This window comes from Theobroma cacao, chromosome 2, assembly GCF_000208745.1.
Source record: "Theobroma cacao cultivar B97-61/B2 chromosome 2, Criollo_cocoa_genome_V2, whole genome shotgun sequence".
NCBI lineage: Eukaryota > Viridiplantae > Streptophyta > Magnoliopsida > Malvales > Malvaceae > Theobroma > Theobroma cacao.
The window spans coordinates 5,534,257-5,672,247 of NC_030851.1; the positions used below are offsets into that span (position 1 = coordinate 5,534,257).

Genomic DNA, 137,991 nt, shown 5'->3' on the forward strand with positions numbered 1-137,991 from the left:
ATACCCTCGATGTCTTTTTCTTTAAATGAGATTATGTTATAAATAAAAAATATAATTTAATGAGACATTTTTTAATATATGTGACATAACTATTATATTCAATGAAAAATTAATAAATAGATTAGATAAATTAATTTGATGAAATTTGAATATGTGAGTTAAAATTTAAAATGTTTTCCTCAATGCTATAGAGGAAAAGTCTCTCCTTCGCAATATAATAAATTTCTAATAAAAAGCTTAGGATTTGAATCAATAATCTTTTCTTGATCTCCAAATCAATGTGTTAGGCACACCTAGTTCATTTGGCAGAGAAAAATTGGTATCTATAATCTATATATCCGATCTTTCTTCATAAAAAGCTTAAAGATCAACTTGAATAAGTATTCTTTGTCTTCCTAAATTAATATGTTCGACAGATCTTATTTGACAAAATAAAATTAATATCCGTATTTTATATAAGTCTCACGCATAAGGAGTATGGAGATGTTATAATTGTATATAATTAAATCAATTGAGATTTTTTTTTTTTTTTGAGAGTGCCTAACTACTTTATTTATTGACAAATTAAGGACAAGAGAACTGATGCTCATTCATATGATAATGGATATATATATATATATATATATATATATATCAATTTTCTTACGTTAATAATGGGCTGCTAGGTATAGCGATGGCTTCTAATTTCTTGTCTGGTTCTTGTAATCACTCCACAACTGATCAACAGTCTTGTCAAGCAGCTGAAAAAAGAAGTCAGTACTGTAACCATCTTTCATCATCCTGTTAAGCTCCGCTACAAACCCAGTCCTCAGACCTTCACAATTGTCCAAAAACCTAGCCGTAACAGAGTACCCGTCGTACCACTTATCCCCTTTCCCTGGCTGTACCCACCCAGCTGGAACATAATTAGCCTTCAGCTTTACGAAATCTGCAATCCCTTCAATCAATCCCCGAAGAGTTTTGTCTTGTTGCCCATTCCCATCCCATTGCCAGACGTGAGTCATCTCGTGGTAAAGCACCCCATTGAATTCCGGCTTTAGTTGATCACCGCTAAAAGCTTCGATATGCTTATCGCTTACTTGAATCATATTGCAGCTTGTAACTGCAGGAGTTTGCGGTGGCAGGGTGTCAACGACGTTAAGGCTTACGCTTAAAATGTTGTTCTTTTTGTCAGCCCGCGGGTCATTTTGCTGAGGTTCCAGATGAATTTCGAGGCCAATTCCATATATTGCCTCGTGTATTCGACTCCGAGCTGGTTGTCGAATACGATGCCTCCGGGAGTTGTTGCAGCCTGGTTGGTAACAGCGTAATCGACAGCATCCATACCATGCAGGGTTGCTAGTGTCAACAGAGAAACAAGGAAGAAAATTTGGTGAGCCATGGGTTTCTGTGTTGGTGTTGAGGTAGTGAATTGTTGGTTTAAGGTTTGTACAGAAATTTCTGTGATTAGCACTCTACCATATTATTCTTGCAGTGCTATAACTGGAAGCTTACTCCATTTTGAAGATTGACGAGTAGAGTTGGAAAGGTAAGTTGCTCATGCGACCTGAATTTCATCCGCTGAAGCGCGAACGGTTTAAAGAACTGAAACAAGACGCAACGTGACATTTCGGGAGATTAGCCGTAAAGATTTCTTTGAGTTTAACTGGCCTTTCAAGTAACATGGGCTTTCAGCACTTTCTTCAGCACCTGCCCTTCAAATTTAACTGGTCCTACCACAAATTGAAGCCCACCAGAGATGATTATAATATGTGGCCAACCATGTTAAGACTTTAAACTGAAATACAGGCTGGGGAAGGCCGAGGACCTTGGAAATTGACAAGCCGAATTTCTCAATAACATTGGAATCGGAAATTTTACAGAAAAAAGGGGTAAAAATATTATCAGCATTATTGCTTTTCTTATGTAAATTAAAATCCCTTGAGAAAATGTTATTCATAGATTAATTATTAATAAAAGTATTCAATTTTAGATGTCCTTTAATTATATATTTTTTTAACTATATTTTTGACATTTGAACACAACAGAATGTTGGAAATAAGTAATTTTCATGAGAAATTTACGATATAAATCTGTATATTTGATGTAAATAATTAAAAGAAATATGTACCCCATGCAATGAATATATATATGAATGACCCATATTGGTTCATTTATAAGCAAAAAGCCGAAGATGGTGACGCTGAATATGGAGTAAGCATTGACGTTTAGGTTTGGCAAACACTATGTTTTGACTATGAAAACACATTCCATTCACCAGAGCCATATTTATATAAGTTATGGCCAAATCACATTGGTAGTATGTTGGCTGGTTCACTTGTGTTCCAGCTGTTCATTTTTCATGGACCTAAGACCTAAAATAAAACAGTCCCTTTTCCCCCCTTTTTCTTTTCAAAACCCAAAAGGAGAATGTGAGAAGCGTTGACCATCAATGGTGCTGGAAAGTCCATGCTACTCAGCTCTTCTTGAACATTTTTGCTTTCAAATTATGACCTTTTCTAAACAGAATTTTCTTTATTGATTCTTTTGCTTCTTGGGTGGATATGACTTCGTGCATTGATTGTCCCTAATATTCTCATCTTTTTATAGAGTTGGTGCTTAGACGCAAGATTAGAGTGGGAACGTCTAGGAATGAGAACAAGAATATGTGGACATTTTGGTAGGTCTTTCCTTTTACTTTCCCTTTTCCTTTTTGTTCCAAAAATTTAGCCCTCTTTATGCCGCGTTGGAACGAGGCAATACATTGTAGGCCATGCTGATACTAAAGCAAGAGATTTATTTGGAGATATATATCACATATGTCAAAGTAAACTATCTATCTACACAGATAGTATTGAAAATTGAGCAATCTGAGTATTCTTATTGTGTTTATATAACTGAAATAAGTAATTGGACTAAAAGAAAAGGAAATCATTCATATGTTCAAGGGATATACATACATACATATATATATGTTCATAGTTTAGTGATGAAATTTTCAATAACTTATACTATATAAATTAAATTTAATTCATCATGTCACGTGTAAATTAGATAAATCAAAATTAATTATGAAAAAATTAAAATAGATAAAACTGAATGATCAATAAAAATTAAAAGAAGATGCTACTATTTGATATTTGAATGTATAACCTCTATTAATTTTAATATCATAATTATCAAAACAAGTAAAAGGATAATTATTTCAAAGACTTAGTTTTAAAAAAAAATTATCTCAAGGACTTAACATAAGAATCATAATTACAATGCAATGCAACATAAACCAGCATCATCTCTATCAAATTTTTTGACTGAATTGATACGTGAGTTAATACAATATTAAACTCTTTCTCTAGGAATGGCAGATTATAATTGTTTGGCAGGTTATTGACTTTGTATTAGCATCAAGTTTGCCTAATTATTTATCATAAGCAAATAATACATTGATATAATTAATACTATACTATGTATTCAGATCAAACTTTTTGGCTGTAAGCTGAAATGCTATTATACATCTAGACCTAAATCTATGACTTTGCTGTTTGCTGTTGAGAAAGCTATTGGGATCAAGCTCAAAAATTCTACACGAAGATCTAAGCTTTAGTAAAGAAGATTATTTACGGTACGTCAGTCCAAGGCACATTACTCAAGAGTCCATAATAGCACCTGCACTGGAAGCAAAATCTCTGCAGTCAATAGTTTTGTATTGGCAAAAGTCTTTCGTGGATATCTTGGTCTTCTTTTTCAACGGGGAAGGTTAAAAAAAAATGAAAAGAGAAATATATATGGTATGGACAATCGCTAAAGTAAATGAAAAGGAATAGGAGTTCAACTATTACATTGATTTGTATGAGAAATCATTTACATTACTTAAACACCAAATGTACATATATATGTTGCGTACCACGTTGAAAGGTAAAAAGACAAACATGAAGAAAGTGGAAAACCCTTGATTCCTTCAAACACATCAACTCAATGACTTCCCCTTTTCTTTAGTAGAACAAAAGAAAAAAGGAATAAAAAAAAAACTGCAAAGCATTGCAGGTGCTTGGGCCTTGGTGCATGCAAGAACTTGGCCACTTGCGTTGCCTCGTGTAACCTTTCCTTCCTTTATATAAAACCCTAAATACTTGACTGAACCTTATGAGTTATGAGCTTGTGATGAAAAATGTTAAGAACGGTGATGGCTTCCATCAATGGCCGGCTCCACGGCGGCTGGGACCAGAATAAGCTCTGCTTAGACTAAAACCCTTTATAGACGAAGAAGAAGAATCCTGATCTTTTAGGATTCTTGAGCCCTCAACATGCAAGAAGTCTGAGACCAACAGAAAGAAGATGAAGACTGAAAGGAGATTGATAGCTAATACAAGATAGCGAGAACTCATTTTCTTTTGATCGTTTGCTTGTCAGTTGGCTTTAGGTCTCGATGATGTTCAAATTTGAGATATGGGTTTGCAAATGTAAAGTGTTGAGTTGTATATAAAGGTAGTAGGAAGGAGCTGGGAGCCACCGCATAGCATAGTTCTTTGACATTTTGTAATTGTAACTGTGAAGCGAGGGCGAGTGCATTTGTCAGAGGTTTGAATCTGCGTTTTTGAAAACGTATAACCCACGGTTCTGACTTGCCAGATTTATTTGGAGATAAAATACGACTAAGTCAAATATCTTCGACAAAGGGAATAAAATTAATGGATGGCGAGTCTATGTTGGCTTAAAATCTAGTAATATTTTAATGTTTATCGGCCTCTTTATAGAAGAATAAGAATTTGGTCCTTTAATTAAATTTAGCTCTTTTCAACTTCAACGACATGGAGTTTGCTTGTCTCCTTTTCCTCACTCAAAGCCACTCCCCTTGTACCCATCGTCCCTTTCACATTAGTCGAAATTCTCTTACAAATGTATACGAGCTCGTCCATCTGTCAGGTGAGCGAACCTTTTTTCATGGGGATTTTAGTTTGAAGTACATGGGTACACCCTTGAACCTTTTTTCACAAATGTCTACACCCTTTTTTTTTTTTCTCCCTTTCCAAGCAATTCAAAGCCTCTTTAATGCTATGTTCGTATCTACGAACTTCATAACAAACTGGAGTTTTCGTTTGTATGTCTTCAAGGAGGGCACATAGAGGTTCAAATGCCCTTTCAGGGATGAATATCAAGATCACAAACTAATACGGTCAACCTGCCCAATGTAGCACATCAGTCAAGAACGAGAGTAAAGATTGAAGAGGCAAAATCACTAACCTTTTAGATTGATATTTTTATTTATTTGTAAACAATAAAAAGAAAAAATTATAAAATAAAAAAAACACAGTCATAACAAAATTAAAAAAATAATACTAATTTAAGCTAGGTGATTTTTCAAGGTACACACAGTTGGATCATTGCAAAGCTAGGGCTAAAATGTAGAACCCCAGACCTGCAGGATTTCCACCACTTACGTGGAAAGGTAGGTGAACCTCCCTGGTTCAGCAGGTAACATGGGTTGAATTGAATTGGTCAATCCTGCTCTGCTGGGATACTCCTGCCAATGTCTCGTTGAAATTGTTCGCATAAGTTCGGCCATCTATCGACCTGAGGTTTCATACGCTCATTTCTTATCCTCCACCAAATCAGATTGCGGTTCACGTTTTAAAGACGTACAATATATAAATTAATGTTCTTTTACAACAATGGATAGAACAAATTCCACTTAAAAAGGAATTCCAAATCTTTCAACAAATTAATGCCTGTTTAAAGGGCACTGCAAACAGCAATTTCATTCTTTTCTGGTTTGTTGAAAAAGATACAGCCCTTCGGCCTATGAGCAGCTTTACAATAACATGATTATCAAGTCAGTAACCCACAAAACAAAGCCTTGTTTTCTAATTGTTTCCCAAGTCAATTAACGCCAACTTGGTCTGCTACTCGATCAAAGGTACAACATCGGTCGAAATCAAAAGTCAGAAACTGATTAAAAAATATTACTTGGACGTGACAATAGAAAACAATCATTCAAGTGGCTTCTATGTTTAAACCACAAAAAAAGAAAAAAAAATGCAGCGTGCAAATTAATTTAATTTCAAAATACGTAAAATGCTTTTCTAATCCTGTTAAGTTAACCAAGTCCTAGAAACAAAGCTTGCACCTGCCAGAAAAAGGTGGCCGGGGTACATTTTCTAATCCTGTTAACAACGCAATTTTGAACTCCGGCGCCCACCAATATTACACATATTTGACCAGATTACTCGAGGTAACTAAAATTTGATCTTCCACATCAAGTGAACATCCATCCATGTTCTATTAACCATTTATCTTGTACAGATATCCGTGATGCAGATTAAAGCAATCATGATGAATCCTCTCCAGAGATTTACCATAATCAACAAGCAAATGAAGCTTAAAAACAGGGCACGAACTCACAAAGCTAAACACAATGGGCATTCCTGGAAAGCTTGCTTTCAAAGGCTTCAGTGGATGGCATTTGAGCACCAATAAAACTGCAAGCACTATCAACAAAATTAAAAGAACCTTAATCACTTTCTGATCTATGTGCTAACCAACCATCCATAATCTGTTGTTACTTCAATAATCACTAAAAGCTCAATATGGGAAAAATATTTGTATAAAAATTTTTTGGAAAGTTCAAATCAAACAAGTTACCTTGTGTGGCACTTTTTGTATCCAATGAAGGTGACTTGAGGATTCTGGAGTCAATTAGATCACCGAGTTCAAATGATGATGCCCAGTTTCAACTGCCCAACTCACACAAAAGAATAATGTGAAAAAATGAAAAACATTACGACTTAATTGCAACAGAAACAATAAGACCAGAGAGTTTAAAATTATTATGACTAGACCATCTGTATCAAAGGTATGAACAAAAGCAGATGGCTTTATAACACAAACAAAACACGTGGAGAAAAACAGTAAGAAACAAGACACGACTGAAGGTCAATGACACATCACCTTGTCAATTATCTTTAAGAAAAAATTACCTGCAGATATGCAAGAATGGCTGAATGAATGGAAAAGCCACCGGAGTGATATTCAATTAGCTCACACCTATTGAACAAGAAATTTATATCAAGAAGGCCAGCTAAATTCTAGAGTGGAAATGTGATATAGATACAAAATGAAAGAATTGCTAAGACAGTAAAGTATTTTTAAGTTCCTGATATCAAATGTAAGCTCACCTATAAATGACGTAATCCAAAGCCACTATAGCAATGTAGTGATTAATTTCTTTCTTGATTTGCTCAATGTGCAACAGCTAAATGGAGGATCAATTTGGACATCTACAGAGTTGCGTTATGGTGGCACTACTTGTTTTAAGGTATATGCAAGTTTCCACCATAGTTTTCATCAACAGATGCCTAGAAGAAAAGATTGAGCATAGATAAACAAATAAAACATCAAATAGGGAAGTACCTTGAAAACCGGTCATAATCCATTAAAATATGACACTTTGGTTAAAGGAGAGATGACTTAATGTAAAGAAGTTAAAATTGAAAACTCCAGTGCTAAAAATGTGTTTAATTTTCCAAAGCATAAATCCTGCAAATGGAGAAATTTGAAGTTAAAAGAAAAGCTCTTTTTAAGCATATATAATGGTAGAGCCAACAAAATTAAGAAGCCGGAGATTTATCATAAATGGGAGAACAGCAGTGCATTTTAACTTGACAAGTTCATAAGTTCAATTACTCCAGTCACCAAAGGGAATAATACACATTAAATGACATTTAAATGTACATGCCCCATTCAGTCATTGTGGGCCAAAAATTTGTATTGACATCAGAATAAAACCATTCTCAGTTGGACAGGTATATGTAACACTGTGCAACAGACATAAGCATCTCCATCAGGTGGCTCTTTCTCCTCTTATCTTAGTTTTGTATAATTTGTCCTTTAATATGATCGAAAAAGGTACTTTTAGAAGTTTGGGAATAATTACCCTCTAACTTTTGATCTTAGACAACTTTTTTCAGATATCCCAAAAAGGAAATAGAATACTTATTATGGGACAGAGGGAGTAATAATTCTACTATTTGGATCATCAAAAGTTCATGACTTAACAAATACAATCTGCAGACCACATGTTGTGTCACTATTAATGAAGTAAAATCATACCAAGAATAGCATCAAAACTCTTATGATGACAATTGCCCATACCCCATGAGTCTCAATATACTAATTGAAAGTATTCCATCCAATTGGCCATACCCTAAACTATTTTGAAAGAATTATAGAATCATAAATGAAATTCTTCACAGCAATCAGAAATTACAATTAGAGTGGCCTGAAAATGCCAAACAATGGATAGATAAATAAAGAGATTAACAGTGATTGTCACTAAAAGCAAATAAATGATTTCAAGTTTAGAAACAGGAGCAAAGTTAGGAATATGAAGCACTGACCTGAAGGTGGGGGAAGACCAAATTGTACACTTCCAAGAAAAATTCTGACTTGGTACTTAGCCTGAAACAACATTTAAGCTTCCATCAACATATTTAATATAGCTTGAAGCAACATAGATGGCAAAAGATTAAGAAATTCTTAAAAGAAAAAGAAAAAGATAACAAGGTTCAGAAAATTACTTGAAAAAAAAAAAAAAAGAGAACAATAACAATGAATCCAATCATTTACAGCACTTCAATATTAAACAGCATTCTTTATGTCAGCCTTAACATGTATCAGTTGTTGAGGTATTCTGAAGACAATTGATCATAGTAAATCACTCATCCATTAATCAATGTTTTGAAACCAGATCAGTTAGTTAAAAGAACCAACTATCAGGCCAACCATTGCTGAACTCGAACATCATTTTGATGCCTTAAACATAGTATTAATATGAAATTTTAAAAAAACTATATTATAATGTACATGCAAAAGGGGAAACTTCCACAAAAATGTTGTGTTTTGGTAATGGTAGGATCAAACAAGTAAAAACAGAGCAAAGTGAAGGTTATTTTTTATAACGGTAGAGCCATCTTCTGATATGCATTGACTTAATATATCTACATAGCAAAACTTGACAAGTAAGCATTGAACAGTAGCTAGGCACAAGAATACATACTAATCATCACATAAGTCATTCACTATATGCATAGCTATCATAATTTTACAGAAGGATAGCTGTCCTAATACAAGATAGTCACATATAGTCCTAAGGTTAATAGCATGAACTGATGTGGTTTTCAATGCAAGTCCTATATCAACAAATTATGCAAGTAGGAACATTTATCCTCTTCCAGAATGGACAACCTCAACAAAATACAAGTACATACCTTCTTAGAAGACGAAAACAAACATAGATCTCCTCAATATCTACTACTATCTTCAGTTTAATATACTCCATGAGAAGCTCATTGAAGCTGTGAACAGCTTCATTCCAAGCGTCACATTTTGCATCTAAAGGATGTAAAGATTCAGCAATAGTGCATTGCAGAATTGAAGATAAATTCTCAGCTGACTTTGATTTGTAGTACATGTCAGCAAAAAATCTCAACATCAACAAATTGCTGACTTTAAACTTATCAACCCACAGTGGAGGATTTCCAATCCAGAGATTGTTGGTCAGCCCAGAATCAGTTGATTCAGGTTGATTGATGCATAATGGATGATGCAAATTATCCCTATTAGGGCCCAGGGTAGAGATTTCTTGCCTCCTGTGTGCAGGAAGCGACTCAAATAAGTCAGCTCTCAATTCCTCAGGCAACTGCTGTAACACTGATGTGTCTACTTGGCTTAGAGATGAAGGCATTAAATCATTATTATCAAGTGCTTGAATGGAAATAGCATTACTGTTGGATCCAGTCCCAGAGTCAGGCACTGTCTGCAGTTCCTCCAATATATGCTGTTTGCCCTTTGGGACAACAAATAAAATGATATCAATAATAAAACAAAAAACATTTTCTGCGCAAATTATAGGTGAACATAAGGTCATCATACCCACAGGAAAGACAATAGAAGAAAGCTCAAATGTCAAAGCTGAATTAGATAAGGTGTAAATAAATAATCTATATTGCCTTATTTATCTTACACTAGCACTTATACATGTATGCACATGTTAAATTACTTAGAAATCCCAACTACCCACAGTCGATGTCGCTCTTCTTTTCCCGATTTTATATTTTAACCTCAATAAATTTTACCTAAGAACTAGAACTGACTAGCTAATGTGATTGTTTTACTAAGTTGTAGCTATTTTAAATACAATATAAAGCACCACAAAGAAAATATACGGTTTGAATAAGAGTTACCATCATTTCCACAGCTGTTCTGCTCAATGAGATAGGATCAGAATTGTGAGATCTTTCTGCTTCCTCTATTGCAACTTAGTGAACAAAGTCATCACATTTGTAAGGCACTCATAGAAAGATATGAAATCATATACTTAAAGACCAGGTAAGAATGTCTCACCTTTGGATAGTTCAGGAGGATGGAAGCATAAAGAACCGGTGCTGTTCTCACCTTGTCCTTTACTTTTAGCAATCAAATCAACTAGCTTCCCACCATACATTTCATTTAATTCTGACTGGAGCTCTGATGGAAGACTCTCCACTACTCCCATATCGAGGTGGCATAACTGTGGGATGCTTAAGATCTGGTTTGAACAACCATCACCATTGGATGTATTATTTGTCCTAAGAACAGAATTCCCCACTGGATCAGTGCATAACACACCTGAATTTCCACCCATGCTCTTTCCTTCAGTATCTGCAAGATGGCACCAGTAACATAACAGGCTAAGCTTACTTTCATTCATCTTTAAGCAAACAGACAGAGGAAACTAGAATTTTTTTTTCACCCACTACATGGGTTTGGGCATTCTAAATAAAGAATGTTTTACTAATTCTATATTAAATGACATACTAGTAGTTGGTGTGCAACAGTGAAAATTCTTAGCCTGACAATATAAAGCATATCTGAGTTTTATGAAGACCATGATTAGTGTAAGTAAGAGGAGCAATATTTTAAAATTAACCAACCAACATGCTAATACAATCTAACCACCAAAACATGGAGGGGGGAAAATGTATTACCTGTACCAACCCTGTCTTTGGCTATACTACTGACATCACATCGTTCTTCTGAGCTTGCTGAGGCAGACATAAGCCATGATTTCAACGAATTCCTCTCAAGCACTTAAAATCAATTTCCAGAAAAGTTCACAGTTAGGAAGAGATACAGAACAACTGCAGCAATCAATAATAAAAGGTGGATTGTGTACATCTAGGCCACCAATAGGCACATAATACAAATTTGAAAGTAGGAGTCAAAAAGAGTGCTACTCAAGAATATTCAAGATAACATGAGCACACACCTTGCTTAGAAGTATCTACGCTTTCAAGCCTCGAAACTTGCAAACCAACACCCCGGATATCCTTGACATCTATGTGAAAGCAATTTATAGATTATACAGAATTAGTTTAAAGCTCATACTAAATTCATCAATTTCTAACAGTTCCAACCGAAAATTCCACCCTAATGCTATTTCCAAAGGGTGTGTTAGGTCAAACTTGTCTACTAGACTGCCAAAAGATGTTTTTCACCAGCACATGCATAACTTTTCCTTTCTTATGAAAGTTGGTTAAGCAAAGTGTGAGTAAACACAGGAATTTTCAATAAACACTACAATTATTTTTCCTGGAACAAAAAAGAGATTTAAAACTGCTGTCTGATAAGAGATTCCAAATGTCATTCAAGGCTAAAAAGAAATGACAAATGCAGAATTTGTCATCTCAACTATCAATGCATTATCCCTGAAGACCATGTTACCACCAACTTCCCCATCATGATGATGCTGCCATCTAACCACCACTCATGCCAACAAAAGAGCTGCATGGGCTATTTTCTTTCAATAACAATGGCCAGTTCTTAGAGAATACTTCTCCAAGAAACAAGAAAAAATGGTCAAAATTGAAAACAAACAATTTTGTTTATTTATCAAGGTATGCCACTTAACAAAGTCAATCAACCTCATTATTTTCTACTGCATTCATGCTTGGAACCATAGAGAGCTTCTAAATTACATTTAAGCTAGAGTATCCGGAGGCAAAACCAATGGCATGGATCAACTTTCCATAGTGTTCTAAATTTCTCAAAGCAGACATACCTACGTGGAAAAATCCAAAGAGCTGCTTTGTAATTCTCTGAAGCACTTCGACATCATCAGTGGCAAGTGGAACCTATTGTAACATAAGGTATCAAGATCCTTAAATGTAATACAATAATAGCCAGTGCATATGCACATCTCCATTCTAAATGTAATACAAATAATGGCAAGTGTATAAGCACATGTCCTCATCCATGCATATTAATACCAATGCACAGACAGGGTAGAGCATGATCCAAACATATATTCACATACCTAAATGAGAAATATGTTCATTACTCAGAACATGCATACTAAGCATTTACATAATAAGGCAAGGAAATTCCATATTACCGTTGTGCTATGGCTCAGGTTTTCACAGTCTCCACAGCCCATATACTTTGCAGGCTCCCCAGCATCTTTCCTTCTCTTTTTTATCTAGATATACACCAGAACATTTCCAATTTAGTGCAGGCCTTGGTACATTTTGCTATCAGCTAATCTTATAAAGTAATTTAGCAAAAGAATATCACTCAGTTCAATTCAGTAAAGTGATACTGTATATCAATATTAAAAGAAGAAAATACCTTAAGTGTGAAAGTTCGCCCTTGCACCCCACACCCCTGCAAGCGCAATGAAACCTCTTTGCAAAGGTCCAAGAGAAAGTGCTGGGTCTGTGATATCGATTAACAATGTTTAACTCAGTCAAAAAAAAGAAAAAACAATGAAAAGACTATCCTTGAGCCTTTATAATGCATCAGACTACTGACATCTTGCAAATCCCTGAATCTTACACCCCAGTTCACTTCAGCCCCCACAGACTTGCTCTCCTGCAAATCACATCAACGGTAAGCAAGGCTAAGAGGAATAAATTTATAACACAGAGGCAAGAGGATTCATCAAAAAAAATTAAAAAAAAAATGATCCAATATTATCAGACTAGAAAAACGAACTTCTATTCCATCAACTTATAGATAAGATGTGAGCTTCTGCATGATCAAACTCCACTTTTGAAATGGTAATTCAAGCATTCACATGCTTTATAAATTGTGCTAAAACAACTTCATTAGTGCCGATAGAATTATCAATAAAAGATAACTATATATTTTCCTTAAGCTGGCTGGAATTTTAAAATTCTAGACAGGTATTTCTCATTACATCCTACTCGGAGGAGCTTCATTGTAAACATCTGTTACAAACTCATGATGAACTTAAATCATTCATGCTTTATGCTTCAACCAGTGAAATAACAGCAACGTGCTTAAAACAAGAAAAGAATTGTGTATGTTGTAAAGCTTGAATTTATGGACATAATCCACAATGCAAATGATGATCACTGTAAAACACAGGGCTATCACAAGCGTGAAAACATGCAATTATTAGATGAGAAAAGTATGCATTTGGACAAACCTGAATTGTTCCAACAAGTCGATTATCCACTCCTCTACTGTAATTCCAGAGCATCTCACCAGTTTTAAACCCAAAATCCTTTTGAAGGGAGCCCTATAGATGCAAAGAGATTGCACACAGAAAATTAGATAAATATTTCTCTTTAAAGGAGAAAAAAGAAGTCATTTCTCATTTCTTAGATGATTACCTATTCAAGCTCATTCATTTACACTTACAATTGCAAAACAACAGATTTTGAAACTTAATCTTCACATTAGAAACAGAAACTTGACCATTTCAACACATGGAAGCAAATCATATCTCAAATAAAGTGTAAGTCTACCTTAGAAATCATACGCAACTGTCCACAAGTTCTAACATTTCTATTTTTCAACTTTTCCTCTAGCACATGCCCTATTCCTGGAAGTGCTTTTAATGGAAGTTGGTCTAAATACTCATCAACCTGCAAATGACTAAAACACTGAGGTCAGGAAGGTAGCATTTACTTAAGATGCATCGATTCATAGATATTTTCAAACTGATGTTCACGTATTACAATAAAATCAAAATCATATAAAGCTAGGGAGTAAGGGTAATGTGATCGGTTCAATGCTATTCTATTAGTACAGGTTTTAACCACGTAGAAAACATATCTATGCTAATATAGAAAGTTTTGGTCTCTTCCATCCAGCCCCTATTTAGTTTTGTGGATAAATCATTGCCATTTCCTACACTGCTCAATAAACTTCAAATTGATACCTTAATCTGTATCAAATACTAAGGGCTTATTTGGTAATTAAATACTGATTTCAATATATGACACTTAACAACCTGCATGTTTAACAAAACAGTTAAACAAACTAGTCTTCATAGCAAGGTGCTTCTATTGCAAAGAGCTACTGTCCTTTTCCACCTCTTCTTTCTTTTCCTTAGTTATTAGACCATTTTCTACCTAAAGATGGTGTCCTTCTGTAAGATTATTACTACTAAATATACTCAGTAGACAACAAGTTCCTTTTCGTCCATTACTAAATTTCTGAGTAATCAAGATAACAGGATGATTATCAGAAGATGCATTCTTCACACAATGAGCCTAGTATGCACACAAAACATAGAAAATTTGATGAACATGAGCATTCCTCATCCACAAACAATCAGGGATCTTTTGACTATTTAAAATTAACTGCAGGATAGTTACCATCTCTAATATTATCTTTCATATGTCATGAAAAAATTCTTCAAGTAAAGTCAATATAGTACATGAGAACACTACATTTGACATGCTCAATCAAAATCAAGGACACAAATACATGGGTATAAACTGACAACTAGAAAATAAAATATAAACTTTAGTGAAAAGATGCAATGAACAACTGTAATTTACATTCAATGAAATACAACAGTGATAATGATGCAGAACGAAAAACCTTGGATCACAACCAAACAATAAGATTGTTATAATGCCATAACATAGAAGTAGGAAAACTCTACAAATGAAAAATGAAAAATTAAAAAAACACACCCTCTCAGGAGAAATGTAGCATTGACCATTTGGTTTAGCAGTTCTGGTGGCTAGACGGGCCATAAGCATATTCACAGCTATCCCAGCACTTGCAGTGCATCCAGTAGCTTCAAATATCTCTTTCCGTATTGCTGAAGCTAAAAGCTTAGGATCTTCCCCTTCTAAGTCTGTGACATCTAAAAATGCTTCATCACAGCTGACAGCCTACTTTTAACAATAATTACAATGTTAACAATATCAAAGGCTTTTTTATTTCAAAAAAAAAAGGACTTATCCAAGTACATTCATGAGCAGACCTGAACTCTGTTGCAGTACTTATGCAAGATGTTATAAAACTGATCAGCAACCTGCATACTGCCAACAGATTACATACGAAAAACCCGTATAACAGGAACAGTAATCCAACAACAAAAAACCCAAAGTCTTTTCCTCAATGTTGGGTCAGATGCATGGATCATATTAAACTGTAGTGCTTTATCTAGGATCGTATCATTAGTATGATCAGCAAATTCAAGGTCCTTTCTGATAGTTTCCATTCTTACCTCCATGGACTCTCCTTCCCCCTTTTGGCATGCACATCCTCCACTCAATAGGAAAAGCAATGCATAAACAAAAAAGGTAGAAAAGAGGAGAGGAAGGAGGCAAGCCAACTGTTCCTTATCTAAGCAAAGTTCAATAGCTAAACTGCATATTCAGCTTGCGGTTTACCTCCTCATATGCTTCAAAGTTGTATGGGAGAATAACAAGGTGGGTGCAAAGTGCCTTGGCATCTCTAACAAACATTCCTGCCCTAATTCCTGAAACACAAGAAAAAGGAATCACTCCAATGCAAAATAAAAGCTCTCCAACTGAAATATTACAGCAGCAGGGGAGAGATAATTCAGATAAAAACCAACCATAATCTCGAGCAGGATAATTGGCAGAAGAGATTTCAGCAGTTCCTTTTGGATTGTCCGAATGGCATACAGCTACAGGCTTGTCATGTAATTCAGGATGGCTCCTGATGACCACTGAGACGAAAAAACAGTCCTGAAGCAGCATATTAGTATCAATCCAAAACCACAAGTACATAGGGGAAGAAAACATAGTCCATGTAGACATCTATGAGAGTTACATCCCATCATAAAAGATTAAATTCCACATACGCCAATATCAATCATGTATACAACTATGATATTAAAACTTAAAACAGATGAGGACAGACAACAAAAATTTATGGTTAAAAGCTCAATTCACCATATCAATATGTATAATGGCAGTCTTCTGAGTATCAGCCGAAACATCCGAATGAGAATTCATGCACTTGAACCCATTTGGCAAGCTGGGAAAACGCTTACGATATCTATTTCTCCAGGTTCCTATGAAATGCAGCCTTGAATTCTGTAATAATTAAAGACAGGTTAAGATAAAATCGACTGATCAACATATATAGACAAACACGCAAAGCACAAATCCTTACGTATGTAGGTATGCATGCATGGACAAATGACCATCATTTCAAAAGGAAGACAGAAGAGACCATTCAGACCATGAGAAAAAGCAGTCCAGTCAATAAGTTATCACTAGAATATTAACAGTTCAGTGGACAAAATGGCCATAAACAAATGCTTGACCAACTAAAATAAAATGCACTACTCGGGTCAAGAGAAGGTTTCCAGGAAAGTATAAACTTCAAATCAACATACACTAATCTATATAATAAGCTGGTGCTAAGTTTCTAATCACGTGCTAATTCAATTAGCTACATGGAAATAAAATTTATAAATTAAAATGACCTAAAGTAGCAGCAGAAGATTACAGAGAACTTATACAATGGCACAGAAAAGTGAGAATATGCAATCCTTTATCTATTCAGTACCTTGAAGTAGTTCTCCACAAAATTGGGATCTCCAAGAGTTGAATGACACTGCTTCAAAGGTCCAAGGGCTGTTGAATGGGGCGATCCTTTTACACTGTGATTGTCAAAGCAGTGGCTACTAACAGAAGCAGAGGGTTGTTCAGGACAGTACTGAGGTCTATTGTTTTCCCTGCTTTCATCATCTTGTTCCAGATTACTTCGTTCTACCACTTTTACTTCCTGAGATGCTTCACTATAGCTACTACTTGGCTCCTCAATTACTTTTGAATTAGTATTTCCATGCATAAGTTCATCATGTTCTTCAGTAATTTTCTTCCTCCATTCAGAGGGCTCACCTGCTTCAGAGAATTTTGCGTCCTTTGATGCATCCTTTAAACATAAATCCTCAGTTCCATGTTTTACTTCACAAATTGCATCTGCAAAAACGCCCTCAGATGCAGGGCTGATTTTTGAAGTGAAGAAGGTTGACAATGTTGGTTGATTGCTAGCAAGCTGGTCAAGCTGGTAGGGAACCCCTTGAGATTAAAACAACAGGAATAGTAATTCCATTAGATAGTAAAAGTTATATAGTTCACTATATACATTGGGAAAAATAAGAAAGACAAAGCAGCAATAATGTTTTCAAAGCCAGACCACTAATAAGGAGTTGCTTGCATTAATAAAAACCAATTCTAATCCTTTTAACAATCTACCCAAACCATTTCACAATGCTTCTCTCATATACTATATAACCATAAATTATAAATCCACTTAAGTGCATTAACTTACAACTCAAAAGTCTGTTAACAGCAACAGAATCTAGAACCCACGTAGGTTTCACTACTGGCAGTCCACCGCTGAAGGACCTGCATTCGAAGCACCAACAAAAATAATTAAATCAATTTATAATTGAAATCCAGCTTAATTGTTCAAAGTAGGGTGAGGAAGAATAAGGAAAAAAAACAACAAAAATAAGCAATGTGAACCTGATATTCTTGATTTTACTATCAGGGAGATTGCTGCAGATAATATGCGTGACTCGATGCCTAGAAAAATAATTCTCGAATCGTCCACCATAATTCAACATGTATCGCCGCAGTTCCTGTAGATCTCATCAGTAGTATGAACAAAAATGTCGCTAATTAAAAGTCATAAAAACGTACTAATTGTGACAAACAAACAAAGGCAACTGGGAAACATGGACAAGAAATAAACCTGACTAGACGGAACCGTGAAACCATCAACGAAGATAGAAACCCCGCGAAATATAGGCTTCGTAGAAGTATCGCTAAGAGAAGAATTTGAAGCCTCGGCATCAAACTGATTTTGAAGCTTTCTATTCTTTTCTACCATATAACTACAACAAAAGAAATCAATAATTGATACCCGGAAATATAATCCAATTTTTGAAAAAAAAAGGAAAGTAAGAAGAGAGGTAAAAGATGGAAAAACCTTCCAAAATCAGAGAAAGGAGAAGAGCGGAAAGAGGAGCGAGAGGTAGAGAGAGAATTGGCGCCCCAAGCCATGCCTAGGGTTTTCTGGTTACTTTTTCTCTTCTTGCTATTACTGCTGTTATCCTTATTGTTTGAAGAATTTGAATTGAAGCTTCTTTTCGAATTCTGGGGGCCTGAATTCGCAGAGCGAGAAGAATCCAGACTCATTTTTTTGGAGAAGGATAAAGGAAGTGTGTCCAGGAAGATCGCTGTAGTTGCATTTGAAATGAAGCGGCAATAGCGAATCCTCCCTTTTTTTATATCGGCAAGAAAAAAGATCTTGGATCTTGAAAAAACTTGAAATCTCGATATGGATCGGTTCAGACTGGCCGTTAACGTGGGCTTCAAGCGCGCTATTGGGCTTTATTTGAATTTTATGGGTCCGTTATAGTTTTCCAGTCATGTCACCGTCAACAGGTTTTCTTTTACGAAAATTTGGCTAATAAAAATGTGGAACAATTAAAAGCATTTTTTGAGAAATATAAAATATTTTTAATATATCGTTCTCTCAAGACAATACAATAATCTCTTTTAAAATTTATTAAATTTTATGAAAAAAATTATAAATAGTATTTTTTTTTTTGCTTATATTATTGTATAACTTAAACCAACTAATAAGCACTTGATAATATTTTTTTTTCCGTTACTAATAACACATTGTCAATCTCCATAAATAACGTCATCAATAATACCTGCCACCTCCCACCGACTTGATACTCACCTCAACTTGTCTCTTTAAATGAAGCAATCTGATTTTCATCAAAGATGATGAATATAAGGTCCAAGGTAGCTATACACTATATTAAGGAGGATTTTTTATTTAATTTATTATTTTCACCAAATTAAAAAAACAATGCATTAATTATAAATTTCTTTTTTTTTTAGATATCAACTTAATATTTCGCTGTTATCAATAATAAGATCTACAATAATCTCTTTTAAAATTTATTAAATTTTATGAAAAAAATTATAAATAGTATTTTTTTGCTTATATTATTGTATAACTTAAACCAACTAATAAGCACATTGTCTATCTCCATAAATAACGTCACCAATAATAGCTGCCACCTCCCACCGACTTGATGGTCACCTTAACTTGTCTCTTTAAATGAAGTAGACTGATTTTCATCAAAGATGATGAATATAAGGTCCAAGATAGCTATACTACTATATTAAGAAGGATTTTTTATTTAATTTATTATTTTCACCAAATTAAAAAAAACAATGCATTAAATATAAATTTCTTTTTTTTTTTAGATATGAACTTAGTATTTCGCTGTTATCAATAATAAGATCTACGGGCAAGTATGGGAGTAGGGTCTTGAATGAGGATTCGAACCCTTGCTATGGCATCGTGCCTAAATGGCCACTTATTGGGTGATTACATTAGTAAACCGCAATGTGTGCAATTAACACCTCTCAGTCAAGCAGAGAATACACTACAAAAACGGTTATTGGCCTAAAAAAATGAAAAAGAAAACTATAAAAACGGTTGATAATTGCTAATGGAATTCCATTCAAGCGATAAAAAGAGGGTAAAAGTTTGATAAACTCTCATTTTATTTAGAATTTTAAAAAAAATGGAGAAAACTACAAAGAAGGACCAGCCCTCTTCTCAAAATTGCATTGGTATTTGATTAAGCGTTGAAGATTTACAAGTGTAACCCATACCAAAGCCAACCTAAGCCGAAAAAAGTAGGCACCCACGTGCTGCTTCCAAAAAGCAAACAAAGGAAGGAAATACACCTTGCTTTGCCCCTTCCGCTTTCTCCTTTTCATTGTTCCCTCTGTTCGTTCAGTCAATTCTATGAAACTAAAATAGGAGAAAAAGAAAGCACTTTTAATACATATAATAATATTAATATATAATATATCCATGAATGTCTTCAACTCTCAGGAGTTACCTTTCCCAGGTTCCTGTTTTTTCTAACACTTTTTACCCCTTTGATCCTCTTTCAAGATGAGCTGTCAAAATCTCTTCAGACACCAATATGAGAGGGCAACTACAAAGCAACTATGTATAAAAGTATACTTGGAAACTAGAAACGATTCACTGCTTTGTTACATTGTTCACCATTGCTGGCGACCAGAAATCAGCACCGTTGCTATTTGCCACGTGCACCGTGCAAGCAACTGGGACCAGGCACAGCCCCCTGCTCTTCAGGTCCTTTCGTGATTCTTCACCTCCGTTTTTCCCACCGTCCTAACATCACAGTTAAAAAGACCCTTAAGCCCTTATGCTTCACCACTGGTCAAAAAATTATTCACACTTGATCAGAAAAACTGGCTGTTTTGTACTTACAGGTAGGTGTTGCAGATAAGGAGTGCACAGGACTTGGACCTGGTCGTGCAGGAACCTGATATAACCCATCGCTTCATGGAGTACCGATGCCGTATCTGTCTGCAACATTTTCAAATTCCCAAAATTGTCACGTACCACTCATTTTTTGAGTCAAATCAAATTGCATTGCGGTTAACTACTCAGCACTCCCTCCAAAGTCTTTGAATCAAATTAATCACAAGTTAAACCCTGAAGGTAAATTTCGCACCTTGCCAAAGGGCGAAACCAGCTGCTGCAATGCAGTGATTCTGTCCCCTACCTTCTCTTTCCTCGCCTGCCATTTAATGAGAAAAACAATCATCCAGTAAATTTTTATACGATGGAAATGTCAAAAACAGACCAATATGTGAAACATGCATTTATGTGTGATGAACATGTAGGGTAGTAATTTTCGATTTATAGTTATATCCAACCTTCGCATGGCCGGTCGAAGTGGCGGGGTTCTCGACCTTGGACTTTTTATTGGTTCTTTGGCTTACCGGCTGAGCTGTAACAATGGCACCCGTGCACTCCACCGATTCTCGACCTCTATCCCTCTTTCTCTTCCAAAGAGTAACAAAAAGTGGTCTTAAAACAGGCAGCTTTCGTTCCGCGAGCTAAACAAAACCCAAAAGCCAAAGAACACAGGCTTTGCACTTAACAATTTATTATATATACTCACAGTAGATTTGGAGGGGGTCTTGACAGATTTGTTGTTGTTACCAGAAGAAGCTGAGGAAGAATCACTGCATGTGACGCCGGACCTCTGGGGAGTAGTGGCAGTTTTTGTAGTACTAGCAGCAGATTCACCAAACACTATTTCAGCATCAGTTTGTTGGCCCCCAAAGCAAAGCATTTTGGGAGTCTTCTCATGAGCAGGAAAAGAAGAGTAAGTGTAGTTAAAACTCTGACCCAGATCAAGACTCACAACATCATCATCACCACCAAACAACAACTGAGGAAAACTAGTAGTTGTTGCAGTCCCCTGGTCCCTCTCAAAACCCTGATCAGTCTCAGCCATCATAAAAACAGTTGTTTAAAAAAATATAAATAAAAACCCAAAAAGACAAACCCCTCAAGAATGAGACTTAACTTTCAATCTCTTTTTCTATCTCTTTATGCGTGTGTTTGTAGTTGGCGATAGCAGCAGCCGTTACAATAGAGAGAGGATTAGTAGACTGCTAGTGTAATTGGAAGTGGGTGGTCTAAGCTGGGGGGCTGTTTCCAAGGTTGGCTTTGGTTTTCGACTAGTGGCAGTCAAACCCACCCAGCCCGAGAAAACCGTGGTTTATTTGTCCAAAGCATTGGTTTGCAAATGTTGCTTTGGCTAAGCTGATATATGACCCGTTTTCTGCTTCTTTCTTTATTTTTTGGCCTTGAAAAATCAGAAAAGCCTGATCAGTGTTCAGTCACCACCACCGACTCACTGAGTTGACTTGACAATAAGAAATTACAAAATGCAAAACCTTGGACCCACGCCACTGTGCCACACGCTCATGGCTCAGTGCTATCCTCAGGACATACATTTGTAATTGAAAGAGGTTAAAAGACACGACAATGGTGAGCAAGCGACTAAGCTATGAGAATTGAGCTTTTGGTTGAGGATTGAGCGCGTGAGGATATACATTTGCTAATAAGTTTGCATTTTTGTTTCAGTTTCACAAAACTAACGTAGAGTACAGCAAGTACTTTCTGTGAATGGTACACATGGGCCCCTATCCATATTACCTATAAAGATCGAAACAATATCAAAATTGCGGGTCCCAAACCCACATGATCATACCTTCTTCTCACCAGATGACGATATCTAGGTTCCCTATCAGACGCTCAGCCCTCCATTTGAAATCTTTCTGACCCGATCGCCTCTCAGCCCTTAACTGGTTGGACTTGAACCGGTCATCATTGTCTGTCCACCAAGCCATCACTCTATCACCATTTTCTCATTTTTCAACTTAAGTTAATTATTTAAATCCCATTGTTACGGCCTCGAGTACCAATTAAATTTGATTTGACGTTACAATTAAATAACAAGTCGGCTCAATTATAACGTTTTGTTTAGAACTAAACTTGATTTCACATTATAATCAATAAAATTAATTATTATTACCATATACCATCATTTGAGTAGTGAAATAAATAATAATAAAATAAAATAAAATAATTTTTACAAAATTTGGTATAATAAATAAAATAGAGTAAAAATAATTATTATAATTTATTGTAATATTTTGTTGATAAAAATAAGATTAAAATAAAAAATTAAAATATTTTTTATTATTTATATGATTTTTTTTTTTTATTTATTTTAAATTTAATTTTATAATTTATTTAAAATATTAATAATTTACAATTTAATGAATATTTTATTTATTTATGATACATATGATATAATCATAATTATTTGAAAACATTGTAAAAAAATCATGTTAATAGTTGATAAACTATTAATTAACAAGGAGTTATAGTTTTTAGTTCTTTGTTAGTTAAAATTGTTCTAAGTTATGTGTGATAAAATGTTTAAAACGTATACTTGTTATGCCTCTATAGAAAAGGAATAGAATGTTTTAACTTCACCATTGAGTAGTGACTTTTAAGCAAATAAGTGGGTGTAGTTAAAGCGCACAATATAGCTTGTCATTTGTCAATAATTAAAAAGACCTCTATTATAATTTATTAAAATAGCGTTTAATAAAAAGAAAGCAAAAATACATTCCTTACAATATACTCAATTAAATTATATTACAGTGTTTGTTCTACAATAAGCCATTGTTATGTAAGATTTTTTTTTTTTTAAAAGCCAATAACTATATATTATATTTCAAAAGAGTGTGAAAGGATAAAGTATCCCCTACAAATCGAGGCAAAAAGTACCCACACTGTTTTGTAAGATTACAATGTAATCACATTACAATCAATGAATGTAATGTGATTGCAATTTAAAACCAATGCAATAAGATTGCATCGCACTTAATTTGCAATATTATTAAAAATATTTTTACCCTTTAACTTTATTACTTTATTAAAGTCATTTTGTAATGTTATAATTTATTTTTTTATATAGATTTCGAGAGATATTTCTTTATTACTCTTAGTAACCATTTTCTATTATATGTTGAAAGGTGACTGTCAATAAAATTTATATTGTCTTTTAAAGGAAAAAAAATTAAAATAAAATATATAACATAGAAAATTATATTTCAAAATAAAAATAAAATATATAAGATTATATTAAGAAATGAAACTAAAATATATGACATTAAAAATATATTTAAGAGATAATATTATACAAAAATTAACAATAAAAAATATAAGCATATTAAACTTACATTTTAATAAATAGGGATAATTTTGAAAATTGATATTACATTTTCAACAAAGTATTTGTAAAACAAACGCTACAATACTATTTTTGTTGCATTTTAATTATTACTTTACTTATATAACAAGCACTGCAATGTTATATTTCATGCAATTACATTGCTTGCAACCACATTGCATTGTAAAGTTCCAAACATTATCTATTTGTCCTTAGACTTAAAAGGTTAATATAATTTATTTAGTNAGGTGAAAGCGGCGTCGGTTGGGACGGCGATGACGACGGAAGCAGCTGTGACGGCAATTTTATGACCGAATATGGTCGGACAAGATTCAAACGGAGATTCAGCTAGATCTAGCACTCAACGGCCAAATCTGGCCGCGAGAAGTACCGAATCTGATGCTTCCCGACCAGATCCCACATTTGGATCTGACACTCCACGGCCAGATCCACCTGCGGGGAAGCCCCGATCTGGCACCGTAGTGGCCAGATCTGGCCACATGGTGTGCCAGATCTGGCCATATGCTGTGCCAGATTGGCGTTTTGTTACACCGGTGGCATTTCCGGGGACCGTCCCATGAAAAAGAAAAAGGAAAAAAATAGAATAAAAAAAATAAATTATTTATAAAATTTAAAATACTAATATTTTATATATAATTTAAACATTATTAATATTAATATGATTAAAATATTAAATTATAAAATAAAATATTATTAATTAAAATATTAGTAATTAAATTATATTAAAATATTGATATTTAAATTATTAATTATTAATATTTTAATTAATTATAAATTATTAATATTTAAAAAATAAATAAATAATAATTATATATAATAAAGGGTATTTTTATCTTTTTATTTTCTATTCTTTTCCTATTTTAAAGTTATTATTACCAACCAAATACTGTAATAAGTCATAATAATTATTCCTACTCTATTCTATTCATCATACTAAACTACGTAATATTTATTCTACTATATTCTCATCTCATTCTATTCTCACGTAATAACTATTCTATTTAATTTCTATTATATTTCATTCATATTTATTTCGCGAACCAAACATGCCATGAGAGAAAGTTGAGTGTAGTTAAAGAAGACTTTTTACCAATTTGGAAAAATAGCTAAAACAAAGGAATTGTTATTCTTTGCTAGATTACCAACTAAACAATGAGAGAAAATAGTAGCTGAGCATACCAAATGTGCTGCTAGGTTCAATTCTAAACTTTTTCTATTTCCAGATAAAAAATCTGAAGTTTTTAAGGCATTATTCCCGTCCCCTAAATCCAAGCTGCAATTAGTAAACCAAGTGTCATTACTTAATAACACACCTTTAGATTTTAGATGAAGGCCCCACTGGCGCTATCATCGCGTTGCGATTTGGTAGCTTTTGGTAATATCATTATGCTGTGATTTGGTTGCTTTTGGCCTAATCATGTCTTAAAATGAAATTCGGTAAGGCACTAGTACTGTGATTAAGCAAGCCAAATGTGCCATTCCCCTATTGTTATTTATTTTTCCTATTTGATCTCTCTAGCTACAATCTTAATCTCATCACTATCACTGTTTTCGACATCACTACTCGATCTTAAATCTCACCGCTACGTTGAACAGGCGGTTGAACGGACTCGAAATCTAAGCTCTAAATAAAATAGTGGAAGCAGAAATATAGTTGACCGCATGTCGGCGATGCCGCGATATGAATGGGAAAAGGAGACACGTGGTAAATCAGGTTAACCACACATGAGTTCGGTGAGGAGACACGGCAGTCAAGATCGTCCCGACATTTGCTTCGTCGCATGCTGCGTTTTTCCACGCCTCGTTGGTCGCTTGGCTTCGTTCCTGTGCATGTCCCTCCCTTCGCTTCGTTCGATGTTCCAACAAAAGGGTCCATTTTGTTTCTTATTAACAAAACTGCCCCGCCCCCTTGACCTTGCACTTACAAAAAGCTAGCTTTACCAGTCGTAATCAGCTAAATTTGAAGGCGAGAGGCATGGACAATTATTTTACTGAAAACCTTGGTAAAACTCACTTCAGTCTCCAGAAAAATCTAAGGAATTAATTGATACTGAAAAAAACAAACTTCGAGAATAGCAAGATTGGCCGTTCACGAAATAGAAAGAGTCAAACATGATCAAAAAAGGTTCAGAATTAGAAAGTGGTGGCTAGAGAGGAAAGAGAGAGGAGTAAAACAGTCAAATCCTATCCACTTGGGTCATGGTTATGGAGCTTCAAAAATAACTAAAGAAGAAACATTCTGAGATCGTATATATCACGCACCAACACTACCTTACAACAAGGCAACATCTGAGTGGAAGTGTCAAACACCAGATCGAACTATACTAAAAACGAGAAAGATATGCAAGTCTGAAGATTTATCTTACAAAACGTTGGGCAGCAAAAGCCATCCTTGATGACATCATGGAATGAAAATACTACTAGCTGTAGGGCCTGCTAAACCACATCAAAGACTATGTTCAGAATGAATCAAGCACACAAGAAAACAACATAAAGAGATTTATCACAACCACATACCAGTTAAGCTTCACTAATAACAGTACTTTTGTTCTTGAAGTTTAGTTCAAGTTACTTCATCAATATGAAGGTCATTGCACGAGGCAAACTACCTAAATATAGACATGCCAGCCTGTTAAACATTGTCAGAAACATGCAAGTAGTTCCTATGATGCAAGAATCAGTTACAATCACTGGTTCAATCATACCCATGCAGTGGTGAATTAAGATTGTGCCATGTTCTGACTTTAGATTCGGTGGAAGCTCTGCTGAAAAGAACATTTTTAAATTGAGTTTGATGTAGCCTTCGGGTCACAATCCAAATATAAAAACTTTCTTTTGCTGTCATACTCTAAAATGACAGCATTTGTTTTGTAGGAAGTGCTCAAGTTGTGCAAACTTCCACCACAGAGGATATAAGAAGTAGCCCCTTGTTTCAAAGACATGAAACATCATGAGGATTTAATAGTGAACTACTACTGCACCCAAACTCTGCTTATCAAAACATGAAGCCAACTCAGCCAACAACTGCATGCACTTCATCAATTATGCCAAAATTTTCTCAACAATATCCAGAGCATATGCAACTAACCAAGTGTTAAGTAAAATGATTGGGCTATACTGCCTATACATGTTCACCAAAACTGTGAGCTAAGAAAGATTGAGTAAGAACCATGCATGACAAAAGTTAGCGAATTTTAATTAATACTTATACATTGATGCTTGCAGCTACAAATACTTACTTAATACTAGAAAAGAAAAACGTATATTAAAAACCAAATCTTATTTAGCAGTGATAAATAATTGGTCTCCAAATATTCAACAACAAAGCCGAAATCTAAGGTAACACTTAGGACCAGAAGATACAGATATTATAACCAAAAAATTGCAGTAGCTTGAGACAATGATACCAAAGAAACACTGCCTAGATTACACAAAGGAAACTGGCAGTTGCATTTAAAAATGGTGAAAAAACAAGCGCACCCGAAGCCCATTTTGAGCATAACAACAAACACCTAGTAAACATTACGCGTTCATCTACCGACACAAGTCTCCTTCAGCTTCTGAGCTGCTGTTTCATCCACCGAGTACTGCAACCATGAGAAGACCCAATAAATTTCAATTTTTTATATGAAAAATTATATGCACAAATGTTATTAGACGCGAATTCAGAGTTTCGACGAACCTTGTTGAGTACCCAAAGAGAGTGGTTATAGGCGCGGTGGAAGAGCTCGTCGAGGGCTTTGGAATCTGAGGCGTCGACGTCCCTATAATTAACGAAGTTCTCGCGGGCGTATTTAGCGTAGTAAGGCCTCGAGTCCTTCGGCAAGCGCCTCACCAACCTTAGCACCTGAGCGTAAACTCTCAACGCTTTCTCCATTCTTCCCTTTCAGAAAAGCACTGTACTTGATGTTCCATCTCAGAGGTGTTCTTCCTTCCTTGGACTGCTAATCGGCCCATTAGGCCGCATCTAAAACAAAACTTTGCTATAACAAGAAAATGATTCCAGTTGAGTCAGGCCGGCCCAGAAAACCCTTACCAACGGGCCATATTGGCCGGGCCACTAGGCCCATTAAATGACTACACATGTTTTTTTTTAATTAAAAACTCTATTTTTTACTGAAATGAAATTTTTATGTTGCACGATTACTGATATTGACATGAGCAACCCACCAGTCTAGATTATCTTGCATGGGACAATTGCTACTAGAAATTAGTATATTAGAAAAACTATGATCCATAAAAATTAAGTAGGAATTATAATCAGTTCTAAATGGCGATTGGCTAAAAGCCAATTTCACAAGAGCTCAACAGATACTGCTATACTAGCTAGATACTCCATCGCTATCCCAATTCTTGAACTCGATTGGTTGTCGGCATTCAATCTAATTAATTAAAGCTGCAAAATTAAATAATTTGCAGGCGTCCGATCTAAGTAAACTACACAATTTATGATTCCCAAGATATTGTCGAGACATTGATAGGATAAGAACGGAGATTAATGATACGGGGCTTTAGTTTTTCTCTTCCTGTTAATTTTTTTGTGATCCAAATTCAGACATGCAAATTTGTCCAATTTCGCATGTGGAAGGACACGCATGGGCCGCTACATCCAGAGAACGTCAAACTACCACGTCCCGCCTTTGCTATAGTCCATGCAAACGACCATCGTTCCCAGGTCTTGAAACTAGATAACGAAAGAATTGAAAGGAAAGTGAAAGAAAAATCAACAGTAGTAAACAAGGGCGGAGCGTCCCTTTGTAACGGTGTCCCCTCAAAATTTTAGAAATTTTTTATAAAATATATATTTTTTAATAATTTCTTAAAATAATTTTTATTAAATAATTAATATAATTAAAAAATAAATAAAATAATCTTACAAGCTCCATTCAATTTCACTCAAATTCTTAAATTTTTTTATTTTTTAAATTTCTCCACCAATTTTTCTCTCTTTTCTTTTCTATTCTTGTGTTGTGAAATTATAAAAAGGTAAAATTTTTATTTAATTTTTTCTATTTATATTATTATTATTTATACTTATTTATTTTTTTCAATTATATTCTATTTGTTCATATATTTTAAGTTTTTATAGATTTTTTTTTAAAATTTCTATGAATCATCAACTATATTTTTTTTTTGTTATATAGTTTATATCTCCTACTTGCTATGTTTTTTTTTTCTGTTATGCAGATTTTATTTTTAATGATTTTAATTTTTAAAAAATAAAAAATTATTGTATATGTAATTCTCAAATATAAGTTATAGTGTTACATTATTAATTGTTGTTTAAAATTTCACTAATATATTTTTTTTTTATTAATCCTAATTATATAAGAAAAAATTATCTTGAATATATGTTTTTAATGTATTTTACGTTTTATATTTAGTTGAAAGAAAATTATTTTAAGTATAAGAAGAAATTATTGATTCTGTATATTATATTTAACTATTTATATTTTACGCATTATAGTTTAATATTTAGTATTATAAACTTAAATATAATAAAATAAAAATATTAGATGTTGACTACATTAATTTTTTAGTCGTTTATATTGATAAAAACAAGACTTCAAAATATAATGGATGATAAGTTTTTTACAAATAATTTAGTTGTTTATATTAAAAAAAATATTGTCATCGTTGAACAAAACTTTTTTAGAGTGCTATTATAAGTTTTTTTCTTTTGTTTTTTTTTATTTACATGTTATATAGAACTATTGTTAATTATAAATTTTTTTATTATTAATGGTTAAGTTCAATATATTAGTTTTAAAATTTTTTAATATTTATTCTTTTTAGCCTTTGGTCCCATCAATAAAAATTATCTAACTCCATCCCTGGTAGTAAATATGAAAATCATAAAACATTTGATTTATTGATTAATGAATTATTTTACTTATAAAAATAAGATTCAAAATTTTTTCCTCAATTATAAAAAAATAAAAAAAAACTTTCAACTGGACCATTTAGCACCACCAGTTCCAGGCAGTTTTTAATTTCTTTCTTTCGTGGCTTATGTTACTTGCAAGTTGGCGAATCTACCATCACTAGTTCTTTCCTTAAATGAACAACAGCATGAATCTTATCTCTCAACTCTTTCTCATCTCCCAAGCACTCCAAACCACACAACCCCTGAAACCCACCGAGCAAAAATGATGGACATTTGGTCTTGGATATGTGAGCTTCCTAACTCAGAAGAGTGGGCCGAGTCTGACTCACCATTAATCTTTACTCTCGCGAGTGCTAAAGTACGGAACCAAGGCGATTCGACTCGTTCAATCCAACTCAGAGCTGAGCGTACCTCAGGGTCCAATTTAGAGGTCTTGGTGACCTTCAACATATGCTTCGAAGGTTTTCAAGCTTCCAATGCTCAAAAGCCTCTCTGGGTTTCTGACACGTGCCCTCTATTATCAGAGCAACCGTTCCTCCCTCTAGTACTCCAGCTCCTCCAAGAAATCATCAACCGTTCACCTTCAGTGCCTGACAGCACCTGCCCAAGGTCCCAGCTCCAGAGACTCAAACCCGAACCCATCTCTTGGATCATGGAGTCTCACTCACCCGACTCATTTTCAAGGTTCTTTAACTTGGTCTTTCTCACGCGCTTGTTTTGGTTGTGTGCTTGTGATGCTCCTAGTGAAGTTGGATCCTTCTATTTTCAATCTTTACTAGGTCCAAATATCGAAGCCTTAACGTGTAAAGAAGCGCCCGTGCTGCGGACCTTTCTGGTTTCTGTTGGTGTAGACACCGAGCTATGTTTCATGCGAACCTTGGGGTACATTTTGGCAAAATGGATCATTTTAAGGGAGGTTAGCGTTGGATTACAAACATTAACTCCTTTGCCAAGGCAGCACTTGGGAATTTCGTATGCAACTGAGGCTCATGGCTTTTGGACCTTGAAGGGATATGCGCCTGTTAACGCAATGAAGCTGACGCATTCAAGTAATCAGAAAAGTATATTTCCTGCCATTGGAGCCAAGGAGTCTTTGTTAAGATACGCCCTGGCACACCAGCAGCTTGAGGCAGTCATTCAATTGGAATACTCCGTTGGATTCTATGATGGGTATATTCAGGTAAATGCCTGTGTTGATAACTTACGCTTCCACGTGGCTAAATTAGGATTCCGTAAAAAAGAGGATGACATGGATTATTTTGAGGAAAGACATTTTCCATCGAGGATCCGGGTTTGGGTTGGGCCGGAAGTTGGGTCAACATATGTGTACGGGTTAAGCTTGGGTCGCTCCACAAACAATGGAGAAAGAGAAATAGAAACGCAAAGAATCGTTAAAGGGAGTATCCGAAACCAAAAAAATCCACAGGTTAAAGCCAGATCAAGAGTGTCCTTGAGGAACAAGATGAAGAATTGGAGGTGGGATCAAGACGCTGAAGGGAACGCTGCGGTGTTCGATGCAGTTTTATGTGACAACGTGACAGGTCACGAAATTGCCACATGCAAGTCGTTGAATTATGGTAACGGTGGCAACGGCGACAATAGTTTACAGAATAGGTATTATGGAGTCAATAGGCCATTTACGAAAACTGGTGGGTTGGTTTTTGCTGGGGATGATTATGGAGAGCGAGTAGCGTGGAGATTAAGCAGAGAAATGGAAGGCAGTGTTCTGAAATGGAGAATTGGAGGGGAAGTTTGGTTAAGTTATTGGCCTAATAATGTGGGTACTTCTTATATCGAGACAAGGTGCGTGGAATGGTGTGACGAAGTTGATTTGCCATTGATTACTGCAAAATAGAATGGGAGATTTTCAGCTTGTAGACATATAACCTATTGCGTATAATGTAATAGCACTTATTATAGTAGAAGCTTTCCTAGTCCCAAATTAGCTTCCACAATCGTTCTAGGTCAGTCCTTTCGTAGGAGAAATGTACTGAACAAGAGAAGTAGAAATAAAATTTGGCAGCCCATCAAAAGCTTTTACTGTTCTTCTTCTGTTTTTTTTTTTTTTATAAATTTTTGGGCCATTTTTCTCCCTTTGCTTTCTCATCTATAAATAGTAGTGATTGGTTTTAACGTTTGATAACCATCTTGAAATCAATCAAGAGAATCCCGATGCTTATTCAACAAAAAAAAAAAGGGATTTAGAAAGCAAAAGAGGAGTTTGAAAAATGTCTTGAATGCTCTGCATTCAACGAACCTTCGTCCTTCCCATGGAATTTGGGTGCCAAGTAATTAGCTAGCTACTATCAATCTGAGGGCCGATGCTATCCATCATAAAGCATTGTTAAGTAAGTCATCACTTTATATAAAAAGTTGCAAAACACAATAAACTTCTAATCCCATAGATTGGGCAAAGGGACAAAAATAGTAAGAGAAAGTTCAAAACCTCCTGAAACCGTTTACCCAAAGTCATCTATAAGATTTATTTTCTAGTTACAGCAACTAAATTTGTGCAACCGAAATTGGTCATTTGAGAAACTATAATTTAATAGAGTGAAACAGTTCTTTTTATTATTAAAAAATTAAAATACAATAAAATTATGATTTTTCATATTAAGTCAAAGATTTTTGATAAAATTACAAGATATTATTTCTTAAGCATTATTATTTTTTGCAAAATGCAACATGTGATTACGACTCAAAGTGAAACAAAAAAATTAAAATTATATAAATATTTAGTGCTGTACACGAAAAAGAATTCGAATCAAATAAAATTTAGAATTAAATCTCGTCGAGTTAAAACTCAACATCGGTGAAAGTAGGAAAATAGTCTAAAGAGTAGATAAAAAGTACAGAAAAATATTGTAATTTATTCAGTTACATTGGCTTGAAGCTTTGGAGGTACGTTCACTGTTTTCTTTTCTTTCTTTTTCTTCCGAGGGACCGTCATCAGGCTTTGAGATTGATCGTCGCAGACTTACAGTCAGTACTTTACTCATTGTATAACTTTGTATTTTCCCAGTTTTGCTCTTATATTCATACTCACTCTCTTTTATTCGGAAGAATATACGATCCTTTCTCTCTTAAAAGAATTAGGATCAGGTCTTCTTTGCTATATTATGATTTTCTTTTCTTTTCCTTTTTTTTTTTTGTAATTTTACTCTTGAATTATATATATGATTACTGTATCTTCATCTAGTACAATTTTACAGGATTTCTCTCATTTCTTTGAATGGTCTTTTGTTGGCATCTTTGAGAGTGAACCTAGGGTTTACTATTGTTGGGTTTCTCTTTGTTTTTCTGTTGGTGTGGCTTCAATAATTGATCTTTCAGAGACATTAGATGGATGCCAAGTGCTATCATTCTTGATATGTGTTAGTACTATTTTCCATAAGAATGTTTCTTTTGGTTCCGTACATCACCAATGTAATGTTCCATTTGAACAGGACTCACGTTTCAAATGACGAGTATCCTTGAAATTACGGAACCAAAGTGTCTATGCGGACTTCCCGCTAGACTGAGAAAATCTCGAACCTCCCCAGACCTCATTAGGCTGTTCTACGACTGTCCCAGGGATGGTGAATATGTAAGTATTTCTTTGTTTCTTTTTGTACTTTTAGAATTTGCCATTTCCGTGCCTTGAGACAATGGTCGTAATTGTCCGTCCTGGATATTGCTAGCAATGTGCATTCTTCTGTTGGTTTGATGAGCTACTTCCAACAAATGATAGACACGAAGAACTGGAAGAAGAAATAATCAATCTCGAACGGCTACTTGACTTTGAAAGGAGTATCTGGGAGCAAGAAAAATTAGAGTTAACATCCGAATTGTCTATCCTTCAAGCAGAGCTAGACGGTATCAAGGAAAAAATCAAAATAGCAAACGAGTCGGATCTTATGCCTCCTCTCGATAGATTATCCACAGCAGATGAGGCCAATCAGTCAACAATAGATCTGCATATGATACCCCAACAAGAAAGACATGGCGCAGAACCAATTGGTCCCATACCACTCAGTCCTCAATGAGAATTTAACCGACCAAAAGTCTTCAAGCTTTTCAAAATTCCTCAACAGCCAATAGATACAATCAATTAATTTCATCCAAATCTTCAATAACATTACCCCTCAAAGACCTGCAACACCAAAGGCTTTGGTCCAAAATCCGCTCCTCAATCCCACCTAGTAGCACGTGTCTGTGAATGACAGACACCAAAACAAGTCCAAGATCAACTCCCCAAAATCAAACCCTTGAAAGAAAATTGAGGAACCTTCTTCAACGCAAAGGCTCCGTCCAGAGTCCCCTCCAAACCAGAAATTTCAAAGACAATGCAAAGGTACACTCTAGAGTGTAAAAAATCCAAAAACCTTGCTCCTCCTTGGCCTCCTCCAAAGTTGCAGAGTGTTTTCAAGTAAGTAACTTGGGTTTCATCTACTCTCTAATTAAATGCTATGCCACGACTGGTGATGGAGCTACTAGAAAAGGCTAACGCCAAATTATTCACATAATCCTCATTACCCTGCGAATATCATAGACACCTGAGTAGGAGAATGATTTGATTTGTCAGAACAAACTATTCTCCGGAGACTAGCTCAGAAAAGTTCTTAGAACACCTATGTTCTTTGATTTGATTTGTCATGATTTCACGTTCCAGATTTCATGTCCAGTTTACTAAGAACCTTAAGGTTGATGTTCCAATGAGTATAAGTTACCTCGCTCAAGGTGCTTGGTTTTTGCCTTGTAAGGGAAAGCCCCATTTTTCCTTTTGCTTCAAGAAAACAAATATGAATGTTTTGCCTAGCCGCCCACGGCTGCAAGATATGGACTCGAACTTATTATCTAGCCCCAATTTTGACGAGAAACCCATCTGGAGCATTCTTTATTTAATAGAAAGAAATGTTTTTCTTAGATTGCTTAATTAATTGGGCCATGTTGCGATTGGCATATCTTGGAACTGGTGAAGTCCCCAAGTCTCTGGTTGTTCACAAGAATTGTCCTTGTTTTTATAAAATATCATTTACTGGGACAGAAGGGAGAGTGACGTGTGAAGATTCAATATATTAAGCGTTCCAACGTTCCAAAGATGTGGTGAATTTAAAATTGGAAAAAAAAATTGACTAGAAATATGGAACAACTTCAATTAATGCTGGCACTTTGGGCATATAGGCTAAGGAAACGGAGAATCAAAATCCCAGATCCTTTGCCTCCTCTTTTGGAATCATATCCTATGCAAATGTCATTCACCCGGCCCATCATCGACCTTTTCCAGTAAGTGTTTCATTGATTGAGGTGAAGGGTACCCAGCAAAAAGAGAAGACTGTCATTCATTTTAACTTATGGTTATGATGATGTTCTTTGAATTTAAGTACGAAAAATGTAAAAATTTAAGTTTATCTAGATAGCAGAAACTTGTTTTGATGCTCTTGGTAATTTCCTTTTAAGAAAGTTGACTATACAAAGTCTCGGATTAATCAAAAGTTTCTTATTTACTCCAAAATACACTGCTTGTCAATAAGTTGCACTGGTTTCCCGATGATCTGATCAGGAAACTTTCTCACCGCCACCATGGTTGTTCGATGAAAAAAACTTGTCGCAGTAGTAGTAAAAATTGAAAATGAGGCAAATCTTTCTAGTGTTTCTCGTGATAACTGTGTCAGGCTGTCACGTAAACAACATGGCGCCGCGTGCGCCATGCCAATAATCTTTTCTTTTTATTCAAAGGTATGTGTGGGTCCCACGTTTCGGCTGCCGCGTTTATATGCCGTGTATGTAATGTATCACTCAATATCTCAACCCCACACTCCCACCTGCCTCGCTGCTCACTGTTCTTAGTTCTTAAATCCTCAGAGTTCTCACCCTCTTTCTAGCCTTTTTCATCTTCTGTTTCTTTGTCTTTGCTTGGTGAGTTAGTCATAAATTTTTGGTTGGTTTTTTGCTTCTGGGTGGTGTCCGTTGGGGGTGGTGATGGACGATGGGGAGTGGGTTCTGGTGCGGAAACCCGCAGAGAAGGACATTTGGAACCCCACCTCCATGGCCCTTGCCGACACTTCCAAGCCGTTGAAAGTTACGTTCAGTGGACCTGCCAAGCACTGGACTGACGCAATTCCCATCGGAAATGGTCGCCTTGGCGCCATGGTGTGGGGCGGCATTGCATCGGAAACTCTCCAGCTCAATGGTAATTAAATTCCAAAAGCAACCCATTACATAACTTGTTTAGAGAAAAGAGGAAGATTTTCTTCTTCCTTTTTTTCGCATTATACATGTTCTTGTAGCTTTTTATTGTAAATGTAACACTTTTATATTATGAGTAAAAGAAATGATGAAATGGTTTTTGACTTTTTATACCTTTTTATCTTTGTTTTTGTCTACTATAAAGATCAATTGAAGATTTGATATGCAATGATCGGTTGCTATTCTGTAATGTGTATAAAAGCAAACTTTAATTAGGCAATGTTGTTATTGCTTTGTAGAGGACACTTTGTGGACTGGGATTCCAGGGAATTACACGAATCCTGATGCTCCAGCCGCCTTAGCGGAGGTTAGAAAACTTGTTGACAGTGGTGAGTATGCTGAGGCTACAAAAGCAGCGGTCAAGTTGTCAGACCATCCCTCTGATGTACGGTTACTTGTTTTATCTCTAGCATAACTATATTTTTTTTATCGTGTATGCTAGTGTGTTTGCGTTTTTAGATGTTATTTCTCATGTGAAACCATATTGCTAGGCGGCATTGGATGTTTAGTTACTTGGGTAGGTAACAAAAATTTGTTATTTGGACATTTTGTATCTATTATATGACCAGAATATGGGGTTTAAACATAATACTACCTCAATTTTCTGAAGCAGAAGAGACATGTTGGGAGATGGACTACAAAAATACTTTTGCATAATTTATGCATGTGTTAGCTGCCCTTAAATTTTGATGCTTCTGGCTTGAAAAACAGTGAAATAGTGAAGGCTCTCATTTAATTGTGCTGTCTCCTGATTTTTCTTCAGTTTGTCCATGAGGTTCGCCTACTTACTGTATTGTTCTTGTCAATTGCCTCGGAGCTTCTTTTTATAGGAAACTTTTGAGCTTTGACTTCAACTTCAATGAATTCTTACTTCATGTAACACATCAAGTTCTGGTTCGAGCTCTGTTCTAATGATCTTTTTAATGATGAAGGTTTACCAACTTCTGGGTGATATCAAACTAGAGTTTGATGATTCACATATTAAGTATACAGAAGGTACATATCGCAGAGAGCTTGACTTGGAATCTGCAACAGCAGCGGTGAAATATTCTGTTGGTGATGTTGAATTTACTAGGGAACATTTTGTTTCAAATCCTGATCAGGTTATAGTAACAAAGATTTCTGGAAGCAAACCTAAGTCTCTGTCATTTACAGTTTCTCTAGACAGCAAGTTACATCATGATTCTCAAGCAAATGGGAAAAATCAGATTATAATGCAAGGAAGTTGTCCTGGTAAAAGAATCGCACCAAAAGCTAGTGCGAATGAGAATCCGAAGGGAATTCAGTTTGCTGCATGTCTTGAATTACAAATTAGTGAAGGAGGTGTTGTAAGCATTTTAGATGACAAGAAGTTGAAGGTTGAAGATTCAGATTGGGCCGTTCTGCTTCTGGTTGCTTCTTCTTCGTTTGATGGTCCATTCACTATGCCTTCAGAATCTAGGAAAGATCCCACTTCAGAGTCTATCAATGCGTTGAAGTCTATAAAAAACTTGTCATATTCTGATCTTTATGCCCACCACTTGGATGATTATCAGAATCTTTTTCACCGTGTATCTCTGCAGCTTTCAAAAAGTTCAAAGAGCAATTTAAAAGATGGCTCTCTGGCTATGAAGAAGGTTAAATCTTCTACAACTAATTTATATTTCAGTAAAAGTGAAGATGATGCAGTTTCAACTGCAGAGAGGGTGAAATCTTTTCAAACAGATGAAGATCCTTCCTTTGTGGAGCTTTTGTTTCAATATGGTCGGTATTTGCTTATTTCTTCTTCACGGCCAGGAACTCAGGTGTCAAATTTGCAGGGTATTTGGAGCAAGGATATTGAGCCAGCATGGGAGTATGTTTTCAACTCTCTCATACACACCCCTTCTTGGTTCCTTTCCTTATACTTTCATTAAATTTGGTGTTTTCTGCTTGCTGCAATTTCTTCCTACCTGTTGAGACGTCCCAGATCAGTAATTTCTCCATTCCTTGTATATATTTATATATGAATGGAACAAATATGCAGCTATATCTTATACCAATTCAATATCTGAGCAAAAGTTATTACCAACAAATGAAATTTAATTTGTCACTGCTATATCAGGATTTGATGATTTCTCTCTCTCTTCTTTTTAATTCTTCAGTGGCGCTCCTCATCTGAATATTAATCTTCAAATGAACTATTGGCCATCCCTTTCTTGCAACCTGAAAGAGTGCCAGGAACCTTTGTTCGATTATATTTCCAGTCTGTCAATCAATGGGAGTAAAACTGCAAAAGTAAGTTTCTTTTGTTACTTTTCCTCTCCTAAAAATGTATTTAGTCCTCTGGCCAAGTTAAAAAAAAAAAAAATCTATTTAGTTTATCAAATATTTAGTTTCAGGGAAATTTTTTAAATATGAGAGTCTCTTTAATTTGTGTTGGAGGCAACCTCTAAAAAAATTTGTCTTGTTATTTCTTACCCTTAGTTTTACATCAAATTTTCATGTCTGCTTACCTCAGCATCTGAAGAATGGCCTAAAACAATCATAATGACCACCAACCTTGCTGTCTCCATCTGTTTGTTGTCCATGAAGGATTTTTTTTTTTACCTGCAGATGTCTTTCTACATCTTCTAAGTGTAAATTTCTTATTTAGTCAATGAATGTTGCAGGTGAATTATGAAGCAGGTGGTTGGGTTGCACATCAAGTGTCTGACATATGGGCAAAAACATCGCCAGATCGAGGTGAGGCTGTATGGGCTTTATGGCCAATGGGGGGAGCTTGGCTCTGCACCCATCTTTGGGAGCATTTCGCCTATACAATGGATAAAGTAAGATGCCGTAGTTCTAGTCGTCTTGCCTTCTAATTGTTTGTTTTACATTTATTATGAGTTTTTTGTTATCAACTTCACTGCAGATTCTTCTTTAAAGATGTCATATGAGAATGATTCATGTACTTATGCTAATAATACATAGATGCAAATCTTAGAGATTATGTTGCACTAATGATCTGGGGAAGGCTGTATTCAGATAAGCATGAGGCTTCCTTCAGAAAATATTGTTGTTTTTTGTCCTTTTTTCAGTCAGATTAATTGTTTTCTTGCATACTAAACTATAATTTACTGTTGCACTTGAGCATTTGGCTCAATGGTTGGTGCCTATCCCCTGCTCAACGAGCAGAGTTTGAACTTTTAATCCCCCCTTCCCCAAAAAAAAAGAAAACTATAATTTACTGTTTTGTTGTAGAACACAGAATGAGAAAAAACAATGGGAAAGATGAATCCATGCAACAGCTCACCCATCACCATTAATAATTCGTATATCAAGTTGATGAATGTTTTTCAAAACTGGAATTTTTAGTATCTGAAATGTTGTTCATGGAAAGGAGCCAGACCTTTTAAAGCAAAGCCTTTCAGCCCTGCCTCAGCCTTTAGGAAGTGACCATAAATAGTTTATAATTTGGGAAATGGTTGAAGTCGAGGAGATTGGTTGATGAAGTGAGATTTTCACTTTGTATTTGAATCACGAGACATGAAAAGTTGCCATCCATTTTTAGTTATATATTTGGGACTAGTTTTATTTTTTCACATGTCACATATTATATAATTTTTACATTTTTTTTTGAAAGGTATATATAATTTTTACATTATCAAGGGTGGTTGACTCAATATTTTATGATCTGAGTTTATGGTTTGAACAACTATTCATGAAGTTGATTTATAGAAATGTTAATCTAATGGCTTCATATTTTTTTCTGTTCAAAGGATTTCTAATATTTTCTGCATAATTAGGATTTTCTAAAAAATAAGGCATATCCTTTGTTAGAAGGCTGTACTTTCTTTCTGTTGGACTGGTTGATTGAGGGCCCTGGAGTATATCTGGAAACCAATCCATCAACTTCTCCTGAGCATATGTTTGTTGCTCCTAATGGTGAGCAAGCAAGTGTAAGCTACTCATCAACCATGGACATTGCAATCATAAGAGAAGTGTTCTCTGAAATTGTTTCTGCTGCTGAGGTGAAGTTTTTACTTTATGCTAATAAAAACAGGCCAAGTTTTCTATGTAATATTCTTCATTTCTTTAAATGCTAATCAGTTTTCTGAAGACAGATTTTGGGAAGAAAGGATGATGCTCTCATTGGAAAAGTCCGTGAAGCTCAGCCAAAGTTGTTACCCACAAAAATTGCTAGAGATGGTTCCATTATGGAATGGGTGTGTGCACACCTGGATCCCAATCTTTCTTAAAGTTTTTATAATCGTGTTCAACAAGCTAGATGAAAATATTCTCTTGCCTTTTGGAGCAGGCACAAGATTTTCAGGACCCAGATGTGCATCATCGACATCTATCACACCTTTTTGGCCTGTTTCCCGGGCACACAATTACCGTTGAAAAGACTCCAGACCTCTGTAAAGCTGCTGATAATACCCTCTATAAAAGAGGTATGTGTGATACAATGACTTCATGGTGAATATGCATATCATTTCATACAAAGAAAATAAGTAATAGAAATTAGTTAATTAGGCATTTCAGCAGTATGATTATAGAATATTCTAAAATTTTGAAATGCAAAGACATGTAATGCAACACTTGGATTGGTAGGTTCTATATGAAAAAATGTGTGTTGCCAGAAGCTTCCTATGTTACTTTGTTTTTAAGCATGTTGTCTTCAGAACTTCTATAACCATGGCCTTATGGATTCCAGAACTACGGTATATGCAAACTGTTGCATTAGTACTGTTGGAGAAGTTAGAGCCAGTGACCAAATGAAGATTTATATCATTTTGAACTTTACTATTATGATATTGCTTAAGCAGGATGCTTACATTTTTCATAACCTGAAACAGGGGAGGATGGTCCCGGATGGTCAACTACATGGAAAATTGCTTTGTGGGCACGTCTTCACAACAGTGAGCATGCTTATCGCATGGTCAAGCATTTAATTAGTTTGGTGGATCCAACTCATGAAGGTGACTTTGAGGGAGGACTCTACAGTAACTTGTTCACTGCACATCCTCCTTTTCAAATTGATGCCAATTTTGGGTGAGCGGTATTCTTTGTTATATTACTGAGATTTTGTGGCAATTTTCAGTTCAACATGCCAACAATTAGTTCCACTTCCCAACTCAAAATTTGCATTGAATAATCATGTGGCCTCTTGGCAAGTGGTTGCTGAAGTAAAATTAACTGGCACAGGAAGGAATAAGTGAATGAGATTAGATGGAACTTTAGGCTAGGACGCCTGGTATTTGGCTATTTGAAGCTGTTGAGAGTTAATTACAAACTTGGTATACTTTTGCTGAATATAGAATCCTATTGAGTCATAAATTCACTCAAAAGATTAATTAAACTCTATATTACTCTGTCATGGAAATGCCAGTTTTTCAGCAGCAATTGCAGAAATGCTCGTTCAGAGCACCATGAAGGATCTATACTTGCTCCCTGCTCTTCCCCGGGATAAATGGGCAAATGGTTGCGTGAAAGGATTGAAAGCACGCGGTGGGGTGACAGTCAACATTTGCTGGCAAGAAGGAGATCTAGAGGAAGTGGGGCTTTGGTCCAAGGAGCAAAATTCTGTCGAAAGATTACATTATAGAGGAACAATAATAACGGCAGAGATATCAAGTGGGAAAGTTTACACCTTCAATAGACATCTGAAATGCGTGAGGACATACTCTTTGTCGGAAGCGGCTTTTTCTTGAACAGGGTGTCTCCCTGTCGAGCATTTATTTTGTATCTCCTCATAAATTTTGCACAGGAACTTGGATTCCTTGGCTTTCCTGTTTCATTCTTTCTACATTTATTCTTGTGCCTCACTACAGATAGTAATCTTTTCGGGCATGCATTACATTTCTTCTATAGGATTGTTCAGTTATCGGTTATTTGCCGGTCATGTTGTTTATACACATCTATGTATTGATTTAAGCTCACGCTAAAAGTATAAGCACAAAATTTCAGAAAATACGTGCTCCTGAGACAAACCAAAAATGGAAAATTGCTTTGATGAATCGGCAAATTCCAATTAGGTGGATAATAATATCATGGATGATAAGGCATGGTCAATGTGTCATCGACCGCCAACTGTATCAAGCACACAATCTGTACTAACTTCCAACGTCCAAATGTGGCCCATGCAGATGCAGAGTCCTCAAATCACCAGCCCACCAGCAAAAGCCTTTGATTATTAGGTATGTTGTCACTGCTTGTCATGGAACACCCAGTTCCCAGTTTATACTGGTAAAAGACTAAACAACGTCCAACAAAAGCAAAAAGCGAGAGTAGAAAGAAAGCAATCAAGGTTGATTTGATCGTATTCTTACAGTTTGTAGTTCCTAGATTTCCTGCAATGGGAGATGAAGAGTGGGTTCTGGTGCGGCGACCCACTGTGTCGGACCTCTTGAACCCAAGCTTGATGGTCCCTTCCCACTCCCAGAGTTCAACTTCAAGGCCACTTAAAGTCACTTTCAACGAACCCGCCAAGTACTGGACCGACGCCCTGCCCATCGGCAATGGTCGTCTCGGTGCCATGGTTTGGGGTGGCGTCGCTTCTGAACTTCTCCAGCTCAACGGTAAACTAAAAATAAATTTTCCTCTTCCTTTTTGAGAATTTCTATCGAATTCTGTTTAAAAACTTGTTTACCTTCTGCATTTCTTTTACCATCAAGTTTGGTACATTACTTTTTGGGAAGCCATTTCCTCTTCCTAGCACCAACCATAAAAAAGAAGAAGAGAAAAGACCATTAGAAACTTAGAACTTGTATACATACACGTGGATAGAATACTTGTCTGTGTCTACAAATTATGCCTAAAAATTTAGTAGAAAAGAAAATGACCATATTTTATGAATTATTTTGTAGAGGACACCCTTTGGACTGGGGTTCCTGGAACCTATACAAACCCTAATGCTCCAGATGCACTATCAGAGGTTAGAAATCTTGTTGACAGTGGTCAATATGCTAAAGCTACTGCAGCAGCAGCCAAGTTGGTTGGAAATCCTGCAGATGTATGTTGCTCCATATCCGTTAATGCTTTTTAACTTGTGAAAAAACGTATAACTTATAGAATCCTGAACTTTTTCCTATGGTTTAAGTCATGAAATTAGATGCCAGTTTCAGTGATTCTACTGGACTAATTGAAATTATTCTAAGAATCTATCCTGGTGGTTGTCTTTTGATGATGAAGGTTTACCAACTACTTGGTGATATCAAGCTGGAATTTGATGATTCTCATCTTAATTATGCTAAAGAAACTTATCAGAGAGAGCTGGACTTGGATACTGCAACTGCACGAATAAAATATATTGTAGGCGACATAGAATTTTCCAGGGAGCATTTTGCCTCTAATCCCAACCAAGTAATGGTAACAAAGATTTCTGGAAGCAAACCTGGGTCTCTATCTTTTACTGTATCTCTGGACAGTAAGTTAGATCACCATTGTTGGATGAATGACCAAAGTCAGATTATAATGGAAGGACATTGCCCTGAAAAACGAATCCCACCACAAGTGTCTGCAAATGACAATCCAAAGGGTATTCAGTTTTCTGCTGTTCTTGATTTACAGATTAGTGAGGAGAATGGCATGATACATAATCTAAATGACAACAAGTTGAGGGTTGAAGGTTCAGATTGGGCCATTTTGCTTCTTGTGGCATCATCGTCATTTGATGGGCCATTCACTAAGCCTTCAGATTCTAAGAAGGATCCTACTTCAGATTCTCTCAGTGTCTTGAAGTCAATGAGAAATCTGTCATATGCTGCTCTTTACGCTCATCATATAGATGACTATCAGAATCTTTTTCACCGTGTCTCACTGCAGCTTTCAAAAAGCTCTATATGTAATTTATGTTTCAAGGAAAGTCAAGATGATAGAGTTTCAACAGCAGAGAGAATTAAGTCTTTTCAAATGGATGAAGATCCATCTTTAGTGGAGCTTCTGTTCCAGTTTGGTCGATATTTGCTTATTTCTTCTTCACGGCCTGGAACTCAGGTGGCAAACTTGCAAGGAATATGGAACAAAGATCTTGAGCCAAAATGGGAGTATGTCTACATTCTGTTTCTATTTCTTTCTTTTCTCTTTTTTTTTCTCATTTACTCTCTCTATCTCACTCTTTCTCTTCAATTTGAGCACATGCATGTGTGTCATGCGGAATCCTATATCTATTGCTTTTGTTTCTATCAAGGTATCATCTGGACTGTCACTGACTCTGTAATCTCTGTCTCTAGTGCTGCTCCTCATTTGAACATCAATCTTGAAATGAATTACTGGCCTTCTTTGCCTTGCAACCTTAGTGAATGTCAGGAGCCTTTATTTGATTTTCTCAGTTCCCTATCAGTCAATGGACGCAAAACTGCAAAAGTAAGAAGGTTTTCCCTTTACACTAAATCCTGCTAAACTGATTTAGTCTCATATATATAACTTGTTTATATCTGCTAAATTACCTAGACAGATTCAAGGATTGAGATTTTCCTTGTGTTGTTAATTACTTGATGTAATAGGTCTTGCATTAAGCGTTCAAGTTGTATGCTATAAAGAACTAGGATTGTTTTAGATACACACTTATGTATAAATGGAAATAAATAGATATCTTACTTCTTATTAGGGTTTTGCCTAACTGAGCAACTAGAATACAGCCCTTTCTCCTTTTCCCACCAAGGACCCATAGCCTTACAACTGTGGACCTTGGCAATATTATTATCTTATGACTTATATTTTCCTCCTTTCTTCCATCCTGCATTTCTTCATATGGAAATTTCTTTCTAACTCACGTAATCTAACAGGTCAACTACAAAGCAAATGGTTGGGTTGTACATCATAAATCTGACATATGGGCAAAATCATCAGCAGATGCTGGTGATGTTGACTGGGCATTATGGCCCATGGGTGGAGCCTGGCTTTGTGTCCATCTCTGGGAGCACTATGCATATACCATGGACAATGTGAGATCTTGATATTTTTGTAACTTTTTGCCCATTACCTCCTAAAACTTCATAAAAATTAGTTCCTTGTTAGGAATGCCATTTTTTTCTCTTATCTCAGAATGTTCAAGGTGTTGTACATTAAGCACACACTATTAAATGCCTTCATGACCAAGAGTACAACTTTACTCATTTCTTTTATTAACTGAGAAGAATTTACTTATTTAGTTCTTGTGGAATAATAATGCTGATACTGTGATATTCTTATCACAAATTACATTAAAGAAATGAGTATTAATGCTCTTCTATGTGTTTAGGATTTTCTTAAAGACAAGGCATATCCTTTGTTGGAAGGATGTGGGTTATTTCTGTTAGATTGGTTGATTGAAGGACAAGAAGGTTATCTTGAAACTAACCCATCAACCTCTCCTGAACATGACTTTATCGCTCCAGATGGTAACCGTGCTAGTGTGAGCTATTCATCAACCATGGACATGGCAATCATAAAAGAAGTCTTTTATGTGATCCTTTCAGCTGCTGAGGTAAATCCCTTATTCTAAAAGTTAAGAAAGACTCCTATTGTCCATTTCTCTAAATACTTTATATTTAAGAATGGTACAGGTTTTAGATAAAAATGAGGATGATCTAGTAAAAAGAGTGCGTAAGGCTCAATCGAGGCTTTATCCAACCAAAATTGCTAAAGATGGTTGCATTATGGAATGGGTATGTCAGTAGCTTGATTGAAGACCTTCTTTTTGAGTCATAATTCATAAGTTCCTATGTCCACAACATCTGTTGATATTTTTCCTGGTTAAGGATTTTCCTGTTTAACAAACAGGCACAAGATTTTCAGGACCCAGATGTGCATCACCGACATCTTTCACACTTGTTTGGCCTGTTTCCTGGACATACAATAACGATAGAAAGCACACCAGACCTTTGCAAAGCCGCAGAGCATACACTTCATAAGCGAGGTTGGTCTTTGTTTCCTATCTAGGTTGTTTATTGGAGTGTTATCCACACTCTGCAGTTAGTGTCCTGTGCTTTTTTGGTTTCAACTTGTTGGTTTCCTACAGTGATAAAGTTTATACTTGAGAATAATCCTCTAGAGTGAATAAGGGCTTCTTTGACTAAGACAATATGAAATATATAAATAAAAAATCTACATCCATATTAATTGTCAAAATATGAGATTATTATTATTTATTGCATGTCAAAATTATTTATACAATGAGATAAAGGAATTTGTTTATGTTGCCAGAATCAACTGATTGGGTTAAGGCTTAGCTGAGTTTGTTGACGATCAGTCTAAAAACAATTTGTGGATCATACGTACAATAGCACATAGCTCAAGAATTCATTTACTCTAACAACTGTTTCCGTACCCCATTGGATTAAATTATACTCCAGAAGAAAAAATAGACAGTCAAGCTGACTATTACTGAGAGACAAGTAACAGTCAGGTAGTGTTGTCTCTTATAAGTTCATCAATTTACCAGGAGAGGAGGGACCAGGATGGTCAACCACATGGAAAGCTGCTTTGTGGGCACGCCTTCGTAACAGTGAGCATTCTTATCAGATGGTCAAACATTTAATATACTTTGTGGATCCAGAACATGAGAAAGCTTTTGAAGGTGGTCTGTACAGTAATTTGTTTGCAGCACACCCTCCTTTTCAGATTGATGCTAACTTTGGGTAAGCTACGCTGTCTGTTTTTACAAACCTTAGACGTAAAAGAATATTGTTAAGTTGAAAAGTTCCGTGCCTTTCATCTATTTGTTATATCTAGTGATGAACGTCTATGCCATCCTGTGCATTTCCTTGTGTGCATATTTCTTCTTTGAGGCATAGATTCTAGTTCAATTATTCCACTTAAAGAGCATAAATTTTTCTTAATTATTTGACTTTCTGAACCTAGTTGCTTTAGATTAAGCAAGCACTGCCTTCAAGTATTAGAAACACATAAAAATTGACCAAGGTATTATTTCTGCAAATTCTGGTGTCAGTTTTACAGCAGCAGTTGCAGAAATGCTTGTTCAAAGTACCATGGAAGACCTTTACCTGCTTCCTGCTCTTTGCCGGGATAAATGGGCAAATGGATGCGTGAAAGGATTGATGGCACGTGGAGGAGTGACAGTCAACATATGCTGGAAAGAAGGAAATCTTCACGAAGTCGGTCTTTGGTTGAAAAACCAGAATTGTCTGAAAAGATTAAGATTACATTACAGAGAAACTATGGTATCTGTAAATCTATCCTCTGATTTCCTTTACACATACAATGAACAGTTAGAATGTGTGAATACCTACTCCCTCCAATAATAACAAAGATCCGAAATGGATCCTTATGGTGTGTATTCAACTTTGGTCCCTCCTTTCCGCATCATTTGTTGTCCTATATGGATTTGCTTCCTTCATTTTTTGTTCTATCGTTACAGTGGATCATACCGTTCTAATTATTTGTTGGAATAGCAAATGGACAGGCGAGGATTTCTGGGTTTGAACGAGCCCATAAAATTGGTTCCAATCTGGTGCCGTTGTCAGGGCCATATGAGGAGAACAAAGCCCAATTAATGAGAGAAATCTGAAGTATTGAACTGCATAAAACGGTCCAAAGGCCCATAAAGAGTCATCAAATGATTAGCCCACTAGCAAACTGAGAAAGCCCAAACACACCCCTTCACCTTAAACCCTAACCAAAAACCTTACTCATTCGGCTTGCTCTCTCCCTCTCGATCACGATTCACTGGAAAAATGGCTTGGCGCAGTGCAGGATCCCTCTCTCGCTCCGTCATGTCCGCCGCCAGGGCTCCTTTGCTCCGCACCCCTCCGCCGCTGCCCCGCCTCCGTCCCCCGACTTCCTCTGCACCCCGCCTCCAGTCCCGCCGCCCCTCCTTGGCCCCTTCCAGGTCCTTACTCTAAACACCTCTTTTGGCTCCTTATAACATAAAACAGAATAAAAGAAATGGAAAATTGCTAAATTTTCAGGAAACATTGAATTTTATTATTATGAATGTATTAGAAATGACTGTTAGTGGAGATTTATTGGCTGCGAAAATAATTCGAGATCCAAGTCCTGCCGTGTTTTTTTATTAGCATTTTATCATTTCAGTCTTTTTTTTTTTTGCAATTATTGGAAATTATTAATCCTTTATCATCTCGTTTATTGACGGGAAATAGTAAAATAAAATTTGGTCAAAAATTTGAGTCTTATTATTTTCTGTTTATTAGATGCTTCTAGTTTTTTCTGGTTTCAAGTAAGGGAAGGTAATGTTTTTCTTTTCCCAAATTTTCTTAAGATCAAAATGGGTTCTTACAATTTTTAAGGTCATATGGTTCAGTGAGACTCATACTAGAGGACCATTGTTTATGAAACAAATTCTAGTTTAACCACATTTTTCTAGTGACAAAATGATGCTGGCGTGTCTAACATCAATTCGGTGCTCTTTTGCCATTTCAGGAATTTTGGAGAATTGGGATGTGTTCAATCATTCTTGCCTCTGCATAGCATGGTGGCCACAGCCCGTCTTACTTCACACCTAACTGTTAATGTGCGGGCTTGTTGCGAGCTGTCTCATGGTACCGTCCGCCGTACTTGTCAGGATCGCTAGTAGTCTCTTTGTGAGTTTTACTATTTCTAGGATACATGAGAAAAAAAATTTTCAAAACAGAATTTTTTGAATTGTTGTTATTCACATTTTTTGAATAACTTCAAATTCGCAAAGCAGATAATTGGCATTTTATGTTTATCTCATAATTTTTGTATTAAATTTACCTAAAACAGAACATTAATCAAGTGAATTTGTTAGTTCTTTGAAATTTGGTTAATGAGAAGGAATTGGGATTGGGATTGATAGGGAGGAATGGAAAAGATGGGTGATGCACGTGGACTTTCAATCAGCTAAAGGAGAGAGAATGATTCCACATCGTAGGTCTCTTTTTTTTATTGTTATTCTTTACCTTTTATTATGAAAGTATAAGCAAAGGTAATTAGGCAGAACTTTTGTACAGAATAAGTAGATAAACTAAAGCCTTGGAGTATAAGCTCAGACAGGTTAGGTTTAACTGTGTGTGCACTTGACATGCTTTAAACTTTTTGTTTTTTGTCTAAATAAATATTTTCAGCCATCTAGCTCTTTAATATGTTAGTCATTGAGTGTTGCCGCTGCCATAGGCAATTTGACAAAAGAAAGGGTCAAAATCCTTATGTTTCCCTGTTAAATTAGTATAAAATGCTGTTAACTAAATATGATCCCGGCCACATAGGAGCACTGATCTGGATAATTCCTATCCTTGGACACTTGTTCAAAAAGTTGCTATTCTCAGACTCTAATTCCTGTTTTCTTTCTTATCAGTACTATATATTTACTATTGCACCACATTTTTTTTTTATGTTACTATAATAAAGAGAAACAGAATCTAACTCCCTTTACCCACTTAATCTTAGCTGTTCAAATAATTTATCATTTTGTAGAACACTCATGCTGGTGATTTAGTACTAAGGACCCTATTGGAAAGGTTGAAAGGTTCCTCAACTTAATGTCATGTTTATGTTGCATAATGTTACATACAGTCATTGCTATTTTGTACCACTTACCGACTTTGTGGTGAACCATAAATGTTAGATATCCGAAGTGCATTGAAATGCTTATGCCCATTGATTGCACTATGCTTCAAAATAAATTCTTCTCTAGTTAGAACAGTTTTGCTCACAATTTTTGCTTTTTGCTAAGTTGTCACAAATTTTGGGAAGTTTTGTTGTCCCTTTCTACAGTGTATGTTGGCCTCTTGACTTGAATTACTTTGCTTGCTGGTATTTTTCCCCCACTTGGGTTTCTAAGATTTGTGCTTCCTCATTTTTGGTGAAGAATATTGGCATTGACTAGCACGCTTTGCATTTAGGGAACATCAATTTGAATAATGATGAACATTCATCTGACAACCAATAAATTTAGTACGAGTTGAGGTGAACTGTAGTTAATGGCTTATCCACTGTGAATGAGAGCCTTTGGCAGATAACCTTTTGCACTTCTATTGCAGGTACTTGAAAGGGCCATGGATTAGCGCAGCTGAGTGCAACACCCAATTGAGGGAGTCAGAGATTAGTTTTGTCCTGTGGGAGTCAAGAGGTAGGTTTTCTGAGTAGAAAATCCTAATAAAAACATGTCGTCTTTTATGCTGTTGCCAGGAAGAAACCTGTAATTTTCTTATATGGTGACCCTGTAGGCACTTTAATTGCTCATTTTGACCAATTCCTTTGGATTGTGAGTAGTTTTGTGATGAATGGTGTTGATAGCTTTGACATAATTTTATTTGGTAAGTTTATACGGTGACGACTTCACATTTATCATGCACATAACAAATTCACTCTGCTTGCATGAATTAGTGCACATGATATGGAGTGTATTGTGCCTGTTAAGTTTTGAACATGGTCAGCACCAATGAGCCACATATGGTGCCTCTAATGACCACAAGCAGTTCCTGCTGTCAGTCCATATGTAGCATGGCCCACTTGACCGACATGTTTGCGGAGCAATTGAAACTCCAACTCTGAGATTTTGGTGGATTGCCTAAAACAGTTGGTCTTCTAGTGGGAGATGGCCCATGTGCATCCAGAAGACTGCCAGATGTGGTTATATAGTTGTGCGCATGCAAACCCTACAGTAAACTGCATCTCTTGGTTTTGCCTTTTTGCCACAAACTTGAGCTTCCTGTATTACTGATTTGTGTTTTTTTTCTGCCAAGATTTAAGCTTATGAATCCTAGTTTCCTAGATCATCCACATAAGAGTGCTGGTTCGCTTTTATAATCATTCAGGAATAACTCTTTTTCTTTCCCAGAAAAGAAACAGGAACAGTATTTTGATTATTTGAAACTGAAATCGTCCATCAGGATTTCATGGTGGAATGTTACTCGATCAAAAAAGGGTTTTTGAGTTCGTCTGAGTAGAGGAGAAAGTACTTTGCCCCCACATGCAAGTTGTTCGATCTCCACGTTCTGGGGCGACTATTTGTGGAGAACTGATCCTGTGGAAGGGAAGTGAATGTAAGTACTATCCTTTTTCTCAAAAGTGGTTCATCAGGGACTTTTCTCCCGACCCAATAATCAATAGTTGTTAGGGCAAAGCAAAGCAAGACATACTCTTACTTACTGGTAAGTTAAAAGATTACATAGTGGAAAATAAAGCAAAAACCAAATAAAAAGTGAAAATCGTGCTACTGGTACTGACCCATCCTTTTCTTTTCTCTTTCACCACTTGGAATGGAAAAGGGCTGGCTTCAAATTCCCACATCACAATCAGAAAGGCAGCCAGCCAGAAGTTTGGGCGGGCTATGGAGATTCTTAGGTGTAAAACAAAGTGCTTTTAGAAACCAGGTTCATAAAAGCTAAGTGAATTCCCAAAAAGTGATGAACATATCCCGCTTGACCACCTCGGCTTTGATTCATCATCGTTATCGCTCTAATCATCCCTTATCTCTCCCCCGACTCTTTGCCTTTGGCGTCAGCACCCTTGGATCTTATCCCCTTTTTCAGATCTTTCAATTATTTTGGAGAATCCATTAGATATCAATGCATACGTTGACAAAATAACATTGATTCTCCTATCAACAAGTAGTGATGATTTACCTTTGCATATAAAAGCCTTTTCTTATCAATAGAAAGGCATGTCGACAATGATTAAACGATCCCGAGGAGAATTGATAGTAGAAATGGTTCTTTTGCTAAGACAATGACTAGTAACTCCACTTCACATGAAATAATTAATTAATTCTGATGGCCTGGAGGTCAGAGCAACTTCACTGCTTCGAGATTTGTGGTTCTTCCGCAGTTTCTCTGATTAATGCACGAGGTGCAGATGTCCATTTTTCTTCTTTTTTATTAAGTGACTATCAACCAAAACTGGTTCAAGCCATGCTTTTTCCTTTTTATTTTTTATTTTTCAAAACCCATACTCTGGGAAGAACTCGTAAGCAGAACGACTACTGGGAAGTTGAAATCTAGGGTCTTTTGCTAAACGCCAAGGGCAAGTTGCAAAATGAACATGCACCTTTACTTGACTTCTTTGTCTTTGATTATCGTCCCTGAACCCCTAATCAAAGAAGATATTATGTCGAAACTAAAAAGGTGCATGTGTTTCTCTAAAGAAGAGTCGGGATCAGGAAAATCCATTTTGCTACCAAATACAAGCATCAAGTCATTCAATAGGGCAACTAGGTACATATGGTGGAAAGAAAATAGAAGTTTTCTAGTGTTTCCACCACCGCCAAAGGAAGAAAGAAATCTTATTGGGCGAGTAGAAAATATCTCTTGGTAAGTATATGCATGCAGATATATAGAAACGAAAATATATCTGTAGATGGGTGTGAGATCAGGTACGTGTAACAATAACAGAGAAAGGAGTCTATCAAGTTTTTATAACAAGAAAGGACTTGAGTACAAGTGGCTCTCAATGCACTTCTCTTGCTGTTCATATACACTGCCCACTACCTGTTTTAAAGGAAAGCCAGGAAGCCCCAACAAGAAGACACCTCCATAGATATTCTTGTCCAAGAAAAACAACATAATGAAATAGTAAAGATACCATCCTATCTTTAATTCTTGCTTTACCACCATTATTGTCCATTCTCTGGGTCCCCCATTCCTCCCCACAAATACAATAAAACCAAAAGGTGATTAAAATTCATCAAAACAAAAACCTACCATCACTCAATATCTTTCATCCAACATTAAACAAAGCTTATCAATCACTCACTTGTCCAACACAAGAACAGGAACTACATCTTTTCTAGTGGGTGCCATCTTTTTCTCATGTCATACTTGACATGCATGAAAGACATAACACCAATTATAGGAAGCAAAAAGTTATTATTACTTACAATTTTCAATCTGCGGTTTTCTTTCTTTTTTTTTGTACCAAAGATGAAACAATTGATAAATAATTGGCAAGTGAAAATTTGGTAAGTGTATACATGGTTGGTCCTTGGGGACATTGTCTTGCCAGCTCTCATATAACGAAGCAGTAAAATATTGGCTAAACTTAATGACTAAGGAAAAATATTCTGGACTGTCTGCAATAGTAATGGGAACTGCCAGCTTACCTTCGTTTTGTTCTGTACGTTTGTGGTTAAATGCTTTCCTAGTTCATACTCCGGTAATCAGCTTAGGACACAGTCACCAAACCTAGAAGTCATAGGGAAAATTAGTTTGTTTAGTGAGTGATACGACAACAGAAGGCTTGTGGGAAGCAGTGCAAATACTTGATTTGGAAGATCAAGAATTTGACCATGAATGCAACTCTCTTGTTGGTTTGTCAACCCGGAATTTCTTAAATACTCCAAAAGGAATCGTGTAAAGGCGTTCTCATTTGAGGATAGCAAAGGAGCAGAAAGATGAAAGTGGGGAATCCTAAGCTTGATAAGGGCAACAGTAAAGATGACATAAGCATTGTCCCCCTGGAAAGACCCAAAGCATCGCAGGGTGGGGTCAATGACTTGAAATGAGATGAAATAAATAAAAACAAAACAACATCAAGCCTCATACTCTCCATTTATTTCTCTTCTCTAAGGTTGATCTAACTCTTCAAACCATACCATATTTCTTTTAAGCCTTTGCATTCCTTTCAGCTTTCCTTTGACGCCCTACCTAATTGTGAATTACAGATCAGAAATGATTTTCGAAAGAGAAGAAGCGGCTGAAGCTGGAAGTATATCTACAAAACAACAAAGCGAGCTAAGAATTAATGAGGATAGCAATGAAGCAATTGAAGAGGAGAATCCAGGAGACTGGTTGAACCTCAGAGTAGGTGGGAATTCACTATCATCAACAGCTGGAGACTCTGACCCCCAATCAAGACCAGTTTCTGCCAAGGTTTTCTCATGTAACTTTTGCATGAGGAAGTTTTACAGTTCCCAAGCCTTGGGTGGCCACCAGAACGCCCACAAGAGGGAGAGAGGTGCAGCCAGGAGATACCAATCCCAGAGGATGATGTCGATGATGGGTTTGCCAATTAGATCGCTTGGAGTCCGACCCCATTCCCTAGTGCAAAAAACAAGCAGAGATGGAGCTGCAAGTGTAGCAAGATTTAATGATACTTATACAGGTTTTGGAATGGCAGCGATGCACTGTACGGTAGATGATGCAATGGATTTTATGTGGCCAGGAAGCTTCCGCTTGGATTCTCAACTGCCCAAACCACCATCAGACCCAGCCAAGCTCGACTTGAATCTTCGACTCTAATCCATCTACTCTCCTTTGTCTAAGTTTGGAAGTCCGTTTTAGTACTACCTCTTATCTTGGAAACAGTTCCTTGACTTGTTCAGCCATCAGGTACAGATACTAACTCAGTTAGAGAGTCAGAGTGCGGCTCTGCCTAACAACTAGAAGAAACGACAAGGATATCCTTTCACTGTCCATCGGTATTTAGTTAGTAGTATGTTTATTCCTTTTTCTGCTTCCAGCTTCTTCAGAGTCCAAGATCAGCCTAAGAGATTGTGGGTTCTTCTTTTTTTCTCTTGTATCAGTTGCATCTCTTGACAAGAACCATAGAATTAAAATATCCCTTTAATTTCATTTCCTCCTAATTTCTCCATGCCTAAATAAATTCTGATATTTCATACTAACTCACTGAAATATAATCAAGTTTTTTGACGTTGGCTATTTATGAATCCCAGATAATTATATATCACATACGATAAAGCATAGTACTGTTGTTCCACGCATCAAACAAAAAAACTAAGATTATACGCTAAATGAAAGTTATGGTTTGCACACCAGGGCATGCAGGGAGGTCTACACATCTAATTAATTTATCTGCAACAGCATGCAGAGAGAGGGAAACAGTACCAAGAAAGGATAACATAAACCAGTCTCTTCCTATCAAACATACATTTTTCCTTCCTATACTAACCCCATTGGTCAAAATTGTCATTTACCTTGAACAAAAATCTTATCCAGAATCTACAAACCCAAAAACCAAACAAACAACACCAATGAAATTTAACATTGACCCTATTTGATTGCAAGTCAGCAAAAGAAAAAAAAAAAAAAAAGGAGGGGTCAGGACGTGATAAACCTAGTCGGCAGAAGTTAAGCTAAAGAACCCTGTCGTGATCAGCAACTGGTCATTTCACCAATTACTTCTTTGTAGTCGTGACCAGAGTCTTAATGGCCACTTTTTCTTCTTGTTTTGGACGTCTGAGGTGCACTTTGAGATGTTGCCATAATGCCAACTCTTATCTGTTGGGGTCTTCCCAGTTCCCAAGTCTACAGCAAATTGGTAGGTCAAAATTTTAATGAGTTGCGGAAGACTGGTGGTAGCAGAGGCAGTGGCTGATTATCTCAGCGTATAAGCATGGTTTCCGCAATTGCCAATTAGTCTTTTTCAAGTGTCTTCAGCTTGGGTCTAATTAAAGCACTCTAACCCCAGTTCCTCTCAGCAAAATGAATATTGGAAAGAAAAAGGGACTCCAAAGAATAACTCCAATACCAACAAGATGAACATTAATGGTCGTCACTGTCGAATGTGGGCTAGTTTAAATTTACTCCACCCAACTTCTCCTAACCCTTTCTCTAGAATCAGTAATTTTTTCTTTTCTGCTATTGTGCACAAGCCCTGTTACCTATCGGCTGTCTTGTTCACCTTTTTCTGGTTACGACAGATCAAGCCACTAATCCATCAAGTATTAGAAAGTTTTTCAAAGACATTTCCAAGAGCTTTAAGTTCCAACATTGCATGCCGCTCTATGTTTAGCAACACATTGTAATTGCTTTCAGATTTCAACTATCAGCAATGAGCTTCTGCACTAATATTCCAATAAGGTCTCCATTTCCAAAAGCTCCTTTGCTTAATTTGTTTTCCAGTCTTCGCACTTGTTGTGGTTAATGTTGTAAGGGATGAAACTATGGCACCTTAAACCCAGATTAAATGGATAATTCTAACTCTTGTTTACACACAAACTTACATAATAAAATTTGCTTGCTAATGGTACATATGAAATGCATTGAAAAAGACTTTTTCGCTTATGGAATGCACCTGAATGGATCAAAGTTTACCATGACCAGAGCATAAAAATAATTTGAATCTGTTTCACGAAGGTAATTTACAGTCTACAAGTTACCAGGGACTCTAAGCTTTTGGGTTTGATGCATGATGACAGGAAGTCTTTGGCTGATGATGCTCGGATCACTATACGAAGCAGAATCGGTAGGATATCCATTCTGCACCATATTAGAATACGTCAACGTTATAACAGTAAGCAAGAAAAGCAGATTTTGTTCATAAGATATCTAAACAAAGTTCAATGTGCTAATTTTAGCACATTCCTTGATAGATAACATGGCAAACTGACAATCATGTATCTAAGAACTTAACATTGTCATGAGCTCTGGTTATTAGGGCTATATTGCAAAACATTGAAACCGTGAATTCAAACAGTTTCGCCAGGGTTTAAATTTCAACAGAATACCATATTAGTATTATGCAGAGAAACAAAGTTCAACTTGAGTTAAAGCTTCTGGGTATATTTTTCCACCTGCAATCACACCAAAAGGAGAAGGGAAAAATAGCTTCTTGAAATAGTATATTTTTAGAGTTCTCTAAACTCCCATGACATAGAGAAATTTATTAAATATGGCACTGGGGGCACAAATAAATTGACAAATTCTATTTTCCGGAAAGGCCTAACAAAACTCTAATTAGAATACTTAACACACTGAACTAAGATCTTATAGGGAACCCCCTTTGAGAATCTTTGCAATTTTTTTTATACTTGAGAATCTCTACTATTTTCAAAATTAGTCATTTCTGTATACTCTAACAGGTCAATTAGAACCCTTATCTTTTTGGAGAAATGAAGACAAACTATTTAAGTTGCAGCAACCAGGAGTTAAGCTTGTCACTTGAGGAAAGATAACAAGTTTCCCAGGCAACATTCACAAGTACATGTGTATGTAAGAGGTATGCACACATGCAAACAGAGAGAAAGTGAGCAAGTGATCATATACTTACAGCAGATAAAGCTTGAAATGTGCCTTCTCTCCAACATCTTTCTCGAAGAATGACAGGATTTGCACTCTCATCAAAAACACAATGCATACGGGTGTCCCTTAATCTCATTAGCACTCCATCAACCCGAAGCTGTGCAAAAAACTGAGTAAGTGGCTGAACAGGGTAATAAGTTCCAGGAAACAGAAAGTATAGGTGCACCAGCTTATATCTTCTTAAGAGTTTTTCAGGCAACCACATGAACCAAAGCTCAGATTTTCAAAACTTGTTCCAGGATAAAGGGAAATAAAGGTGAAGGGGGCAAAAAAAGAAAAGATAGGTAAAAAAATTGTCAATCGCATAGATTCGCCTAATGACGAGCATTATGGTAGTCTCCCACTTACCCAAAATCGTAAGAGAAGGAACCAAGAACTTGGCATGACTCTCTAGAAAAAGAAAATATATAATTAGTTGTCTTCCATTTAAATCACTGAACAGATTACATCCACTTTAAAACACAACTAGTCAGAGAGATTCAACACTTTACCACTTTCACAGTTAGAAGTGACACTCCATTATCAGCCAATTCATCTTCATACAAAACTACCTGCACAAAAAAAATTAATACTTCTGTAACTGCAAACACAAGAATGTCAAGAAGAGCATATGAAATACAATATGTCTTTTTCATTTGTGGCACCTAGTTATAATTGACGAAGCTCACCTCATCGTAGAATAGAATAGGTTCTTTTAATGCGAGGGCAGCCACATCAAGCTGCTCTTCGCAATCCTCCCAATGGAGGCCTGAACTCCCCCCTGAGATTTCCCCACTTTCACGCTGATTACAATTTATAATACCAACAGAAACAGCATCATCATCATCATCATCATTTATGTTAAAAATCAAATTATCTAACAAAAACAAAATTATGCCTTTGTAAAAATCCCTAATTCTCAATTCTCAAAAAAGAAAATTGTAAATTTTTGCATATTTCCATACAAAAAAGGGGACAAAACCCTAGTTCAAGAATGCTTAAAAGTAAGTGACATTTAAATAAATAAATAAAAGACAGACCTTGTCTGCATCAAGCTCAACCGTTTCACTTCCACAATAAGGAGTTGTAAACGTATAGTCATAGTCCAATATCACCTGCTGGAAGGGTTTACTGCAACATCCAAGCAATCAATTTTGCTTAACTTTTCGATATATTTTAAAAAAATAAAAATAATGAAACATAAACTCGAATGCAAATTACATAAAAAGGTTAAAAGAAGATTGGCATTTTTACCTTCTGAATTTCCATTTAGCAGCAGCGGGAACTTCAACAGGAGGCAAACCTTCCTGTTTCCAACCGGCCAGAGCATCAAATGCATTAAAATGAATTTTGGTGCCGCTGCCTACGTGCTTAAGAACCAAACAACTTTCACCGAAAATCATCTCCGGTAAGTGACAAGTTTGGAGGTTTTGTTCCCATTGTTGGAGAGCCAAGGAAGTGAGAATAGAGCGATTACGAGACTCGATCTCCCAAACGCTGATACGCAATCCGCGCCTTCCATCTGTCAAAAGCTCGGCTCCCGCCGATCTTAGGTCTTTCTCGTCTACTTCCACTTCCATCGTCGCCGATTTCACCAACTTCACGCCTTTTACCCTCTGTAAAACAACAAAGTTCTCTTCTTCGGTTTACTTTCTGCGCAGATATTCTTCCGGGTCGGATCCAATGTGGGCAACATGGCCTAATATAAATTTGAAAAGCCCAACTGCTCCAGATATTTTGAAACCCAAAGCCCAATTGATCCAGGCCTTTGAAGCCCGCTAATTTTTCTTAAAAAACTTTTACTTAAGTTAATTGAGAACAACTTTATTGTTATTCTATGTATCTATTATAAAAAATTTACAACATTACCAGGAACAAAATAATACATTTGATGTTAGAACCTCAGTTTATCAACTTGTTTTTGTTATTTAGCAAGATTTAAATATAAAAATTCCCAATTTTTCTTAAAAAAATGCAAGTAGAGTTTTTAGCAACAAAATGGATATTAAAAACCCAATGCACTAGAAAATTTGATATTTAAGAAAAACCAAAAAAAAAATTTAAGCCCTATCTGCAATTAAAGATTAGATTAAGATCTGCACTTCAAAATTAGAGTAAGCATTTATCTTTTGTAGTCATTGTATTCTTATTTTATTTTAATATCGTATTATAAATACATAAAAAATAACATGAGAGGATGCGATGTGCATTGATTCCTTAAGTTTGTTCTCTTGTACAATTTCTCATAATGGCAATCACTTGAGAAAAATAAAAGTATACCTTGTTTCAGCAGTAAATGATATACAAAATAGTGGGACTTAAACAAGAAACACCAGTCCCAGTGTATGTAGCATTATCATTTAGTATCATCCTAAGGCAATTTCATTAGCATGATTTACAAAATTAATAGAGATCCAGAACTCTCAACTTTGCCTACACAAAGAGTTGTAAGCACTGAGCAAGTAATTGAACCGCCACTCTCAACCAGCAGTTGAAAGACATACCCTCGTCCAAACTGAAGCATAAACTGTTAGATGAAACTTCTCAACAGTACAGTTCAACCTACAAAGTCAACTTCTTTAGAAGGAACTTCCCTATCATCATTCCTCAACAGCCTCAAAATACTGTCCAGGAACTTCCAAAGGCGAAGACAAAGAGGCCACGCACTTAAACTGTTTCAAAGAGGATCAAATTTCTTATCAGATTATATTGCACAAGTAGTGGTGCCATCCCTGTCTTAAACTCTGTTATTCAATGCTCCAAATCCTTGATGTAAAATAAAAAAACCTCTGGCTAGTTAGGAAGCTGAGCTCTACAACTATCTGAAAATACAGCATTAAAGTTAAAGCCAGATGGTCACCTTATGCTGCAAATACTTTTCTGTCACAGCTCTTAAATAACTTCTTGTTCGATTCAGATGTAAGCCATGGATGGCAATAACACATTCCTTCATGTCAGATGGTCTATAACCCGAGTAACATTCCAGTGCGTCGCTCTGCAGATCAGGATAAAAGAATCTCTTAGTGATTATTGTTTCTGCTTTTACAAATGGTCAGTGCAATCTCTACTGAAATTTTGCAATATGCAGCTATTTGCCTACAACCAGTCTGATCAATAAGATGAAAATCTGGGGAAGACATGGACCTCTCCCTCGAAAAGGATCCTTTAGAAACAGAGACTACCATCTCTTTTGTGTCTGGGTCTGGAGAGTGGTATTTTTATTGCCTTCTCCCACAACCATCCAAATTCATTTGTTGCCATTTGTCAGTTACTAGGTGCATGTCAACATTTATGGTAAACATCAACTTCTCCTCCTGCTGAACTTTTAATCTAATTGAAACCATAGTCACTGTAAAATACAATACCACAGGCTTTTTGGCATTTTTTGTGATAACATCTCAGCCGATCAAGTTATTTGCAGCACCAATAAATTGCCAAAAATCTTAAATAAGTCACCAACTCTCATATATGCAATGTGAGGACATTCTAGAATGAAAAATATATAGATTTCTTACCCAAGGATGTGTTTTCGGTTGGATCATGAATCTTGAAAGAAAAATAGCTGATGAGGCTACTAATGATGGTAAGAATCGTACACACCCATAATCCAGCAAACTTAGCTCGGAAAGATAGCAACTCAAAAACTCCAATTGCAAATCTTGACACTAAGGAGCTCACAAATTCAGAAGAATCAGCAAAATCTATTAGTAAGGATAAACTGTAAGCATACTGATACAAAAAGCTATGCTTACTTTGCATTTTTCCTGAGGAGCTCTCATTAAAATTCTGCACGCCCAACAAGAACATACATTAGTCTCACTAATTATCAGTAAGCAATCACATTTGCGGGAGGAAAGAGCATTGTTGATTAAAGGGAAAATACAAAAACCTAAAACATTTGGACAGCATTCTTGCCTGAGAAAATTTCTGATAGTGGGAGTACCAATTTCAAAATTCAACAATTCAAGTACATCTTTCTCCATCTCCACCACCTACAGATTTGGTAAATTTTAAGTCTGAAACACAAGAAGAAAAGCAGAGGAAGGACTAAGAGTAGAGACGGAAGAAATGATGAGATGTATATATACCTCTTCCTTGGTGTAAGAATTGTCTGTTATATAGCAAAAATCGTCAACATGCGGAGGAGTGATCTCTTCATACTTTCTGTGGCATCAATGTATAATCATGTCAATAACAAAATGTAATGAATAAATCAACCCAAGTCAAAAAAGAAAACAAGGAATCAGGGTTAACGTGTTTACGAGGCAATAAGCATGCAAGAAACACCTAGAAGTTGTAGCTTGTTGCTACTGATAGCATGAGAAGAGAGGTATCTGTCAATGTATGACACTGTAAGATAAAGGGTGTCGGAAACGAGTTTGTATTCCTCAGTCACTTCCACCAACCACTCGATCAGAATTTCCCTCATATTCACTGTAACATCGTTCTGAACCTTCTCCATGTAATTGGGCAATGGCCTTCTTTTCTCCTCAATCTGAATCAAAATCATCATTACAAAGACCAGCGATTGATCTTTATTATATTTTGCACCACAGATTTTTATAATCATATTTAAAAAAAAAAAAACAAGAAAACCATTTTCGAAATCAAAATTAATAAAATTAGTTAATGTTTACACAACGCATCAAATATTTTCCTTTTGTAACACATTTCTAAAGCGATTGAAAAACAGCATATTAAAATAAAGCAAAGAGAATACTTATAAAAAAAGAATATAGGAAAGCATCAGTATTTGACTTTACCTCCAAAGAGTGGAGATGTTCATATGTAGAAGATGAGAAAGTGCACTTCTTCAAATCTCGAAAGTTCTCATCAAACTCTTCGATAGGTTCTTGCCTTTTTTTCTCTTTCAATTCAGGCATTGGCTTCTTCTCGCTACTCGGGTCTCTCTCACTCTTGGATCTGCATTTTGGGTTCTGAGTCGACCCGAGATCAGTCGAGTTGGTGAGTTCACCAAGAACGACCCGTTTCTTGGTCGAGGAAGGTTGCGGAGGAAAAGAGTGATTCATGGGGGCTCGCTTTTTAGATGAGGAGCACGTTAAAGGCACACGATTCTCTTGATCAACTTCCATTAGGGTGATGATTTGAAGAATTCTTGCAGAACTCTGTAGATTTCTTGCCTCTTTTTCTAGGTGGGTTTTATTTATTTATAAGAAAAGGTGAGGGGTAGAGGGAAATGGTAAGGGTGCCGCCGTTTTCTGTATTTTGAAAATGATTTTTACCGCCTTTTACTGACCGTTTCTTGATCTGATCTGCTACTGCATTTTATGCAGCAACCACAGATACGGCGCCGTTTCACTCTTGCACCTACTTTTTACAGTATAGCACATGGCGGTTAATGATTAAGGAAATTAAATATTCTAATACAAACATTTTTTTAGCTTTTTCAAATCCTACTGGAGAAGGGTGTAATAAAAATAGACCTTATTAGTAAATTACAAAAGTACATCAATAAATGCCTTTCTAATCCTTGGATTACCGTCTCAGCATAAGCTAATAGCTTCATGGCCATGCCAACCTGGTTAATTGCGGAGGATGTCTTCTTCTTTTTTTCTTTTTCTTCTAGCTGTAGGTGCCTGGTTAAAATTTTTTCCTAGGACCATGAAAACAAAAGAAAAAAAAAATTTTGATTTTCTCAAACTAACGAAATTCTTGTCTGGAGCCTGCCTGCCTCCTATTTGCATTAACTAAAAGCTTAGCCGGGAGCTTTTGCTTCTCCTCAATATCTTTTTTTGAATCAAAATCAGTTGCCCGATCCTCCATTTCACCATTATGATTCATCTTTCTAGTTCCCGATCTTTTTCAATTTATTTTTCCACTGTTATCACCGTCCCTCACATTCCCGCTGCCAGTAACCTCTTTGTTTGGAAGAGACGAGGTGATGTCTTTCTCTGAAGCATTGTTGGCTATGGTCTCGTGACTAGATGGTGAATTGTTGAAGCTCCAGCGAGCATTGTCAAACCATTTGCTAACCTGCACAACAAAGGAAGTTGTGTTAAGAAACGAAAACTGAAGGATAAAAGCACTATATTATGTTGATTAAGACGTGCAAGAAAAAAGCGTGGTATTTGAGAAAAGTAACATTTAGTTGCTGCAAGGAGAGAAGCTAAGACCTGCTGGAAAGTCATATCTAGCTCTTTCGCCAAACTCTGTTTAGTGGCTCTGTCAGGATACTGATTTTCCTTGAAAGATTTATACAGTCTCTGTACAGCAAAATACCCACCAAATTAATCTCTACTTTTTCAAAAGAAAATACATTAGTAATCATATTCAACTCTAGTGCTTTCACAAACAAAAGCCTGATTATAGAGAAGTTTTGCTCTTGTTTCCAAGTTGTCAAAGTTGTATAAGACACCATATTTACCTGCTTCACAGCTTCTCCTAGTCTTTTGTATGTTGATGAACCCGCTTTTTTACCACTTGAACCAGATACAGAAGTGTTCCCCTGTATTTCAGCAGGTGACGAATCTGTATCTTTAAACCTTGACATCTGGCGAGTTTTTCTCCTAGGTTTATGCTCAGTCTCTTCTGGATTCTGCTTTAAACCATCAGAAACTGACACAGTCCTGCTTACAGAAACGTTTCCATTTTCTGGTGCTGATGCCACTTCTGCAGTACATTTGTTCCTTTTTCTTGGTGCAGTGATATCACTCCAATCTTCATCATCACTGGAACTAGAAGGAACATTGCCATACGTCTCCTGTATATACCCAAAAGAATGATAAACAAATCACAGAGGAAAGGACCAAAACTTTTTAAATGACTGAACTGCCGAAAGGACACCAAATAGAAAAGCCATTTTGCAGTGACTCCATCATGCAGAAAATGATCTATAATAGCAACATATCTAGGCAAGTTTTCTAAATGAAAGGGGAAAAAAAAAAGGAGAACCGGTATATATAACAGAAGAGAGAACCATCTGTACGATAATATTTTGAAATGACACTCACATCATATAATCTTTTGTAGTCCAACCTTTCGATGCTTCGTTTCTTAGAAATAGCAGAACCATCTTGTTCAGAAGCTGGTTCCATTATTGATAACAGCTCATCATTCATAGACTCCTTTTCACCAAGTTTAGGCTTTCGCCTCTTGGAATCTCTGGGAGCACTGTTAGCCATGGGGCCTTCATCTTTTTGAGATGTAATATCTTCTTCGAGCATAGCATCAAGATCCTCAGAATCAGATGAAAAATCTGAACTTGAACTTTCTGGCTTAACCACTTCGTCATGATTTGGACCATCAGGATCATAATCATCATCCTCCGAATCATCAGATGGAAGCCCCAAGTACTGGTCCACCTTCGCTGGGACTTCCAATTCCTCAGATGTAGAAGTGAACTCAGATTCCTCAGAACTTGATTCATCTCCATGGTCCTTCTCATCAGTTTCTGAACCATCAGGATTATAATCATTATCATCAGAATCATCTGAAGGTAGTCCAAAGTTAGGATCCTGATTTTGTCCAGCTGCAGCTACTGCTGCCTCAGGAAAGACTTTCTGTTCATAGAAAGGACTATGATAAGGAATTAAAAAATCCAAGTACTAACCAAAGAAAAGAAAGAAGATTTGTTATTGACCTCCCAACTATCAGTGATAGAAAAACTTGTTCCTTGAGATTCATTAACCAATTCAATACAATCAACTTTGCAATCACATCCGGGGCATAACCAACCCTCATCATCGGGGGGAACTGTACCAATAGGGGAAGAGATGACCAAAAAGGCATTAATGACAATGAAACAATTCAAAACCCACAATACCAATCAATTACTATCAGGCAGGCAATCAAGATATTACTGTCTTCTTTTAGCAAAGGTGGTTGCAAGCAATATTGATGGAATCCACGGTCACAAGCACCATCACAGAGTATGATATCATTGTTGGCAGACAGGTCCTTGGACCCACATTTTGCACAGAATATCTGCAATTAAAAGATTTCATGTCTAAGCATTTCTAATTCCAAGACACAAATTATCATCATCAATAAGAATAGCAACTACGAATATATGAACATGACTTATAACTATGATTCTCCTACATCCTCACTGTCAATTTGTCCTTCAGAATCAAATAAAGATTCTGGAAGCTTTCCTTCAGCACATAACGAATCGATATGTTGAAATAGATCTCTAATTTTCAATTTGCGTCGAAGAATTTCAGATGTAGCCCGTTGAAGTTCCTTCTCTGGCTTTAACTTTTCTAGGCTGCATGTTAGACAAACAGTCCAAAGCAACATCCAGACGTTAGCTATCCATGGGGAAATGGACAATCAGACTACTCTGGTGACAGATACACAGATGTAAAGGATCAATTCAGTTCCAAAAGGTAACAACTTCGCATTTGATCCAACATTTCAACTTTGTTCTTCTTGAAAGTGTTTCCAAAAAATCTATTCTCTGAGGTTTTACACTGAATTTATCCTTCATTCTCAACAGTCAATGCATAAAGTAAGATTAACATAGTCATAAATCTATAATATGTTATTGTGGGATCAATGTACAAGTGAATTCATTAGAAACACTATGATGGTGGAAACAGTAGATTTTACTATTAAGAATACACTTAATTTTCAAATACTTTCTTCCTATTTGATGAATGCCATCTCCGGGAAATCGCAGAGTGCATAAGGATGTTTGTAAGTCAATATCTATTTAATAAATAATAAAATAGAAAAAACGGTGGAGAAGAATTATATACTGAATCCATGAGACTGATGGTGAAAACAATAAGAGATGAAAATGACAACATGAGGAAGATGCTAGAGAGTAATGATGAAGCTTGCGCAAAACCAAAAAAGTATACAAGCCCAGACCCTTGACACTGATTCTGTTCATGATGAAGAAGATTCAATACTAGGCTTTTATATTCTTGTCATTCCAACAACTTTGGAATTGGTATTAGACATTACATTCTCAAAGCAATACATGTTGATGGTGGTAAGCAAGTAATGGACCATCAGACAGTGAAAAGTACAAGGTATGTTAAGATGATTAAACTCATATTTGCTTTGTCCTCCCTTCAACAATTATATCTAATTGGGAACATATCAGATTTAAGATCAAGACAAACATTTTGTGACAACATCATGACAATTAGATCATAAACAACATCAAGGCAAAGAGATGCAAGATAGAACAGTACAATAAACACACCTTAGTCCCTTCCAGCCTTCTGTAGAATATGCAGCAATCAGGCTCCGCTCATAGTTTATTCGATTCAATAAATACCTAAGATGTGTCCTGATTCTTGAAAATTCATCGGCAACTTCTCTATTTGCCTTCCTCCTCCTCCTCTTCCTCCTTTTTTGCTGCTCACTAGAGCCAACATCAGCCAAATTATTGCTCGACTCAGTAGCTTTAGGTTTCTCTTGCAATTTTGAGCGCAAAACTCTATCACTGCTTCTCAAAGATCTTAGCATATACTTTTTCTTTATTGTTTTTGAAGTTTTTCCATTCCTGCGTCGGCCAGAATTCTCGAGTAAATTCTTAGGCTTTGTCTCATGCTGTTCCACACCAGAATTTTGGGCCATGTCTTCACAAGGGAGCCCTGATTGTTGAGTGCTTGGATTTCCCTGAGCAAATTCTTGAGGCAATCCTAAAGGTTCAACAAGAGGACTTTTACTAGACTGAATAACATTGGTCACACCTTCAGGAGGAGAGTGTAAGTGTCCACCACAATGACTCTTGCCCATATCTTCAGGTTTCAGTTGCAAGGCTTGATTAGAAACATTAGAAGATACTGCAATAATACTTTCTTCTATACCATTAGGTAAACTTTCAGAATCAAGCTGTTGTCGTTGCTCTGGTGATTCACCAAGTTCCTTACATACATTTCCAGAACCAAAGTTAACTGTTGGCTCTGAACTAACTAGTTGAGGACATGAAAGTTTATCAGTCTTGGTGTGTTTGCTTGAATCTTCTGGCAATAGTCCTAAACTTTCAGTAATAGCATTCTCGGACAAACCTTCAGAAAATGTCCGCAAATTTTTAGCAGGAAGGTCACAAACCAAAGAACAGGCTTCTTCAAGTTCATTTTGAACAATTTCAGAACCAGGTTGATGCTTCTCTTCTGATGTTTCAGTGCGCACATATTCACAATCATACTCATGTGTCTTTCCTGATACAGTTTCTTGAGCATAAAAACTTTTATCAGTATGATTATGCCCCATCACACCTTTAGGAAGCAGTCCCGAACGTTCAGGGGAAGAATTCTTAGCCACATACTCAGGAGATCGTTCATGAACGCCAGAGCTAGATACACCAGTGGCATTTTCTGCAGATTCATTTTGTGTTGCTGCATAGCCACATTGATTTTTATTTTCTGAAAGTTCAGTAAGTAAATATTCGCTGCCAAATTCATGGGCCTGCTCTGATGTACTTTCTTCAGGGCAAAAATGGTTTCCTTTTTTACTCTTAGCTTGTGATGGAGAAACGCCCATATGTTCAACCTTGATCATATCAGTTAGAAGGCTAACAATGACACATACCAGCACCCATATTACCACAATAAGTTGGGAATATTCAATTTAACAAATAAACAAATTAATAAGTTTGACAGGACACATGGTAAAATTATTTAGTTGACAGAATCCAAAGATCCAAACATACGATTTAAAACCCAAAGTAATATACATTTCACCTTAAATTGATATCAAAAAGACCAAGTCTTAACAATCACAACAAGTAAGAATCTTTTGCGTTGCATTCCACGCACCAGCAGCAGATGGTCTACAATCTAATTTAGCTAACGAAATGCTGAGAGAGAAAGAAAGAGAGATTACAGGAATCAACAATAATTAACCAACCAAAAAGAGTAAAATATCAATTATGGACAGCTTAATGCTACGGCAGACACAAATCACTCACAAGGAAATGTAAAAAAAGAAATAACAATGAAAATAATAAAAACTCATAAGACATTAAGCTTTATTAGAAACCAAATTATTGCGAGTCTTCTACTTGGTTGGTGATAAGGTATTGATTAAAGTTCATTGGACAGCAACAAAACTTATCTTAAACTAAAGCTGGCATGGGCAGACAATTATTAGTTACATACAACCAAAACCAGTTTAACGTTAAACATTACCCATTATTTCTCCAAGCTAGACCCTAACAAAACGTGCCCAATGCAACTCTGTTTATTTATATCTTTGAACATGGAAAACACACCATAAAAAATAACTGGACTATTCATAAGGGGGGAAAAAAAAGAAAAACCTACCATGTCTACCAATGTAATCCATAGTAATTATAGTGAGAAACTTCAAGAGATTTTCATTTATTCTCAACAACAATGATAATTCAACTCCCTAATACACCAAATTTGAGCTTGTTTCCTGAGAAAATTATGATTTTTCAAATAACTTTGGGGAAATCAAGGGAGGGGGAAGAGGAGGGGAAGGGAAGGGAAGTAATTTCATTAAATTGCAACTGCAGTACACATCCAACCAATCATGTATCACAAAACTTTTTTTCCTTTTTGAGGAAAAAAAAAAGATGCTTTAAGCATGCTGACCAAAAGCAAAAAGCGCTAATGGACCTCATCAAAGCTCCTTTTATATCAAACTATGATTTTAGTTACATAATTTTAACATAGCTATCAAATATTTTGATTTGTGTAAGATCACCAATGCCGCTAAATGTTCTTACTTCTTAATTAGGTTGATCATAATAAAGGTACAAGAAGCAACCAAAAATAGGAAGCAGAAGTAATGGCACCTCGAAAGTTTACTGGGAAACAATGTAAAGAAATCAACATAATATATACAACACCAGATGTCAAAAAGATAACCCAAGAACAAATTGGTCGGAGCAGACTCCAAAGAAAGTGACATTTAAAAAACCAGTATCTCCTAAATTTGGAGGTGCATCACTATTTTTCAATTGAAAACAGCCAAACACTGAAGTACAATTATTTCCTCAACTACGAGTCATTGCATACCCTGACTTAACTTTCCATTCATTACTCAGCATCATTCATGCAAACGAGAATATTGCATTTTCAAATGTACATCTCTTTAATTCACTATCAAAATCCTATACAAGATATTACTTTAACTAAACAGAAACCAATCTTTCCAACATTTTAAAAAAATCTTCAATATCTAGGTGTCATTTTCTAAATCAAACCCTAGATGGTAACATCATTCAGTTCCATCTAACAAAAATTGCTCATTTCCAGCTTTTAATGGTTAAGCTTACACCGTATCCGAAGCGTAATGAAACTTAATGCAATTAAAACCTAGACTGAGCACTCTAGTAACCTAAGCTAAGATTATTAGCTCCGTAAAGAAAACCTGAGAAATAAAAGATTTGAAAACTTTCGCATCCTTCTATATTTTTAACCTCGGTTTTCTCAGCAACCAAACAAAGATGGACAAAGAGAAGAAAAATAAACGAAGCAAGAAGAAAAGAAAACGAAAAGCTTAACCGAGACGGCATTTTGGATATTTTGTTTAACAAGTGAGAGCAACAGAAGCATTAGATTCGAAATGATTAGCGCTCAAACTTTCTCGGTGATTTTCTTTTCTTTTCTTTTCCTTCAACGAAAAAAAAAAAACAACCAAACAGAAAAAGTTGTTTTTTAAGGAACTGACCTTGAATCTCGTGCGTTTTGCAAATATTCAGAGAGAGAAAGGAGATTCTTGAGCAGCGATGATAGAAGAAGAAGGAACGAAGATGAAAAAAAAAAAAAAAAGAAAGAAGAAAAGAAAAAAGCGGTGGGGAGAGAGAGAGTGGAGTGTCTGCGTAATAATAAAAAGGGCCTGTAATTCTGGGCCACCGTCGCCGAACGAGCGAGAGAGAGAGAGAGGGCTTGTTTAGTTTCTTTGCTATTTTGCGCTTGCAGCGTAGAATGTTCTTCTCCACTTTCTATGGGCTGGGCCGCTTCTTTGGCCTTCTTTTTTTTTTTCGTCAAACTTAACTGTTAATCCTCTAAGCACTAAGCACTCATAATACAATTTATATTTGACCTATTAAGGGGTATAATATTTGTATGTTATCACTTAATTATAAAGCATTATTTTATAAATATATACAAATAAACGTTTAAAATTTATTCAAAATATATATTTAAATTTATGAATATTTACTTTTAAAAATGTTTAATTTTATTTATTATTGAGATAATAACATTTAGTTCATTCATAATGTATAGAAATTATATTTTAATAACATATCAAATATAAATTCATAAAAATAAAATCAATAATTTATAAAAATTAGAAAAAAAAAACTGCCAAAATATTTTTTATTAAAATTTTTATGTCAGAATTTTCATAGTTAAGGTTCAATCTCCAACAAAAACAAAATATTTTGCAACTTCAATCAAGTAACCTTAACATCTACTTACAACACGTCGTTAGGTTGTAGCGATAATATTGCATGGGTTCTCCTTTTGTCTTATTTGGGCCCGGCTATTTTAGTAGCGAACTGAAACTGTGAAAATATGTGTTATGATCAAGATTTATAATTCAAGAAAAATATTTAGCTTATGCGACAAAAAATTAAATTAGCATAATGTCATTTACAATACTTTGAAAAATATTATTTTTTAAAAATGAGTAAATCCGGTAGAAATAAATAATTATTCATGAAATGATATAAACTCTCAAGACAAAAAAGAATGCAGCAAAATAAATAAAATGAAACAAAATAATGTAAATAGCATACTTTTAATCATTTGACTAATGATGGTTGACTAACAATAGAATTAAGAGTAATTACACCCAAAAATATTCAAATTAGTACTAATAGTCATCTATATATATATATATATATATATATATATATATATATGTATATATTAGTTGAGAGCTCATTATGCTACATATATAAATATGTTTATTGGCTGTAATTTTCATTTTTGTATTCAGATTTTTAAAGTGGGATTGCCATTTATTTATTCATTTGGAATAATAATTAAAAATATTTACCAAATTCAAAAACAAAATTAAGATATTCATTTAATAGTCAAATGCAAGCAATCTAATTTGTTTGAACAAAAAAAGGATATATTTAGAATTTCACTTTATAATTTTAATTTTGAAATTTGAATCTTAATTATTTATCTAAGGTATAATGAATTGAATTCAAATTTATTTATATAAGGCAATAAGGATGGATATTTGAAAGTAAAGAAATGTAATTAATTTAGTCAAATATTTATTTTTTGAAAAAATAAAGATGTATTATATCAAATAAAATGTATGAATTAAAAAATAGATGATGTTAAATTAAATTATTCGTATGTCATACAAATTAACCATTCACTTGAAACTATTTCTTTTTTGAAAGAGATTCTGTTTTTATATTGCATGTAATTTGATTTTATACAAGTTTTTTTTTTAAATAAAAAAATTGAATTATATACAAATTATAAATTTCGTCCCTCAAAGTTAAATATACATTTTTATATTTTGTTTTGTTTGGGGTGAAACTAGAAAGAGAGTAAATGAGACTAGAGTAGGATTGCACACTAAATTAAAATTAATATACTTACCAAGTAATATCTAAGCATTTGACTCGCGACAGAAAAACACAAATTAAGTAGAAATTCATCTACCTTCCTCCAATAAAAAAAAACAAAAATTTAGAAGGAAAAAAAAAAGGGGTTTTGCTTTTGCCTTATATTTGTTGGGCTATCTCTATTAAGAGATTATTTATGCAAAAAGGGTTCGTGTTTCGTGATATATCTCTTGGTTCTTGAACCTGAAAGCTGAAGCATATAATAATCAACGTGTAGTATTGATTCAGCCAAAGAAAAGAAACTTGTAGTGTACATAGAGATAAAGCGATGCACCCAAATCCGCCTCTGCTTCTGGTTTTAATGCACAGATTTCTCGCAAATCATGTGATGATTAAACAGTTTGACAGATGGGTTGGGTCGATCAAGGAGAAAGATTTGGCAACTCCAGCGACAATTTTGCATTGACCACTTTTTGCTGCCGTTTGATTAATTACCGAGAAACAATGAATTCGAAAGACTGTTAAAACATTAAGGATAAGGACATCATCATCGTGCTTTTCAGTGTTGGCTTGTGGGCTCCTATGAAACTCAATTCAACGCTATTCACCGATGCCGACTGGCTAGTTTCATGCATCGCACTCAAACCTTGAGGTGGCAACTTTTTACTTTTTCAGCAAACCAAATCAATAAAAGCACCACTTACATTTAGAAAAGTTAATTCGTACTTTAAGTAGTCGTGTTATGTCAATGTATTTGATGAAAATAATGAGTTTACGGAATAAATAGTTTGGTTATTAGAGTAATGCGCAGGATTTGAATATTGGAATCACCCACTTATTTTGACTGACTTTTTCTTTTACACTGGAAAACATTTCCAAACTTTCCACCATTTTCATCCCTTAATTTAACCCAAATCGGTCCACGTGTCCTAATTTAACCCACTTTTCAAGCAAATTTGATCTCAGCAGTCAAAGAACGTGCGAAAGATGGAGTTTCTCGGAAGCAAGTGAAAGCAAAAGTCCAAGTTTGGGTGTTCAGTGGTACATTTACTTTCAGTCAAGTCCCACCAGCTGTTGTCTTTTAACGAAGCCCTGGTAAATCGAGCCAAGGCAAAAACAGCGAACAAACAACAAAGTCACAACTGTAGTCAATAGACCAACATTCAAATACTGACAGTAATGATGGTGCGGGATGGAAAATTCCGTTGAAGACAAGTATGTATCATATAGTTATTTAATTATTAATTTTTATAGTTTTTATGATGTGAAAAATGTAGAAAGAAAAATGCTATGGTCACTAGCACTCGGGGAAAAACATTTCATTCTTTTTTTTATGAAAAAAGAAGCATATTCATCGTTTGTGAAAATAAAATTCTTATCATTTTCATTAAATGAGTGATCAAATTACATTTACACTTACAAGTAATATTTTAATAAATCAACAGTTGATTATAACAAGTTATGTTGTATTCAAGTTGAGAATATATACATATATATTGCTATTTAAAAAAAATAATATATATTTTTAATATGTATTTAATTATATCAAACAAATAATTCATTATTTTTAATAAACTATAAAATTGAAATACCTGATCTAAATGAATAGAATATGAATCCAACAATTTAATTAATCAAATACAAATTGTATGAAAAGATAAATATTTGAATGACTATAATTCAAAACATGCATTATAATCTGTATTGTGAGTTGAATAGTGAAAATTTGGAATAAGAGAAAGGCCATTTTCTTTTTTTTTTTTGTAATTAATTTAAGTGCAATGAATTTTTCATATGTAACAAAAGATTGTGGTGTGAAAGCAATACTAGTATCGTTGTGTTGCTGATCCAGTACTCAAGTAACAATAATGATGCTGTGGAATACTTATAAGAATGCATTACAACCGTTTTGATTGTGACATTATATTTGTAATATTACATAAAATGCAAAAAGAGAAATGGTATGAATATTAGGGAGTATTCATAGGAAGACCTCGATGGTACTCTATAGAGTTTGCACACGACAAGTTTTACTTTGACTTAATGTTATGAGATATAGTTGAAATTTCAAAAGTATTTCGTGTCATTTAATCATTGTTATTATATTAGTAATATACGCTATATGCTGTACTATTTAAAATTAAAAAATGAAATAAACAATTTTAATTAATTAAATTTTACAATAAATATTTAAAAATTACTTTATTTAATTATTTTAGAGAATATTTATTAATAACCCATTTATATAATTGTTGAGACGGGAAATTAAAAAAATGCACCAGGTTATTTAATTTTATTAATTAACAATCATAAAACGATGCATAAGTCGTGTGTCACGTACGATTTATTGAAATCAGATTGACCATGAAGCAATATAATATAAACTGGTGGTGCCAACGCCAAGCAAAGTGCGCAAATTAATATTTGGGTAAACGTCCCTTCTCCCCGCTTTTACACCACGTGAAAACGGGCGAAGAGGAAGCATCCTTCACGCCGGGGTGGCGCTATTGCTCCTTGGAAAAACATTTCCACGTGCGAACTTCTATGCCAAATCATTGGTAATAGACTTTTGACTTGAAAAAACCATGAGGCCACCAATTTGCCGGTTCTCACTTTCCTCTGTTCTTTCTTACTTCCACGTTAACTCCACTCCCCCCCTTGCGCAACATTTTCTTCTTCTTTTTTCTCTTTACGCTACGGAGAATATATAAATGATTTAATTCAAACTCTTCCAAGTAGTTGCCTTTCCTTTCCTTTGAATACGAGGAATCTCATTTGCACTGTTACACGATCTAATTATTAAAACTCATAATGGAAGTAAATATTTGAATTTAGTTAGATTGAACGTGTGAAGTATATATACATTTATTCATCTTCTTTCGAAATTCAAATTTAATATTTTAACGACAAGATTTTAAAATTTAATCATTGAAATATTTCTTTAAAATACAAAAAAAATTAATGAATTAATTAAGTAGGCAGAACTTTGACTGTTTTGTAAATTGCCCATGACGGTTGAGCTTTCAGGATTTTCCGTTTTTCATTATGTGTTTGGTTGTCGGAGGTCCAAGGAAGAAACTAAATAATCTAACATGAGAAAAGATTTGATAAAATCATGTGCATATTTTTTGTATTAGACTTAAAGGTCGGTTGGAATTTTGGTTTGGTGGCTGCGATTATAATGCGGCCCTTTTGACTGGAAATTAAGGCGACCGACTCCCCGGTTGTTTTAACGTGTCCCATAACGCAATCCAACCGCAAAAATTATAGAAAAAGGAAGGACAATTGTGGGAGGTACCTTTTAGTTTAAAACATTCTTCTCCATGTATTTTTGTCCCTTTTGTTAAATCGAAAGAGACAGTCAGTCATTACCTCAGTTGTTCATGAATCAACATATTATAACCAACAAACAACATAATAAGTTTTAGAAGAACACCCTTTTAAAAGCAGTTTGTATTCTACATTAATTTGTACAACAAAAAAAAATCTATATAAGAGTAATTATTCAATAAAATTTAATTAATAAAATATATGATCAAGTAAACTCTGATTTCATGTTAAGACAGATATATTAACTAAATTTTTTAACATAACATATTGCAATGCATTATTATGTAACATATTTAATTGTCAAATTGTTACATATTTATATTCCACCTCCCTGGAATCTAAAATAAATGCGTAGAATTGGGTGGAACACAAACTTGTCCACCATAGGGGATAGCTTGTAGCTTTGTCCACAAGATTTATTGCCGAGACGATGAGGTTCACATGCAAATGCAAGCTTTCGTAGCTAGTCAAGTCAGTGTTGCTCACCTCCGAAGGTGCGTTACTAATTATTGACCAGCACACGGGTGAGTTGTACTTATTGTACGGTCCTTTTTTTTCGCAACTTGTATAGAACAACATTAACTTCTCGTTGGACATAAGCGGCAGAGCTCCCAATTTTCTTTTTTATTCTTTTGTCTCTTCCTTATTGCTTGCTTCGGGAAATGGAAAAATTCATTAGGAATGATTATTTTCGGTTATTAAAAATCAGATATGTTTACCTTAATTTATATATGATAATTGGTAAATTAAATCATTGAAATAATTCTTTTTCTTTTTTACATTTTAATTACTTACACGAATTAAAATTTATAACTTTCGGGTAAAAAAATATTTATAATTTATAATGTTATGCATGTTTTTCACATATTCGAATGATTACTTTAATAATTGAAACATAGCATTGGTTTGATTTATACCAAAATATCTATTGCACTAGTTCACTCTTGATCTACACACAATCAAATTAAGATGTATACTTAACATAACCTGATATGACGAAGATATGTTGGTTAATGGGTGGTCCCGAGCCATAAAAAGTTCAACAAATGAAAGGAAAAAAGCCCTCATACATGTCCCCTTACTCCTTTCTTTTGGACAGCTGCGAACAAGTCATTTTCACCAAAGCTAATTTTTCCATAAAAACCTAACCACGAAAACAAAGCAAAAGACTCCCAATGCTTTGCTATTCTCCCTGCCTAATCAAAAGTCATCTCCATCTCCAACTTGACTGTTGAAGGGTTGAATTTCATTTATAATTAGATTAATTTTTTTTCTTCCCTTTAAAGTGCCCCCAAATTTTGACACACACCAAACAGACTCTTCAAAACCAGCAAGAAAACCCTGGCGTTTGCCATCGGTACACGCTATCACTTTGGTTTTGTGTTGCAGTTATGTGCTACAAAGTCTACAATAATTAGTTATATTTAGGTGACAAAGTTTGAGATTATCTCGGCAACTTTCCATTTTTTCTCTACATATTTTAATAGTATTTGTATACTTATTACGGGACAATGTTCCACAATTTCGTGTCGTCGTGTTATTCGTTGGCTTTTATCAATTCGTCACGAATAAGTCATCCCCATTGAAAACAATTACAACTACAAATTTAAAAAAATAATGCATTGCAAGGGGAAATAAAAAGAAAATTAATCATGTATGGTGACCTTAATACAAGCATCCATTTCTTTAGTTATTTTTCAACAGAAGAATAAGGATAATGTAATGTCGGTTAAGCCATGTTATTATATTTAAGATTCTGACGGTTACGAATAGTCTTCCTGACCAAAAGCAGACGTGCTTACTATTTTTAATAGCCGATACTTCAAATATTTTATGGTGTTTATGACACATTCATAAAAGAACGGAACCTTTCTAGTAGTACCCTTTTGTTATTACAACTTAGTCTTAGTACTTTCATTGAAACTTTCGATGTATTTATTGGAAAAAAAAAATTATACTAATTTCTCATATGCAAGAAAATTGTAATATCAAGACAACATTCCACATCACCTGGATGGTTTGTTTCCGTTTCCATGCAACGTAGAAGCAGGAACTGTCAGGATGTTCCATACAGCGATGTCGGTTTTAGGCTTTTCGCCTATTTCCTGTCCTCTTAAGCTAGAAAATGCTAAAAATTACTTCTAGTATTTTCTTTCACATAATGATGCAATGTCGAAGAATGAAAAGAACTAGTTAAATTTAGGTTAACTGTACCGGAAACGTTTCCAAATGCTACACTTCTTCGTCCTTGCACTACACATTAATGTAACTTTATGAACCGTCTTTAATGCATGTCCCCAACTTTTATACGTATGTTCTTGTACACCTAAGCGAGGAGGAGGAGATGTGGAAGATGAAGAGAATTAAATGAAAAAAAGCTTAGGAAACTATAGAGGAAATGAACCACACGTGATTGCCACTCCATTTGTTTTGGTATGACACGGGAACTTCAAATAAAGTTGTTTCCCTTTTGTCCGCTTTAAGTATATATATATACTATTATTATGTATGGACGTTCAATTAATATAATAATAAGCCCAAATTGCTGCTCGCATTAGTATTTAATGAAAGGCGTCCTTTTCCTTTAAGCAACAGAGACAAAATAATGCACTTTTAAAAAAGGGTAAAAGGAGAGAAATAATAAATTTGAACAAAACAACTTACTCTTATGATTTATTAATGCAGAAGAAAAGGAGAAAGAGAGTGGTGATGTAAGCTTGTCAAAAACCTTTTTGTGCGATAGTCTTTTCAGAAAATAATTTTTGGCCGGTTATTTTTCCAGAACTGAATTTGGCTTTAATGGCAGTGGGCAGTGGGCAGTAGTCATAGACAAAAGGGCTTTTCCAGTATTTGGGCTATCGGCAACAAAAAAAAAAAATGGTGCAATAAGCATAGGCACCTGTCTCACGTGCCGGCAGCCCATCGTTATCAAGGGCCAACAATTTCACTCGAAAGCAGCCGCGTGGTTGTATGACGCGTAGCCTTCATTTTCACCCCTGTGCTCCGCTGACATGGCGGTCACCTAACCCCACATGCCTGCCTCATTTCGTGCCATGTCTACGTGTTGTGGCCCCCACCTTGTCTCCTCCCAGCACTACATTTCAGTAGACAAAGAAATAAAATCTTCCTGGACCTTTTTGCTCTCATTTTTATTCCCCTCCCTAACTCTTTTATTTTTTTTTCTTTTTAATTTTCAATAAAGAAAATGTGTATATACCCTTTTCCTATTGTTTTTATTTTCTCCAATTTCCACAACTTCTCCGTATAAGTCCGTCAGCCTCCTTCCTAGCTCCCGCCCCTTGTAGGTCCCATATTGACATCGCAGTTAACGTGGCACTTCGCTTCCAAGTCCTGGCCTTCCCTATATAAAGCCCCTTCGACCTTCCCAACCTCATCACAGATTCGCAGTTCACAGCCCTTCCTCTCCCTCCCTATAACAGACTCCCTCTTTCACTCTCTTAAATTACTCTTCTTTTTTCTCTCTAAAATCCAACGCTTTAATTTTTTTCCCTCTTAACAAATTTAATAAAATCTCCCTCTTGAAATGGCTGTCGATTCCGCTCTCTCATCTCCACTGGGTCCACCAGCATGCGAGAAAGATGCAAAAGCTTTGCAATTCGTCGAGGAAATGACTAGAAGTGCCGATCCTGTTCAAGAAAGAGTTTTGGCAGAAATCTTAAGCCGAAACTCCCAAACTGAGTACCTCAGAAGGTTCAAGCTCAATGGTGCAACCGACCGAGACACTTTCAAGTCCAAACTTCCAGTGATTACTTACGAGGATCTTCAGCCTGAAATCCAGCGTATTGCTAATGGTGACCGCTCTCCTATTTTATCTGCCCACCCCATCTCAGAATTTCTCACCAGGTTCGTATATATAAACTGCGATCACTTGTAGTCTTTAAAGAAAAAAGAAAAATGGGATATACTAAATAATTTGATGCTGATGTTTGAATTTCCTGGAAAATTGTGCAGCTCCGGAACTTCAGCTGGTGAGAGGAAACTCATGCCAACAATTAAAGAAGAGCTAGATCGCCGTCAGTTGCTCTACAGTTTGCTCATGCCAGTAATGAATCTGTAAGTATTTTAAAAATGATAGGCTATAGACATTAGTAATTAGTTTGTGTTTTCTTTCTTCCTTTTAATTAATGGAACGCGCTTTCTATGTAACAGTTATGTGCCGGGTTTGGACAAAGGCAAGGGACTTTACTTCTTGTTTGTGAAATCAGAAACAAGGACCCCGGGTGGTCTCTTGGCTCGTCCTGTGCTTACCAGCTACTACAAGAGTGAACATTTCAAGACACGACCATATGACCCTTACAACGTTTACACCAGCCCCAACGAAGCCATCCTCTGCGCCGACTCCTTCCAGAGCATGTATACCCAGATGCTCTGCGGGCTCCAGGAACGCCAACAAGTTCTCCGCGTTGGCGCAGTGTTTGCCTCCGGCCTACTCCGCGCAATCAGGTTCCTTCAACTGAATTGGCAACAACTCACCCAGGATATCGAAACAGGTTCCTTGAGTCCAAAAATCACCGACCCTTCACTAAGGGAATGCATGGCTAAGATCCTGAAACCCAACCCTGAGCTTGCTGAGTTTGTTCGCCAAGAATGTTCAAAGGACAGCTGGGAGGGAATCATTACAAGAATTTGGCCCAACACAAAATACCTTGACGTTATAGTAACTGGAGCTATGGCACAGTATATTCCGACCCTGGATTATTACAGCGGTGGAGTACCTTTAGCATGCACCATGTACGCTTCATCCGAATGCTATTTTGGCTTAAACCTTAACCCCATGTGCAAACCATCAGAAGTTTCCTATACCATCATGCCAAACATGGCCTACTTCGAGTTCTTACCCCACGAGCCTAATTCAGCTGGGTTCACTCGTGACTCGCCTCCTAAACTCGTCGACCTTGTTGATGTGGAAGTCGGGAAAGAATACGAGCTTGTAATCACAACCTATGCAGGTTTATGCAGATACCGAGTCGGTGACATTCTCCGAGTTACTGGATTTCACAACTCAGCCCCGCAATTCCATTTCGTAAGGAGGAAGAACGTGTTGCTCAGCATTGACGCGGACAAAACCGACGAGGCTGAGTTACAAAAAGCTGTTGAAAACGCTTCTCAATTGTTGCGTGAGTTCAACACCAGTGTCGTCGAATACACGAGTTATGCAGACACGAAAACGATTCCTGGTCACTACGTGATATACTGGGAGTTGCTAGTGAAAGACTTGGCTAACTCGCCTAGTGATGAGGTCCTGAAACAATGTTGTTTAGCAATGGAGGAGTCGCTCAACTCAGTGTACCGACAAGGCCGAGTTGCGGATAACTCAATAGGCCCACTGGAAATCCGAGTGGTAAAAAGTGGCACATTTGAGGAGTTAATGGATTACGCCATATCAAGAGGGGCTTCCATCAATCAGTATAAGGTTCCAAGGTGTGTTAACTTCACTCCAATCATGGAGTTGCTCGATTCTAGGGTGGTATCGGCGCATTTTAGCCCAGCTTTGCCACATTGGACCCCGGAAAGGAGAAGGTGATTTACTGATATATTTAGGCACCGACCAGATTAAGTCAATGAGAATGGTTTATATTTGTAGATGCTCTTCGTTTTTATTTTTTAATTTACTTGAGGGTTTCCTTTCTTTTTTTTCTTTTCCTTTTCGGAGTAGCTTTTGGTAAAGGGTAAAAGTGTAAGTTGATTAGGATGTTTCAGGGTCGGGTTTTGTATTTTGATTCAAAGGATGTGAGCTGAAGCTGATGTCTGTCCACTGAATTGCATCTTTCATGTAATGGAGCAGATAAGGCTTCCTTTGAAACATGGTGAACTTGCCCTGCTTTAATATCCTTTGTCCTTGTCTTTTGTTTTCAACGTTTGTTTTCTTTGCGAAAGGTACAGGACCATGTTATTAATTAACAAAACTGAGAAGAAGGGGAAACCAAAGTAGTCTAGGCAAGCAAATTGAATGGAGTAAATGAATTTTGTACCCCAAAATGTAGGGAGGAGAAGCTTTTCAGCAGGATAAATAATTAACTAGCAACAGACTTAGATATATGTAGTTTTGGTTGGAATTCAAAAATTTTCCAGACAATTGTTTATCTTCCAAGTACAAAATGATTTCAATGATCACTTAGAGGAGGAAAACGACAGCAGTTTGTCATTTGTTTTCCACAGCAGGAGAGAGAGACAGAGATAAGGAAATGACGTGAACCACGTTAGTCAAATGGGCAAGGGAGAATTTGAGATAAAGAGCATTACAGCATTACCCCTTGTAAGACGGCATTTTGGAAGTCAAGATGAAAAAAGTTTGCGATGTTCATCACTTCCATCTTCTTAAAAAGTTTGGTTTGGGAATGACTGAAAGTGGCTCCAGTAATTACTGATGCAGACACTTCCGACATAAACACTTTTTTGATAATTCACTTTGTATGGCTTTTCCCAGTGAATTATCTGGGTTGTCTCCAACCACCCCCGTTATGGAATGATGTTGATGTAAATTCACTGAATCGGAAAAACAAAGCAAGTAAATTCCAACGGTGGCAAGTAAGAGAAGAAAAACAAATCATTGGAGTTGAATAAATTTCTTTCCGACAAGTAAATTATGCAGTTGCTTCCCAAAAGAAGCAAGTAACTAATGCATATCCATTCGATCAGCTTAAGTTTTTAGGCATTAGAAAACAAAAAAAAACAATCCTTGGTTCTCAGGTAATCAATCCATTAAGAGTATTGGTCCCCATTAACATGCTTCACCAGTTAAATATCACATCTACAAAGAAAAGATCTTACCCAATTTAAGTAATCGATATGCCTGGCAACAAATTTCAGGGCCTACTGCTCCAAATCTGATTGATAGTTAATGAGATTCAATAACTAGTGGCTGATGACCTGTTTCCCGTGTAAGGGGTTGCTTTAGAGACGCATTAAGTAAGCTTGCCGGGTGTGGCTTCAGGCCAGAGCAGACCAGAAACATAAAGAAAACAGCCCATTGTCTGTCCCAACTCCGAAGTATGCTAACACTGGGGACCAAAGCCTTCCCTTTTGGCAGCCTATCCTGAAAGGATCCAACCAAGGTTGAACAAAACTAGCATTCCTTTTTACTCCGCTTGAAACATCCTTGGTCTATGTAAAAACAGCCTATCCTTAAACTATGCAACCAGTGCAAAATCTTGTTGTAATCGGATTAACAATTTTGCTATTGCAGAGGTCATTCCCAATTCTCTGGTTTTGATTACCTGATCCTTTTAACGCTCTGGAGTGGGATCCATATTGCCAAATACTTTCCTCTTGGTTTATTGCGCAACAGGGGACGCTTGCCATCCAAATGGGGGCACATGTTACACTTCTAGCCACTCATGAGAAATCATTGCAGAAGAAAGTTCAAAGTTCTAAATCCTAGTTAATCACCCTCCGGCTCCACAAGAAAGCTTCAATGGTCATGCAGATACTCACCGAATGGTTTGTTCTAGAAGTGACTGGTTGTTATGGGTAATGGCGGAAGAGCTCAATATAAACGTGTATTTGATGGGGTGGGGCATGCCACTTTCTTAGCTATCATGTCTTTGCTTGAACTTTATGAAGATCAAGTGTAAATGCAATTATGTCTGTCTCTATTCTTTTTTTTTTTTGTTAGATTAGAGTAGATGGAAACTAACCTTGAAGATTCCAGTAAAAGGGGACTAGCCCTTAATTTGTGATGGTTGAGTTGCAGAAGTTGGGACTTAATAAGAAAGGGATAAAAAAGAAGAAGGTAAAACTAAATTATATCTATCTAGACAATTTTCTACTATGATTTAATATCATCTATATTGGTGAATATGCATTTAGTGCATGCAGTACATTTGGCAATGCTGGCATGGCTCTTCCTTTAAGAATGATGGAGATAAAGTTTGGCATACGGATATTTGCATGTGAAAAATGTTATACTTGTCTGGCTTATTCTTCATTTCATAGATACAAAGCCTAGAATTCTGCTATAGTGGAAACATGATTCAGCGGAACACTTTTTTCTTGGACAAAAATTACAGCAGAAAGTAAATATATTTGAAACTTTGCTATTGTTAAAAATAATTAAATAATATCTTATCAAATTGTAATTTTATGTCTATACCCTTGACTTTTGGTGAGGAAAAGAATTACATACACTACTACTTTTAATTTGTGTTAAAAAAAAAAGAAAATGGTTTTATTTGTAATAAAAAAAAAAGGAAACGAGAGAAATAAGCCACGCCAGCTGGGTAACGTAACTGACTCCGTTGACGGTTTGACGGTGTTACGTTACCTCTAACGTCCCCGTCCGAAACCCTTCGACTTTTCCTTTTTGTTTCCTTCCACCAAACAATTGTGGCTGCGGTTACTGCTCGAAGGAAACGAAAAACTTAATTGGCGGAGAGAGAAGAGAGGAAGAGGGCCGAGAGTAGTGGTGGCAAAATTTCAGCTATATGGCCACCCCTCTTTCCTCTTTCCTTTCCTCTCATCTCCCTCCTCGTTCCCTCTCTTACCAATCGCATTCAATTTCAAAGCCCTTTCTCTCCTTCCCTGCTCTTCGCTGTCTCCCCTCTTCGAACCCTAGAAAATTCCCCAAAACCCCTCTCCTTGCTTTCTCTTCCGGTAATTTCGATGGCTCTCCTTTCCATGATGCCTTCGGTTCTAATCCTACTCCCTCTAAGGTCAGCTTTGTCCAATCATTTTTAATTTTGGAAAGTTTCTTATCTTTTCAAATTTTCTTTGTTTGCATTCGAAGTAGTGAGAAATTGGCAAATTGCTGAATTTAGTTTGGAATTGCTGATTTTAGTTTAAGTATTTCTTCTTGGCTTAGCTGATAACGCTACGCTGAACTTGTTAGAATAGGAAATTGGGGTTTTGAATTTCATCTCGTGGACGAGAAATTTTTACGTTTAGATTGATTGAATTGTTTTAGGATTATTTAAGATTTATCATTTTATTGGTTTGTTGAGAAAATAGGGGAAATTGTGCAAAATTGTGGTATCGAATTTTTATGTTTTTTTCATATAGGAATGAGGAAAACAGTGTTATCTACAGAACTGAAACTGATGTAATATCACACTTCTGCTGTTTTCATAAATTACTATTATCTAACTTCTGCCTTTTCTTTTCTTTACTCTGTATAGTAGATGCTGAGGTTATGGTTAGCAATGAACTCTATAGTTATAGCTGATGTAACATATGTTTTGCTAATTACATTCTCATTACTCTTGAAAATGTGGTCTGAAATGAATAAAAGTACTATTATGGACTACAGTCTGGAAGGCAATTTCTTTCCTAAAGTCTACAATCATTTTCATGTGTATTGGATTTGGTTCCAATTTTTCTACACATAATGAGATCATCGAACCTGGCTAATGAATACTTTGGGGAACATGTACATCCCTTTAACTTTAACGTATCCACTTAAAATATGTGTGGTGGTTTATCCATGTGAACCACATTTAAGAAAGGGATGGGTTAAGAAGTCAATGGGACTTGGAGGATACGTTGGGATGATGACTCTCTTGTTTTCTTTTCATATGAGAAGGTTCCCGTTTGTTTTCCTTGCCCTTGTGCTTCAGGAAATTTATAAAATTACCAATATATTTCAGCTTTTGTTCATTTGTAATAAGTCCTGATAATTACAAGAATTAACAGGGATAGGCAATGATTCTAGTTTACAAATTAATGCATACATGTACTATTTTCAAAGTGATTTTCTGGTAATGATTTAGAGATTGACTTTTAGTATTTTCTTTCAGAAATCAGTCCTCACCAATCTGATACAGGAGATAGAACCATTCGATGTGAGCCTTATCCAAAAAGATGTCCCTCCCACAACTGTGGATGCCATGAAAAGGACTATTTCAGGCATGTTGGGTTTACTTCCATCTGATAGATTTCAAGTCTTTATCGAGGCATTGTGGGAACCTCTCTCCAAGTTGTTGGTTTCTTCTATGATGACCGGGTATGTTCATATTCTACATGATATGCACCATTGTAATAAATGTTTCTATACTCTGGTTGGTTGCCAAGCAGGTGAAACCTTAGCTAGGGCCAACAAGCATTGAAACTATCACAACAAGCATTAATGCCCCTAGCCTAGGGGCTTTAATGCTGCTTGTGATAGTTTCAATGCTTGTTGGACATATCTTTGCTATTTATCCCTCTTGTTTGAAAAAAGGGTTGATGTCATACTAACATTTGTTGGGGAGAAGAGCCAAATTTTGAACGGATGCTAAAAATAGCTTAATATATGTCTGTTGACGCCACTTGAACTCAAAAGCCAAAGCTAATGGGTTCATATCCTCCATTTATATATTTCACATTTACATCCTATTTCTTTTTTATGTGGGACAATCACTTTCACATGTGAATCCTAACAACATTTGTTTTTAATATTAATGCTAAGATCATAAGTTTAAATGTTTGTTATGCCATGGGACATGCAGGGTAGCATTTACCTCCAATAGATGGAGGTCAGAATATGAGGGGTATTATGAATAATAGTTCTTGTTGAATTGCAGTTATACATTGAGGAATGCTGAATATAGGCTTTGCCTTGAGCGAAACCTTGGTTGTGAAGGAGATTTGGAAAATCAAACTTCAGAAAACTCGACCTTTGATTTACAAGGGATGTTGTTAGACAGTACAAAAATAAATGAATCTTCAGGGAAAAATGATTTGTCATCTGAATTTGAAAAAACCACTGAAGACCAATTCGAAGATATTGAATTTCAAGGCCTGGGTGGAATGTCCCTTGAAACTCAAAAATACATTCTTCATTTGCAGTCTCGTCTAACTTCAATGAAAAAGGTATGTATAGCATTTTGTGGAGCCTTTTCTGGTCCTTCTATTTATTTCTTTGAATCCATAAATTGTTTATTTTGAAACAATGACTGGAGAAAACAGTACCTTTAGGTTTTATGTGTGAGTTTGATAATAATAAACACATTATAGTTTGCATCATGATGAAGCATTCCAAAGATGCTAGAAAGGCCTAAAAGATGCTGTTGTCTCATGCCCAAATGTGGACCTTTCTCTCTCTGTCTCTCTCTCTCTCATCCTTTTTAGTTTTTTTTTTTTGGCTGACTTGATATCCATGTTACAATACATAGGTAACATTCTCCTTTGAAAGCCTATTAAGCCAACTTGCAATGCCATACATTCTGAGTTGTTGATATCAAAAGCATTATGAGAGAATTTAGATACTTTCGAGGCACAGGAACTATCTTGAAATAGTTATAGTTATCTTGTTACACATGCATCTGATCAACTTGAATACATCAATCGATGGAAAACATTTGAGGGAACCGAAAACTAAACTCTTAAGGAAATTAAAAATTTGTCTTTCCTCCAACATCACTATCATAGTTGTATATTTTGAGTGTTAATCTTCATAAAAGAATTGGCCTGCTATGAAAATTTTTGGCTTTGCAAAATCTACTTTCCATGAGAGGAATGTTCCATGGTTGCTAAGGATCATGTATTAAGGGTTGCATCATTCTATATCAAAAGAATGAACCTTCTCAAATTGGTGAACATCTCATTTTCCTTTTTATTTATCTGTACTTGAGGTATATTTTTGCTTTTCAATTTTGGCAATTCCTTATATGCAATTTGGTTAGAGACATGCTCATATTTCCCTTTTTTTCTCTATTGAAGGAACTTCATGAAGTCAAGAGGAAAAATGCTGCTTTGCAGATGCAACAGTTTGTTGGGGAAGAAAAGAATGATTTACTTGACTACTTAAGATCACTTCAACCAGAAAAGGTTTCCCTTGATCTCAAAAATTTTCTAAAGCAAATTGACTATTAATATGCCATTAACACGATGCTATGAATGCAACATCTTCTTATGATCACACAATTTAAGTTCTTTGCTTTTCTCCATTAATTTGAAGGGAAGATTGAAATGATAAAAGAAGATCATTTTTTGCCTTTTCACTTGTTTAGGGATGAGGTACAGCTTTTGGTTTAAAGTAATACCTCTGCTTACTGCAAATTGCTAGCACATAGCAATTTTACTTAAATGGATATTTCTGGGCTTTTCTCGTATAAATACTCTTCCATGGATCATTTATTTTTTTTCTTTAGCAGTGAACTTCAGTCAAATCCTACACTGTCTCATGGCTAATAAAATTGCAACATGAATTTCAGGTAGCTGAGCTTTCTGAACCAACATCCCCTGAATTGAAAGAAACAATCCACTCTGTAGTCCATGGTCTCCTTGCCACCCTTTCTCCAAGGATGCATTCCAAGGTTCCTCCTTTTTCAGAGGACACATCACCTGGAACGGTAAATATTGGGAGTGAAGATTGTGCTGAACTTGTTGAGAATACTTCATTGCAGTTCCAGCCCTTTATTTCATTAACGCGGGACTACCTTGCTCGTCTTCTCTTCTGGTTAGATTAACTCCCCTCTCCCTCTCTCTCATTTATTTCATTAATGCGGGACTACCCAAGAGTTTTGTGTATAATTTTTTTTATGCTTTAATATTTAAAATAAAATCTGGTTTCTGGTGTCCAAGAATCCATTTTTTAACAGGAAATCTGGGTTGTTCTGCGTTTATTGCTCATTATATATAGTTGGATCCTGTTTAAATTTGAATTTAATATTGTATTTGATCTATAGGCTTTGGAAGAATGAAATTGATCACATGTGGATATGGAGATCTGAGAGATGTTCTGCATGTTTTAACTCCGAATAAGCTTTAGTCACTTTCCAAACATACAATGGGATTTACATGTCTGCATCCTATGATATGATTATTTAAATATGGCTAATATAGCAAGTTCTGATATAGTCATTTTTTCCCTGAAGGTGTCTGCTGTTGGGGCATTATCTTAGAGGCCTCGAATATCGGATGGAGCTGATGGAACTTCTATCCTTGACAAGCAGTCCCGGAAATAATGGCTGTGGTGATGAGCAGGTTGTTTAGTGTTGCTCCTTTGCGAGGGCTTCCATCTGTATATAGAAGTGTAAATTGGCAGGCAACTAACTTCGTTTTCAGGAAGAGGCAGGAAGTGAACAAGATTAGGCCCTATACTCTCTTACAGATGGAGAGTTCTTTGATGTATAAAAGGATACTTTGTTTTTGTTCATGTTGAGTGCATTTCGGTGGTGGTGTTATTTTTTTTTTTTTTTAAATTCTATCTTGTTCGTGTTATTATGCAAAAGTTCTTGGTATCTCACTTTATCTTGCTGCAAGTAGAGAGATTGCTTGAACCATCTTGAAGGAGATGGCTGCCACTGCCATAGTCTAGGGGTTTAAATATAGTAGTTTAAATCTACAGCTAATGGTGGTATAGAAATAGTTGTAATTTTGTGAAGGAATATAAGGTCAGAAAATGCAGTATTCGCGTCTATCCCGCCATGCGACTCTGGGTAATAGTTTGAAGTACGACTGAACAATATTATGAGTTGAGAATGACTTTCAAACCTGACAACATGTTAGTACTCAGAAGCAGGAAGATTTTCGCGCGCAATCTTGGGCTGCCGACGGTACAATTATCGGCGTACCCTTTGCTCGTCTACCGAATTTTCTCGTATATGAATGTTTTCAAGATGGAATTTCCGTCGTCAATCTCTAGTGTCTTCAGCTATGCTCCGATCATGCCAACAATTTTCGGCCGCCTTCAGATACTTCACTCTTAGCCCTTCATCCATCTTTGCTGTTGAGTTTCTTCATTCGCTGTCTTCCACTTCATCATCCTCTAACTTCCACAATCTATCCCTTTTATTGCAAGGTCGTATTTTACATTCTCATCTCCGCCAAATCCATGCCCGTATCTTTAGGCTCAATGCCCATCAAGACAACCTGGTAGCAACTCGTCTCATTGGACACTACCCATCTTCATTCGCTCTTCGTGTATTTAACCAACTTCACAATCCCAATATCTTCCCTTTCAATGCCATTATCAGAGTCTTAGCTGAAAATGGTCTCTTCTTCCTTGCATGTTCATTCTTCAACAACTTAATACAACGCTCTCTTTCTCCTAATGATCTCACCTTTTCTTTCCTTCTAAAGGCATGTTTTCTATCCAATGATGCCCAATATGTAAATCAAATTCATACCTACATCATAAAACTGGGTTACCTTTGTGATCCTACTGTCTGTAATGGTCTTCTTTCAGTTTATGCCCAAGGGTTTAAAGATGTGGCTTCTGCACACAAGTTGTTTGATGAAATGCCGGAGAAAGGATCAGTTACTCCTTGGACTAACTTAATTGCAGGTTACGCACGATCCGGTCGGAATGAGGAAGTTTTGCGTCTTTTTTGTTCAATGATTGAGAAGAATTTGCGGCCTGAAAATGATACCATGGTTAGTGTTTTATCAGCATGTTCTAGTGCTGAGATCTTTGATATTGAGAAATGGGTAACGATACTCTCAGAAATCATTCACAACTCTGATAATAAAATACCAAATCGTGATTCAGTTAATATAGCTCTCATTTACTTATATGGTAGGTTGGAAAATGTTGAGAAAAGTAGGGAAAGATTTAATGAGATATATGCTATTGGAAAAATGAGTGTTATCCCCTGGAATGCTATGATTGGGGCATATGTTCAAAATGGTTGCCCCATGGAAGCTCTGAGTCTCTTCCATTTAATGATGGAGGATTCTAATTGTAGACCTAACCATGTTACAATGGTTAGCGTGCTTTCAGCTTGTGCTCAAATGGGTGATTTAGATCTTGGAAAGTGGGTTCATCAGTACCTGGAATATAACGGACGCAAAGGGGTTTTAGAAACCAACACATTTCTAGCCACTGCGTTAATAGACATGTATTCTAAATGTGGGGATCTGGAGATGGCAAAACGGGTTTTTGATCAGATGATCTCTAAGGATGTTGTCTCGTTCAATGCCATGATCATGGGTCTTGCAATGAATGGTGAAGGTGAGGAAGCTGTTAGTCTTTTATCCAAAGTGCATGAGCTTGGTTTGCATCCCAATGCTGGAACATTCCTTGGCCTTCTATGTGCATGTAGTCACTGCGGTTTGTCAGAGGAAGGAAGACAAATATTTCTAGAAATGAACTCACGGTTTTCTGTTCATCCTAGATTGGAACATTATGCTTGTTATATCGATATTCTTGCCAGAGTTGGCCTTGTTGAAGCAGCTCTCACGGTTGTTGATTCCATGCCTTATGAGCCTAATAACTTTGTCTGGGGGGCTTTGCTTGGAGGTTGTGTGCTCCACTCTAGAGCAGACTTGGCCCAAAAGGTGTACAAAAAGCTTGTTGAAGTTGACCCTCAGAATTCGGGGGGCTATGTGATGTTGGCAAATACATTAGCAGTTGATCATCGATGGAATGATGTTTCAGTGCTGAGATGGTTAATGAGGGAGAAGGGGGTAAAGAAGCAGCCAGGGCACAGCTGGATCAGCATTGATGGGGTCGTACATGAGTTTCTTGCAGGGTCGCCATCCCATCCCAAAATGGAGAGCATATATCATACGTTAAATGGATTGGTCAATGTAATGAAGGTAACGAGTCCTTAGAAAATACTTTTCGAGAAAATATATATATAAAACGAGTCCTTAGAAAATACATGCAGCAGCCATGAATAGAATTCTTGGCTTCCTTTTTTCAGATGGAGCTCTGATGGCTGTCTTGAGCAGTTCCATCTAAAATGTATATTGCATTCTTGACTTTATTCGAATTAAAATATTTCTTTCTTCCAGCAATCTCACTTTCTACTTTCTTATTGAAGTTGAGATAATCGGTCATCACACCACCGCCGTGAACTTTCATTCCCTTAAGGCTGGCAGGCTACCACTATGTTGTTTTCCAAGCTTACTGCTTGCTTTTTCATTATCATGAAACATCGACACCACCGCTAGCTAGAAATCTTTTTTGTTTAGTCAAAATTTCATTGATGAAATTGCATGTGATACAGCCAGACAATTGGCTACGCTGGCTGATAGTATCTTAATAGTTTGTGTAAACTAATAAAGAAAAGTCTATTGAATCTTAGGATAACCGTTACAATCCTTTTGTACCGAATTTCATATTTCAAAGGGACATAAATTATCATTTATCACGCCTTAAACTAGTTTTTGTTTTCATTTGCTTAATTATTTTGCTAACACTCCCATCTTACTTTTTGTCATTTTTCTTTTATTCTAATCGAAAGTTCCTTCTAAACATATCCAACTTCTTTTACACACTTGTAAGAGCTTTAAAAATGGACATATAATAAGGGAAAAGAAGAAAGTGTAGAGTTTATTAGCGTTACCCTTCTAACAAAAGACAAAAGGTTGCCACTTTGCTAATCTTTCTTTGAACATTTTGGTCACCAGTTTTTATGTGCTGGCTTTTCTCAGACTTGAGCCAAGAATCACTAAAAGGGAGTTTGCCTACTTTGCAATTCAATACTTGGTCTCCATGCTACGTTTTTTCAAAAAGAATAAGTATGTCTTCTCAAAATTTATCTTAAATCCTGATATCATCTCAAATGCTAACAAAATCTTACATGCGCCGTAAAAAAATGATGGTGTTGTCTATAACTTGAAGATGAGATAATGTCTACCCTCTTTGTGCTACCTTAATACTCTAAAATACCCATTTCCTCTCACTAGTAACAAGTGCAACACCTTGCTGATCATAATAAAGAGGAGTAGTGACAACAACGAATCACCTTGCCTCAAACCTCTACTCATAATGATCTCCTCTATTGACTAACACCAAAACATGTGTTGTGGAGATGCATCGATGATATTCATTAACACCGAAACACGTGCCGTCAAGGGCTTTCAATTGTGCCATTGAGGGAAAAAAGTTGAGTCGGACTGCTTGTTGTTCGCACTACATGCCCTTCTAGCCCAAAGTTTTGTCTATAGGCTGCAATGCTAACAAGCCCATCTTCATTTGGGTTCAATGACTTCTCATTAGTGTTGTGGCAACGGCAAGATTTCACAACAGGATATATTGAGTAAAATTTAAAAAGTTTTTTCAAAACATTTCAAAATGACACTTCGATTATTTTTGTTTCAAATGATATTTTTGGTTACTGTTAGTCAACATTAAAAAAATTTATAGTCTCTTAAAAAAAACTGCTCATGTTACTTTTCAAAATTTAATAAAATTCAATATGTGACAAAGAAAAGAAAAAACTTAAAACTTAAGAAAATTCTAAATTATGATTTCTGAATGCAGTAGTTTGTCTCACTTTGATACTTAATAAAATTTAATATTTTGACAAAGATGAAAAAATTTAAAAACTTTTTTTATATAGTAATCAAGTCAAAACCTTTTCATATAACCCTAAACTTGAGTCTCAAGGAACAAATTTTAAGTAAAAATTTTTCAACAAAATTAGTAATAGTGAGTAAGAAATTAATCTTTTAGCCCGACACCATCAAATTTGAAATATCCATCATTAAACAAAAGATTTACTTTTAATATTTTTTTTCAATGAAAAAAAATTCTCAAACTACTAAAGAAATAAAGAGTTTGATGACAATAGACTTTTGTCAAGATAGAAGTTTATGGTTTTTGAGGAAAGTACAACTTCAAATTTCCAGGTCTTCTAATCAATCATAATTTGTTAGTTTTTTTTTATTAAGGTTTTTGAAGGAACAATGAGCAATTTTTTTAAAAAAGCGAATATATTTAAATTAAAAAATTAATATAAATGGTGTTTATGTCTTAAAAAATATTTATATAATACTAGGTCTAATTTTTTTTAACGGTTAACTAAGGGTATTAACAATTTAGAGACCAAAAATATCATTTTAAAACAAAAGCAACCAATATATCTTTAACATCATTTTGAAGTGTTTTAAAGGATTTTTTTTTTTATTTTACCCAGTATATGTATTAGTCAGTCCCACCGTAGGAATCGGCCTGCGAAATAAATAGATAAATAGATGTATTCTATATATCTTCTACTAACAAGGAAAAAATAGAAAAATAGTAAACTATAATATTTCAAAACATTAATTAATTAATTAATATTGTATAATGTTTTAAAACTGATCCTTACGTTATTCAAAATCCTAGACAGATAATTTATGCCCCATTGCTGGGAATCTTGTTCATCCTTGTGCAACCATATCAAAATTAATTTGCGTCAGTTTTCTCCCTAAAATCTTGCCCACTTAATGAGTTTTAAGCTGTCGATATTTGGTGAAATAATGATTAATTAATCATGAATAGCAAAATTGAAGGATTGAAGGCACGAAATTGTTTGAATATATAGAGTTAATGTAGAAAAGAAAAAATATATATATATTTGAAGTCAAAAGATTAATTAACATTAATTGAGATGTTTCCTTGTTTGATACAAACACTCCTTCTTCTTTCTCTCTATACTCTCTACATAAAAACCCTTTTGTTTCCCAAGCTCCAACCGGTCATACACTTTAAAACCCTACCGGGCGAAACAACTCTCTTCTCTTTTGTGTTTCCTCCGCCATGGAGAGAAGAGACAATGAAGATATTCGCTGGCCGTTCATCGCCGACTCCCCCTTGCAAAACCACCTACTTGTTCCCTCCCAAAACTATCGTTTTCGAATCAATGGCTCCCATGTTCCTTCTAACCCAAATTTTCAAAACCCTGATCTTGTTCAAAACCCTAGCCTTGCACAAAGATATTCCACAACCCAATCCCTTCCACAAGCTTCCGAACGAAGCCATGAATGCGGCCTCGAGAATTCTTTTGGTCGATTGAATCTGAATGTGCCTTGCAATAACCATTCCCAGCTTCATGATGTCAATGTTTATTTATATAAAATGAGGATCGATTCTGCTGTAAGGGGACAAATAGGGATGTTTCATGAGAGGTTTGTTGGCCATTCAAACTCAACGAGTTTGAATGCAGGTCAAGATTTGGTGGGAGGTGGAGCCATCAGTCGATCTGCAACTTTTCCCAGTACTCCTATCGGCAATCATGACTTCAACAACTCACAACGTAGGAGTCAGTCTTTGGATGAATTGGCATCCGCATGTCCACGTAGACTGATCAACAACCCTGATCGTCAATACCGGGGTAACGCATGGGCTCAAAACTCTTCCTCTTTGCTGTCTTCTTCCATGTATAATCATCGTCCAGTTGTTTATCCCCACCAGCGTATGAATTATTCCTCATTGAAGGAATTAAAAGGACGGATTTGTTCGGTGGCCAGAGATCAGCACGGTTGCCGTTTCCTGCAGAAGAAATTTGATCTTCAAATCATAACGAGTGAGGAGATTGAGATGATTTTATTGGAGGTGAAACTTGAGTTGCATGACTTGATGGTTCACCAGTTCGCTAATTACCTGATTCAGAAAGTTTTCGAAGCAGGCACCCAGGAACAAAGGACTGAGCTGCTTCTCGTGTTCGTCAGTAGCGAACAAAGATTCGTGCATGTTTGCACTGATGTGCACGGGTAAGTAAGAATAATATTAGTTTGTCAGTTTTTGATTGTATAGAATTTTTTCCATTTGTTTTTCCTGACTTGTCATTCGAATATTTCAGCACTCGGGTGGTTCAGAAATTCATGGAGCGTGTCTCCACTCCAGAACAAAGATCTATTCTTCTGTCAGTGTTGAAGCCCATTGCTGTCACCTTGACCATCAACCTCCATGGTCATCATATCATTGAACAGTGCTTGAATAAATTCTCAAATGAAGATACAAAGGTAAAATACTACTAAAAATTACCTCATCTTTATATATCCCGGACGTGGTTCTGGTGTGAATATATACATATACTTACTTGTGTGCTTAATTAATTCCATTTACTGATCTTACGTACTGATATATTCCATGTAGGAGGGGCGTCCTAGAACAGTTTATAATATATAGTATCGTATATTTTGAATGCCTTTTGATTTGTTTCAATCATATACAAGAAGGAACTTCGCTATGGCATTGTATAGTATAACTGCTGCTATAATATTAGCTTATCTCTTATTTCCTTCTCATGGGAGAACTTTAAAGGCAGTATCTTATGAGGTTTTACTTCAATGTTAGCAAAGGGGGTGGAGCTTGGAAATATTACTATGTAAATATATTGATGGTGGACATGCAAGAGAGGTATTTATTATCAAAGTGTCTGCAACAAACTGCCCGGCCCTTAGTTTGTATTTATGGTGACAATTGTACGTATTCTCAAGTCAAGAACCATTCCATTGTTATTCTCAAAGTCAACATTTTTGGGGGTAAAAGTTGTTTTTTTGTAGCTTTTACACAATTTAAATGAGTCTGAGCAAAAATTGGTGCATGAGCAACCTGTGTCTTTGCATGACTTTTTATTTAGTATAAAAACAATTAATGAAAGCAAAAGATAAACAGGACATGTATGTCTTAAATCATAATAAGGTTTTCATGGGTACTGTTAAGCGTTAATTAGCTGAAGGATTTTATGCATAGATTTCTGAACAAGCATCTTTCTTTGGCAGCGCCTTGTGTATGAAATTGTAGAACACTGTCTTGACATTGCAACTGACAAAAGTGGCTGTTGTGTATTGCAACAATGCTTGGCACATGCCAAAGCAGAAGCCAGGGAGCGTTTGCTGGCTGAAATTACTGCAAATGCCTTCGTTCTTTCTGAGCATCCTTACGGGTTTGTTTTGCTAAATCTTCTTCTTATTTAAAGTACGCAGCATATGAATAAGAAACGTATTCCTTCTGTCTCGGCTATGAAGTGTAATTAATAAGTCATAATATCAACATTTTGGATGATTTATATAATATATATGGTTAATATCATATCTACTTGTGTATTTTTATTTCATAGCAACAGTAATGAGATTTATATACTAAGTACTATTTATATTTATATTTTCCAGGAACTATGTCGTGCAATATGTACTTGGAATGAAGGTACCCCATGTGACATCAAATCTGATAGAGCAGCTTCGAGGGTGTTATGTTACTCTTTCCATGAATAAGTATGGCAGCAATGTGGTTGAGAAATGTTTGAAAGATGCTGGAGAAGAGCATTCTGCCAGGATTATCACAGAGATTATCCATGATCCAGACTTCTTAAAGGTTCTTCAGGATCCCTTCGGGAACTATGTTGTTCAATCAGCCTTGAATGTTTCTAAGGTCACCTTTTCAATCATCACTTCTTGATTTAATTTTCATATGCATACTTGCACTTAGAGCAATTGAGTTTTGAGAAGACTAAAACTCAAATAATGGGTATATATGTTAATTCTTTTTAATTATTGAGGAGCTCTTTGACCCTTTTTCTTTTGTTAAAAGCAGGGAGATCTCCACAATACTCTTGTTCAATTCATCCAACATCACTATCCCTTTCTCCACAGCCATCTGTTTGGGAAAAAGGTGTTGGCCCGAACCAAAGAGCGGAAGAACCGTGTATAAGTAGCATTGTACGCTGTAAGGATAAGCTAAAGAAACAAGTAAAAACTGCTTCTAGTGTCTCCATCTCGCACTCGGCTGCGTCTTCAGCAGTGGCACCTGGGCTTCTGTCATGACAATGTTGTCACTTGTTAGGATTTCTAGTTTTGGAAACTAATAAAAACCAATTGATACAATTTGTTTTTAGGATGCTTTAGTCGTCGGTCGTTGTTGTCTGCGTACTGTCTGTCGTTTCGGTTTAGGGTGGGTGAGCACCAGGTATACTAGAAACAGGTACTGTATTAATTTCCTATCCAGGCACTGACATTGTTTTATGGTGCTCCCTTAGTTTGTTGCTTGTTATATATTATCTTTTGTCTGTGAATCTATTCCAACGTGCATGATTTTAGTAATCAGATTTTTGTTTCCTGTCCCTCTGTCTATATATTGCTACGGTGAAGCCACCATGGTACCCTTAATAATCAAGATTTTCCTACATTTGGAAAATTATTATATTTTCACAAAGCTGTAATACTGGAATAAAATTTTGGAAAATTAAATTTTAATTCCCCCATTAAGCCAGTCGATTGCTGGATCTTGTTCGAAAAAATTTTGAGCTAAGGACATCATCAGTTCATCACATGAACATGAAGGTTCGTAGAAGCAGAATTACGCAGTACACAATCTATCAATTTTTCATCATTGTCACAATCGCAAGAAAGAGTAGAAACACAAAATGTTTATAGAGAAACCAAAATAACTGTTTTACCAAAAACTTTTACTGCCTAAAGTATTATCCTAATTATGGAGACGAACTTAAGCAAGTGCTTGATGCTTTGATGCCACCATGTTACCACCCAAAGGGATGTTGTGATGTAAACCAAAAACAAAGAAAATATTTCCTTTGTAAAAACATAGATCATAGGACAAAATAACAACAAAACTCCATCAAAAATTTTAATGTAATGTAAAGCAAATGACTGTCATTTGCTTATAGTAGTAGTAGGTGGAATGATAATGAATCCTATTCACTTCCACTGAAACATATATAGAAGCTTACAAATCCTCACACGCTGTTCAATCTGAATCGGATGAGTCTGCATTTGAGCTCTGCCGGACACTCCTCTTGGTCTGTGCACCAGACTTTGATGCATGTATAGATGATTCACCTTCAGAAAAGATGACTTGAGCTTTACCCAACCTCTCCTCCAAATCTTCTGTGGCAAACTCGTCTGTCCCACCAAGCTCATCAAATCCAACCTGAAAAAGATACACACATCAAGACAGAGGGAACTATTACCAACAGAAAAAAAGAAACATAATTCAATTCAAATGTTACGCGTATATACTTTGATGTTCGAAGATAACATTACATACCACATAATCATCCACTTTGGCATTTTTGATAAGGGCAAGTGTAGGAAGAACAACAATCTTCAGCCTCTCGGCCAAGAATGGGCTTTTCTCGGCATGGATTTTTACGAAACGCGTCTCCATATGCTGCTTTGCCAATATACTCAAATGCTTGTCCATCACCTGCAATTGAACTCCAAACATAAGTCGTTTGATTCAAGTTCAAAATACATTTCAAAGTTCAACAGAACCCCAGATTAATCAAAATTGTAACTTTGGCTAATTGCTTTTCGCTTATCGCTTTTCGCTTTTTACCTTTTCTTCTTTGTTTCAACAATTTCAGCTTGTCAAAGTAAATGTATTCTTTAGCACTTTAAGGGCAATAAGGATTTTAAGAATTACAAATTAATTTTTATTCTTGCTTGTTAACTTTTCAGTATTAGAAATTTAAACAAAAGCGAGTACCTTGCAGGGCCAATTCTCGCGATAGAAGTGGCAAACAACGCGCTCACTAGCTTTAACAATTGAAAAGAAGTCCTTTTCAGCGGGAATCTCTGAGTACTCTCCGTGGCCTAGACCGATCCAACGGCTCCGCTTCTCCGCCATCTTCTTCATTTGCTGCAACCTCCGTTCTCTGATGGCGTCCAGATCGTCGCTGTCGAGGCGATCCATCGCCGCGATCTCTTCATCGATCTTTTCCTCGACGGCCTTCGCCACCGTCAGCACCTGCTTCTCCAGGATCTGGACAGGAACAACAAAGCATTGAATTTAGAAGACAAATTAAAGATTCACACGTGCGAAGGCTTAGGGGAATGTGTTGATGTTACCTCTTGAACCTTCGGATTTTCCATTGTTGGATTAAAAGATCTCTTTGTCTCTCCCTCTTCGCTGGAATTTCAAAATCGAAATGAATTTGGAAAGTGGAGAGTAAGTGAGAGACGGGGATAACTTTCCGCTTCGGGGTTCAGAATATACTGCATAAAATGGTGAAAGAGACGACGCCGTTTGTTGAGAAAATTGGGCCAAAGAGAGTAATATATGAGCCTATGGGCCGATTGGTGATTCTGTAAAGAGGTCGTACTTCTATTGGCGGAATGGAATAGTCTTTCAGGGAGATAGAGGATTAGTTAATAACAATGCCTGTTGGTATTGGCTATTTCAAGAGACCATAAATAGAACAAAAATATTAATAGATAAAAATATCTTTTGTTAATTTAAAGAATTACCATATTATATAAAATGCATTTTATTCATCTTTTACAATCTCTTTTTTTCTATCCAACTATCTCTCTCCTTCTCTCATTAAATTAAAATGAATTTGAAATAAAAAGGTTTAAGTTTTAATTAATATTTTAAACTTAAAAATTAAATTAAAATTTTAATTATAAATTTATTTATATTTTGATATTTTAAAAATAAATAACAAAATAATAAAATTAATGTTGTAACTATAAATATTTTAATTTAAAAATTAAAAATTATAATAAATTATATTTTTATTATTTATTACTTATTCTTTAATTATTTTTAAAATTATTCCTACCAACTAAATATTAAAATAGTTCATAATAACAATTGTTGCTTTATTTCATTCTCATAAACTAAACTACATAATACTTATTTTATTTTTATGAAATAAATATTCTATCCTCATTTTATTTTTTCATGTGAATCAAACACACCCTAATAGCATGTTTGGTTGGCCATTCCCCCTTTATTCTCAATGAATTTTGATTCCTTTTTCTTTTCTTTTTTTCAGTGTCAAACCAATGACACTAAATTTTGATTCCTTTGTTTGGTTGAAAAATAGTCCAAGGAATAGCTATTTCATAGGAATGGCTATTTTTCAAAATCCTTCAAAACCAAGGAATAGCTAATACCACCCTCTCCTATGGTATTAGCTATTCCATGGTTGAGGAATAAATTCAAAAATTAATAAAGATAAAAATACCCCCTACAAGTTTAAAAAATTACAACTTCATTTGTGTAAAATATTATTTTTCTCTCTCTCCTCTTTCTCTCACTTGATTCCAACTTTCAATAAAATATTAATATTTTAAAATATAATATTAAAATTATTAAATACACATATTAATATTTAAATTATCAATTATTAATAAAAAAAATTATAAATTATTCCTATTTAAAAACAAAATAAATTAAAAATAAAATAAAATAATATCATTTAAATTAGATAAACAATATTAATAATTAAATCATCAATTATTAATATTTAAATAAATTACCAATTATTAATATTTAAAAAATAAAATAAAAAATTAATCATAATAAAATTTAAATTAAATAAAATATTAATATTTAAATTATCTATTATTAANATAAATTAATTTTTGACAAATCTAATAAATTAAATTATAAATAAATAATCATAATATTGAAATGATCAATTATTGATATTTTAAATAAATTATCAATTATTAATATTTTTTAAAAAATAAATAAATAAAATTAATCATAATAATATTTAAATTAAAAAAATATTAATATTTAAATTATTAATTATTAATATTTTAATTAAATTCTAGATTATTAATTTTTAAAAAATCTAATAAAAATAAAATGTCATATAAATAATAAAAGGTGTTTTTGTCTTTTTATTTTCTATTCTTTTCTTATTTCAAAATTATTGTTACCAACCAAACACTACAATAAGTCATAATAATTATTCTTATCCTATTCCCTTTGTTATACCAAATTAAGTAATAACTATTCTATTTTATTCTCACCTCATTCTATTCTCGCATAATAACTATTCTATTCAATTCCTATCTATTCCGCCAACTAAACGTACTATAAATATCTTAAACTCGATTTCTATTGAGGGAAACCCATCCATGAGTGAGACAGGAAAAGTTTCAACGACTCGGCATGGGGTTCATCAGTCATGTGGCTTCTGTGTTCTCTTATAACTAGAATTTTGGTAAGCTTATCTAATAAAACTCCTCCATTTTGATATTCTAATGAAAGCTAACACCAACAAATAAAGAAGATTGAAGGTTAAGGATGGTAATACCAACATGTTTTAATGTGATGACACCAAAAATTAAGGATTATTCATTCCTTCAATATTGAAGTTTTCTCTTAAAAAAAATGATTACTGAGGTTACAGTAGTTGCAGAACCCAAATGTAACAAAAGTGTTTTTCATATTTTCTTGAAAAGAAAAGTCTTCTCCATGTACATTATGGAAGAAGCTTTACATTTAAGTCCCTTTAACAGTCTAGGTTAATTAAGGGCCCATAGACTTGAATTGAAGCCACTGCTCAATGACCTCTAAGAAGAGCCAACATGGAACCATTGACATTGATTTTGAAAGAAGCAATGGGATTTAATTTCCAACCAACTCAGCTCCAAGCACTTAGTAAGTGTTGTTTCCCTCCTCCATTCACAGATAACTGCATTTCAAGAATGCCTCGGAAGGGAGTTGGCAGGCAAGTTACTCACTTATGAGATTTAGTTTTTTTTTTTAATTGAGAAAAGAGGATTCAAATTTTATTATTTAAATGAAAAATCATATACTAATCAATGAATTAAATACTCATATACGATTAATGAGATTTGATTGATAATGTGTCATTGTCAAAATTAAATGAACATTAGTTGTGGTTGATCGAAAGTATCAACATAAACAATATGATTGTCAAAGTAGATGTTGTTGCCCCAAAGATTTGTGGGTAGAAACGATTGCATATCTCTTCAAGCTCTGATGTTTGATGTCATATTTTCTTTGCCAGGAAGCACAACCGTAACAGGTTCAAACTTCAAAGTATTCCTTCTTATTTCCAAATATCCTAACACATTATTTCCCCATACAATATAAGCTGAATTCTCTCCATATGGTTTCTAAAGCGTCAACGATGAGTCTGAACGTATTGACTCTAAAATATTACCACACCTCGGAAAATGATTGTACCAACCCCCCAATAATGCCATAAGAAAAGCCACTGTGCAAGAGAAATTAATACGACTATGAATAAATAAATGACAAGAAACAAATTCAAGGGGAACAAGAAATATTTTCTTATTATAAGCACATGCATATATGTCTTCCCGTACAAATTACTACTGGAAGTTAACGCATCTCTCTCTCTTTCTCACTCTTTTGCTCTAGCTATGGAGCTCACTTCGGATAATTCAATTACAGATATTGAAGGCCTGTTTGAACTTCAAGGGCACTTTGGCGTGCCCTTCTTGCTCTTCTTGTCCCTGTAGCAAGGGCACTCGTGCTTGTTTCCATAAGTTCCTGAAGGCACGCACTTGCACTGCTCACAGCATAACCCACAGTACTTAATGCACCGATCCCACACCGCTGCCTTCTTGCACCTAGCGTCGCACTTGCCCACGCAAAACGCTGCAACAACAAAATTAACAAAAACATCAGACACATTTCGTACATAGCAAAAAGGTTTAAGCATGCAGAGAAAAACTGGAAAGTGTAAAGTTAGGAGGGAGTAAATTGCTCACGTGACAGAGGCTGAGCCATGGCTGGTTCCAAGAGTGAAGAACTCAGAAGAAGAGAGCAAACCAGCAAAGTTGCAAACAAGAGCTTCATTTTTTATGTTTTCTTAACTTTGAATTTGACTCAGGTTAACTATGTAGAAAAGTAAAGTGATCAGTTTCAGGCGACAGTAGTGAAGTGTAGTGGTGCCTGAGAGTGAGAGCTGAGAGGGTATTTATAGTGAAGAAAAGGCAAGTAGGGCAGTGTAAATTAGTGAGTGAGGTAATAAATAATTTGCAACAGCTGGAAGGTTTTGGCGCATTTTGAAGGGAAAGGCCGGTGAGAGGGGACAGTGAGCAGTGGGTTCAAGCACTTTCCACGCGGTTTCTGCAGCAGCGAAAATGAAAGTTGCTTGGACCCTTTGTCCTTTTGCGCCATCAATCAGAAGGGTCCTGCCTCTGCCATCTCTCTGGTGAACCTCGTTAATGTTAATGTAGTACTACGAACGAATGAATTATGTGATTCCACTGCATTCAAGTCTTTTACCTGTCCACTTCCATCATCTATTCCATTATGTGACAATGTCTGATGTTAGTATGGTTTTTGGGTTTTGTCACGTGAGTTCACTGTCCAACCTTTCAAGACAAAAAGAGAAACCCATTTTCTTCAGCTTTCAAGCCAATGTAGCATCCAGTCTAATAAACTAGTATTTTGTCATGTCCTAAAACAGAAGGGAAATTTATGAAAATACTTTTTCAGTGCGAGTACGACGATGCTGTTCGAGGTGTTCTTTTCCCTTCAAAAACCGTCCCTACTTAGTTGAGAATCTGTTTATGGGTTATACTACTACACACTCTTCCAATTTTTTAAATCCCAAACTCAGAACAACTTTTAAGCGCTGTGATTGAGGAGCAAATGACCGTTGACCTCCATTGAGAGCTACTATTTAAAAACTATAGGAAATATTATAACTTTAGGGTCAAAAATAATCAGAAAGAGTACGACTATGTGATGTGGAAAGTTTCACATGAATAGCTGAACTGCCCAATCCTTGAAAAATATCCCTTGACTGTTCTCTTTCTAATCTAAAGAAGATGTGATGCAAAATTTCAAATCATCGCCTTTCAGCAGCGTATGGCATGTACAAATTTAAATGCTAAGGTTACGTCTGACTCTAAAGCGTGGCAAATTAAACTTTTGTTTACAGAGGAAAATCTCGTCTAACATGCATGATTTATATGTTGAAGAAAAATACATCCATATAACTTTCAAGTAAATGTCATCAGTAATCATTATCTATCATTACTATTAACAGTTTGTAGCTATTTATCCAGCAAAAGATTTTTTTTTTCTTAAAGAAAAAGTAAAAACAGAAAATAAAAAAAAAAAAGATTCAAAAAATCCTAAACTTAAAGCAGCCCAGTACAACAACCGACTAAAATAGGCCACAACCATTACGTTGTCTCAAATGTTTCTGAGTTACTGTTATCACCACAGTAACAGAGAACAGGTTTAGTTCATTTTATATTTCACAATGCTTACATTAAATATTTCAGATAAACTATAGGTGCTAACCTATATAAACTGTGTTTTCTCACCCAATAGAATAACAGCATAACATGATAAGGAAAAGGGAGACAATGCAGCTTTTTGTATGTACATAAATTAACCTCCCATACTATTGGATGGGCAAGAGCTCTGACCAGGGCAAGATTCCTTGCTAAAGTCGGAAGAAGCCAGCAAATTGACCTGGTAATTGTACACCTTGGGGTTTCAGCATCTTTGGAAGATTGAGACACTCAGGAATATAAGGAAAAAAACAAGATGTAAGATATATACCTTGACAATTTCAGACCTCGAGCTTGGTCGTGTATAGGCAGCTAAGATGCTCATGTTGAAAGCCTGGGAACAAGGATAGTTGAAATTAATAGAAGAAAAATAATGATAATAATTGAAGTAGGTTCTACCATGAGTGGAAACGCCAAGTTTGCAGAAGCACCTAAAAAATTCCATTAGAAGATATTACGATAACCACTAAATACAATGGATTTAGTTATCACGGTCAATCAGCTATATATGATTTGATACGAAGGTTCATTAATGTAGGCAATACTGCAGAAAACAGCCTGCTCTTAGCGTGTTCAGTTCTACCCACGTTATAAATGATTTCTGAAAAACATAGGTTCATAAAACAAAGAACACAACAAAAGCAAGGTGAACACATTAAACTGATTTCTTGTTCAGTATATCAGAGGGCATACACCTAGATATGTAACTCATGTTTGACAACCATACGAAACAAACAATGGAACAAGGTCGGCCAATAACAAGTAGCGCCACTATTTGTGAAGGCTCCATTTAACAGAGATCAAAACAAAAAAAAAAAAAAAACTAAGGGGTAAAAAATTATTCGCAAAAATTTTGAACCTATCAAAACGCTGCTTTGAATAGAGAATTTAAAATCACTAATTTCCCAGGTATGTACCTTTACTTACAAGGGGAAAAAGTATCACCCGAAAAATGTTAAACTCACCCTAAAGGGATCCCCCCTCAGTGATTGCACAAACATTGAACTCCCCGAGGCTTTTCCCTGCATAAAATAAATGCATTAATTTCCTTCTCTTTTTGGCAATATGCAGATGAATAACATTAAATATAATCAAAAAATAGGAGAAGAAATTCAGGAAGGAAAGGATATTGAGGGTTGTTTTATCAGAAGCTAACTGCCAGGTAAGAAATTGGAAAAAGAGAATCCCATTCTCACATTCACTAAGTTTCTTTCCTCTCATATTTCTATATACTTGTTTCGGGGTAATAAATTGTGCTTACAATTCTCTCTCCCTAAACCAAGTTCTTTCTTTAGTTCACAAACCAATTTCTCTCTAAGCAGTGTCTTCTTTTCATGACAACAGTCTGAAAAAATTGTCATAACTGCTTAACCTATTTATTCGTTTCTTGCATTCCTTTCCTCAGCAGTCTTTTCACTTTTTTTTTTTTTGCAATCTCTCGTTCCATTTTTCATTCCTTGCCTTAATAAAATGATTTACTGGTACAGCTAAATTTTAAAAACCAAACGACCCAAGTTAAAACCTAAAGGTTTTTTTTCCTAAAAGCTATTCTGCTCATTCCAATCATATGCAAATATCCCCACAAACTGAACATGTATCAACATTTAAGCAAGTTGGTTCTATATTTTCAGCAATTTTTTAGTCCTTAACTCCAAACTTTATGAAAAGCACAAAGTACAAATAGCTAAAACCTTGTCACTACCAAATCCTGCATCCCCATGAGAGGGAGACAGTGGAATAGATCCTGTCTTCAATATTCGTCCATGCTAGGCATGTGTGTCCATACTCACTAAATCATTCTATTTTGTAAGTCAGAGCACATCAATGTTGGACATAAAATGTGCAAATTGAAAGACTCATGTACCTCCAAAGAAATATCCCTGAGACGCCTTCCAGTTTGAGCACAGCAAACACGGACAACCTGTTCGTCACAGCTTCCACTTATAATATAGTCCTTACCATTCATGTAGTAGGAACGAGTGTAATTTTGTGAGCTTCCAGTAGAAGGTATCTGAAAATTCAGGTGAAGCCTTCCATCAGCAGCCAGAAGCTGTCTAACCTGTCAATGTCTAAATGTTAAACCGAAGTCCATACCAATATCAACTTTCTTTAAAGATCAACGTAAAAGCTTCAATAACATTACATATATCTGAGGACAAAAAAAAGTGGAGTAAATATTTACAAGTATAAAACTTAATGCAAAATTTAAACAAGAGAAAGAAGAAGCAAGCCAACATGACATGAACAAAAATGCCCAAATGCAATTATAAGAAAAAGCACATTTCAGTTGAGTTTTGCAACTCTTCACCAAAGATTTAAAAAACTGAGAAATACAAGTCTAGCACATTTCAGAAAGTGGCAGCTATAGCTTGAATCCACAATCTTGCACAAGTAACATTCAGAACTGAAATTGAAGATATGAGCAAAAATTGAAAAACCAAACCCTTAATATGAAGAAAATCAGCACTCTATGCACCGAAAACTCTTCCACAAAAGCAGTTAAGTTGTACTAAGAATTTCTAGCTAAATCTATTCTTAACCAAATAGCAGTTTTATATCCAGACCCATCCACTTATTTTTGAGTCCGGATCTTAGGGAACAGATCTACTCATAGGCCCAGTATGAAACTAGATGTCAAAATACATGGAACAATAGTGGCACTAACACTCCAACTCATGCTGTTAATTATAATAAAAATTACCTCATTGTCAACAGCTGAGGCAAGAATATAGTGATCATCTGGAGAGAAGCAGACCATCACATTTCCTTTAGAACTTGAAGCAGTATAGCAAGGCCTTATTGGCTTCTGTCTCAAGTCCCACATTTTAATATCCTGATCAAATGATGACGTAGCGAAAATTGATGGGGAATGGTTTGAAAACTTGACTACATTAATATGTTCTTGGTGCATATCCGTGAACACCTGTAAGCGTCTTCCACTGTTGATATCATACAGAGCAACATTTTTTGAATACCCACTTGCAAGAAAGAGTTCATCCGTAGAGTTAACATGAACAGATGTTAATTGGTCAAACTCATCAAAGGTGACAGAACCAGTGCCACTATGGATGCGCTTGCAAGTTGATGCACAATGCTGGATATCATACAGCTTCAGTGAGCCATTATCTGAACCAGCTATGAGCTGAATAAAAGAGGTAAAAAACCAAATAAAAAACAACCACATTTATTGCCATTATTGAGGGATTGATATTAGGAGAATGGTTGAGTTCTCTAAATGCGGTAAGTGTGAACTTTCTACTGAAACACTAAAAAATTTCAAAAAGGAAAAAGGTAATAGAGTTTAATAGGGAAAGACATTTATTTAGAGAGCACTGCAATTTAACCTCCTTTTAAAGTGCCTCATGAGACTTACTCACCTTAGAAGGATACTTCTTTAGCCAACAGAGCCCCAACACACTATTCATTGCCCCTAGTGAAGGGATGTAACTAACAATTTTCTCATTTTCATGGTTGACAACAACTACTTCACCATCTAAAGTTCCAAAGACCATCAGGCTGGAATTAGATGGATGATACTCAAACTGCCTTGGACGAAAGCTCCTTCTTTCATCTCCCAAATCATTGCCTGAGATAGAAAGTGAATGCAGAAATGGCCAAGGTGAAGATCCCATTTTGGCAGCACAAAGAGATCTGGTATAAAAATACTGTGACTTCCCAGCAAGATCCAACGGCCTTTGCTTCGGTGTCCGCAAGCTAGTGTGGCGTTCTCTTATTTCACGCTTCTGCAAGATACTAACAACACTTTCTTTACGATACCTTCTATAAGGTAGGTACTCAAAATGTTTTAAAAAAGTCACATTAGCCATTTCCCTGTCAATATTTCTGATAGGTAAATTATCCAAAACTCTCAACTGGGGTATTGATGCTATCATGTATTCCCTATAATGTTTCTCAAAGCATATTGGAGAAGCATGTTGGGAAATGTACTTGAATGAACCATCTGCAACATGCCTTGTGAAGGCACCTTCACAAGACTCATCTCCATTTTGATTTGGCAATGTAGCGGAGGAAACCTGTCAAATAAATTACAACAACAAATAAGGACTATTAAAACCAAGGCCCAGAAGGTGTTAGACAAGATAAGGAGAACATATTAATCCAAGTTCAAAGAACTTTCATAGTCAATTGATTCAGTTAGGAATTCAGATTGAAAACCACAACTATATCCAAACATGGCATCCTCACCCATTTCTCAGTCTACAGAATTAGATTGAACACCACAAATAAATCCTAACATGTTATCCTCCTCCATTTCCCAATCCACCTAATATTACAACAAGACAATGAGAAATGAAAAGGAAATGCTAATAACAATCATTAATAACTTAACAATAACTTCAATTTAAAGAATTTAACTGGCATATCAGAAATATACTTGCTGTGAAACAAAATTACTTTTCCTTGATACCATCATTATATTATAAAATAAACCAATGATAACTTCATTTTTAGCCCCTAATACCCATAATATGCTATTTACTGAAACAGCTCAAGACACTAGTGATAAAAGGCCATAGATTCACCTCACTCAGAAGATTGATCTCTCTGCTCCATCCAGGAGGTGCATTTGATGATGAGTCCATGTAACTATCCTCTAGGTGAATAGAAAAATCTACTTCACTATCATCCGATGACTCCTCATTTGAGCTTTGAAAATTATGATTCATACTGAATGCTTCTGGAAGAAAAGTTCTCGTTGCCTGTTGAGTGATGGAGTTAAGTTCTATAAGTAAGCCAACATTAACGGATGATGTTACAGGGTAAGATGCACTTCTTGGTTGACTGGGTCCAGTTTGGTCATCTCCACTGGATGATCCAGAAGATCCAACATCATTGCAGCATAACCAATTTTGAAACCTAAGTTCAACCAAAGAACGGAGTCTGGAAAGTGCTGCAATTGTAGTCCATAAGTTGGCAATTCTGGTCTCACACATCGAGAGACACATTAGATTGGGCATGCAAGAAAAACAATCCTCCCGGAAACTAGTGAGTGTAGTGCTATAGTCAAGGTTAAGGGTGTGCAACCACATGAATTCCCCCACCAAGTTGAGCTTCCGGAAATGTGAAGACCTCAAATTCAGAACTTGGCATTGTAGACCTCCTTGAGAAAGATCCCTGATTGTACAACTCAAATTAGTTTAAAAATCAAAGACACATTTAACCATTTATTAACTTCACAAATTTTTCTGGTAAAAACAAAGCAGCTACCTTAACATGCATTATCTAGAAAGCACAAAGCACAGGATGCAGTAATTACAAAAGTGTACAAGATAACTTATGGAATGAGAACTTAAGCAATAGAGAGAGAAGAATCCGAATTCCGCGTAACATTCAGGCATCTCCGGATTGTACAACAACATACACTCATTCAGGCTTCAGTTATAATTGAAATACTGCCCAAATAAAAGTTAGCAGATCCTAAAATGTGAATCTTTGGAAGTATCTCCGGATTGTACAACAGCATACACTTACTCAGGCTTCAGTTATAATAGAAACACTGCCAAACTAAAAGTTAGCAGATCTTAAAATGCGAATGTTTGAATTACTTCCAGTCCCTCTCATTTGCTCAAGCTAACAGAGAAGAAATCATTAATGAGACCGTTAAGCATCCAACCTAAAATCAATTGGCCATAGGTGGTGAGAGCCAAGCCAAAAAAGAGCCACAGCAAACTCTAAACTTAACCGATGTGGGATAATAACACTTGACAGGGACAAATCAAACTAAAAGCTCCAGCTGGTAGAGATGGTGGAATTCTTGATACATCATCTACCAGAGGCTAACAGAAGCAATCTGTGCAATCAACCGTTTGCAAAAGGAAAACAGCTAGTAAAAAAGAGAAACCAAGAAAGAACAGTAAGTTTGCCTGTAACTTTGATAAGAACAGTGATATGAGCTTTTATGCATCTACAACTTGCATTTATTTCATAATCAAAGGCCTCACAATTAGATGATTCATATCTTTCAAACATGCATTGGAACCATTTAATGTAGTCATTTAGGATTTGTTCATGAAAAGAAATATTACGCCTAAAGGAATAAATCGTTGCCAGTGATTTTTTTTTTTTTAGGGAAGGGGGATTCTAACCCATACTCTTTAAGCAAAGAGATCATACATTAATCAATGAGCCCAATGCTAGTGATGTTAGCACCTAAAGAAATCATTCAAGTACCAGCACAGCTATAATCTTATTCACATTGAGATCGTATAGCAAATTTGCAAATGAATCAGCACTTAAAAGGTAAAAAAAGGAGAAGGATAAAGAGAAAAAGAAGAAAAAAAAGAACCAAATCTTTTCTAAAGCCAAATTCACAAAAATGATATCCCCGTCTAAGCCAATCCAGATATAACTAAATGACAACCAATATCCATTTTTAGCTAAATGACAACTATATGGTTCAAATCTAGAGGGCATTTTAACTTCTTGACAACATTGACTTCTTTTTACAAAGATCTGTACATGCTTCTTCCAAAAGCATTTGTAATATAACAGTGGGATCAAGTACTCCAATGATGAAATAAGTTTATGTTATAGTAGATACAAAATAAACTAGGACATTATAATCATTAAAATTTTTTAATCCAAGTATGTTAATAATATTTACTCAATCTTACTCTTAACTAGCATTAAAAGTTGTAGGTTTTTGAAAAACCAAATCATCTTAAATCCTTTTATTATTCTTTTCAAGTCATGTTGATTATTTCATTGTTATCTCCCCAGGCAACTATAGAATTCAATGTATATTTACTACTATATTGAGAAAGAATAATGTAATTATCAATCTCCTTGCCCCCGCTAGACAGTTGTTATTTAGACAAATGTCAAATGATTATATCACCTTCAGAATATTTAATAAGCAATATATAAAGGAATTAAGTTAAGTTATTAGAACTCACAGAATAAATTCAAAATGAGAATAATACCCTCATCTTATTTATCTATTGTCACCCTCTTACACATCGAAACACATCATACGTCTGATGTCAGCATATTCTTTTCAAACAAAAACATGATAGTATTGAAGTATTTAAAAATAAAATAAGAGGTGAATACCAAAAATAATAAATTTCCAAATATTCTACTGCCACATCAACTTAAAAACTAAACTTAAATTGCCATCATAGCACCTGATTACCTCTATTTACACCTAAAAGATTATCAAATCTTATGTTATGGAGGAAGGAGCAAGGAAAAATGAAGTTTAATCAGCAATGTCAATCATTAGATATTTGGGTTACCAAATCACATCACACGTATAAGGAAAAGCCCTTTTTTTTTACGTTTCTATGCTTCTCTTTTCTACAGTGTGGCTTGTTTAGATTTTGTGTTTGAGTTGATGACAAGCAATACTGATACAAGTAAGTCATCCTAAAATCTGTCTTGAACTCTGTCTTGTGCATCTGTAGGAGAATATTTCTTGGTTGTAGCTTGGTCTCTTCTGTTCTCTTTCAAGTTTCAACGCACTTAAAGTTTAGGTTCAGTTGAGTTTGTTCACAACACCAAACCACCCTTCACACCCCCTCCCCTTCAAAAACAAAAACAAAAACAAAAAAACAAAGAGCATAATGGTGATTTTTGTGTGATTATGATTAAGAGCTTACCGGTCATTGATTGTCAACCCTAAAAATAATGTGAACTCATGGAGGTGGCTACAATTAACATTTTTGAAGAAAACAAGTAATGGAGAAATCATAAGCTACCATATGGGTAGATTATTCTACACAAGTAATGACAAGAAGGGAAAGGCTGCTTAACATGCCACACTAAAAAACATTGAATCAGAGCATAATTGGCTAATTGCACTCTTTACTTCTTCTTTTTTTTTTTTTCAAAATAGGCAATTCCCTGTTGAGATCCTAAAAGTATAAACTTACCTCCTGAAAGGTGCAAAAATTCACTGCATGAAACACCACATAACTCATAAATTATTAAAATTAGTTAGAAATTGTTCATGTTAAGCCAGAAAAGTTATCTTTTCTTCACTCCCATGTATCCAATTGCTTAAAGTTTCTCCAACCAAAATTTTACAACTTCACCATTCTAACATCCCTAAAAAAGTGGTAATAAAGTTATAAATTCATATATGTTTAAACAAGTACGGAATCAGATATTTTACTCAAAGACAATAGTGTGTAATAAACACTGTTATATACCGCAAGAAGTCCTTCCCAAATGAAAAATCCTGGAGATCAACTACTCGAAGTTTTTGACCAATAGATCGCATAAGTAACAAAGCATATTCTCCAGTCAATGCACAAGATGATTCATTAAGCACATCAACTGCTTCAATCTCAGATTCACTGATTTTCATAGACACTTCAAGAAGTGAATGAAAATCAATATCCTTCACATTGTCCAATAAAATCTCCAGGATACATACCTCATGACAGGATTTTTTAAACTCAGCCTGAATAGTTGAAAAACAAAAAAAGGTGATTATCAGATGTAAAAAAAGTATAAACAGCCACCAAAAACAAAGAAACATGATGTTGCTGCATAGAGCATCCAAGAAGGAGAGAAAAAATTAAGGTAAATATTTAACATATTTAACTACAGAAGTAGATTCTCTTTGCCACATTGACAAGAGGAAGAACAGTCTTTTGAGCCAAAATTTTGGATGTGATATTAGGTTGAAAACCATCAAACTAAAATTTATATAATGCATTGCCATCCGTTACCATCAAGACTAGGGCAGTAGTGCGCAAGGGTGCCTACAACTCTACCACCATAACACATACACCTAGAGCTAACCAGACAACAATTAGGAATAGGTTATTTATATCACATTCTTTGATTATTAACAAAATACCAGGATGTAAATACTATGTCAGTTCAAGTTCAAGGGAGCTTTTGATCTTTGACATATTAATATATTGTAAGATTTGAGAATTATTGAAATTTCCCTTGGTTTTGAGTGTGTTCTTCAAAGTCTTTGCATTTCTAGAGTATTTTGTACTCATCCAACATCACTAAGTGTGCTATGTGGTAGTTAACCAATTTCTTTTTCCCTAGATAAAAAAAGTCACAAAACCAGCTAAATAAACTCTTTTCCCCTTCACCAAGTCCTCCACCATAAGGATGCACCTTGAACCATCATTCCATTCATTAGATGTCTTAAGCATAAATTATGTGCCTTTGCCTTTCAAGGGACAATTAGATGCACTGGTACAGCCCAACACTTTGCAACAAAGCTTAACCCCAATCTTCAACTCTTAGAGCATCTCAAGCATACTATATCTAACAGTAGAAATGATCCCTTCCTTACTACAACCTGAAATAGGTCCAAGAAAAGAGCTCAAAGATATTACACGTGACGTCGAACATTTTCCTCACTGCTCAAAGCAGGAAAACTGAAGTGCCACTCTCGAAAGATAAAGAAGCTCCAAAGATACTCTCTAAGTCTCAAAATCAACATTAAAATCAGAATGCATTGATAGCATGATTATAGGATCAGAAAAATAACGAGCCTGGCAAGCCAATTTGGGGCCCCTAGGCTAATGATCAGAAGGTCCAATTGGTGTTTCTAAATTCTCAACATTAAGTCCATTCTAAAGCAATGAGAATCATAAAAATGCACTCATCTTCATACAATAGCGACATTAAAATTTAAGAAAAGCAACTACATCCATGCACAGTTCCTGATTGAATAATCAATTGCATAATCATTCATCGGTACAAACCTTAAAGAGAGCAGATAAAAATCCAGAGCTTGGTGCGACACCATGCTTCCTGCATGACTCAATGTACCTAAAACCAAATTCATCGATATAAAAATTAGAAAAACAAAAACTATTCTGTATCGTTGTAACATTGGAAAAAATAGTTTAGATTAAATTTCAAAAAAGAAAAGAAAATAAAGAAAACGCAACAGCGATATTCATAAATAAACAAACAACTTCAAAATCAAAGAAGCTATCCGATAACAACGGTTGTCGATTAATAATTTATCATTTCTAGCAATAAATTTTAGGTTTTTATAGAAGAATTCAAATTCTAACCAAAGAAACAATCAGCAACTGAGCCGATAAAGAGTAATCTTTCGAATAAAGGAATAGAACAAAGTTTGCATTGAAAGGGCGAAAAAGAAGAACAAGAGACTTACATTGATCCTAAGGCTGGAATTTTGATGGCCATAGCGATCCAGCTCTGCGAGATTTCGAAAGAAAGGTAAGAAATTGTGAGAAAAACAGCAGCTTTTTTCTTGAAAATACCTGTTGAATTGGATTTTGCTGTTTTACATTAGATAAGTTGGGAAGGTAGTGTGTAGGAGGAGTTGGGCGGAGAAGGACAGATTAATGCAGAAATGGCAAATGTTTTAGTTTACTACTATTAAACGCACAACTGGGCCCCACTTTCAGCTTTTCAGATGACGCTGCGTGAGTCATTTTCCTTTTTTTAAATATTTTTTTTTTAGTTTTAAGAGGTTAAAATACATAAAATAAAATATTTGATTTTGATGTATTTATATTAAAATTTCAAAAATTTTAAAATATAAAAAAGAACAAATATGAAAAATAAATTTATAATATAAAAGAGTCTTAAATGGTTATGAATTGGACAAAGCTAATTCAATGGATGGTTAAACTCAATATAAATGGTAGTGCTCAAATATAACCAGGTTTAATGGCCACCTCCAGGTGGTATTATTAGAGATGAAAATGGTTATTGGCTCATTGTGTTTACATATAAAATAAGAATTTCTTTTTCACTAGCAACAAAATTGTGGGCTCTATACCATGGAGTAGAATTATGTTGAAACAGAGGTTATAGACAGGTTTTAATAAAAATTGACTCTCTAATGGTGATTTAGAAAATTTCAAAAGATATCTCAAATTTAAATTCTTACACTAATACACTGCAAAGGGTCAAAGACTTATAGAGAGAAACTAAAATTATTTTATGACTCGCATATATTGTAAAGTAAATCAATATGCAGATTAGATAGTAACGCATTATGATAATTTATCATTGAGCTTATGTGTATTTGATAGCCCTCCACCTAGCATTAATATTCTTTTATTTGGAAATATGTTTGGTATTGTTTGGTCAAGGATGATATAATTGTTTGAAGTTATTTATATTTTTTTTTACAAAAAAAATTAATTTCACTTTGAGATATTAAAAAGTGAAAAAAATGAAGGAAAACAATAATAAAATAATTATTTTATATTTCTCTTTTTATTCGACTTTGGTAATTAGATTTTTTTGTTTTTTACGTTTTTATTAGTTACATTGTAATTTCAAAGTTAAAAATTCAAGCATTATATTTGCTTCTTTTTTTCATGGATCAAACATGGTAGCCTTGCTATAGAAGACAACAAAATCACGAAATTAACCAACCTACCATTTTTATATTTTGTACACCAAACCTTCCATATATACTTGTACTGTGGTATGTAAATATGGTAAACTCTTTCCTTTTGTCTGTTCATAACTATTATGAAAACACCTACCAAATCTTGCATTCTGCTAATTAAATCCATTGAATTAATAATTTTATTATTTTTGTTTACAATTAAAAGAAGACTCTTAAAAATGTAAAGTCAATTTTAAAAGGTTTTACATTTTTTTAGTGAATGTACAAGTGTATAAGATAATAATACCCAATGATGTATTCTTTTGTTTTTTTAATAAAACAGTGATGTGAAGCTTTAGAACGATAAGAATATTTGGTAAGTAAATATAAAAAGCTTAAATTTGTCGAAGTTATCTGGTTGTTGGGTAGGAATAGCTGTGGTAGCTGACTGTTCCATGGTTCCCTCTGGCACCACATCGGTGAATTCAGGAATTGGAATTTTTATTTGTTATTGCCATCATTTTGAATTCTAACTTGGAAGTTGGAAGCAATTCATAAAATTTTGGTATAAAGTTTGAACCAAGTGGACAGTGCTCAAATGTGGAAAATAAAACAAGGTTAAGTAAAAGAATTCAGACACTTGAACGTTTGCTTTATTTTTTTCCTCCACTTTTATTTAATCATTGGGATTATGTGCTGTTGACTAAGAAGATTAGGAATTTGTATGCTTTGTTGGATGTTTGTCTCAATCTTTAAGTAGTTATTTATGTTTCTGGAATATCTTTATCAGCATTAGGTATAAAAATAAATAAATTAATTAATTAATTAATGAAACATAATGTAGCGAAGAAGACACTGTAAATATATATAGTTGCTAGTTGGTAACACGTATTTTATAGTTATGATTTTGGGGATTCTTTTATTATGGATTCGGTGTGCTGCCAAACCCCAAAATGAACATTTTTATAGTAGGTGTGAACTTTGAAGTTTTGCACATCCTACTGATGACCCCTTGGAAGTTTCCCTGCCGGGGTGGGGTTGGGTTGGGTCAAGGACTCAAGGTAGACTTTCATGGTTTTATAGCCGACAACGTTTGATCGACATAAATGTGCCGCAAAGTAATGGGGTAAAAAGCACTACCCTGGGGCATGCAGCTTATCGATGACTGTACAAAATATAGTAAGATTTACTTACGCTTTGTTCCAGGATGGGGTACAAGTGAGGACTCGCTTATCCTTGTCCAATTCCGAACGTTGGATTTATGAAGAAGCTGTTTCAGTTTATGCTATTATTAGATGGACTTCAAAGTTCAAACATCGCAAACAAGTCAGGGCCTGTGGAATCGAACTGTCGAAACCTAGCCGTGGGGTATCAGGCCTAAAGTGCAAATAAAAACCCAAATGGGTCTCGGTTCATTGATTTTTTTGTTTTCGCCCCCCCGAAAGAACATTTTTTCCGACATACGGTAAATGAACCAGCTCGTATAAGGTGCAAAGAGACTTGACCAGTCTAAATTTCACAAAACGAACATCAGATCAAGATAAGTAGCCCAATTTAAATTTTAATCATCTAATGTTTAATGACAGGAAGAATAACAACTTTAAGTTTGCTGCCATCGGTATGCATATTTCGGCCTGTGGACTTTAGCATGGTTATAAATCTAGGTTGGGCTTGGCCCCGAGGTATGGGTCTGTAGGGCTTTGTTATTGATGGACGAATCAAAAAGAGATAATTGGGAAATTCGAATTTTATTTTTTAAATAAGAAAATTATATATTAATTAATAAATTAAATGTTTGCATGCGACTGTATAATAATTATTTAATTTTTGAAATTTAAGAATTTATCCTCTCAAGAAGATCATAATAATTGAGATAATAATTACTCAGGATGAGTGCTTTTTGGAAACTACTTATTAATTTTTAATTGTAATCTTAAAAGTTCATTTTTTTCAAATAATATTATTAGGATAATTATATAAAGTTGGTGATACAGTTATAATACAATATTATTCGTTAATTAGCTAGTTTGATTACAATTGTTAACTAGTTAATTAGATAAGTTACAAAACTAGTTAGAGTTAGATTATGAGTAAAATTAAATTTGTATATACATATCTCATTTGTTTTTATGATAAATATAATTTTATTATAACAAATATAATGATAAAATGATAGGAAAATATTTTTCCACGGACTATTAACTAGTTAAGATAATTGTAGAAACTCAATGATAGGATTATAATATAATACCATTAGCTAGTTAGTTAGTTAAATACCATTATTGGTTAATTAATTAGTTAAATTATAACACTGTTAATTAATTAAAGTTTAATTATAAATATAATTAATTATATAAATTTCATTCATTCTTATAATAAAATATTATTTTTGATATAATTTCAAAAATACTATATTTCTTTTATTATAACAAATATAATAATAAAATAATATGAAATTATTTTATCAATGACCAGGCTATTTTGTTTTTTTTTTTTGGCAGTGCCTGAATCAGGCATGAAGATTGACAGATTGTCATTCAGCAATAAATAAGTAGTTAAAAGCATGATATTGATATATGGGGTACATCAAGGACTCTCTTGAAAGGAAATCACTCTTTGAATCAATGCTTATTAACTAAGGAATATACTCTAGTAAAAGAGCTGAATCAAGATCAACGAAATAAAATGGGTACCGTCCGTCGCGAAAGGTGCACCGTTATTGTACGACATGTTACAGGATGGTCCTCCCTCTTTTGTTGAAGGAACACTTGCTTATGTGAAAAGAATCATCAAACTACCACTTTCAAACCCTTTTTTTTTTTGTTTTTTGTTCACAAATAACAAAAAGTAATATATTAATCTTATACTTTCAATTGCTATGTATCCCTCCTTTACAACTTTGGATATTTTCCACTCTTTTTTAACTGCAGCATCACCCCCTATTTATTAATTGTAATGATTTAATAATAGCAATAGTTTTGATTGTTTGTAAATGCGCGTTGAAAATAGTCACGAAAGTGAACTTCATTAGTCAACAAAAGAGTAGGGAACATTAACTCGAGCTTAAAAAACTTGGATGGAGCCGGTCTAAATAATCCTAAGCTGACCCCATTCAAAACAATGAATCCTTTGTGAACTCTCTTCAATGTAAAAGCCTACTTAGCAACTTGAATGACATAAGCAAATCGGAATAAATGTCAAAGAAAGCTGCCTATATATATTTATATAGGTCTGGGACACAAAGAATCTAAAATAAAGAGAAAAACAAAAGAAAAGGCAGTGTTTTTTTTTTTTTTCCAATCCAATGTTGCATGACTCTGAAACCTCATTATAATGGAGAAGTTCCTTTAGTCTTTTGTCACCTTAGATTTGACAGCCTCAACTTGTTAAAGATGGAATTCGCCTCCCACTCTTTCATTTCGAGTAGGCTCTTCTTCTTTAAAAAAGAAAAAGAAAAAGGTCGTGAAAGAAAGCTCTGTCAAAGATTATGACACCATCTTTTTCTCCACGAAGCTTAGCTGCGCTGCCCATCCCTCTCTATCAAATGCAGTGGAATTTTTTTTTTTTTAGCTCAAAAACAGTATTAAGTAGTGCACGTGCTCTGGCGCGTAAAGAAGAAGGCTGTTGGGGGGAGTCAAAGGAGTTATCATGGCAGAGGGACCCAGCAGACGAGAAGACCATGCTTTTTATGCTCTCTGATTCGTGAATTATTGTGTTAGACGAATAAGAAGCACATTATAACATAGACATGTTTCTTATTAGGTAGGAAAACAAATAATAAGGCATAGTGGCAACCAAATTGGGAAATACTTTTTTTTTTTCTATTTGGGTGGCAAAAAATAAAAAGGAAAATTAGTTTCTACTAATTGCCAGAGCAAGGCCAAGTAAAAAATATACAATATAATATTTCCAGGGCTGAGGGAGAATTTTCCATTTCCCCACTCTTTTTGGACCTTTTTCTGACGCAGGAGCACTTCATTTAACATGTATTGGCCAAGTTGGAAATAATTAAATAAGATGATAAAATAGAATAATTATTTTATTTATCTTTTCAGTATCACATGTAATAAAGTTGCCTAACGAGTTCATTTTCTGACTGATAAGCCAATTACAATTGGCGGTGCAGGGTCATATCTACTTGACTATCCATAATTAAAAAAATATATAGAGTATATAAGCTTTTAGGAACGGGAACTGATGTATCAAAAAAGAAAGACTAAGATCTTAAATAAAGATCAATGAGAATGCCTTTGTCTATAAGGAACAACGATTTTGTCCACTGCCTCTGAGGCCTTTTCATTAAATAGTGAACATGGCCCACTAGTTCAATTATGTGCTTCACTGGTAAATCTAGCTAAATACCCTACTTCTTTAATACGTTAATTAATTATCACCCCATATAAAAACAATTTTAGCAAGATTAATTAAATGGCTGTTTAATTTGAATGTGTACTAATTTTTTAATATATATAAAATGATAAATAATTTTTTGTTATTTTTAATTTGTTTCATCTAAAACTGACAATAACTAGAATATATATATATATATATATATATATATTTATTTATTTTACAAATGGATCTCAACCTTTTCATTTCATCAAGTTACCCTTTTCAATGGCAAAATGGAAATATGAAAAGAATGTGTTAGGCATGTTTTGAAGTGGTTGTATTTGAATTAGAATCTAATTATAAAATTTAACACCCATACTCTATCTATTCAAATTCAATTAACAATGTCTTATAAATTTTCAATTAAAATCCGAACATGTTTATGTAGTTAAAAATGATATGGGCAGCTGTTAAAAACTTAACCCAATCTGATTTCAATAATAAAAAATAAACTTTTATAATTTTATTAGTTAAAATTAAATTAGTAAATTCAAATTAAATTTTATATTTAAAAATTATGGAATTATAAGTAACACATGCATTAAAAATAATATAAATATTTAAAAATTTATTATTTATAATCAAATTTGAATAATGAATATTTCAAAATTACTACTCGTATTTTTTATCTTAATATTTTTTATAGAATACTTTAATCCTACTTAAATGAGCTGATATTATTGAATATTCCTTTACCTACTGTTCTTTTCATTAAAAATTAGAATATAAAAATTTAATGTTTGTATCCTACGGTAGAAATTAAACAATTGACATATCGAGAACTGCTTATGAAAGTTTTGAATGATATGATGGCAACATTGAAAACGGAGGGTGGTTAGGAGGTTGATAGCACGGGGATGGGGGACTAAGATATTTTTGCATGGATGATGGGACTCATGAAGACAATAATGGAGGAACGCAAACATTAATACTTTGAGAGCAATTAGTAACCAAAAATATATAATCTTTGGGGTCACACGTGATCAAGCCAACATGTATATAAAACACAATCTCATCATGGAGATACTAAGATGTGGGATGTAACAATGTGTGTTTGACAAAACAACATACGGGGACAAGCCGTTTGTTTGTCTTTATTCTTTAATTCTATTGCAAAAAGAAAAAGAAAAGACGTTCCATTACACTAATTCTTCAAGTGCATTATTTGCATTTAGGACTGTGAAGATCTGTCTGCCATTTAGAGACTAAATTCTGGGTTAATTAACAAAATAATCTACATATACACAATGGGATTGGTCAGAACCCCAATTAACAAAAGTACATAAAACCCCAATATGACCTTAAAAAACATAATAAGACATGTTAATGAAAATATAGAGATTAAATTCATTAGGAGAAGCACGGGAAAAGGTTAGACTATTTGGATATAAATAGAATAATTTAGAATCTGTCCCCTAATGCAAATAAGAGAAATAGTTTATGAAATAAAAGTTCATATCCAAGCCATTTTTGGGTGTCGTCTACTCTGTCTCATCCCCACGTCCCCATCTTGACTACGGCCGAAGGTTTTATCTTTCATTGACCACTTTGGCATCATTTTGGACCGATAGTAGTGAATTAAAGCATCTAGCCTTAAGTTGAGGGTACAACTCCTAAGATGTTCTCCATATGAGTGTGTTTTCATTATAATCTTTCTCTTATACCCAATTCTATTATTTCCATGGTTTCTTATGCTTTGGCAAGCTTGGCCAATAAGGTGTCTAAATCAAAGCATAAATAAGATGCATCCCCATTCTTGCACTTTGGCCAGTAATAAATCAATCCTATAGTTAAAAACAAGCTTGGGTTCACAGTGAGGAATGAATCAAAGGGGATGCTTGTTTGAAAAATTAAATTAATTAAAAAAATATTTTTTTTTGTCAATACCATAGAATAAAAATCAGATAAGGTTTTAGAGAAATGGACAAACATAAAAGATGTACTGTGTTTAAACGACCAAGCACACCACGCAACCACAATAACGGCAAAAGGATAGTGTTGTATAGGCTTGAGGAGAGTATGGTGGCAGTATCTGCACCCACCTGACCATAGACGTTTTATTGGGCATTTGCATGTTACTTCTTTCTTGTTGTCCCTTTTCAGCTTTCCCCCCTCGCATTGCCCATTTTAATGTTTTTTATTTTGGGGCACAAAATCTTTTTTATTTATTTATTTTCCATATGAACATTTGTCTCAATATGCTTAATATTTTTTATTTCAAACAATTGGGTTTAAATCTTTTTTTTAGCAAATGCTATGAGAAAATTATAATTACCAATATTTTTATTTAATTTTAATGGAATTGGTATAAAACGTGAGTTTTGAATAATAATTTAGTTTATATGATAGAGAATTTAATTTGCAGATATCTTTTTATGTATGTTTTTGTTTGATTGATTGAGAAATGATGATATATGGAGATGCGAAGACTGACTTTCCACGAGAGGGAAGAAAAAAAAACTGAAAGGAAATTATGGTTTTGTTTTTGATTCTTCTAAGTGGTGGGAGGATCTGTTAGCTGTACGCACTAAAAATGAAAATATAAAGTTAAAAAACGCGTCCCCCAAGGGCCCTCAACTTTTTAGCCTTTCACATGGTTCATTATCCCCTTCCATTGACAAATCACAGGTACAAAAAATTCTCTTATTCAACATCCATATCAACGACACAATAAATATTGAAAAAAAAAAAGGAAGCATTAACATGTATATTTGGCAATAGTATTTTTATCTATGGTAGTAGAATTGATGGTCGAATGTTTCCTAAATTGATGAATTCTTGCTTGGATATAAATATAGGGAGTAATAAAAAAAAAACAGGGAAAGTTTTAATTTAGATAGGTTGGAATAAATAGCACATATGCCCGGCTCTTGATGAGTGCACTAAAGATGGAATATTGATGTACCTTTTTTTTTTCTTTTCGCCTTTATAAGGAAGTAATTGGGACTTGGAAAATATGGTTTTTTGTTGTTATTTTTCATTATTTGAATCATAAAAATAGTATAAGATATATCATAAGCAGTATACAAAAAATGATAATTGCAAGTACCAAAAAAAAGACGAGATAATAGATCATAGTAAAAATAAAATCATATTTATTTAATTTAAAATATAATATTAATTTAAATATATCATATTTTAATTAAGGATAATTATTTTTTTATTAGATTCAAAAAATGGATTATAAATTAATTATCAATATATTAATTTTAATAATATGTCGATAAATATTAAAATATAATGTGGTTAAAATGTATTAGTGGACCTTGTATTTCTCGATGTTCGGTCGAGGATAGAAACGACTCATTCTTGTTGGTAGATGGGCTGTAACTAAAACCGATTAACACGAGAGTAAAACATAATACACATGGAATATCCTATTATCACAATCTCCTCGAGTCTCTCTTCATATACTCTCTATCTTATTACGCCACGTGGTCACCATGCGTTTTCTCCATTGGCTCCCACGTTTAGATTTGTGCATCCTGGAATTACGGGAACACCCTCACGTGACTAAGCAGCCACTAGTTGAGCGATTACGTTAGATGATGTACTCCACTCGATTCCGTTTCCTTTTCTGCTGAATATATGCTGCTGCGAGTGCCATGCCAAAGTTTTCGATTCCCCCCTTGACGTGGCGCGGTGAAAAACATATCATTTTAATAAAAAATAGTTAGATAGTACTTAAATTTATGATATCTCAAAAGGTGGGATGTTAATTATCAGGTGTCGTCAGTTTTGAGAGGGGCGGACGGAAGGTTACGCTAGATCTAGTCATCCGGACATTTCAAAAGTTTAAATAATACAGTCAAAAATTGAATGGGAAAAATAAATAACAAGAAATGTGTGTTTGACTAAAGCAACATGTATACTTTAAATTCGCAAAAGTCTAGTTTAATTCCCATGTCCCTTGTGTTTAGCCAACCATTTTTCTTGCTTGGGGTTTGGTAGATAATCAACCGTCGTGACAAGACCATTTTTGTTAGACAGAAAATCTCAAACGTAGAGTAACAATTTGAAATCCAAGAGGGTGAATGACATGACATTACTTGATCTCTAAGAGAAATTCCAAAAAAATACATTTGGTATATAGTCCGTATGCCATGTAAGGAGTGAGGACCAAGTAATTAACAAGTTATACAATAAGGTTAAAATAGCAGTACTTTTCTTTTATATTGATATATATTATTATTATTATTATTATTATTATAAGAATTAAAAGAGTATCTGAAATGGCAATTTTTCTCCAATGTAAATACTTAATAGTACTAACATTCTTTGACAAGCATAAAGGGTAGGTGAAAACTCTCGCTCTCACAGCGAAGTCACATTCTTTCTCAGTTTCTTTATTCATTTAATTGGCCTTTTTAGGCACTCCTTGCTTTTCTCTCTCTAAAATCATAGGATTATAAAAATAGGAGAGCAAAGAGAGTGTATTTTGCTCTCTGAAAAGTAAAGCTCTCCCCTTGCAAGGTTTGCTCTGTTCTCTGTCTCTAAAAAAAGAAAAACAAAAACGAAACGCCAGTTTCTCACTGCTGCTCTGCTCTCCAGTTCCCACTCTCTCCATGAAGGGACTTCACCGTTCTCTTTATCCTCTTTAAAACTTCCCCTTAATCCCACCCTTATCTCCTCTGTTTCTTTCTTCATCGCCATATCAAGGAAGGAAACCTTTTTTCTTTTTTAAAGAAGAGGAAAGACCCCGAATAGAAATGGAGAAAAAGCAAAGTTTCTTCTCAGCTCTCAAAGAAGAAGTAGTTCGTGGGCTTTCCCCTTCCCGCTCTCGGCCCAACAGCCCTGCAAGAGCACGTTCACCCATGGCTAGTCTGTTACGCAGAAAGAAGAGCAACCACAACAACTACGGAGGCGCTTACGTGGCGCAACCGGAGCCATTGATCGTGAGATCCGGGAGTCTGAGGCCAGTCGGAGAGGCGTTAGCGCCACTCATGGAAGGTCCCGATCCGGACGGGGGAGAAGTTGGGGATTCAAAACGGGTCGGGTCGGGGCTGGGACAATGGGTTAAAGGACAGTTATCGAGGACTCCATCCGTGGCTTCGATGAGTTACAAAAGGTCTGATCTAAGGCTCTTGCTTGGGGTCATGGGTGCGCCTCTGGCTCCAGTTCATGTTAGCTCTAATGACCCTTTGCCTCACTTGAGTATCAAAGACACTCCGATTGTTAGTACTCTCTCTCTCTCTCTCTCTTCTTTTAACTTCTTTTTATTCTTTAACTTATTCTACTTCCTTTCCTTCGAAAAAGAAAAAAAAATTAACTTCTTGAATTTTTTTTTGGTGGTGGTTGTTTGATTAGTTAGCAACAAAGTGGGAGTTTGGTTGGATATTGATTTACCAATAATACTATATTCTATGTATTTTTCTAGTATTATTTGAGTGTGGAAAAAGGAGGTTTTTTTGAGTGTTTCTTACGAGTTTTGTTGGTTTAGATTTTGGATTACATTCTATGTTTAGCGTAGATTCAATGACACTAATGGATATAGTATTTTATTTGTGTTTATTAAGGATTAATCATGTTTTTAATATTTGCTTGCTTTAAGCTTCTTCTATGGGTGATAGATCCCTGCAAAGAAGTCACGGTTTTGATTCCAACTGTTTGGTTTGCAAGAAACTGGAGGGAAAATCCTTGTAGGGTTGTATACTTTTCTTGGATTCCAAATAATTATATTACTTGTTGGAAATAAAAAGCTGTGGTTTCCCTTCAAAAAACAAAAAAAAGAACTGCACATTGGAAACAGTGTGTTTGTGGCTGTAGGGTTTTTGAGAGTGTCTTGTATGTTCAAATACTGACACAAAACTACTTGTGGGTGAAGTTTCTCATTTGATCCTTATTAGGCTTTATTCCTTGCTGTGTTCTTGTGCTAAAATGCCATGACTCAAGCATTGATTACTGTTAAAATTTTTACTTGTATTGTGGTTTGGTGCAGGAAACTTCCTCTGCTCAGTACATATTGCAGCAGTATACAGCTGCTTCTGGTGGGCAGAAGCTTCAAAACTCCATTCGGAATGCGTATGCAATGGGAAAGCTCAAAATGGTAGCTTCAGAATATGAAACTGCCACAAGGACTGTTAAGAACCGTAATGGCTCTAGAGGTGCAGAGTCTGGTGGGTTTGTACTCTGGCAAATGAATCCGGACATGTGGTATGTTGAACTTGCAGTTGGGGGCAGCAAGGTTCATGCTGGCTGTAATGGGAAGCTTGTCTGGAGGCACACACCTTGGCTTGGTGCGCATACTGCAAAGGGGCCTGTTAGACCCTTGCGTCGTGCACTTCAGGTGTGGTTTCATCTGCTTATTCAATTGTTCAGTCATACTTTTAGCATTTTCAGTTTTTTGATATTCTCTTTGGGGTTTATAATCCCTGCTTCAGGGTCTTGATCCAAGAACTACAGCTAGTATGTTTGCTGATGCAAGATGCATAGGAGAGAAAAAGATTAATGGTGAGGATTGCTTCATCCTCAAGCTTTGTACTGATCCTCAGACACTGAAGGCAAGGAGTGAAGGCCCTGCAGAGATCATTAGGCATGTTCTATTCGGCTACTTTAGTCAGAAGACTGGACTTCTTGTTCACATGGAAGATTCACATCTGACTCGCATCCAATCTAATGGTGGTGATGCCGTTTATTGGGAAACCACAATCAATTCATATCTTGATGATTACCGGCCTGTTGAAGGCATCATGATAGCACATTCGGGGCGTTCTATTGTGACTCTTTTCAGGTTTGGGGAAGTTGCAATGAGCCATACAAAAACAAAGATGGAAGAGGCTTGGACGATTGAAGAGGTTGCATTTAACATACCAGGCCTTTCTGTTGATTGTTTTATCCCTCCAGGTGATTTGAGATCTGGATCCATCAGTGAAACCTGTGAACTTCCTCAGGATGAAAGGGAGAAGGGAGCAATTGCTTTAGCAGCACATCGTGCCAAAGTCGCAGCCCTAGAAAAAGCACAGGATGGCGGTGCTGACAGCATGGTTTGGAGGATGCAAGTCTGATGAAGTGGAGAATCACATCTTGGCAATTGTTCATATTGGTAGCTAGTGCAGTGGACTAACCCATTAGAAGTTACAAGGTAGAAGTCATTTTTTGGACTTTGGTTTATGCCTCTATTAATCTGTACATAGAGCATAATCATTCAAAGGTTCCAACAGACCTGTATGAATTTTTATACTCTCAATGCAGAATCCAACTATGGAGTTGGAGCTCAGTTTTCCAGTTAGGGATTAGAGCTAATGGAGGTTAATTTTAGGTTACCTTCCTTGCTTGAGGGTAGGTGGTAAAGGCGTAAAGCTGTCCCATTAACCTTTTTATAGTTTTACTAACTCTAGTGGTTAATGAAATATAATGTCGCAGTATGAAGGATACTGCTGCTGATCAGCATGAGTTTGACAGTAATGTCTAGTTTCTAATGTTACTGTTTCTGGATTTGTGATTCCTTGTGTGATTGTTTAACTTTAAAACTTGTTTTTGGGTTTGGGAAGGAAAAGAGATTTTGCTGGATAGATGGTGATTAAAAGGCATGGTAAATGAGATGGAACTAACTATTTTCCTTACCTGCTGTAACAAAATTGTGTTAATGACCTGAGTTCTGGTTGGGTGTATGTTTGCATTTGTCCAGTGCTGCTTAAAGCAAATGTAATCAGAAAATATCATGTTCATCATTTATTTAATGCTCATAACGAGTATCGAGATCCGTGTGTTTCCTTCTTTTCACTTCTGAATTGTGTTTATCATCTTGGAATTAAGTGTTGAAACTTCACTTGTCAATTGTGAGTGGCCAAGATATATGCCTAAATAATCTTCTGTTAATGTTTCTCTTTATGAATATTTAAAGTTTTAAACCTTGACACGAGCATCTAAGTCTGCAATTTTCATAACGTTGGTGGGGTCTCTAGCAATTGTCTTAGCTTTCTAAATTCCGCGATGGCCAGCTCTGATGCGCCAATCTCCATGTGTGTGAACGTCCTTTATGTGGTGCATGACAGGCGGCATCTAGGGTTGTCTTTGAAAGTTCAGTACCATTGTCATTGTATGCCTCACTGCCTTGCCTTTGGAACTTTTTTCCTTGACCGTGTCTCCTGGTAGTTGGTTCCACAGGCTTCCTGGTGGGGCCCTCCTCTACTTTTATAAATTATTCATTCCAATTCATACAAGTGAAAAAGCTTTTTAAGGTTAAAAAGCCCCTTCTTTGACCATTGGACTCGAAGTCGTCAGTACAGGTTAATGTGGGGTTAGGTTGGAAGTGCAGTTTGCATCGTTCAAAGCAGAGCTTGTGTGTGAAAATATCATTACAACTGGGCACGAGGTGAAAGTTGCACCCAACCCCATGTGATTTCCTTCCTCATCCTTTCTTTTCTTTTCTTTTCATTTGCTCTACTGTGTTAACAAGCATTTTATTTCCTGCTTTCGCAGACAATGTCGTTCAGTCTTCCGCATCTTTTACATCCAATTTAGGTGCTGTTTATCTCATTTTACTGTTTTCGGTTTCTCTCTTGGGAGGGAAGGTTCCTCCTCATGATGATGTTTCTGAAAGGTCAAATACTCTCATTGATGAGTGCTTTTTGCATTATTTAACTCCGTTTGTCTGTTCCGGAAGAGAGATGACAATAAATACATCCTATCCCAACAATACCTTTACCAATATTTAATGAGGCTCCTTCCTTCATCAGGATGACGTGCAATCCACAGTGTTTAGAACTAATAAGTGCATAAATGAAGAAACAAACCCAAAGCCATCAAAACCGTGTGAGAGATTTTCATCAAATTCACCTCCAATTCGCAAAGATTGAGGATTCAGCAATTAAATGCATGTCAAAGTCATGTGATATTGCAATCCCAACAACCGTAACGCATTCTTTTTGACTGCAATACTCATAATTCCTGGCTAATTAGCCTCAATAAAAAACACTTTGATCTGTCAGTCACCCTCGAAAAATCATTTGATTGATCCCACCTTTGTAAAGATACTATGGTCCCAAAGCCTAAATGTGAATACTCATGGGTATTTTGCCTTTGCAAAAAAAAAAAAAGTTTGTTGGTGTCCAATCTACCCTCGTCAGAGCAATGAACAACTATCCCAAAGATGGCCGCTGCACCAAACTTGCCGTCCTCTTAATTGCATATATTCCTAAGGTACAATCAGCCCGTTATTAAGATGATAACATAATTTAACTCATTGATGTAGACCATTCAACGAGTTTGTTGCAACAGCCAGTAAGTAAAACCATCGCTCATTGGCTTGGAGCGTATCTTAAGATTAATTGGCCTAACTGCATTCTTCCTGGAAAGGAAAATTTTGTTTGGTGGCATGAAATGTTAGAACAAGCATTACTGTACAATGATCAAAAGCGTTACAAATATTGGCAAATGACAATTAAAAAAACAAGTTTGGATTATATACCATTCAGATTCTCAAATGACAGGATCGAATAATATCTACCCTGCAGATTTTTTTTCTTTTGAATAGCATCTACCCTACAGATTTTGTTATGGGAAATGCAATTATTTTAAAAAATGGCTTAGTTAAGCCCATCTTCCTACTCATTTCCTAGGATGACCGGATGAGTTTGTTCAGATTCCAAGTTGACTTGGGGCTTGATTTCAGAAATTTTCTATGTCCAATCCCTAGCTATACTTGTTAACAAACACATTCATTGAGATCTGAAGTAGGGGAATTTTTTTTACACCGGGGGTGGGCATAAGCATTTAGTAGGGATACTACTCAAAGAATAAAAAAAAGGACATGGGAAAGACGAAAGCCTTCAACATTTCTAGGGCATTTCCTTTTGACTTTTGATCCCCGCATTTGTCTGTCTTACAGTTTTGCTCATAATAATCCTTGAGAAGAAGCAGCAGCAGGATCTTAGGGAGTGTTGTTAAATTGCTTGACATGTTGAGCACTTCAAAAATGCATGTGGGATATCGTATGCAACAAAGTTTGCAGTGTCTCTAATTTATAACTTTGATGGGAAAAAAAATGAAAAAAAAAAATTATGCAGAAAATCAAAGTGTCGGCAAAGGAAGTTTCCACCTCTTTGTAAGCAGTGCAAAGTATCGATGTATAGTTATGACTGTGAATAACCCTCATTAATGGCAGTGGTGGAACAATGGAGCAGTACCCCAGAAAAATAGTTTTCACATTTATGTTTCCATAGTCTGCAAGGCTCCGAACTAGTACCCAATACGAATATCCCACTCTAAAATATATAATCCTGGTCTCGTCGTGGGCGTTTGTGTATGTGCCTGTGTGCATGTTTAGTATCTGCACCGTACGTGCGTTTAATAAACTTTTTTTTTTTCTCTAGATACAAGTGATTGCAAATCTCTGATTCCCTCAATCTACATTCATTGCTTCAATGGGAATGGGGTCCTTAATTTTCTGCTACTGATTTATTGGAGAAAAGGATTAATAAGGACAACACGAGGGGCTTTTGGGCCAGAAGCCGATCTAGTTGCTGGCAGATTCATAATTTTTGGGGGGGACAACATGATTGACTGAAATTAATGTTTTTTTTTCTTTTTGTTTTTGCTCCAAAATTGTTGAATGCGACCCCTTTTGCCATTCTAAAAATCTTGTTGTTTTGCAATTCCAGTGGTTCTAGAATTTTTTAACTTATTAACAATTAAAAGTTTTGTGTCAGAGGCTTTAAAGTTTCAGAATGGATGAAGTTCAATTTAAGGAAATAACTTGAATTTTCTAGAGATATATGCTTAATCCTATGGGTAAACAGTTAATGAAAACAATAAAAGGGAAGAAGAGGCTTGGTTTGTTTAGTTTTGCAAAATATTTATAGCATTCATAAAAGGAAAATAGAATTACCAATGGGCTAAGAAGAGGCCCAAAATCTCAAGATCTCCATCGGCTTTTAGCCTTACAAAGTTCTCAATTTCTTGTTTGGGTCAGTAAATAAGACAGAAAAGCCCAAATCAAAACATCCTCCCCTTCATGACAACATAACAAATGGCTCAAGTCCAGCATTGCCAGCCGAAGAGTACTATGGGCTCGATTATTTTAATCTAGAATATGGACACAGTTCAATTCCTCATTGGCTGGTTGGACCTAAGCCTATGGTTCAAGGGTACGGGCTGGGCTCTTTAGTTGTACTTCTTCTTTCTTTGCCAAATCAAATCAGCGATTACTATATTCATTTCCTGATAATTGTAACGAAAAAGAATATTTCTTTCCTTATAAGTTAAATAGCAAATATATGGATAAGAAATTTGGGCTTGTACCCTTAGCTAACAAAGCATGATGGGTGTCAGGGTGTGGTAGTAGCCGTATTGCGTAATGCTATCATAACATTTGTTGGAACAGATATGTCACCACTAACTCCGAACTTCATATTCATTCCTTCGCTCACATTCCTCTGTCATCACAGGAATCCAACCATAGTTTCCCAAAGGTTATGTATACATTTACCTACATCAGCCTATCACCTTAAATTAGATCATTATATGCCCAAAATTTCGAATGCCAACGAGCCACATCCATCCCCACCGCCACAGCTTCAAGATCCACCATGTGATGGCCAACACCACCAAAGATAGCGGCCATGGTCTCTTCTCCTTTGTCCCCAATGCCCGCCCATCCTCTCATGTTAGCTTGTCATGGGGAAGACTCACCACTCTATCTTTCAGTAGGAAGAAAGTAACCACCTCACTCGACTTTCCCAGGATGAACCAAATACTGTCCCTCCCTCCCATAAATCTCAAGCCTATAGCATGATGATTCGTAAAGAAATTAAGAATAACTTTGAGGACACACCAAAGGCAAAACTACTCGAGATCTCACTCGGAAAAAGGGAACCCATTAATGACGGAGCTAGTACCAACTCCACTCTTGCTAAATTCATGATGTGTCTCCATAATTTCTTTCCACATGCTCCCCACTCTAACTTCGGAAGCTTTTCATAGCTAAAGTAAAAAAGAAAGGTTGAATTTTAGCTGCTTAGGAAACCAGTTTTATCCTTTGCATGAGTAGAAAGGCAGACATACTTGTTTGTTTTTCCACTTTGTATCAAATCATCTAATCGATATGGTGCTAAGTCTATGCTAAATTGACGATCCAACAAATAAAATGGTTGTAGTAATAAATGAAATGTGAGGCTATTAAAAAAAACAAATCAATCATGAGAGAAGGAGGCAGCCACCAACAAATCCCATACAAAATAAACAACTCCCCTCCAATACAAAAAGCTCCCCTCAAAAATCTCCCAAAGAATACAACCGAATGATATATATAGCTGAAATACGCATGGTAAGAAGTCCCATCAGGGACTGCATCCAATAATACTATATGGAAGGGCCAAAAGTAAATAAACACTGGAATGAAACATAGCTAGACACGAACAGATCTTGTCTAAAGCATCAAGCTGAGGAGAGCCCATCCAGACACCAAGCTCCCTACCATCCTGTGTACGGACCACATTTTCTCCACTCCACTCTGCAATCACCATCAAGGTTGAAGCAAACCAGACTTAGTGAAATATTATAGTAATTGAGTCATGCACATGATACTTATAAAATAAGCTCAAAACGAATTGGATCATCGTTCACGGTTGAGATAACCCAAGATGACTAAAAGCATGGTTAGTACTGGGACAAGCTCAGGTTAGACAAGGTCAGACCACGGAGATAAACTGAAAAGGCTAGGTGCAGCTATGGCCCTACGGGGGGACTTAGACTAAACAAGCTCTTTGGGATTCTGAGCCTCATGCTCCCCCACAAAACCATAGGCAAAAGTTTGTTCACTTTTTTGCAGTCGTTTTGCTACCTGTCACGACGCCAATGGGTACCTTCTGCCTTGTTCAACACTGCTGGTTTCTGAGGCACGGATTTCAACTGGCAGGCACCTGATCTGTCTCACATTGATGCTTCAACCAAAACTTACCTGCACCCTTTCCACATGCTTTGTAAGCAGTGATCACTATAACTAGGCACGTGTTTTGGTCAGAGGTCAGAGCTTAGACTTCCTTATTTTACCACCAATCAGAGCTTTATCCGTCTTTTTACTGCCATGAGCTTGATCTCACCAGATCTTGCTCCGTACATGCAAAGTTAAAGTACACTCGACTACACTAGCGACGATGAGACACGAAAACGAGAAAAACTGTCCCCACGCCCTAGTTTAAGTTAGAACTTAGAGCAACCCCGTAACTTTTTTGCTACATTATGCAATCGTCATTATTAAATTTAAACCCCCTTAAAATACTACAACTCACAAAAAATAGTAACCTCAGAAAGCTTCAAGTGCATAAAAAAAAAGGTTATAAGTAGAAAAACAAAGAGAAGATCAAGAGAAAGTATACCACATCGGTTCCAGCTGGGCCTGGTGAAGAGGCCCCGAGGCTAGGTGCAGGGGCCTCAGTTGGTGGAGCCGGTGGGCTCGAGAGCGGTGATGGCGCTGGAGACTTAGCTTTCTTCTTGCTAGGTGCGGGAGCTGGAACTGCGGCTGGAGGAGAAGCCAAGGGAGCTGGTGGTGAGGTTGCTGGAGGAGGAGTTGCCGGTGGGGGAGTAGCAGGAGGAGGAGAAGCAGGTGGTGGAGAAGCCGGTGGAGGAGTGGCGGGAGGGGGAGAAGCCGGTGGTGGAGAGCTAACGGGTGGGGGAGTTGCTGGAGGAGGAGAGCTAGGTGGAGGAGTTGAAACTGGTGGTGGAGAAGCCGTCACTGGAGGTGGTGATGAAGTAGGGGGAGGAGAAGAAGCCGGTGGCGGAGTGCTGGTTGGTGTAGGCGGTGGTTGAGTAGTCGGCGGAGGAGTAGAGGCTGGTGGCGTTGGAGGCGCCGGCGTGGATGTAGGAGGATTACTAGGAGCTTGGCCTAAAACCCCAGCAACGGCAATGCAAAGCAAAGCTGATAGAAATAAAATTTTATTATTAAGCATCATCTTGAAATGATGGCAAACTTGATCCTGCGCACCCTCTCTGCTTAAACTACGCACACCCCTGTAAGAAATTTACAGAGAGGGAGAGAGGACTGAAGAAGAGTGAGTGTGACAGAGAGAATAGCAGGTGGTATTTATATAGATCTTGATCATTGTCCAACTTAAAACCAAAATAAATAAATAATGAGGGCCGGCTTCGGCCTTAGACGGGCGGTTCGGGCGGTTTTGCAAGGAGCCCAACGTGGGGGGCCCATGGGTCTCTATACCGAACTCATCTGTTGGTGTCGTGGCATCTGATTATTAGTGTGTTGGGTGGGGTCCACTGTTGCATGTGATGTTCATTTTCTGCTTTGATCTTAGGATCGAGTTGCCATCGTGGCTACCAGCAGGGTCCAAGCGTTGCCACGTGGTGCACCTTGACTATTCCCTTTTTGAAGCAAGATTGCCGTTGGCGTTTGATATACATACATACATGCTGTCTGGGTGGAAAATGGTTTACAAGTTTACATTTGTCGCTTAAACACATTTTCATTAAAAAAAAATTCCTTTTTCTTTAACTTTTACTTGTACTAGTTAGAAATTTCCCCGTTTGGTAAGGTAAAAAGTGCATAGCACACACAGGTGGCGATGTGGGGCTTTGGTTATTATGTCTTTTTGATGATTATAAATGATTCGTTAGTTACTCCGACCTTTATTAAAAAACAAGTGGGTTTTCTGTAGATGAACATTTTGTCAAAGCTTTGTCCATCAAATTGTAATGTTATCGTTTTAATTTGGTAGTTCCATAGTTCCATCGTTATCAACTTCCAATGATGCAATAATTTTCAGTTTGAATTTTTTTTATATTAATTTAAACATTGTGTCTCCTTATATAAACTTTTTTTGAGGAAGATGTGTTTATTAAAATTAAGGTCATTATCAATAAAAAAATTTACTGCTGTAAACAATTGGTTGGATGGAAAGACTGTGCCGTATTGGGTAGGCTACAAATTTTCACAAAAGCATGTGGGGGATTATTTGGATGAATTAAGAAAGGAGCATGATAGTTTTGATCGCTATGTGCAGCACAATAATGATTAGTTGGGGGGGCCACCATCTATCTGAGCTGGATCTTTTTATGACGAACTGGCAAATGTAATTTGTACGCTAAGTTAAACATAAGTTAAGTTATGGGGGGGAAATCATCCAGATTTGGTTGGTATGTTGGAGCACCTGCACCGCCTCTATTCGTAGGACCTGCTGCGCTGTCACGCCATGATATGTGCTTTTGGACCAAGATGTTCTTTGCTGTTTCAACATGATTATTACTACAATATATATATATATATATATATATATATATATATATATATTCTTTTTTTGCTAATATATTTTCATGCCGAAATCAAAACCAGCAGCAAGATAATGTAAAGGAAATTACTCAAAGTTTTAATACACTAGTGATTTAAGTAAGTACTTACCTTCATTATTTTGCTTCCCTACTGATTTAAGTAAGTACTTCATTTCATTATATGCTTCCTACTGATTATTTCCTTTCAACTAAAACACTTAAATGATGAAATGTCAAATTTTCATTTATAGAACTGATATCAAAAAGGAAATCCCATGTCAAATAAACCAATGGACGTGTTGATAATGAAATTGAAACTACGCGAATGCAAGCTACATCTCTATCTTGAGTTCCAACTTTATGATTGTCGTGAGAAAAAAGCCTTAATTTTGGGAGGGTCCTTGTCTCTAACCGAGATGATTAACTGGTTTTCACGTGTCCCTTTGGAATTGGTGGCCATTGCACATAAAGTTTGTACGTTTTAAGAGAAGAAACGTTGCTTATAGATCAATCCAGCTTTAGCGTGTCTCCTAACTCCCGTTTTAACTTTTCCGCTTCTGCAATTCTGGCCACTGCATTGCATGATCATCAGTGCGGACTTTCATCGTAGTTCTTAATTTTTATGGTCCCATTTGGTTTAGACCCTTCTCTCTCTCTCCCTCCCTCATGCTTGCATTAACATGGGCCCTTCCTTCTCACTTTGGATACTCTAGCTCTGCTTAGCTCCATTCATTTACTAGACGATTAACAACACTGAAAGTTTGAATTAGATTTCCTCATCTCTGTTCCTAACTCTGGTTGGTTCTTACGTCTTCAATTCATCACCTAACACTTTCAACAAGATTTGTGCACGTCGTACAATTCACTAACACAACTCTTTTAAAGTTTCATGTGATACTATTTAAGCGTTAAGTGGGTTGCATGCCATTTCCAATCTTCCATTTACACGTATCATTGAAACAGTGAATGGGGTACCATATATTACAAAATCCATTACAACTAGCTAATTATTTGAATCCGAACGTGGTCTAAAGTTTTTTCAATGTTTATTATATGTAACTCAATATACATGTCAGAGGGTTCAAGGGAAGGCAGTAGTGCTTTCTTGGTTTCTGACATTGAATCTATCTGATGCACCTAAAAAAGCAGATTTATTTCAGAAATGGAACAGAGGAAGAAAACGAGTAAAAAGGTTTTGCTGCATTATGAAATATTTGAAGAAGCTGAGCATGAGAAGTGGCGAAGTAAAAGTGGTCCATAAGCAGCTTAGAGTACAAGGGATTGAGAGGGGAGGGGGGAGGAAGGGTCCCGTCGGTTTAACGATCGTTATCTCCGAATATGAAATGATGTTAACTCGTTAGCCTCCTCCTGTTGGCCCATACATTTCTTTCCAGATATTAAAAGGATATAAATTGACCTCCTTCTTCTCCTCATGAATTGAAGCCGACTTTCTATGAGCTTTTTTTTTTTTCTTAATTTCATCTGCAATATCATGTGGCTTAATCAAAACTACTGACGTCAAGTTAAATGTCACACCCCCAACTCGGATCTTCCCCCTACGTCTCAATTAAGGTCATAGTGACTTTCAAAAGAAAGAAAAAGAAAAAGAAAATCGCCATGAACAGGGCTTGAGACTGAGATTTGCGCTTGTAATATTTCATCTCTTCGCAAGTTGGGGTGGAAAAAGGGCTTGGGCCTTCGAGTTCGAGATTGTGTTTTTAAGAGTAAAATTTCACTTCAATTGAACTCTTTTGGGTAGGATATATCATTCCCTAGTATTCTCCAACTCAAAACCTTTTTCATCATTAGGAAAAAAAGGGTTGCCCTTTTTGAGCTTTCCAATTTTACCACTTAAAAAGAAAAAGCTCTAAACTCTTGGAATCTGTTTAGTCATAATTTTTTTCAGTTTATTAATCTTTTAAAAGTAAAAATTAAACTAAATATAATTTTTGCCTTAAAGTTTGAAATGTCATTAGATTTCCCATGAGATTAATTTTTGCAAGTCTTAGAAAAATAGAAATGTGAGTTTTCTGGTTGCAGGAAAAATGTTCACTATCTGGCAAAATAAAGAGAGTTGCTTTACAATAATTGGAAAATCGTTTCCCCACCCCTTCAAAGGAACGAAAACAAAGAGAAGGGGTCTCTTATTTGCTTAGTTTATTACAGTATATAAAATCAGCAATGAGTTTGGTATTCACCTAATAATCGGTAAAAACTTCAGACTCATTATTATATGAATTAGGAACAAAAAAGCATATTATTGTCTCCACATCTTATTTTTATTAGTATTTTTTTTACCGACCAGTATTTTACCCTAATTAATCACAATTTGAATTTTCAAAAAATTTTATTCATTTTTTAAGTTTTATTTGTAGGTGTGTGGGTTTTCATCACCCTTCCACGCGGGATTACTGGCAAAACTGTAGATTAAAAAATATTTTGACTATAAAAAATGAGTAAAATAAAAAAAAATTCATAGAATAGGAGATCCATAATACAAAAGAAATTCTAGTTAGAACGAAATTAGTTTAATAGAAGGGTATTTGGGTCGTAGACGTAAACCTTTTTCTGCCTTGGGTTCTCGGCCCAGTCGGATCATAGGTGGATGGAGAGGAAAGGGCCCTGGGCTAGGGTTCCAAGGTTAATTTCGTAACTTCCCTCTCGAAATTCACGTGTCTGATGATTTAAGGCGGGCTCCAAAAACATTCCCTCTCACAATTCACGCTAAAACAAGGAAATTGAAAGGAAAATAAAAATAACAAAAAACCCCATATATATCTCATCTCAGTCTCAAAAACAAACCCAAAATCCAGAAAGCCAGAGGATAACACAAAACCCTTCTTCTTCCAAAGCAAACAAACAAAAACGGAAAAATGGCAGCCTCTTCGGCCATTTTCTCCACTTTCATCTCGTCCCAAACGGGGTCGTTCTCGGCCAAATCCTCTTCTTCCTCTCTCCGTCTCCCTCTTCCCACTAACGTGCGCATGGGGCGAGTCGTGACTCAAGCTATGGCTTCAAAGCCCGCCACCGGTACCCGACAGCCACGTGGTATCATGAAGCCGCAACGCGTGTCGGCTGAGATGCAAGCTGTGGTTGGAGACCCCGAAATTCCCCGCACTCAAGCTCTTAAGCGGATTTGGGCTTACATTAAAGAGCACAATCTTCAGGTCCATTATCCTTTTTCTCTTTCCCTCTTGTTTTGCTCTTTAAAATAGTATATATTTTTTAATAAAATGTGTTTCTGTGTACGGATAAGGTTGTGTTTGGTTGGTGGGAATGGGGAAGGGTTTTGGTTTTGGATGGATTTTATCTCTATTTCTTCATTTCTTGTTACTGTGAATGTATAATTTGGTTTTCTTGGTAAATAGTACATAGTGATATGGTGTTCACATTTGAGGGGTTTTCAGTTTTGTGTTTTGGATAAACTTTTGCTGTTTATATGCTGGAACTGGGGTTATGTAGGTAAGTTTCTCTATTTGAAGTTGCTGAACATAACTATGTGCAATTTCATTGATTACACTGCACTGTGGGCTTCATTGTTATGAGTTATCTGTAATATCAAAGTTGGTTTCTCTGTGAAGAGTGTATTATTATTAGTTGGCTAAGGACTTACAGATAGTCCTCTTGGATAAAAGAGAA

At 35.6% G+C, this 137,991-nt stretch overlaps 21 protein-coding genes, 1 long non-coding RNA gene and 1 pseudogene across 35 annotated transcripts in view; 12 read left to right on the top strand and 11 right to left on the bottom strand.

The window, feature by feature from the left end:
• LOC18608024 lies at positions 667–1,418 on the bottom strand (annotated as a pseudogene).
• LOC18608025 (DNA repair protein REV1) lies at positions 5,956–18,577 on the bottom strand. 5 transcript variants are annotated; one of them, XM_018116313.1, is made up of 26 exons: positions 18,253–18,576; positions 18,016–18,157; positions 17,787–17,902; positions 17,590–17,666; positions 16,822–17,336; positions 16,200–16,343; positions 15,860–15,992; positions 15,672–15,760; positions 15,260–15,310; positions 14,964–15,167; positions 13,785–13,904; positions 13,463–13,555; positions 12,823–12,882; positions 12,640–12,726; positions 12,407–12,490; positions 12,074–12,146; positions 11,282–11,350; positions 11,001–11,102; positions 10,378–10,674; positions 10,218–10,291; positions 9,243–9,820; positions 8,373–8,433; positions 7,152–7,331; positions 6,954–7,020; positions 6,619–6,710; positions 5,956–6,455 (listed from the first exon to the last, which is right to left on the bottom strand). In XM_018116313.1, exons 1-23 carry the CDS (start codon positions 18,459–18,461, stop codon positions 7,287–7,289), a joined length of 3,423 nt encoding a protein of 1,140 aa, XP_017971802.1. In that variant the 5' UTR covers positions 18,462–18,576; the 3' UTR covers positions 5,956–6,455; positions 6,619–6,710; positions 6,954–7,020; positions 7,152–7,286. The 5 variants fall into 5 exon arrangements, with proteins under 5 accessions (XP_017971802.1, XP_017971801.1, XP_017971800.1 ...); XM_018116312.1 differs by having other exon boundaries at positions 5,956–6,464; XM_018116311.1 differs by lacking the exons at positions 5,956–6,455; positions 6,619–6,710; positions 6,954–7,020; positions 7,152–7,331 and adding an exon at positions 7,338–7,512 and having other exon boundaries at positions 10,218–10,282; positions 18,253–18,577.
• On the bottom strand, positions 19,885–21,897 carry LOC18608026 (transcription factor bHLH113). Of its 2 annotated transcripts, none has more exons than XM_018114799.1 (6): positions 21,296–21,897; positions 21,048–21,170; positions 20,843–20,908; positions 20,596–20,694; positions 20,198–20,496; positions 19,885–20,106 (listed from the first exon to the last, which is right to left on the bottom strand). In XM_018114799.1, exons 1-5 carry the CDS (start codon positions 21,635–21,637, stop codon positions 20,344–20,346), a joined length of 783 nt encoding a protein of 260 aa, XP_017970288.1. In that variant the 5' UTR covers positions 21,638–21,897; the 3' UTR covers positions 19,885–20,106; positions 20,198–20,343. The 2 variants fall into 2 exon arrangements, with proteins under 2 accessions (XP_017970288.1, XP_007042552.2); XM_007042490.2 differs by having other exon boundaries at positions 21,048–21,176.
• Positions 27,212–27,891, bottom strand: LOC18608028 (LYR motif-containing protein At3g19508). The gene is made up of 2 exons (XM_018115087.1): positions 27,633–27,891; positions 27,212–27,537 (listed from the first exon to the last, which is right to left on the bottom strand). Exons 1-2 carry the CDS (start codon positions 27,825–27,827, stop codon positions 27,481–27,483), a joined length of 252 nt encoding a protein of 83 aa, XP_017970576.1. The 5' UTR covers positions 27,828–27,891; the 3' UTR covers positions 27,212–27,480.
• LOC18608029 lies at positions 30,015–31,889 on the top strand. Its single transcript, XM_018114524.1, has one exon. It carries the CDS (start codon positions 30,100–30,102, stop codon positions 31,690–31,692), a length of 1,593 nt encoding a protein of 530 aa, XP_017970013.1. The 5' UTR covers positions 30,015–30,099; the 3' UTR covers positions 31,693–31,889.
• LOC18608030 lies at positions 32,735–34,578 on the top strand. The gene is made up of 3 exons (XR_001926622.1): positions 32,735–32,819; positions 33,284–33,423; positions 33,518–34,578. It is a non-coding gene; the product is annotated as an uncharacterized LOC18608030 (long non-coding RNA).
• Positions 35,607–41,902, top strand: LOC18608031 (alpha-L-fucosidase 2). The gene is made up of 10 exons (XM_007042499.2): positions 35,607–36,009; positions 36,305–36,450; positions 36,998–37,899; positions 38,189–38,321; positions 38,696–38,854; positions 39,815–40,039; positions 40,133–40,234; positions 40,327–40,462; positions 40,868–41,063; positions 41,401–41,902. The coding sequence occupies exons 1-10, from the start codon at positions 35,799–35,801 to the stop codon at positions 41,720–41,722; spliced, it is 2,532 nt and encodes an 843-aa protein (XP_007042561.2). The 5' UTR covers positions 35,607–35,798; the 3' UTR covers positions 41,723–41,902.
• LOC18608032 (alpha-L-fucosidase 2) lies at positions 42,018–47,294 on the top strand. 4 transcript variants are annotated; one of them, XM_018115297.1, is made up of 11 exons: positions 42,018–42,208; positions 42,357–42,589; positions 42,878–43,023; positions 43,203–44,056; positions 44,243–44,375; positions 44,798–44,956; positions 45,253–45,477; positions 45,557–45,658; positions 45,774–45,909; positions 46,435–46,630; positions 46,942–47,294. In XM_018115297.1, exons 2-11 carry the CDS (start codon positions 42,367–42,369, stop codon positions 47,252–47,254), a joined length of 2,487 nt encoding a protein of 828 aa, XP_017970786.1. In that variant the 5' UTR covers positions 42,018–42,208; positions 42,357–42,366; the 3' UTR covers positions 47,255–47,294. The 4 variants fall into 4 exon arrangements, with proteins under 4 accessions (XP_017970786.1, XP_017970787.1, XP_017970788.1 ...); XM_018115298.1 differs by lacking the exon at positions 42,018–42,208 and having other exon boundaries at positions 42,219–42,589; positions 45,789–45,909; XM_018115299.1 differs by lacking the exons at positions 42,018–42,208; positions 45,557–45,658 and having other exon boundaries at positions 42,219–42,589.
• Positions 47,619–50,268, top strand: LOC18608033. Of its 5 annotated transcripts, none has more exons than XR_001926620.1 (4): positions 47,619–47,841; positions 48,393–48,553; positions 48,790–48,860; positions 49,973–50,268. XR_001926620.1 is itself a non-coding variant. In XM_018115304.1 (4 exons), the coding sequence occupies exons 1-3, from the start codon at positions 47,687–47,689 to the stop codon at positions 48,810–48,812; spliced, it is 297 nt and encodes a 98-aa protein (XP_017970793.1). In that variant the 5' UTR covers positions 47,619–47,686; the 3' UTR covers positions 48,813–48,860; positions 49,973–50,268. The 5 variants fall into 5 exon arrangements, 3 of the variants coding, with proteins under 3 accessions (XP_017970793.1, XP_017970792.1, XP_017970794.1); XR_001926621.1 differs by having other exon boundaries at positions 48,393–48,511; positions 48,790–48,864; XM_018115304.1 differs by having other exon boundaries at positions 48,393–48,511.
• On the top strand, positions 52,424–54,580 carry LOC18608035 (zinc finger protein 4). Its single transcript, XM_018115301.1, has one exon. It carries the CDS (start codon positions 53,600–53,602, stop codon positions 54,167–54,169), a length of 570 nt encoding a protein of 189 aa, XP_017970790.1. The 5' UTR covers positions 52,424–53,599; the 3' UTR covers positions 54,170–54,580.
• Positions 55,835–58,623, bottom strand: LOC18608036 (TIP41-like protein). Its single transcript, XM_007042504.2, has 7 exons — positions 58,205–58,623; positions 57,991–58,081; positions 57,640–57,753; positions 57,463–57,522; positions 57,320–57,361; positions 56,940–57,068; positions 55,835–56,149 (listed from the first exon to the last, which is right to left on the bottom strand). The coding sequence occupies exons 1-7, from the start codon at positions 58,528–58,530 to the stop codon at positions 56,039–56,041; spliced, it is 873 nt and encodes a 290-aa protein (XP_007042566.1). The 5' UTR covers positions 58,531–58,623; the 3' UTR covers positions 55,835–56,038.
• LOC18608037 (putative cyclin-A3-1) lies at positions 59,141–62,289 on the bottom strand. The gene is made up of 8 exons (XM_007042505.2): positions 61,714–62,289; positions 61,213–61,445; positions 61,039–61,114; positions 60,866–60,942; positions 60,703–60,736; positions 60,466–60,615; positions 59,811–59,945; positions 59,141–59,622 (listed from the first exon to the last, which is right to left on the bottom strand). The coding sequence occupies exons 1-8, from the start codon at positions 62,041–62,043 to the stop codon at positions 59,551–59,553; spliced, it is 1,107 nt and encodes a 368-aa protein (XP_007042567.2). The 5' UTR covers positions 62,044–62,289; the 3' UTR covers positions 59,141–59,550.
• Positions 62,354–69,694, bottom strand: LOC18608038 (homeobox protein HAT3.1). 2 transcript variants are annotated; one of them, XM_018115956.1, is made up of 10 exons: positions 69,569–69,694; positions 67,612–67,727; positions 66,126–67,442; positions 65,012–65,177; positions 64,771–64,894; positions 64,551–64,663; positions 63,922–64,470; positions 63,336–63,671; positions 63,085–63,174; positions 62,354–62,944 (listed from the first exon to the last, which is right to left on the bottom strand). In XM_018115956.1, exons 3-10 carry the CDS (start codon positions 67,427–67,429, stop codon positions 62,774–62,776), a joined length of 2,853 nt encoding a protein of 950 aa, XP_017971445.1. In that variant the 5' UTR covers positions 67,430–67,442; positions 67,612–67,727; positions 69,569–69,694; the 3' UTR covers positions 62,354–62,773. The 2 variants fall into 2 exon arrangements, with proteins under 2 accessions (XP_017971445.1, XP_017971446.1); XM_018115957.1 differs by lacking the exon at positions 67,612–67,727 and having other exon boundaries at positions 69,569–69,693.
• Positions 78,168–80,645, top strand: LOC18608039 (probable indole-3-acetic acid-amido synthetase GH3.1). Its single transcript, XM_007042508.2, has 3 exons — positions 78,168–78,632; positions 78,741–78,842; positions 78,939–80,645. Exons 1-3 carry the CDS (start codon positions 78,313–78,315, stop codon positions 80,311–80,313), a joined length of 1,797 nt encoding a protein of 598 aa, XP_007042570.2. The 5' UTR covers positions 78,168–78,312; the 3' UTR covers positions 80,314–80,645.
• On the top strand, positions 83,097–87,951 carry LOC18608040. The gene is made up of 6 exons (XM_007042509.2): positions 83,097–83,440; positions 84,521–84,726; positions 85,286–85,574; positions 86,424–86,531; positions 86,918–87,162; positions 87,581–87,951. Exons 1-6 carry the CDS (start codon positions 83,213–83,215, stop codon positions 87,696–87,698), a joined length of 1,194 nt encoding a protein of 397 aa, XP_007042571.2. The 5' UTR covers positions 83,097–83,212; the 3' UTR covers positions 87,699–87,951.
• LOC18608041 (putative pentatricopeptide repeat-containing protein At3g08820) lies at positions 88,059–90,436 on the top strand. The gene has a single exon (XM_007042511.2). The coding sequence runs from the start codon at positions 88,314–88,316 to the stop codon at positions 90,258–90,260; it is 1,947 nt and encodes a 648-aa protein (XP_007042573.2). The 5' UTR covers positions 88,059–88,313; the 3' UTR covers positions 90,261–90,436.
• LOC18608042 (pumilio homolog 12) lies at positions 93,178–95,820 on the top strand. The gene is made up of 4 exons (XM_018114853.1): positions 93,178–94,130; positions 94,220–94,382; positions 95,145–95,308; positions 95,535–95,820. The coding sequence occupies exons 1-4, from the start codon at positions 93,178–93,180 to the stop codon at positions 95,818–95,820; spliced, it is 1,566 nt and encodes a 521-aa protein (XP_017970342.1).
• On the bottom strand, positions 96,865–98,366 carry LOC18608043 (thioredoxin domain-containing protein 9 homolog). Its single transcript, XM_007042513.2, has 4 exons — positions 98,229–98,366; positions 97,867–98,142; positions 97,426–97,584; positions 96,865–97,308 (listed from the first exon to the last, which is right to left on the bottom strand). Exons 1-4 carry the CDS (start codon positions 98,250–98,252, stop codon positions 97,126–97,128), a joined length of 642 nt encoding a protein of 213 aa, XP_007042575.2. The 5' UTR covers positions 98,253–98,366; the 3' UTR covers positions 96,865–97,125.
• On the bottom strand, positions 101,418–102,107 carry LOC18608044 (peamaclein). The gene is made up of 2 exons (XM_007042514.2): positions 101,886–102,107; positions 101,418–101,772 (listed from the first exon to the last, which is right to left on the bottom strand). The coding sequence occupies exons 1-2, from the start codon at positions 101,971–101,973 to the stop codon at positions 101,588–101,590; spliced, it is 273 nt and encodes a 90-aa protein (XP_007042576.1). The 5' UTR covers positions 101,974–102,107; the 3' UTR covers positions 101,418–101,587.
• LOC18608045 lies at positions 103,137–113,734 on the bottom strand. The gene is made up of 10 exons (XM_007042515.2): positions 113,551–113,734; positions 113,129–113,195; positions 111,602–111,855; positions 107,972–108,563; positions 106,805–107,461; positions 106,129–106,569; positions 105,292–105,486; positions 104,393–104,449; positions 103,699–103,761; positions 103,137–103,608 (listed from the first exon to the last, which is right to left on the bottom strand). Exons 1-10 carry the CDS (start codon positions 113,580–113,582, stop codon positions 103,525–103,527), a joined length of 2,442 nt encoding a protein of 813 aa, XP_007042577.2. The 5' UTR covers positions 113,583–113,734; the 3' UTR covers positions 103,137–103,524.
• LOC18608046 lies at positions 123,547–126,858 on the top strand. The gene is made up of 3 exons (XM_007042516.2): positions 123,547–124,310; positions 125,075–125,422; positions 125,517–126,858. The coding sequence occupies exons 1-3, from the start codon at positions 123,846–123,848 to the stop codon at positions 126,138–126,140; spliced, it is 1,437 nt and encodes a 478-aa protein (XP_007042578.1). The 5' UTR covers positions 123,547–123,845; the 3' UTR covers positions 126,141–126,858.
• LOC18608048 (classical arabinogalactan protein 9) lies at positions 131,216–133,140 on the bottom strand. The gene is made up of 2 exons (XM_018116493.1): positions 132,453–133,140; positions 131,216–131,587 (listed from the first exon to the last, which is right to left on the bottom strand). Exons 1-2 carry the CDS (start codon positions 133,023–133,025, stop codon positions 131,504–131,506), a joined length of 657 nt encoding a protein of 218 aa, XP_017971982.1. The 5' UTR covers positions 133,026–133,140; the 3' UTR covers positions 131,216–131,503.
• Positions 137,067–137,991, top strand: part of LOC18608049 (protein TRI1) — a 1,767-nt gene continuing 842 nt past the window's right edge. The window contains exon 1 of the mRNA XM_007042519.2: positions 137,067–137,519. Within this exon, the coding sequence (XP_007042581.2) occupies positions 137,226–137,519 (294 nt within the window). The 5' untranslated portion in view covers positions 137,067–137,225. The remainder of the gene's footprint in view (positions 137,520–137,991) is intronic.

Coding starts and splice junctions, on each gene's coding strand:
- LOC18608025 (XM_018116310.1), bottom strand. CDS start 18,461: ATGAGTCTGGATTCTTCTCGCTCTGCGAATTCAGGCCCCCAGAATTCG. Junction 18,158..18,252: donor CCTTTCTCTGATTTTGGAAG/GTTTTTCCATCT, acceptor CTTTTGTTGTAG/TTATATGGTAGAAAAGAATA. Junction 12,491..12,639: donor GGCGAACTTTCACACTTAAG/GTATTTTCTTCT, acceptor GTGTATATCTAG/ATAAAAAAGAGAAGGAAAGA.
- LOC18608026 (XM_007042490.2), bottom strand. CDS start 21,637: ATGATGGCTGAGACTGATCAGGGTTTTGAGAGGGACCAGGGGACTGCA. Junction 20,909..21,047: donor CTTCGACCGGCCATGCGAAG/GTTGGATATAAC, acceptor ATTAAATGGCAG/GCGAGGAAAGAGAAGGTAGG. Junction 20,695..20,842: donor TGGTTTCGCCCTTTGGCAAG/GTGCGAAATTTA, acceptor AAAATGTTGCAG/ACAGATACGGCATCGGTACT.
- LOC18608028 (XM_018115087.1), bottom strand. CDS start 27,827: ATGGAGAAAGCGTTGAGAGTTTACGCTCAGGTGCTAAGGTTGGTGAGG. Junction 27,538..27,632: donor CTCTTTGGGTACTCAACAAG/GTTCGTCGAAAC, acceptor TCATGGTTGCAG/TACTCGGTGGATGAAACAGC.
- LOC18608029 (XM_018114524.1), top strand. CDS start 30,100: ATGATGGACATTTGGTCTTGGATATGTGAGCTTCCTAACTCAGAAGAG.
- LOC18608031 (XM_007042499.2), top strand. CDS start 35,799: ATGGACGATGGGGAGTGGGTTCTGGTGCGGAAACCCGCAGAGAAGGAC. Junction 36,010..36,304: donor GGAAACTCTCCAGCTCAATG/GTAATTAAATTC, acceptor ATTGCTTTGTAG/AGGACACTTTGTGGACTGGG. Junction 38,855..39,814: donor TCGCCTATACAATGGATAAA/GTAAGATGCCGT, acceptor CTGCATAATTAG/GATTTTCTAAAAAATAAGGC.
- LOC18608032 (XM_018115297.1), top strand. CDS start 42,367: ATGGGAGATGAAGAGTGGGTTCTGGTGCGGCGACCCACTGTGTCGGAC. Junction 43,024..43,202: donor TGGTTGGAAATCCTGCAGAT/GTATGTTGCTCC, acceptor TTGATGATGAAG/GTTTACCAACTACTTGGTGA. Junction 44,376..44,797: donor ATGGACGCAAAACTGCAAAA/GTAAGAAGGTTT, acceptor GTAATCTAACAG/GTCAACTACAAAGCAAATGG.
- LOC18608033 (XM_018115303.1), top strand. CDS start 47,687: ATGGCTTGGCGCAGTGCAGGATCCCTCTCTCGCTCCGTCATGTCCGCC. Junction 47,842..48,392: donor CCCTCCTTGGCCCCTTCCAG/GTCCTTACTCTA, acceptor TTGCCATTTCAG/GAATTTTGGAGAATTGGGAT.
- LOC18608035 (XM_018115301.1), top strand. CDS start 53,600: ATGATTTTCGAAAGAGAAGAAGCGGCTGAAGCTGGAAGTATATCTACA.
- LOC18608036 (XM_007042504.2), bottom strand. CDS start 58,530: ATGGAAGTGGAAGTAGACGAGAAAGACCTAAGATCGGCGGGAGCCGAG. Junction 57,362..57,462: donor CACTTCTAACTGTGAAAGTG/GTAAAGTGTTGA, acceptor TTCTTTTTCTAG/AGAGTCATGCCAAGTTCTTG. Junction 57,069..57,319: donor TCCTTCTCTTACGATTTTGG/GTAAGTGGGAGA, acceptor TTTTTTGCACAG/CTTCGGGTTGATGGAGTGCT.
- LOC18608037 (XM_007042505.2), bottom strand. CDS start 62,043: ATGGAAGTTGATCAAGAGAATCGTGTGCCTTTAACGTGCTCCTCATCT. Junction 60,943..61,038: donor ATTCTTACACCAAGGAAGAG/GTATATATACAT, acceptor CCAAATCTGTAG/GTGGTGGAGATGGAGAAAGA. Junction 60,616..60,702: donor CTCCTCAGGAAAAATGCAAA/GTAAGCATAGCT, acceptor TGAGCTCCTTAG/TGTCAAGATTTGCAATTGGA.
- LOC18608038 (XM_018115956.1), bottom strand. CDS start 67,429: ATGATCAAGGTTGAACATATGGGCGTTTCTCCATCACAAGCTAAGAGT. Junction 65,178..66,125: donor GAAGGCTGGAAGGGACTAAG/GTGTGTTTATTG, acceptor TCTAACATGCAG/CCTAGAAAAGTTAAAGCCAG. Junction 62,945..63,084: donor TAGATATGACTTTCCAGCAG/GTCTTAGCTTCT, acceptor TTTGTTGTGCAG/GTTAGCAAATGGTTTGACAA.
- LOC18608039 (XM_007042508.2), top strand. CDS start 78,313: ATGGCTGTCGATTCCGCTCTCTCATCTCCACTGGGTCCACCAGCATGC. Junction 78,633..78,740: donor ATCTCAGAATTTCTCACCAG/GTTCGTATATAT, acceptor AAAATTGTGCAG/CTCCGGAACTTCAGCTGGTG. Junction 78,843..78,938: donor CTCATGCCAGTAATGAATCT/GTAAGTATTTTA, acceptor TCTATGTAACAG/TTATGTGCCGGGTTTGGACA.
- LOC18608040 (XM_007042509.2), top strand. CDS start 83,213: ATGGCCACCCCTCTTTCCTCTTTCCTTTCCTCTCATCTCCCTCCTCGT. Junction 85,575..86,423: donor GTCTAACTTCAATGAAAAAG/GTATGTATAGCA, acceptor TCTCTATTGAAG/GAACTTCATGAAGTCAAGAG. Junction 86,532..86,917: donor GATCACTTCAACCAGAAAAG/GTTTCCCTTGAT, acceptor CATGAATTTCAG/GTAGCTGAGCTTTCTGAACC.
- LOC18608041 (XM_007042511.2), top strand. CDS start 88,314: ATGTTTTCAAGATGGAATTTCCGTCGTCAATCTCTAGTGTCTTCAGCT.
- LOC18608042 (XM_018114853.1), top strand. CDS start 93,178: ATGGAGAGAAGAGACAATGAAGATATTCGCTGGCCGTTCATCGCCGAC. Junction 94,383..95,144: donor TCTCAAATGAAGATACAAAG/GTAAAATACTAC, acceptor TTTCTTTGGCAG/CGCCTTGTGTATGAAATTGT. Junction 95,309..95,534: donor CTTTCTGAGCATCCTTACGG/GTTTGTTTTGCT, acceptor TATATTTTCCAG/GAACTATGTCGTGCAATATG.
- LOC18608043 (XM_007042513.2), bottom strand. CDS start 98,252: ATGGAAAATCCGAAGGTTCAAGAG. Junction 98,143..98,228: donor AAAATCCGAAGGTTCAAGAG/GTAACATCAACA, acceptor GTTCCTGTCCAG/ATCCTGGAGAAGCAGGTGCT. Junction 97,585..97,866: donor GCGAGAATTGGCCCTGCAAG/GTACTCGCTTTT, acceptor GTTCAATTGCAG/GTGATGGACAAGCATTTGAG.
- LOC18608044 (XM_007042514.2), bottom strand. CDS start 101,973: ATGAAGCTCTTGTTTGCAACTTTGCTGGTTTGCTCTCTTCTTCTGAGT. Junction 101,773..101,885: donor CATGGCTCAGCCTCTGTCAC/GTGAGCAATTTA, acceptor TTGTTGTTGCAG/CGTTTTGCGTGGGCAAGTGC.
- LOC18608045 (XM_007042515.2), bottom strand. CDS start 113,582: ATGGCCATCAAAATTCCAGCCTTAGGATCAAT. Junction 113,196..113,550: donor ATTCCAGCCTTAGGATCAAT/GTAAGTCTCTTG, acceptor ATTTGGTTTTAG/GTACATTGAGTCATGCAGGA. Junction 103,609..103,698: donor CGAGGTCTGAAATTGTCAAG/GTATATATCTTA, acceptor TACAATTACCAG/GTCAATTTGCTGGCTTCTTC.
- LOC18608046 (XM_007042516.2), top strand. CDS start 123,846: ATGGAGAAAAAGCAAAGTTTCTTCTCAGCTCTCAAAGAAGAAGTAGTT. Junction 124,311..125,074: donor GTATCAAAGACACTCCGATT/GTTAGTACTCTC, acceptor GGTTTGGTGCAG/GAAACTTCCTCTGCTCAGTA. Junction 125,423..125,516: donor CCTTGCGTCGTGCACTTCAG/GTGTGGTTTCAT, acceptor TCCCTGCTTCAG/GGTCTTGATCCAAGAACTAC.
- LOC18608048 (XM_018116493.1), bottom strand. CDS start 133,025: ATGATGCTTAATAATAAAATTTTATTTCTATCAGCTTTGCTTTGCATT. Junction 131,588..132,452: donor GCCCAGCTGGAACCGATGTG/GTATACTTTCTC, acceptor TGGTGATTGCAG/AGTGGAGTGGAGAAAATGTG.